The following is a 104,321-nucleotide window of genomic DNA, read 5'->3' on the forward strand; positions in this document are numbered from 1 at the left end:
ACAGAGCCGAGTGCCAGGGGAGATCAACTCTGTCTCGGTCCTGGGAAGAGAGCTGGTGGCAGGGTTAAGTGATGTGCCAGACGAGGTTTCCATTGCAGGACCACGGCTCTCATGTCTCTAGTGGCCTTTATCAGAAACAGATACTAGGTCCCATTAGATACCAGTGCCCAAGGCGCAGCCTGCACAGTCCTGAGGCACACCAATGATATATCAGTTCACCCTGCAGCCTTCTGCCAGCAACTTTTCAAGCGACACACTCATGATCCAGTTCTGACCACACACATCTACAGGTGTAGGCTGGCATCACACCTCATCCACCACAGCCCTCCATTGACTGAATCGGAGGTGGTGCAAAAGCAGAAGGCAAAGTTACCTAAGATAGAAGTTTCTGTCAAAACTGAGAACTTTTCAGACTACTAGGCTAACCTGCTAAAGGCTGTACAGTTACCACAGAGGTTCAAGGGAGGAGAAGAAAATACATGCTTAGGAGCACAGGAGGAGACCAGAAGTTTCCCATTCAGCAGCAGCCTTAAGTTATATGGAAAATCATGTTTCTGAGTTTATTTCGGGTGACCCCGTGCCTTTTTTTTTTTTTTTTTTTTCTTTAATTAAGGACGTTTTGGTTGGTTTGGGATTTTTGAGTTGGTTTTGTTGTTTGGAGTTTGGTTTTTGGGTTTGGTTTGGTTGGAGGTTTTTTTGAGAGGGTTAATCCCCTAAATACAAAAAGGCTGTTACAAATGTGCTTTTACTTATTTAAAACTCATCTTCAGAACTTTAAAACAAAACCAGAAGCGAATGGTTTAGGAGAGCCATGTTCACACTTGCTTTTCTTTAGGGCACATACAAAGCTGAGAGTGAGTTCATTTACTGACTCCAGAGGGCTGACTAGGGCATCATCTGAGCTGCTAATTTTCTTCCTTTTTTTTTTTTTTCTTTCTCTTGGCTAGAGTCTGAAATAAAGCTGGGCAATGGCAATTGATGACTAAGCAAAGCAAACTTTTACAGCATGTTAGAGGATGTAAATTACACTCAAGGGAAATGCAGTGACACGGCCCCGCGCAGTGCTCCGCTTTCAGCACGAAACACCCCTCTGAAAAAGGCGGACGGGAGACTCCCGAAGTTGGTCAGCATCTTGGAGAGCATTCCCCCCGCTCGACACTCAGCAAAGCTCAGCAGTGTCCTAACTTTTGCAGTAACGACCCTCCCAACCTTCCTTCCACAGAGCTGTAAAACCAGCCTGGCGCAGCCCCCCGGGGCCGCCCGCTCGGCAAACACAGCTGCCGGCAGCGCCTCCCGCCAGCCCCCGCTCGGGGCAGGGGCCACGGGCAGCCGCGGCAGCTACCTGCCGGCCGAGGAGGTGCAAAGCCGGCAGACCTCTCCCCCAGCCCGAGGACGAGAGCATCCCAGCGCCCGCAGGTGCGGAGAGCGCCGCCGTGCCCCGCGGAGCTCCCGCCGCCCCAAACCCGTTTCCCCGACCCCGAAGCAGCGGAGCCCCAGCCCGGCGCTGCCCCCCGGGTAAGCGGGCGAGCCCCCGGACCCGCTTACCTGCGCAGCGGCGAGGAGCCCCAGGGCGAGGGCGAGCAGGGAGGCGGCAGTGCCCCGGCGCTGCCCCGCCGCCGCGGCCATCCTGCTCCCGCGGCGCTCCGGCGTGCAGCACCGGGGGCCGCCGCTCCGCGCCTGCCTCACAGTCGCCCCTGCGCGCCTCTGCGAGCAGCGGGGGATGCGCGGCGCCTCCGGGCCCCGCAGGGCAGGGAGGTGCGCGGGGGCGCGGCCCCCGGCTGCCGGGCGGCGGGGAGGGAGGCGGGGAGCCGCCGCTGCCGGTCCGCCCTGCCTGCCGCCCAGAGGCTCCCCCGGGGCTTGGACGGAGCGGGCACAGTGGGGCGTGCGCGGCGCGCAGGCAGGCGTGGGTCGTGCACAGACGGGCGCACGGCGGGGACCGGGCGCGCAAGCAAGGACCGAGCGCACGTGCAGGGATGGAGCGCGCAGGCAGCGACGGGGCGCACAGGCAGAGGCAGCGTACAGGCAAAGATGCGGTGTTCGAAGAGGAACTGGCGTGCAGGCAGGGATGGGGCACACAAGCACGCGCAGGGCATGCAGGTAGGGATGGGCCTTCCGGGGTGCGGCAGGCAGGGATGGGGCACGAAGGCAGGGATGTTCAAAGCAGGAACGGGGCCGATTGGCAAGGCACAGACGCAGTGGCATGCACAAGGCAGGCAGGCATAGCCAGTCACGCAGGCACTGGGTGTGCAGGTACAAGGACGGGCCCCCTCTCGCCGTGGTGCACTGGTCTGCTTCCTTTCATGTCTTTGCCTGCTAAGCGTACGAGCATTTCTAAGACACATAAGCTGAAATGCTGGTGTGCTTCTACACTGGCTGCTCACATCTGCCTGAAGATAAGGGTGCAAGTCTAGGGAGCAAACCCGCTTCATACAGCATTCTCAGCTGCCTTCAAGTCTTCACTTGAAGGTGCTGGCCCATACCTGCCACACCAGTATCTGCTAATAGAACAGTCAAAACGCAAGTTGTGTCAATCAAATGAGGACATCAACTTAGCCAAATTTGTGTTGGCCATTTGTGAAAGGCTCATGGCAGCTCCTGTAAGTCTCTTGCAATACCACAAGAAATTGTACTGTTATGACATATGTTCCTAAACGTCCCACCACGAGCCTATCCAAATGCTCCCATAATGTCTGGGCGCATGTATTTACATACTTGGATTATCCATGGAAAGTGCATACCTCACTGAAGAGCCAGATAAATCACAGGGGAATCCTAAATAAAACTATATGTTGATGAACCAGCACGTACATAGATTAAAGACTGCCACATTTCTCTCCATCCGTTATGTGTTTTATCAGCCATTGTGGAGAAAGCTTTTGCTGTGTGCCATGAAGGCATGCTGTGTTTAAAGCTCAGATCTACAAGTGAAATTGTAACAAGTCTTTTACATTGAGATTTATAACCTACTTAATCTGATAACTCTCTACACCCTGTTATTTGTACAACAAACACAAGTGCTATGGTGAACATTTTAGAAATGCTCTTTCAAGTACAGCTACATAAAGCACAGTAGCTTAAATTGAAAAGAGCTTGCTTATGCAAGTACACCCAGGAATAATCTCTGAATATGCATGACAGATGAACTTCTGGAATTTTGGTTTTCTTTCTAAGGATATATGGTTGGGCTAAGATGTAAACATTGTGCAGTTCTTGTTTTTATTAGCATGTAATTATAGAGGTTAAAGCTCCTGTATGCATGAAATAGTGTGGTCTGTAAAATGCCATAAATGCTTCATGATCCAAGAAACACAATTTGGCTGAACAAAACACGACATTCAATTTGTCAGGAATGAGCTGTTTACAAGTTTCATGTTGAAAACTACCCTTATCTTTTACGGAATTAGGAGGACATTTAATGACATCGAATCATAGTTCCAATCCCCCTGCCATGGGCTCACTAAACCTTGCACTAAACCATGTCACCCAAGGCTCTGTCCAACCTGGCCTTGAACACTGCCAGGGATGGAGCATTCACAACAACTTCCCTGGGCAACCCATTCCAGTACCTCACCACCCTAACAGGAAAGAACCTCCTCCTTATATCCAATCTAAACTTCCCCTGTTTAAGTTTTAACCCGTTAGCCCTTGTCCTATCACTACAGTCCCTCCAGCCAGTTCTTTATCTACCGAGTGGTACACCAACATTTACAATTGTCTGAAGGGCCCAAGGGTTCAAGGTAAAACCAAGCTATATGTTAATTGTCAGGAAGTGTTTTACTGACAATCATTACTATTTGAGTTATGGAATCTTTAAGCAGTTGATGTCATCTACCTGGACTTGTGCAAAGCGTTTGACACTGTCCCACACCACATCCTTCTCTCTAAATTGGAGAGATATCAATTTGATGGATGGACCACTCAGTGGATAAAGAACTGGCTGGACGGCAGCACACAAAGAGTTGTGGTCAATGGCTCGATGTCCGGCTGGAGACCGGTAACGAGTGGTGTCCCTCAGGGATCAGTGTTGGGACCGGACTTGTTTAACATCTTCATCGCTGACATGGACAGTGGGATTGAGTGCGTCCTCAGCAAGTTTGCCCATGACACCAAGCTGTGTGGTCTGGTTGATATGCTGGAGGGAAGGGATGCCATCCAGAGGGGTGGGCTGATGCCAACCTTATGAAGTTCAACCACGACAAGTGCAAGGTCCTACACCTGGTTTGGAGCAATCCCAGGCACAGCTACAGACTGGGCAAAGAAGAGATTCAGAGCGGCCCTGCAGAGAAGGACTCGGGGGTGTTGGTCGATGAGAAAATGAACATGAGCCGGCAGTGTGCGCTCGCAGCCCAGAAAGCCAACCGTATCCTGGGCTGCATCAAAAGGAGCGTGACCAGCAGGTCAAAGGAGGTGATCCTGCCCCTCTACTCTGCTCTTGTGAGACCTCACCTGGAGTATTGTGTGCAGTTCTGGTGTCCTCAACATAGGAAGGACATGGAACTGCTGGAACAAGTCCAGAGGAGGGCCACGAGGATGATCAAGAGCACCTCCCGTATGAAGACAGGCTGAGGAAGTTGGGGCTGTTCAGCCTGGAGAAGAGAAGGCTGCGTGGGGACCTAATAGCAGCCTTCCAGTACCTGAAGGGGGCCTATAGGGATGCTGTGGAGGGACTCTTTGTCAGGGACTGTAGTGACAGGACAAGGGGTAACAGGTTAAAACTTACACAGGGGAAGTTTAGATTGGATATAAGGAGGAAATTCTTTCCTGTTAGGGTGGTGAGACACTGGAATCGGTTGCCCAGGGAGGTTGTGAGTGCTCCATCCCTGGCGGTGTTCAAGGCCAGGTTGAATGAAGCCTTGTGTGGGATGGTTTAGTGTGAGGTGTCCCTGTCCATGGCAGGGGGGTTGGAACTAGATGATCTTGAGGTCCTTTCCAAACCTAACTATTCTATGATTCTATGATTCTATCTGTGTTATTAGCATGTAAAATGTAAGATTTCTGTATTCTCACGATGACTTTATAGATACAGGTGATTTTGTATGACTTTGATATTGAAAACTTTAACTTTCAATATCAAGTTGTGCAACACAACATTGTTCTTCAACAGTGTAGCAACAAAGAATCTGTTTTTCTTACAGTTGTGTCTAGAAGAACAGTAGAGTTACGCATTAATGACTGAGGGGAAAAAAAGAGCTTTCTGATAGTGTCTTCCCAATTAAATGGGTATGAAGACATCTGGCAATACTATTTTTAACCAGAGAAGAACTAACAGAGGGTAAAGAGGTATGCTGCTTATTCTTTTGTGAGACTCACAACAATATTGCAGGCACAAGATGTCAAATCTACACTGCCATCAGCCCAGAGATCTGAGAAGCCTCAGGAAAATCTGAGATCTTTTAAGATCTAAGAAAAGACCAAGGCTTCATTTGTAGGGAGGAAATGACTATCCTTGTTCAGAAAAAGAGATGATTTAACAACTTTGAAGTCATTTTTAGCGTTAGCCAAAAAAAGGCAAATGATAGGATATGCTTTTCTCCACATTTAGAATGCAGGCAGGGTACACTCTTAGAAAATACAACTTTTTTTTTCTCCCAGCAACATTGCCATGGTATTTATTACAAGGTCAGACTGTTCTACGCCTCTTTCTCTTTCCTGTATAACTTCATTATTTCCTGCAGAAATGTTGGTGCACTTTTACAGGCTTGCAGATCTAAACTCAGGTAGACCCTCCAAGCAGACATAGTAATACATGGTAGGTTGATGTAAAATTAAACATTTGAGGCTTTAGGCATTCTACGTCATTCTCAGAATTGTTTGGCCAGAATGCTTCTCTGCACTACAATAGTGATGTCCCACCACTCTCAGTACTTCTGCAGGATTAATTTCCAGGTTTTCCAGCAGCTCAGAAGCTGTGAATGGGGCTGCATTCCCATAGAGAGATTCACAGTTTCCACCAAGGTGCTTGCATAAATAGAACTTGCATCAGTGAGCAGCAGCTTGTGTTGCAGGTACATAATCCTTTCCTAAGGGTAGAAAGCTTTTGTGGTCATTTTGTCTTGCTTAGATGTTGGGGTTCTGAACATGGGAGTCCTCAGATGTCTCACAGGATAGGTAGGCCCTTCATTCCTGTATGTCACCTACTGCTCAATGTAGGCAATGAAGAGCCCCAGTACTTTTAAAAGAATATAGAAACTGTGTGTATAAGATTTCCCTTCTTTTCTTCCACTGCTTGCCACTGATACAATGATTCTCAGCTTGTTTGACAGTTCCCATTCTATAGATAGAGTTAGATCAGGTACAGGGTGGATGAAGGACATTATGTGAGTAACTATCTTCAGGTTTTCCTTCTGCATTTTTAACTACAGATTATTCAAAATCAGTAATAACTAGCAAACATGATTTTTCTTCATAGTTAATATCTGGCATGACCTCGACTTTGACTTGACTCTGACAAGACCTCTAAAAATGAACCTTACTACTAACAATAAGTACAGCGAAGCAGATTATCTACAGCTCACAATTCACAACTCTTTTCTCTCCTCTCCTCCCTTCTTTCTTCTCCTTTCCTCTGCTCTCTATTTTTCTTTTGCCATTTCCTATTTCCTAAAACAAACAAAGCTAGCATTTGGTTGGCTCTGTGCTTGCATCAGTCAGATTTCACCTGTTGGCATCTGAGCAGCATTTTTAACTCTAGCTGTTCTCCTTCTCATTCTGATCTGTCTTTGGAGAAACTAGACCAGCAAACACAGGATTATTCCAGAGGTGGTCTTTCAGAGTCCTCAGAATCAGGGCCCTTCAGAATCTGTTTCAGCGTAACAAAATACAGAGAATTAGTAAAAATAGTCACAAAAATTCAGCAATCAGCAGAGAAAAAGAACAAAGAATTCATATGTAAATTCAAATGTTAAAACTACTTTGCATGAAAAGCACAGTACAGTAGTAGAAACTTATCAGTGGGTTTATCTTTCTATATTCAAAATTTATTGGAAGAAGTTCAGAGGCAGAGAAGCCAGACTGAACTAATTGGATGAAATGTTTAAGTGTGTGGAACACTTATCTTTTGATTTTGGCTTGTTCAAAACTCAGAATGTGACAGCATTTGTTTTTCTTAACTTATAAAAAATTGCTTCACAAACTGTTAAGAAGTTAAACAATGCAGCACAACTTCAGGACTTCTTTTAGGGGGAGGTGAGTATTTTGAATACTTGCTTGTGTCATGGAAGAAAACCTGTTCTTTATATAAGACCTCCTAGCAGAGACTGCATCTAAAACTCTTAACATTCCAAAGTATAATAACACATAAAACTCTGTTGGGTGAGGCTTTCTGGGCGAGGCTTAACTAGCTATACAAGATCTAGGATTAATAACAATAAAAAGTTGTTGAAATTGTCATAGAGTGTTTAGAGACTTTCTCAAATCACTTACCATCTGCTGTTCCCCATGGATATGCAGGAGATACTTAAAATACTAAGATATGTAACATTTGTGGAAGAGGCAGACTGACGCAGAAATTATTTCTGATTCCCTTAGCACCTCATCTGTAGTTTAGAACTCTCTATACTTGCGATGATATCAGGCAACTGTCACATATAATGTACTGAATTTAGTCTCAGACTACATTTAGTAGGACTATGATTTTTCAAGGCTCAATCCTTTTTTTCAAAGATGTTTCCTTTTCCAAATAAGGAAGTCCCAAAAATGGAAGTCAACCATGCTGCCAAAAGATGTGGTCATGTCTACAATGAGAAGTGCATCAATTCAGGGCAGTTCCAGGACTGCCTCCTCTAGCAGTTCTCCATCATCATACAGGGAAAAGGGATGACAATGGCGGGGGGGGGGGGCGGGTAACATAACTGCTACTCCCTTGGCTTGTGAATGTAGTCTGTGATGTCAGACAGCATATATACCAAACTAGTGGACAGAATCCAGCAGGCGTCAAAGTTCTTTGCTGGTATCCTTTTATATAGAGCAAGGTAGACCCATCCCAGGAAACTGCTACATTTCAGGGAAGGAAGCCTCTCCCAGATCTATTTAAAATTTGTTATCTGTTACGATGAATCCCATTCTTCACCGTGCACCTGCAGTCCTTGATTTCCTCACAAGTGCTGGAGCAAAACTGTCACCTCCTTCCTCAACTCTTCTCAAGTGATTTGATCACTCAGAAAAGGGGTTAGGAGCAGAATACAGTCATCAGCCTTTGAATATGCCATATAAGGAGCTGTGGAAAAAGAGATGAATCTTCTTGACCTGTAAACGACCATTAGTGATGTGGACTTCAGTATTTTAGCACAGTACATTTACCCCTTACTGGAAGACGCATTGTCACAGGAAACATCAGTTGATACAGGAGCTGTCAGGCAGTTACACACTCCAGTCCCAGAAACCATTTTCTGCTGCAGTGGAATGGCACTCTCTGGCATGGCTGAAGTATTTGTTTGTATATTTTGTTGCCTTTTTTCCTTCATTAAAACATCATGCTAGCATAGAAACAGGACAATTTGTGTTACTTTTGTGTACTTCTAGCATACCCAGAAAATTCTTTCCTGAGTTTTGGTATATATTCCAAAACAAATAATGGCAATTCTTACATTCTGTCATAATATTCTAGCAATAAAACTTTTGGAGTTTATTAAGTATTTCTTATTAGTCTTATCTGATAATAAAAATAAGCAGTCTTTATTTGCCTCCTAAGGAACTTTCCAGTGTTCTGACCTTTGCTCATGATGCTCTCACCCTTAGTGAGTTTAATAAAAAAAAATAAAAAGAGGCTTTCTTCCTCTAAACTAGATTGTAATCGACAGACCTCTTCTGCAGTACCAAACATGCCAATGACTCCTATTAACCTGCTTCTTTGTGTCTATTTAAGAGCAAAACCCAGCCTTTCGTGACATACAATCTGATGGATTTAAAACAGCAGGCGATGAAAATGCAAGAAATAAACACCTAAGCCCTTTGAATTCGCAAGGCCTGATTAAAAAAAAAAAAAGGCCTTAAGCAATTTCATACAATTTTTTCATTTGCACTGTTCAGATGCTGCTAAATTGCCATCTGATTATCTGTCCAAAGCACTATGTTACTAAGTTTTAGTACAGCATCTATTGTTTTATTTGTATCCAAATCTGACCCTAGTTCCCGCATCACTTCAAACATTTACTTCTCCAGGCCAAGAACATGTCTGCACTATTATCATTCAGTGTTTGGTACCGGGCACCAAATATGTTGTAGTCAGCAGGCTGAATGGACAACACTGTCACTGCAATTCTCGGCATGAAACACTAGCTATTTCACATGAGATGATAAACTGCAGGTTGGAGCCACATGCCACTTCTACTGAGTCAACCTGAAAGCTATCAACCTGAAGCAATTCTGTGTATAAAGATCTGCTCAAAGACTTTATTTTCACAGATTTAAAGGCAAAAGACACCTGTGCTGACTTAATAAAATAGGCCATAGGACTCCTGAACTGATGTGAGCAACGGCCTTATCAATTTTCTCCTCTGACAGACTTAAGTACATTTGATGCCCCAGGTCTTTTGTTAATCATTCATTTGGCTTTTCTAAGAGCCTTCTCTAGTTTAGTATCCTGCATGAGTTATAGATGTAAGAAAATGATCAGCAATACTTGCATCTGTGATAGACACTGGCAATACCAGCTATTTACCACTAGTTAGTCTTCGTGTTTTACACATCCACTGGTTGCATCATACCAGTGTATTATATATCACTGGCTTATACCATCAGCTATAACTTACAAATCTTTTCCAGAGTGCCTTTTTCCTACATAGTTTTCTATGCAATAATATGAGTTGTGTTTCTTTGGAGTTACAGGTAGGAACACATTTGATTTAACAAAATATACATAGTCCATTCCTACCTACCCTGCATAGGAAAAAGTCAAAGTAATTCTCTGTTCCTCAGAATTATCACTCTATTCTTGTATAAATCAAATCAGTATAATCCCTAGCATTTTGGGGTTATCTGCATGCTTTTATTGAATTACCAAGTTCCTTCCCTACATGTTGACTTTGGTACACAGAGCAGCAGATGTTTTGTAAGGGTTGTTCCTCTTTTCATCCTTCCTTCTCTGCAGAAGATGGATAAATCTTCCACAAAAAGCAGAACGATTTATCTTATTCCTTGTCAGCTCTTTATAGCTGTAATCTGGTTTCATCAGATTACAGCACAGAAAGATTTGTTTTCAACAAGTTAACTTAAATATTTTTCCTTTTGCATCCTCCAAAAGTCCCAGAAGTTATTTGTAAGCTGTAAGGTATTCTGTGCACCATTGTCTTTTGACAGAGTTACTGAAAACCAAAATGCGTTAGTGATATAAACCATCAAGTTTCAGCATTGATTATTTTTCATTTTATTCCAACTTGCTCCCTCCCAATACCGAACTCACTTCTATACATCAGTTTGACGTATTAGGGAGCAGACCACCCATAATTCTTCAAGTTAAAAGGCCACATAAACAGTCCATGGACTTGAAAGTTGGTCTGGTAAGAACCTGAATATTCCTTCCTGCCAGAACAATTTGACCAGTTACATTTCATCTGATCAGCAGTTGAGTGAAAGCAGAATCAGGCCCAAAATCTTTGATGAGCCTAGACTGTCTGTGTGGAAGGAAGGGAACTGCTGTATGGAAAAAATGCCAGCATAGACTATCTTCTTTTAACCTAACATATACAGTGTATGCATAGTAAAAACATTTACATTTACCAGTGGCATGCACAGATAACCAAAGTACTTTTCTCCTTCCTAGTAGTGATGAGAGAATAACCCATGTGCTCATAAAGAACCAGCAACCTGAAAAGTTTATGCAGCCTTAACTCTGTTCTCCTTTGGCACCAAGAAACACGTCACATCTCAGCATTAAAGTGCAATGGTAAAATAGAAATCCTGCTATCACTTCATGTTCTGTACAAAATGGAAGCATTAGCCAAAAATGATGCACATTACATCTTGACAGTTTGAAGTATAACATTATGAAATTCGGCAGGTGTATATGGGACTTGTTGGAACAATGCGTGGAAACAATTGTTCTCTCCTCTTCAGAGTAACAGCAATAACTCTGCACCAGTGATCTGGAGATGATTCACTGAAGAACAAGCTCTGAACCAAGCATTTGGCCAGCACCTTAGCCATAAAGGAAATGTACTTGTTTTTCTACTGAATGATACTCTTTTATCTGGTATTTTGTTTCATGAAAGTGTAATTCAAGTATGAAGTATTTTAAAACATCACAATTTAACAGCTCACCTTTCTTTGCTTTTAGGACAGCTGTTTCTTTTGGATTGCAAAAGCAAGGATCCTCCCATCTAGGAAGAGTCAGCAAATACCAGTCAGATGGCATTTGAACAGACTATCACTGCAGTTATATCAGGTTTTGCAGAGCATTGACATAAATGGGGACAGGAATCCAGCAATTGGTAGAACTGAACACAAATGTGTGTCAGACGGAAAACAAATCAGCAATAAGACAAATGTTAAGAGATTAAGCCCTTGGCCCTAGGAGCCTATTGATAAGCTGTGGATCTAATGTATTCTGAAATAACATTTCAGAAGTCAGAGAAGTTCAGTCCTACTGGTGGGGAAGTAATCAGAGCCTTCCAAGAAAGCTAGCAATACCTCTTTATCTGAGATGTAAAAAGTCTTGTCTAATTGCAGTGAGTCTTAGGGAGTGTTCGGGGGGGGGTTTGTGTATATCCCTGTAAATCTCTTACCATGCTTCATTCCATTTTACCACAGGCTAAAACTCATTACAAAACCCCAGACAACATTTTTATTTAAAGACTTTCATTCATCTTATGATACTCTGGGAGCATGTCTACAGGACCGTATCAACAATAATCTTCCTCTTCATGCTCCCTTACAAAGTTTTCAAAGTAGAACTCTTACGAGATGAAAAAAATATAAGTTCTGAAAATAGAAAGATGAACATGTTACAGCCACAAGATGTCACTGAGGCTAAAAAATCACTGGGACGCAAAGTGGGCTAGAAAGAGTGCAAGGAAAAAAGCTGTAGTTCTGAAACATAGTGTACAACTACGTGGTAAGGACTAGGCAGAAACGTGCACTGTCTTGGCACACAGTTGACTAAATTCTAGCATGCCTGGCTGCAGTCTAACACTGACAGATGGAGCCTTAACCAAACAGGCTACTGGTTTCGCCTAGAGTGGCAGCTCCTACACAAATCGTTAAAAACAAGGAGCAGGAAAGATGATCTCAGCTATAGCTTTTCCTAGGTCTCTGCAGATTTGTATTCCAGAAACTCTGGAGACTAACTCCTGCCCTGGAGGAAGCATACGTTTACCAGGCTTGTCCCTTTTCTGCTCCTGGAGTCCTGTCAGTTAGGATGAGATCTCACAGTATGAAGGAAGGCGAGAACTTACCTTCCAGTCCTACTTACGCCTTTTGTGAAATAGCATTGAAAATACCCATGCACAGCATCTGAACAGTCTTCATTGATTTCAGTACTCTGCAGTCTACTCAGTAACACACCACGGACTCCGCAGGCGATCAACAGCTCCTCTCTAGATTGCAGAGCCTGCTGCTGCCATGAGCACTACAGAACTAGACTCCTAGCTGCGTGTATAAAAGCTTTACAAACTCTTTCCTTTCTTGACCAGGAAAAAAAAAAAAAAAAAAAAAAAAGATGTTTCTAGAGTACAAAGTGAAGGGGAGAACATGAGAAATACACAACCCAATAAAGCTTTTGGCTACTACATGCTATCAAACTAGATTTTTTAGTAAAGATAAAAAGCTACTAGTAGTCAAATCTGATTAGTGACTTAGCATCTTGTATTAATGTTTAACTAAATCTTATGTCTTTAAATAAACCCATCAAGCTCTGGGAAAACCAATGCATTATGAGAAATAAAACATTCGTATTTAAAAAACAAACAAACAAACAAAAAAAAACCAAAACCAAACCTCCCGTATTTCTGGTAAATACGTTCTTACCTTGGCACAAATCACAGCTGACTAGAGACTAAAATCATACTTCCAAAAACTGCAAGATCTTAGTGATCTGCATTCAGTTTTAGTGGATCTGAACATAGGTGCTAGTGTTTGTTATATTCTCTATCAAAATAGAAACCCAAATCACCCAGCTTAGGGAGGGTATGGGTTTAGAGCTGCATTTTTCAGCTTCTGTCCTTTTTTTCCAGCTTTCAGTGAAAAAAAATGAGACAAAGAATAACTAACTATAAGAAATCTTCACACATCACTAATAAAATAAAACTGCTGCCAGTTTTCAGAGCTCTGTTTTAATCCAAAGCATTCACATTACAAAAGCTCTCTCTGCCACTCTTTAACTGTCTCAACAAAAATGCCAAGGAACCAGTACACTAAACAGCAGTAGTGTATTCCTCTTTCATTCCCTTTCAGGCCAAAGTGAAAATAGGTTGTAGGGCACCATGGCACCACCTATTCTCAATCTGCAGATTGTGACGTATCATATTCCACTAACAGAGACATCTGAACACCCTTTAAAACAGCTGTGCATAACAGCATAGGTATGATCTATGCCAACTCGTTTGCTTACTGAAAATTAAAAGTCTGAAGAACACCACTGTCAAGAGCACTCAAATGAAGGAACATTCCTGCTTTCATTGAAGTAAATACTCAATGATCTAATCCTGCAGAAAATCATATTGCAAAATGGAAATCCCTTATTTTGTTACCTAAAATATTTACTTAATGATCTGTATGTATGTTTTGAATACTGCTCCACAGAAGAATTAAAAACTGCCTTAGAACCTGTTCAAAATTTGAGATAAATATAAATTGATTTGATAGACTTTAAAGAAATCCAATAATTACAACTTATCTCCTTCCTCTGAGGCAATATCTACACAGATATCTACTCCTTTATAATGCCTATCTGGAGAACAGAAGCGCAGATAGATTTAGGCTGCACCATAGATTCATTGACAGTTCCTTAAAGGAGATTTTTAAGCACTTCTTCACTAGAAGTTACAGAAGCATCATCATGATACATTATACATGCCATTCATTCTTTTAAGTAATAACAGAACATGTTATCAAATACTAAAAAGCTGTTACATACTATAATGCTGAGGTGTTTTGTTGGTTTCGGTTTGATTTGTTTATATAGCAGTAAATGGCTTTCTAATTTGGCTTGTAAAGCATGGATACTGCTAGTATTCAGTTTTGCATAAGAAATACCTTCTGCTGGAGAAAGTAGCCTTATGCCTCTTGATTAAGATCATTTGTTCATAGTGCTAGTCTCTTTAATGTAGACATTTAGAACAAGTGTTGCACCAGCAATCCCTATCCTAAGAGCATTAAGGTTAACATGAACATTTGAAGCTTAACCACAATTATACATTAACTCTTTTGCCTTTAGAAATATGTGGATTTCCAGAATACACATGCTGAACTTCTTTTGGTAGGCAAGAATGAACATGGACTTTACACAGGGAAAATAGGAACTCTGCCTTTATTATGCAGAAAGAAAAAATCACACATATTCAATAACCACATTACACCACTCCCAATTCAAACTCTTGGATGACAGGTAGAGATGTTATATACTAAATTTAGGGCACTTTCAGACAGTGAACCAATAAGATAATGAATGATTTGGTCTTTTTTACTTTCCTCTGCTCTTAGGATATAATTTCCAACCTACAATGCTGCCATCTAACTGCTGCTATCTAACAAGAATTGCAGGAGAGTATCAATGACAGTTGCATTTGGAAAGCAAGTGTTTTCGAGAGCTGGAATTGACCAATGCTTTGTATCTTCCTAGTCACAAATATGCCATATAGAAATCTGCAACTTCGTGTGCAAAATACATATAAAAGCCATGGACAATATATTGACATGTGCAATGGCTCTGCAAAAGTTATGCTGTAAAATTGTGCATCAGCACGATATAAATCTTTGTATGTGAATACATTGGCAGGTAATTAAACTGGATACTGAAGTATATTTGCAAAATTCTGTTAGCCTTGCAAATTAAAATTGTTTCATAGAAAATTTACCCCAGAGAATTTACATTTAATCACAAAAGCTAACATTCACTTAAAATGACTGCTTCACAATTCACTACAATGCAACAATCATCCAACTTCAGTGAATTCCATATTTTATTGGTGGGGAAATGAGAGCAGAGTTTGCTTGGAGGGTTAATAGATAAGGAGTCTTTGTGGTTCTACTTGTCTGTGCAGCATTCTATGCTTTCCTAAGAACAGCTACAAATATTGCAAAAGGTACATAACTTCCATTCAGGATCTTTTCAAGGCTAAATCAAAATAAGCATTCAGACTGAATGAATCAAGAAAGACATATTTTCTTTTATTGCCAAGCAATATTAGCTTCAAAATATATTAACAGCCTACAGCCCATCAGTCTAAATGAGAACAATTTGAAAGCATCAGTTGTCTTTTCCTCTTTGGGCTTTATGAGTGACGGCTAACTTACTTGCCAGAAACTGTATTTTTTACAGGTAAGAGAACAAAGAGAGTCTTACATGTTTGGGCTGTATTAGGTGTCACATATTCACCAATATTCATTTGATATGCCCAGGAATTCCAATTCTTACAGGAGAAAAAAAAAAAAAAAAAAAGAAAAAAAATCCAATAGTATAAAAAGGGAAAAAATGGGATAAAAGCAGTCAACTCTGTTTCTTCCTGAAGAGTTTTCCAGATATAACTCAAATGCAGATCACAGGATTTCAAACTATCACTGCAGTAGTCAGTTTTAGTTAATTTTAATTCAAAGCTAGGCTTGTGGGGGGAGAAAAAATACTATAGATATAATAGTTAAATCTAGTAGTTTTTGTCACTTACTATTCAACAGTTTCACTCCAGAAAAGTATAAAATATTTCACCACTGATACAATATCAGGAAGCTAAACTATTCTAATAAACTACTCTGACTTTAGACTCTTCTCCTGAAGCTTCAGAAGACCATGTTTGAATATGTCCAGCATGGAATACATTAGCAATTCACAGCTGCACGGTGGGTAATTTTTAAAACCATTTGGGACAGCTTTAAGAGAATAGTGTCTACTGTTACAAAAAAGTTTAATATGAACCATCTCTCTTTCATAATCTTAGAAGAGACTAAGTAGGAACAGAGGCCAAGATGTGCTGTTTTGAAGACGCTGGTGCATGTATTATCAGGCTTGGTTTAAGAATTATATTGTTGCATGCAGTGTTTCTACCCTTTCTTCTGTGGATGTGATACCTTCCAGTGTTGTTGAAGTGGAATCTACCATGAACAGTATTCAGTATTCTTGATTTAAGTCTGGCTGTTCATATTACAATGAGGAAAATCACTTGCCCCAATAAGTTAATAACCTTTCTTCAAAATAAGCAGAAAAAGAGCAGGTAATAAGACAAGCAGTGATTTGGCAATAATCAGATACTGTAAAAATAACATTTGAAAAGTGCATTTATATGCACCAAAACCAAAATGTTGTTGTAGACACTGTTCTACCATTAGTAATTTTCAACATGCTTTGCAAACCAAAGTATCCAAAGATCCCTGTTTCACAGATTGGGAAAGACAAGCACACAGAGATACGATAATTTGCCTGTGAGTTAGAAACTTTCACAAACAGCAAGGTTAGGGGATATAAACACCAGCAGTGTAAAATGAAGCACTGCTACCTATAAGACCAGATCCTGTCTGTTGCAAAGCTTTCATTCCAGTAACACTACAGTTGTTTTACCCTGGATTCTATTTTTAAAAATTTGGAACAGTGGTTCCAGAATATAATAAACTGGTCAATTTTTTCTGGTAAAAAAAGAAAAATAGAATCACTTTTAAGCCACATTATGTCTCAGCTGCGCTATGCATTCTTAGAACGTACAAGCACATTTTCTCAGATAAATAATTCTTTGATAATGGATAGTCAAATGGGACTGGAACTACCTTCATCTAAGGCACACCTAAGATTTCATTACATACTTGCTACACAGGAAGTCAGAACCTAGTCAAAATGAAGACCTGTGATACATAATGATACATAATGATCATTCAAATATGAATCTCCCCCTTACAGTCCCACTGTAGTAAGTAATTCATAGAGGTCAGAATGAAGAACTGACTTCATTGCTGTCCTGGGTTCAGCAGTAGCAGCCATTTTTCTCCTTCTTAGTAGCTGGTGCAGTGCTGTGGTTTTGACTTTCAGCCTGAGAGCAGCACTGATAACACCGATGGTTTTAGTTGCTGCTCAGTAATGTTTACTCTGACCAAGGACTTTGTGAGTCTCATGCTCTGCCAGGGAGGAGGGGAAGCCGGGAGGAAGCAGAGACAGGACACCTGACCCAAACTGACCAAAGAGGTATTCCATACCACAGCACGTCATGCCCAGTATACAAATTGGGCACAGGTAGCCAGAAGGGCTGGATCACTTCTTGGGTCAGGCTGGGTACCGGTTGGTGGGTGGTGAGTGGTTGTATTCTCTTCCCTTGTTATTTCCCTTATTATTATTGGTGGTAGCAGTAGTGGTTTGTGTTACACCTTAGTTACTGGACTGTTCTTATCTCAGCCTGTGGGAGTTACATTCTCTCAGTTCTCCTCCCCATCCCTCCAGGAGCTGGGGGGGAGGAAGGGGAGTGAGTGAGAGAGCGACTGCATAGCTGGACTTTAACCACGACTATTGACTAAAGAGGTGATTGCTGCACTTCTACTAAAGCCTACTGTGTATTATGCACAGGTTTACAGCCATTTTAGGAGCTCTGTGACAAGACAGATGCTCTTGTGTAAGAGGCTCTGTAGGGGATTTTCTATAATATATATGGCATTTACCCTACCTTAGATGGGATTCTAAATTCACATATATTAAACTACTTGAACGGAAAAAAACAGGTTTTGTTGTTTGTTTTCTCTAGTAAAGAGTGAACATTTTCATGTCTAGCTTTTCGGCCCAAGAATGTATGTTTTGCGGGCAGTAAGTAGCGTTTCCTTGTCTTGAAAAAGACTCATGCTGATTTAAAGATATATGTAATTTTACAGTTTCCTATGAGAATTTTTTTATAACTACCTAATTTTCTGGATTTTAGAGTCTCAAAGTAGTACCCTTTCCCCACAATTTATCTTATGAGCAAGTGTTGTATAACAGATAAAAATTCAAGGCAGAATGGAGTAGCAGCAAGACTGATTCTGCTGAAAACATTTTTACCAATTCCAATAATTTGTTCCAAGCTAAACTACACCTGTCCTTAGAGACAGCAAAACTAGAACAAACCGCTTAGTTAATTTATAGTAGTTAGAGCAGAAGGGACACAGAAGACAACACATGCAGGGCTCAGATACACATGTGGTGAACCTTGCAGTACTGCTTTTTGTATTGTACCTGCTGTAGAATTATGCAAGGTCTGAAGTCCCTCAGGTTTAAGGAACAAACATAGAATAGACTACCTCATTATCTTGCTCACATAATACTGTATTTTGATCTCCCAGCCACAACAATCATATTTATTGGAAGCAATGAGTGGCTTGCTTGCAAATTAAATTTAGGAAGGGACAAGAAAGATCATAAACTAGAGACAGCAGAGACCATTACAGTTATTCATAAAAGAAGTTTTATGTCATTCAGCCTAAGAACTCTTCATCTGTACCCAACACCAGCTTTAATCTTAAATTGCTTACTGCACAAGATATCTTAAACTAATACTTCATCAAATATGTTCCCAGTATTTACATTTTTATATGTAGTTGCCTTAATGCCCATTATGCATAATTCTGTTAGTTCAGATGTAGTTTGGGGTTCTGGCTAGTGACTGAAGAGCACTCAATAAATGTATCTAAACTAAGGAATAATGTTCCTAGGTCCATGCACATACTGTGGCCACTTCCCAGCTGTTGCTAGAACCAGCATGTGTATCATCATCCAGCTCATTTTCCCCAAAAAGCAGGCTGCAGGGGCAGGCAGAGATGGGGTTCCAGAGACTCAGGGCAGCAGAACACCGGAATATACCACCCTTGCAGAAATAGGAATAGGAATAGGAATAGAAATAGAAATAGGAGTAGGAATAGGATAGGAATAGGAACAGGTATAGGAATAGACAGAAACAAAGAAGGGGTGGCGGGGGAAAGGAGCTGGAGAGGGAGGAGGAAGGGAGGGAAGGGAAGGGAAGGGGAGGGGAGGGCAAGGGAGGGGAGAGGGCGGGAGGAGAACGGGAAGGTGAATGTGAAAGGAAGGGAAAGGGAAGGGGAAGGGAAGGAGAGAGGAGGGAAGGGAAGGGGAAGGAAGGGGAGGGGGAGGGGAAGGAAGGGGAGGGGGAGGGGAAAGGGAGGGGGATGGGAAGAGAAGGGAAGGAGAGGGGAGGGGAGGGGAAGGGGAGGTGAGAGAGAGGAGAGGGGAAGAGAAAGCAAGGAGAAGGGAAAGGGAAATGGAAAGGGAGGGGAAAGGCAAGGGAAAAGGGAAAGAAAAAGGGAAGGGAAAGGCAAGGGAAAAAGGAAAGGGAAGGGGAAAGGAAGGGAAGGGAAGGGAAAAGGGAGAGGGAAAGGGAAACAGAAGGGAAAGGGAAGTGGAAAGGAAAGGGTAAAGGAAATGGGAAAGGGAAGGGGAAAGGAAATGGGAAAGGGAAGGGGAAAGGGAAGGGAAAAAGGAAGGGAAAAAGGAAGGGAAGGGAAGGAAAAGGGAAAGGGAAGGTGAAGGTGAAGGCAAGGGGAAGGGGAAGGCAAGGGGAATGGAAATGGAAATGGAAGGGAAGGGAAGGGAAGGAAAAGGAAAAGGAAAAGGAAAAGGAAAAGGAAAAGGAAAAGGAAAAGGAAAAGGAAAAGGAAAAGGAAAAGGAAAAGGAAAAGGAAAAGGAAAAGGAAGGAGCTAATGGAGGAACAAGTTGTTTGGAAATCAGTTTTACAATAGCAGAAAAAGGAGACAGATGTGCCCTCCAAGATTTTCATGGCTGGCATTGCAGGCTGTTTTAAAAGCATGTGCTGTACAGCAAAGTGTATTGAAACCCCACTGGTGAAAAGAAAAAGCCACCATATTTACACATTTGAAGTGCACGTAAGAGTATTCAGGAGCCTCACAGAAGAGATGAGGAATAACAAAGCAAAACTTTTAAATTGAAAGGAACTTGGTTTAAGAGCATACCCTGAGCACTAGCTACAGAACATGCCCACATACCTTTTTTGTGTGTGCAATTTCAGAGAAATGTTGACAGCGAAAAGCAACCATCTGCCAGAAAAAATGACTGTGAAGTGGTTGACAACCTCAGCTGTAGCCATCTCCCATTTACTTAGCATTATAAACATATCAAAAGATTTCAACTATTTCCTGTGCTTCATGGTATGGTCTCCCACACCCGAACTACTTTACATCATCCTGCTAGAATGTCCTATGGGGAATATTCACTATTCAACAAGGAACAGTTTTATTTAAGCACAACTGCATGGGGCTTTTTTAGGTAGTGTCTCCCTGCATTCATTTCGCGTTCATGTGTTCCTTAAAGCTCCAGTGCTTCATTTCTTCTCCATTTATAGTCTGATTTTCAAATGTGCAGAACACCTGCTTCTCATGTTGTAAGTAGGTTGGCCAGCCTAATATCTCTGACAATCTCCTAATTAATTCACCTCTGTTTCACTGCTGTAATGTTCTTAATCTCTCCCATTCTGGAACATAGAGCACAATATTGACTGCCTGGATAACAGTTTACTACAGGGCTATCTTTGTGCTAGTACAAGCTAAGATGGGGGTTTGAAGGCAGGCCAGGCTGGGGTTTGAATGTGCCAGGTCCAATAGCACTTTAGGTCTGTTTGGAGACTGATTTTAGAATAGCAGATGGCATAGTGTAGGACTTGCCGCAATATTTATGTTACCCCTCACAGGTAGTCTGTGGTTCATCTGCAATTCATAGACAGTTGCAGTCCTCATTATCCAGCATTTTAGGGAAGTCAAGAAACCAGTCAGTCATGTTAAATGGTTGCAATATTGAGTAAAATAGATTCTCCATATGTTAAAAGTAGTTTAATGCCTTAATGTTCCAGCATCAGAAAATATGGGGAACATGGTGACTTTAAAGCAAATACTGCTGCTAACATGAATGCAGGAAGTAAATTCATCACACTTAAATAGCTGTTACAGTTAACAATGAGGTTAACAAAAGCAGCTATAAGAAATCTAGTGGGGAATATAAAAATTTAATAAATGAGAAAAATCAAAACCAAAATGAAATATCTGTAAGTCCAAATTTCATCCATGCACATGTGGGTAGTGAAACAATACAGTCAAAAAATCTGAGAGCAAATTCGCAAATTCCAGATGGGGCTATCAGGTTTTTACTGTTTAACTGTCATATAAGATACAGGGTTTGTTAGCTTTTATTAACTCACAGACTAATTCAGAACGAGTGACTAAATATGTATCATTGCTCTATCAATCTGTATTCCTGATAGGATAGCAAACGAAAAAAAAATGAAAAAACAAAAACCAACACCCCCCCCAAAAACAAAACAAAAAACCAAAAAACAAAAAACAAAAAACAAACCACCAAAACCCCAAAATCACCAAAACACAAAAAACCCCACAAAACTCTGGATTTGCAGTATTTGGGAATATTTTTTAATATTAATTTGGATGCGATTGTTTTGGGATATGAATGTACCAATTTCCCTATTCCTTCTACAATAGCTATGGAGCATATATTTCAGGAAAAAATTCTTCTTTCAAATGGCAACAGTAATGATAGCTTTCGTTTACCTGGAATTTCAGAAAGCCCTTGTGTATCCCTGAGCTGCTCATATAGTGAAAATTACAGAAACTACTTAAAAAACAACCCAAAAGGTGGACAAAAGGTGGCTCGACTGCACACAACCATTCACAACATGAGTATTTCTAAACCCCCCTCCTGTACCTGTTGGATCCTGGGGTGTAGGGAAAAGAAAGCTTTTCTCTTCCCCTCTGAAGGTTTGACCCACAGTGTTGGGCAGTGAGGGCAGAGCCTTATGCCCCATCACTCCCACAAAGGGCAGAACCTCATGCCTCCTCACTCCTGGGGACGGAGCAGCAGTTTCTCCCCTCTCTGGCAGTGGGTGCGGTGCGCAGCAGGCGGGGGCCCACGATATTTCCTCCACCCTGTCAGAGATTTCAGCTGTTTGTACTGGTGCGTTGCTAATCCTCAGGGTCTGAGGTTATTGCTGATCTTCAGCGTGTGAGCACAGGGGCAGTATCCTTGTACATCTCCTCTCTGGCACAATTGCGTGGGTTGCAACCCAGCCCAAAGTGATTTTACTTCTTTCCATTTTCCCATTCTTAACAGAACCATGCTACAAGAATTATTTTTCTTTTTTGTTAGACAAGAATCCACTCCACCACTACCTTGGCCACAGTAACTTCATTTGTTGTTAGGAGGATGAGAGGGGGGAGGAAAGGGAGAGAGAGAGGAGACCTGCGTACTTGACGTTGAAGAAAAGCCTGTTTGTGCTCAATACATTGGAGAAATTGTTCAAGAACAGTTCATCCATGTGAAAAACATAACCCTACATGGCTGCCAAATTCAGTTAAGGCATGATCAGTTATGTAAGTGCCAATCCTAAAACTTGAAGCTGCCTGGAGGCAGTTTCAACCTCTACACCCCATTTTTTCTAAGGCTGTAGAACATTTAGAGAGATGTTACTTGTGTGTTTGCGTCTTTTTTCCTGCTTGTTCCACAAAAAAAAAAAGAAAAAAAGGAAAAAAAAAAAAAAAAGAAGGTGGGGATATCTGAAGAAGGTGAGGACATCTGTGTGTCTCGTAAGTTCCACAAAATCAACACCTTATTCAGGGAGCTGGGATATGGACACCATATAAAGGGTGTAAAGGGACCCAACAGTACTGGAACAGTTACAGGAAAATCAGCTGTTTTCATACATTTTATAGCACCTTTAATTAAACATAGTAACTCATATGTTTTCATACTGTACTAGCATTGGCTGAAAGCCACTTCGTGATACGACTGTACCCACATGTTGTCAAGCAGGAATATGATTCACTGCGTCCTTTGTGCCAGGAAGACCACACATATAAAAATATGTACATTTATACCTAATATATACATATATAGAAATATAAAGGTATAGAGTAGAAACATACATACACATATTTATATAGACACACATTAATACATATATAATTAAATAAAATGCATTTATAAAAATACAGAAATTAAATATATAATTTATGAAAGGTATAGAAAGAATAAAGCATTACTTAATAAGAGCTAATCAGATAACTAAAGTTCAAATGTGAACAGAAAGCAAACAAACAGGCTGCAGAACAAGCCCCACACACTGAGGGAGGATCACTTCAAGACAGCTGAGGAGTACCAAAAAGGCAGGGGAACATGCCCAAGGGCTATGGACCCTTCATAGGAAGTATAGCAGGGGTCCATGGTACAGATGCTCTCATGTGAAAAGAGACTGGTCCCATGAGCTGGACCAAGAGGCTCAGTCCAGCAGGATGGCCATACAGGGCAACTGGGGCAGGCTGAAGGCTTTGCTCAGTGCTGCAAGACACAGGCAACACTGTCTGCAAAAGTGAAAAAACAGAGCAAAATGCCAATTTCACAAGAACATGCAGGTGGGGGGCAATAAGGAAAAGACTCAAAGGGGACAGTGGTAAACAACCAGGTGAATCAGAAGAACCAGTCAATGGGCCCATGAACCTCAAACTAGATTTCAAGGTCAATGTCATACAAAGAGAATGAGTACTGCTGGGACACTTCCTTTCCCTGATGTTGTAGGGGATCTTACAGCCACCTGTAATGCCATTATGGGATGCAGGTTGTTGATGTATGTGTCTCTGTATCCTTATATTGATACTACAAATAAGAGGTGGAGGACTGAGCATGCCATCAAGATTAGCCTGTTAGAACATCCTGATTACCGCAAAGACAGCTAGACCCAGTCTTCGGGACACAGACTGCAGCCCCGTGCTCTCAGAGAACATCAGCAGGATGCCAGTGACAGAAGGGCAGGCTGTGGTGCTAGGACAGAGGCTAAGGAAGTCAGGAGGATGATCATACTAGTGCCCACTGTGCTGATAAGGCTTTGGCTGTTGTTCACAGGACATCAAAGCAAAACACAGTGTTACAAACAAGGACATTAATTAGTACTGCTAAGCCAGTTTTTTGGGGGTGCAACAATAAACAGTAAGGTAGGTTTTAGCCCTCACAAATCATGATTATGTATTTTCAAGCACAAAGTAGCAAGCAGTTTAGTGGTGATAACAGCTTTTCTGAACACGTGGGCCAGCGAACAAGTCTCCAGCTAGAGTAGAAGGTGAGTCCCTGGAAGATACTTCCCAGTTATTGCAGCAGAGGAGGCAGCAGTCTGCCCCATGGATGCCATGGAGCATAGGTAGAACTGGCCAGCACAAAGGTTCAGAGCTGGGCAGTATGTGAAAAAATACAGATTTGTTACATAAGGTTCAGTATCCCTACTTGAAGCTTACGAAACATTTGTTGAGGGTGTGGAGCAAATTTCTGATCCTTTATGCCAGCTGTTTGCACCTGGTGATTATGCTCAGCTCCACCTTGAAGCTGACAGCATGCATGACTCTTTATATTGTCCCACTATTCATTTAAACAATGTGAATGCAACTGAATTTTTAGATTGGGTCAGTACTCTCCTGTGAAGTAAGAGAGAGCTGTGTTTTCATCAGTTTCATTCAGGCTGTAACTATTACAAGAGCCTTCAGGGGCAGGGTTTGCAGAACCTTGCAGCCTATCCCCTAATACAAAATTACAGACAAGCAGAACCGTTTAATTGCTCTACGTAACAGCGGCAATAATCTCTGTTTTGCCGAGAGTCTCGCAGCTCTCACAGCCAAGAGGGACCTGACAGGTCCATAATTGTTAAGCAGAGCAAAAGAGCAAAAGCACAAACTGTGGTGGCCTGTGCACAGAAAAGTCATGCCGAGCAACATACCTTTGCATAAATATTTGGCACATGCTAATCATGTAAGTCGTCCTTCTATCTGAGGGGTTAAAAGATTGGAGGATTTTTAAGTCAAACAAGAGTCTTAAATGCTCCTAAGACCTGTTTCCTTCTTTTGCATGATAAATACTATTATGGTGTTAAGGCAATCTGGAAGATACCTGGGGTGAAAACTTCTGTGAGCTTTATCATGTATTGTATAACCATGGCCATAGCTATTATTATTATTGCTGCCTCTGCTTGTCTCATAACCATGCACTGTTTTGGGGAAACATGAGGTGCCCCAGCTGCAGCCTGTTGTGCAGTTCTGGGGGATGCTTACAGGGGGACACAAAGCTCCGGCTAATCAGAATAGTTGATTGTTTGGCTGTGATTTTTTTGTGGAAAGTGTAATGTCTATGTCGAAAACCACCATGAATGTAAAAGCTGGCAGTACTGCATGTGCTACTCAGAGGCCTGTAAAATAAACCAGCACCAATGTTTCATGTACATGATCAAAAATCCATAAGGTCAAGGCCTTATTACCTATGACATGGAATGCATGGAGGATACTGCAACACATATACCAAACTACATTTTTACCATGGAGTTATCATTGGATGTCCCATGGGATGAAGAAGAAAAGGAGAAAGGAAAACTGAAAGACAATGGGAATTTAAAAGGGACATATCTCAGGGACTTTACTCAATTGTTAACGGGCACAAAGTTTTGGGGCTACACTTTCCCAGCACAAAATGCCAAAGGCTATGATGCTACTTCATTCTTAATCAACTTGTAAATGAAACAATGCATGTCAATTAATCACCCAAGGTGGTAAACTCATATGCATATACATATCCAGCCTGAGTATGAATCTCATACACTCACATTGTTTATCCATGAAACTAAGCAGCCTTCCTTGAGTTTTGAAGAAAAGTTATTTCCACCATTTTTCCCAGCACTGCTGAAAGTCAAAGTTACGTGGGCTCTCTTCCACCACTGGAATATTGTGGGGTGGACAGCATAATGCTTAAAAGAAAAATAAATCAGTTCTTGGCATGGCACAAAACTAATGAAGAGATTCTTGACTTGCAAAATGAACACAGTTACTATTGCCAACAAGATGTAAAACTGTTGGGGGAGGCCTGCAGATCATACAAGAATGAGATTATAGAGATGACCCATAATATGTTCTGAGAAAAAGGACAGTAAAAAGGTGAAGTTTTAGTGCTGCAGCACTATGCTGGCCTCTCCTTGCATGTCCGTGTACCAGTTTATTATATTCCTTAAACCTAGCTCGCTTACACTTCTCCATCCAGACAGCTATTATCGGATAAGAAACAATGGCGCATGTATGTGGCCAAAAGTAGTCAAATCTGTCATGTATTACAAGATGGTGAATATCAAGTAGGATCCTACTGTTAGATGGTTTTGCAGTTATTGATGCCAACAGCTTTTGAATTTAATACGTGCTTTTTCCATGGCTGTATTAAATGCTGCCATGACAACGACTGGAACCCTCTGGCAGGGTGCAGCTTTGAATATGCATACTACACAACACAACACAAGATGGACCACCTGAAGAAAGTGGGTTTTAACATCTAATGGAAACAGGCACATATGTGGGTCACTCTGTCAATAGCAGAAATGGAGCCTGCAGACAAACTGCTCATGCTGCTGACCACCAGTGATGTGCTTTCTGGTGGCAGAACAAATGCCATTTGGATTATGAATGAGCTACTGACAGAAAAATACATTAATGTGATTTTGCTAGCCTTTATCCCTTCATCAATAAAATAAAATGTTACCCTTCTGGATACCCTGGAGTTATTTTTGACACCCTGATAGCCTATATTTGATTGTTCAAAGTAAAGGTCTACCCATCTCATGGGCTCTTTCTGCCTTTGCTTCCCATAAAAGGTAAATGTCAAGCTACTATCTTCCCTTGTACCATGCTTGTGTAGAAAGCTGCTGGGCCCTCTGCATCCACAGCAAGGAAGACAGAACCTTTGAGGGTTCCTGGTATTTCTTGGAACTGAATAAGCTTCTGGAGAAGGGCTACAGGGTCTGTGAAATTTATGAGGTGTGACATTTTGAACAGAAGGTAGGAATCTTTCCCCAGATTATATAAAACTTTACCTCCAGCAGAAATAAGAAGCTTCAAGCTACTCAGACTGGCACACAGATGATGACAAAAAAGCTAATATGTTCAAGATTACAGGCAGAAAAGAGATGTCATTTTGTGGCCTGAATATATGAAGAAAAACACTGCAAAATGCCGAACTGTAAAATCATTTTAAAATTCCCCACTGGGAAAACTAAGACAAAGAATGAACTGTAGGGTTACATCTCCTGGAGCTGTTGACTGGTCCCCTCCGTGGCAGAGGAAAGCAGGGAAGATTGTATTCTTCGTTGGCATAAAAGGGCAGGTCTCCTTTGACTTCAGCAGAGTTTGGCTTATTTATGCTAGCAGAGAATTTGGCCCTGAAATTACAAATTGCATTATAAGTACCTTCCTCTGCCAGAGCAGGATTATTCCCTCATTCAATGCATTTTGCAGTCTAGTGTTAAACACAAAATGCTAAGCATTCCATATGACAGGGTTTTCCCTATGCCTCTTGGGATGCTAACTCATTAGGAACTTTTTTCTGATTGTTCAGCCTATGCTTTCTCTTTATTACCATCTGACTCCAGTACTCCCAGCTCTACTCTGTGGTACCACCCAAAGCAGTTCTCCATCCTTTCTTTGTGTGTAACTATCACCAGGAATGATTGTTTCAGCAAAAGGTAGAACCCTCTTTTCATATCACTAATTTATGCACATCTGATTGTCCTACAAAATGTTCAATACTTATTATTACAAAAGAGTTAGGAGCTAATTTAAGAAACAAGCAAAATGTCACTTCTGATCTTGCTTATGTGCTTTGTGTACAAAATTCTTACTAAGCAAGTCACCAGGAAAAAGTACATGAAGAAGTACAAAATGCTTTTGCCCCTACATGTAGGTAAATGGAAACTGCTAGATACACTAGAGGTACTCTTTAAAGGGGAACCATAAAGAAAGCGAATGAGAAGCCTCCTATTTTGCCTCTGGTGCTGGAAGTACACTCTGTACACTCCCTGACACTGTTGTTAAATGCCAGAGACAGGCCTGCTTGTTCAGATGGATTAAATGAGCAGAGCTCTAAAAAAGGCCAGCAATTCCTTGGCCCTCTCTAAAGACACTTGCTTTGAATACCCCTAGATTGTAAAGGTAGCTCTGTTTCATGGTCTAATTTTGCTTTTGTAATAGGTTTTATACACAGTAATTTACTACCCAAGTATTTCCTCAGAGCTCAGTAAGACTACTTATGAATCAAAATAGTATTCCATTGCCAGTAAAGATGGCACACGAAATAGCCAAATCCCTCCTTTTAAAATTGTTACTAGCCAGTTTGATAGGTGTTTAGCCAGTATACATACATACTTTCAGACTACCTTGAGCTGCAGAAGCTGGAAGTCCTGCTCAGCTCCTGAGAGTTATTTTGTCATTCCTTTTCAAACATAAATGTACATCTCATATTGTCTTTGTAAGTATTTACACTTTTGCAGGGTGCTGTAAGTAGCTCCTCCTAATACACCATGAAATAGATTAAACTGAGCAGAGACTGATGCCTGTACAAAACTAACTGCATTAAGTGAGAAGTCAGAGCTTTGTGATTTTGGCTGCAGAGCTTCACCGGACTTGAGCCGCTAAACTGCTGGAGCCCAAGTGTAATTCTGATGCCAAACATTTGTCTGCACACTGTTCCTGTGCAGCTCAGGCTCAGCTTTGTCAACATCCCTGTGACTTAGAAGGCACTGCTCCTCCTTGCCTCACATGTGGAAACCGTCCCCTGTTAATGAAGTCATACTCACTGAACATAGCATGCTCCAAGTGAACACTGATCGTAGGGCACGGGAGACACACAAAGAATGGCCCTGCCCTCCCCACCCCAACACACACCATTTTACAGCCCATGGCTTTTTAGCAGGGAGAGAATGCAGAAGTGTTACATCTTCCAGCTCTCTGCTGAAAGGCGCTCCCAGCTTTTCCTCCGGATGGTCACCACCTGCAGTACACTTCTGCAGAATGTAAGTATGTTTATGAGGCAGGGAATTAATTTCCTATTTTTGTCTAGATGCCATGGAACAAATTATTTTCAAATACAGCCCCTCCCAGATGAGGGTTTCGTTTGCATGCTGCACAGCCCACGATACAGAGTCAGTAGAATATTCACTGTTTTTAGTGAAAGGTACTTAACACTGACAGTGTACTTGCCTGTCAATTGCTGGACCTTGACGTCCATCCCTGGTTCTGGCCTCTGGGCTTAATTTCATCAGAAAGCAAAGCAAATTTTCTTGAACTGTAGTCTGCTACAAGGTACTTACTTAAGTGGTACCATTAGCTTAAAGAATTACCCTTCCAGGTTCATTTCCATGAGCAGTTAGGAGAAGGTACTCAAGCACAATGGCACTTTTCAACTCACTGGAATGACTATTGTGTAAAGGAAGCAACAAATCAGTAACAAATGGGGAGCGGAGCTAACATGCTGGAGTTAAGCAATTCCAAGAGGAGGTACAAAAACTGCTTACCAGTGAATGAAATTGCTAGATCTGCCAGTGTATTAAAAACTATGTGGTCTTCATTATCTACACAGCTCTGGTTTTGAAAACAACTTATCTTGGGTTTTATAACCCAAATGACGCCTTTATAACTGAGTATGAACATGACACAAAAGTGTTAGTGAGATAAGCCTTTTAATTGGAAACTCTCACTTGAAAAATATTTTTGCTCATTTTTTTAAAAAATTTGCTGTGGTTAGCTTAACTGGTCTCACAAGGCAGTAGCAATGTCCTGAAGATTTCCAGCCACTGAAGTGACACACTGGATCACTCCAAAACTGGATTCAAGATAGTGTCCAGTAGTAGAATCCCACAGTGAATTAACGCAGAATAGTCTCTCTACAGTATCATGCTTATCCCGTTTCTATTAAAAAAAAAAAAAAGAGCAGGATTAAAGGAATTTCAGTATTTCAGTCAGCATAAAGCTTCCTGACTCAAAAGATATGTCAGATAGAAGATGAAAATAAAAATATAGGAATATTAAAAAAAATAAAAATAGACAAAACCTAAACAGATAAAATGGCCCAAGCAACACACAAACATCTGGACACTGCAAACACTGAGGAAGTTTCTGCATCAGAATCCAGATTTTGCAGCTGTCCTGTAATAAGCTCTAACCAAAACCTTGGATCTCATCACATCTGAGTTTTAAAGATATTTAGATTTGGACCTTAGTTTGTAGCTCTGACCCAGTTACAGTACATGCATTTATATGTTTCTGAGCCACTAAAATGATTGAGCTTTGTGAAAAAAAAAAAAAAAACCACAACAAAAAAAAACCACAAACAAGCAAACAAAAAAAAAAAAAACCAAAACCAAAAAAAACCCCAAGTAATTTTGAAATATCTGTTAAGAAATGCTTTAACAGATTAACAAACTGGCCTAATTGATTTTAGATTTTCTTATTTAGAACCTATTCATATATTCTTGTAAGTATAATTTTAATTGTACACACTCTGTGAGTCCCATATATGCATCATGTGTCCCTAAGTTCCACCTTTTACATTGAACTACTGGACATTTAAGAGGTAACTTCATGCTTTTTATTGGTTTTGTTTGCATACAGTATTACTTTGCTTGATAAGAACAAAGCACCATCTATTGAACTTCTCTCTTCTTTACAGCATGGTTTCTCACATATCAGTCAGAATTCTTAACATTTTCCATAGATCATTTAGAAATCTTGAAGATCTTTGGTATTCACCAGAATATTTTCTCTTGCAAGATGTTATTGGTTTTTTGGTTTGCTTTTTAATAGAAATATAAATAAATAACACTTCCTTATTTCCTTGTTTGTCATCACATGGATTAATTCATTTTGTACAACACAGATATGAATTATCTTCTTCAAATGCTATCGCCTTCCAAGATATTTTAATTATTTAATGTATTCATGTGACATAGATCTACCTCGACAAAAAGCACCCGACACCAGTTTTTCAGGGAATTACTATTGCGAGCCAAAGATATAAAAAGTCAGAGCCCCACTATGATAAATGTTGTACCTGTAGATGCACACAGTTAAAGAGAGTTGACCTAAATACCTGCCAGAAAATGATTGTTTGGCAAGGTTAATTTTTTGCCACAAAACTTTTGCTCAGCATCTGCTGATACTAGTACTTGCTATTTCTCTCCCTCTTTTCTTTACCCCTGTCCCCCAAGAAATTTGCCTGACTTTACTGCTTCAATCTCTGAAGAAAACTAAGCTGTCAAACTCAAAGATCTACCAAGTACTTCTGGTATCTGAGACATGCATGGTGCTCCCTGGGGCTTACAGGGCCCCGTCCTCTTTCCTTAGGTATCACTCACATTGTACAAACTCTTCACCTCAGCCAGAATGTGGGTTTCAGAAGCAGTACGCCTGAAAGCCTAGCAAAAATAAAGTGAAACTGCACCTTCATCACTGCTCTGCAGGGGACTGAATTACACCCTCAGGAGGAGACCAATTGCAAAGACTAGTCAGCTGCAGTTAAATGCCTGGAGTGCCTGTGTTTATAGAGTTCTTCACGCAAAAGGCTAAACCAGAAGCAGGATAATAAAAGCACCTTTGAAAAACAAATTTTTTTTCTCTCAGCGGAGAATTTGGAGAAGTAGAATTTTCTTTTCTTGCAGAACATATTTTTGTCTTTCATGACTTTTGAGAGACGTATCAAATTGCACTTCTAACACCATAAAGATTACAGTCACAACTGCTATTCAAAAATAGAAGGTTCTTAAAAATCATTAGATTCAAGTTGTTGTAAATGCCCTTTTTATCTGTCGTCCCCCCCCCCCTTTTAAAATTAATTAATTAATTAATTAATTAATTAATTTTTTAGGTGCTGGAAAGCATTCGGAAATCTTACCAGTATTTTTAACTCAGTGAGAGCAAGAAATATTCTTAAAAGTCTTCTCATGTAACCAGTCATGACTGCATGTTACAGTTTTTTAAATAAAACTGGAGATATTGCAAGAAATATCTATAGTAAATTTTGCTTTTTGCCTCCACTGGTCAAGAAAGCTGAAACAATGCCATATAATGAGCCATGAATATAACAGAATTCTTGTTTTCACCCCTCTGTGTCTACTGTCAAGAGTAATTACACAGAGATTTTTTTGAATTATTTTTAAAAGTAATAACAGCACTATTATATTTATATAATATAAAATTAACTATATTAAATAAAAAAATAAACCCACGCTAAGGATTTGTGTATGAACATAGAATTCTTCTTATATGTACTGAAGTTTTGGTGTGAGCCAAGGTGAGTAAATGAAATCACAGTCCTGGGACTTAAGAAAGAGCACCGAAACAGCTATTTAGCTTCCACAAATTTTTAGTCATTGAGCTCAAAGAGGCTGGACAATATCCACATAGAAATGAAAACGGAACATCACTTAAACTTATTGCTCAGAAGGTTTAGTTAGTTAACTGAAATACAGATCATCAGTAAACATGATTAAAGTAAGAGGATAGCAGGCATCTATGCTGGCAGAGATCACCTCTCATGTGCCCCCTGAAACAGGAGATAAAAAAGGTAGTTACCGTACTATAACTAGTTGTTAAATTGCACTACAGTTCTACCTAGCTTTGCTTCACAGGAGGCACATGAAGGAATGACAGTTTCTCATTTCTGCAGCCATTTAATTTACAAGAGAATAAATGCTATTAAAATGATTCACAGGTAACCTGTAAGAAACCAGCACGAATAAATTGTTCATGTCAGGTGAAAGACTCAAATCTCACAGGCCTGGTAATAAAATACAGTGCTTTCTACAGCTAAACAAAACCGCTGTTCTGAAGCTATCATAACAACCAAATTAATAAACACTGTGACTAGAAATTCAAGATAAGTAAATGAGGATTTAATGATAATCTTAGGCGTAACACTAGAGCCAGTGGTTGCACCAAGTCAGTGAGGCAGTAATAAGTCAGTTTTAAAAGAGTAAGATTGGAGAACATCACAGACATAGCCAAGTTCAGTCTCTGCAGTGAAAAAAAACTCTGTAAAGAAGGCTGAGCCTAGATGACTGTCTATAGGATTTCTATTCCATGTGCCATTGTAGAACCCACAGCACTTCTCAATAGCCCAGAGAAAAGTTATAGCCAAATGAAAAAAATCCCCTATAAAGAAACACAGGCAGTGAGAAAAAAGGACAGGTCTCAAAAATATCAGTTTCCTGATCTAGAAGGGACTCGTTTTGATTACCTCTTTAACCCAAACCTGGTAGGTAGTTAAATCCTGAGCATAATCATTGGTCACATCAGACAGACACCAGATAAAAATTACTATCGATAATCACACCTTATCTATATTTACATTATTTTCAGTCTAGTGCTTCACAGAATCACAGAATGGTTTTGCGTTGGAAGGGACATTCAAAAGCCATCTAGTCCCAACCTCCCTTTAATGAGCAGAGATATCTCTGACGGGATCAGGTTGCTCAGAACCACATCCAGCTTTCATTGCTCTTGTCCTCTGCTTTCAGCCTGATTCTTCCCCGGGATACTGCTGGCTTTTCCAAGGGTCTCAGAGTGAGGTGCTAATCCGGTTGCCTGCAAAATACGACCAATGGCCATAGCCATACAGCACGACTTAAAGACACACTCTCCGCTGAGGACTACCAGCAGTGCCCCGCGAGATTTCACCGTCTCTGTGAGTGCTGAGCGCTGGCGGCTGGGACCCAGCTGTGTGGGAGAGCTGCAACAGGGACTTGCTGGTCTCTGCGCATCTGCCGAGGCTCTTGTGCTCCCAAGCACTGCCATTCTCTGAGGGGACATTTCAAGGGACATGTGGAATGCCGTCACCCCAAGACTTGCTCACTGCATTTTGGCCCAGCACCTCTACGCTCTTGAGTAACACGCAACGGGGAGACTCAGTCCCACTGCATCCTGCACCAGACTGTGCTGGAGCTGCAGGAGCTGGAGGGAAACCACATTCCCAGATCTGGCACGAGCATTCCCTTGTGGCTATGTTGAGCCTGAACTGCTCCCCTGTGCTTTATCTCCAAGGGACTGGATGAAGAAGGCAAAGATGAAACTCTGCTTGGGACATTCACCTACGCTGCACAGGAAGAGCTTATCCAGACCTTCACTTTGCAGGTACAGTGCAGCAGGATTTTCCCCAGGACCCACTTTCTGGGGCCAGCAAGCTCAGGTTTCCAGAGCTGCCTGTCTTGCTCTGAGGCCAGGCTTTTGCTCTGCATGGGCACAGGGGTCCTTTGCTGCGAGGGTGGGAGAAGGGAAGAAGGGAGAAGCTGCCACCTCAGCCAGTGCTGCCGGAGCTGGTCCCGGAGCCAGACCCGGCTGGCAGAGGAAGATGTGCGGAGCCTGCTGTCGCTCCCTACAGCCCAGGAGTGACCCTGGCTTCTTTGCAGGAGAAGAACAGAGACTTCCGTTTTTTGAAGCTTGTGGTACAGAGCAACTGGGGAAAACCAGGGTACACCTGTATCTATCGAGTGCAGGTGCACGGGAAGGTGGATGGAACCAGTGCAATCAATAAATGAAATAACAAAAGATATCCACCCAGTAGTAGCAAATCCTTATACACTGTTAACATCTGTGAAGGAAAAATATAAATGGTTTACAGGGATTGATTTAAAAGGAAGGAATTCTTGAACATAACTGTATAGAGGTCATCGAGCATACATACGCAACCAGAACGGACTTAAAAGATGTACCTCTTGAGCAGCCGGACTGGGAGCTTTTGAGGCAGCTTTGTGGAGAACAGGACACAGTATGCAGGATATGCTGTGACAATGCAACAAAAGGTAATTGAAGCAAAAGCATTGCCTCTTGGGACGTCAGCTCAACGGGCAGAGCTGATAGCTCTTACAACAGTGTTGGAACTGAGTGACGATAAACAGGTAAATGTATGGACTGATTCAAAGTATGCATTTGGTGTAGCACACATACATGGAGCATTACGGAAGGAACGAGGACTGTTGTCTTCACAAGGGACTAATATAAAATATCTGGAAGAAATTTTGAAACTGGTAATTGCTGTACAAAAACCCAGACAGGTAGCCATTATGCATTGTAAAGCACACCAAGGAGGAACTTTGAAGATATCCGAAGGAAATACACTGGCAGATGGGACAGCTCGACAAGTTGCCTGGAAGGTATGGAATATGATGGCCCTGATACCTCTCAAGGTAAGCCCACTCCGTACCTATCTTCCACAAGACCCAAAATATTCAAAAGAAGATGAAAAGCTGGCAGGACTCAAAAGAATTCTGAAGGGTGGTATACAACAACAGCTGGACAGGTAATAGTACCACCAGCAATAGTGCGAAAAATCCAAATACAAAAATACAAACTGAACATCAGAAATGTCATTGGGGTGCAGAGGCATTGGTAACTTATTTAAAAGGAGGAATAATTTCCACGCAGATGCTAACTATGGCAAAAGCAGTGGGGTCAAAATGTGAAATTTGTTTGAAAAACAATCCAGTAGTAAAAAGACAAGTTGAGATGGGAAGAATTAGGATAGGCGTGGAACCAGGAGATTATTGGCAGGTTGATTTTGCGGAACTACCAAAAGCACAAGGGTACAAATATCTGCTAGTAGGGGTTGACACTTTTTCTGGATGGCCGGAGGCCCTTCCCTGTCGCACCAATCAGGCAAAGGAAACGGTGAAATGGTTGCTTAGAGAAATCATTCCACGATTTGGAGTCCCTTTAGGGATATCGTCAGATAGGGATCCACACTTTGTTGCAACCATAGTACAAGAAGTTAGTAAACTATTAAGGAGATCACGGAGCTTACATACCCCCTGGAGGCCCCAGTCTAGTGGACAGGTAGAAAAGATGAATCAAACAATAAAGAGACAAATCAGTAAAATATGTCAAGAGGCCAGAATAAAATGGCCACAAGCATTACCTATAGCTCTGTTACAAATCACAGTAAAACTCAGAAGTGGAATATCAGTAAGCCCCTATGAGATCCTCTATGGAAAGCCATACTTGGCAGGAACCCTCCACAGGAGCTGAAGCAGGATGGGCTATGGAATCCTTATGTGCTCAAGTTGCAGCATATCGGAATAGAGAAATGATTTATGATCTGATTGGTCAGACAGAAAGATTAGCCAGAGCAACGAGGAAGGGGTTCAGAGGCATGAATTTGCAGTTGCAAGCAACGACTAAAATGACCTTGCAGAACAGAATGGCATTGGACACGTTACTGATTAAAGAACATGGTGTTTGTGAATATTTGAAAGACAGAATAGACCATTGTTGTATTCATATTCCTAATGTAACTGCGGACATAGAATACAAGATTTCTCAGTTGACCAAAGTCGAACAAGAAGTGGAAAAAGAGTATATTGAACTAAATCGGGTCGGAGCACTCTTTGAAAGTTTGGGCCTTCACCTCACGGGATGGGTCCGTTCCCTCGTGCAAACTGTAATCGTGATACTGATTATATTCTTAATGATATATCTAATGTATCTTTGCATCCGAAAGGAAATAGCCCGAAGCAGTGCACGGACCCACCGAATTACAGGAGCAGTAACTAGGGAACATCCAAAGTACCCCACACCTCCACCTACTTACCAGGAGACAGCTACCTAAGAGAATGAAAATACTTACTTAAGTTGAGTGAAATATTTTCAGAGGGGGCAAATGTTAGAAAAGGGCGAAATTTTTACAATAATTATATAAAATAGTAGAAATTATTATATTTGAGAAATTTATAAATCAATAGTGCGGTTTTGGAAATGTTGGAACTCTGCAGTTTTGTTTGAAGTTTCGTACCATGGTTACTTAATAACCAGTGTTACAATGGTAGGCTTGGTAGCAAGAGCTAACATAACCATATATGGTGAAAGGTATATGCGTGGATTTAAGAAAGTATTGTGAAAGTCTATTGAAGCAGAAATTTTGGACACACCAAGGGTAGTCAAGTGAGGATAAGAGAATGCTGGCGTCCACATAATGGTTGGGATATGTCCAAAGAACGGAAAGGCGAAAAGGACAGAGCGAGGAAGACTTCTTACTTCATCCGAGGAAGACTCCTTACTTCATCAGCACGACTACCAGAGGGGGCTGCGCAAGCGCAGAAGAGGCTGATGTCGTAATAGACTGATGTGGTAATCCTTGACGCATATGTATTAGTTAATGTTGTAATCCGTGTTGCATATGTATTAGTTACAAGATTTTTCGTGTATAAATTGCAAACGCGATGTGACGAGGTCGAAGCCAGATTTGGGCGCGTGCCCCTGGTTTCCCAGCGCTGCAATAAAGCACCTCGTATAACCATTCCGGTGGTTATGTGTTTGTTCCTACGCTAACAACAGTACACTGGCCTTTCAAAAGCAAGTTCCTATCATCAGAATAGTTTGGTCACTTTCAACTCCAGTTGCCCACTTTCACACTTACATCACAACCTTATTTCTAGCATCTGGTTCTGCGGTTATCCGTTTGCACTAGTAAATGTTATTCTATGCATTCTCATCACTGTCAACCGATGCAATTAACATCTTCTAGTCCATGCTGGGGGAAAAGTATCACAAGCAGTCCCTTGATTGCTTGGTATTTGCCCAAGCAGACGTAAAAGAATGATAAAAAGTAATTAAAATGCAATTCCTGGCAGAAAACCAGGGCCAGCTCTCATTCAGGTATTTCAGTCAGCTTAATGATAAAGGTCAGCTGAGTAGGGCTTGGATATTAGGCACAGGTCTCTGCAGTTCCGTTTCAAGGACAGCTTCAGCAATTGGCTGTACTCAAGAGTGTAACAACCTATGCCACATGCCCATGCTAGCTGCTGTGAAAAAGGCTGTCAGAGATAGAGGGAGCCCTGCGTAAGTTAGTAAATCTGTTACTGACCTAGGAAGAACACGAGGGTGAAATTCATGGTAGAGAAATTCCCATGTATACCAACTGAAATCTCTTCTGGACCACATCAGCTCAGCAGAGTGGAAACCTGGGTGACCTAAAGATGGGGTACAAACTGAGCATTTTAAAATAGTGACCTTAGTTCATACTTTGCAAGTTGAAAACTAAGGAAAGTGTTAAAATTGGTCAATCGCTGAGGTGAGTAGCTCGAGAGAGGACGCCTTCAGCACCGGAGCAGGGGAGAGATCAGCGTCCAGGAGCCTCAACTCAGAGCGGCCAGAGCAACCGAGGGAGCTTCTTGTTAGAAACTTCCTTCTCTGGATGCGTGATCTAGTTCGTTTCTGCGGGAAAAGATGTTCTCGAGGACTCTTTCCGGCAGTACTTGTCTGATGGGTGACTCTGCTTCCAAGATGTTTTGGAGTCCTCTCCTTCCTCGGGCTGTGTGGAAGCTTGTGTGTGTCTGCGCCGCTTTTTGCTGCTTGCGCAGCTCTTTGCTCTGGAGCGAGGCGCGCAAAACGTGTGCGGTGCTGCTGCCAGCAGCAGCCTTCCCCCCAGCATTGCCACGCCTAAGGGAGCGAGTAGAACCAGTCCTGCTCTTGCCACCGAGCGCTGCCCCCCGCGGCAGGACAGCTCGCCTTGCCGGGGCGCTCCGGTGCCCTGGGCAGGGGCTGGCGGAAGCGGGGTCGGCCCCGGGACCCTCACCCGTGCGCTCGAGCTGCGGACGGGAGAGGGCCGCGGGGCGTCGCCTGGCAACGGGTGTGTTCGTCAGCGCCGCCTGGCAACGGGTGTGTTCGTCAGCGCCGGCCTCTGTGCGGTCGAGAACGGGCTCGGCCAATGCGCGTCGAGGAGCGGGCGGCGGCGGTCGGTAACGAGGCGCGGCAGGGCGGGGGGCAGCGTCAGTTGCTGCAGGTACGGGGCCGGGGGCGCGGGGGTCAGGGGGGCCGGCGGTGGGGCTGGAGGGGGCAGAGGCGGCGGGGAAGGGGCCGCCACATCCCTGAGGGAGCAGGAGCAGGAGGCAGGCTGCCGGCTGCCCGCTGCCCGCTGTCTCTCCTACCGCCAGCAGGTCAGACCCGTGTTGTCGGCCGTAGCGGCAGCGATGGCTCTGCTCAGCTTGACCCAGCTGCTGGACGCCGCCATCGGGACCAATGTCGAGAGCGTGAACTTCCGAGCGCTGCGCGACCTGCTGCAGGCCGTGCTGGGGCACCTGGGCCTGCAGGAGGGCTCCACCCGGGCCTTGGAGCAGCCTGCGGAGCGGGACAGGGCAAGGACCCCGGCCGCGGGGCAGCAGCCGCAGCAGGCGGATGAGCAGCTGCCTGCGAAGGACCCGCTGCGGGACGCCACCAGCCGCTCCGAAGCTGATGTGGCTGCCGACGTGGGGCAGCTGGTGGAGAGGGTGGAAGGGGACGAGAGCAGCAGCTCTGAGGTAGGGGCTCTCCCCAGTCCCCCGGGTGCTCCCCCGCTGAGGCGCCTCCTCCTCCTCCAGGGGTGGCTCTTTGCCCTCGGCGTCAGCTTCAGCGCTCCTGCACAGAGCTCAGCGCGGGCAGGCAGCCCTGCTGACATGGGCTTGTGTGGTGGCTTCCCTTGGGGCAGGGTGGGGACCAAGTTCCTGGTCTGCAGGGACCCTCCCGCGGGGCTCATGCCTGCCACCCTCCTCTCCTAGGACACGGCTGTCTACCAGGCTGTCCTGGAGGAGATTAGCCAGATGAAGGAGGCGCAGTCCCGCATGCAAGGAGAAATCCGCATGATCCAGGAGGCGCTTGGCTTGGTGAGCTGCTGCTGCTGTCCCCAGGAGGGAGCTGGCCTCTTGCTCCCCTCCCTGCATCACCCCGCTTCTCCCTGTGGACCGTGTCCTCTGGCCTCGGATGTCACCCAGTGTGAAGGGCCCTGGGAGGGAAGAGTGGGAAGGGTGCCCCAAGAGGGAAGCATGGGAGCTCAGCCCACCCTACCTGGAGCCCCGGGGAGGGCAGAAATGGGCAGCACTGCCTGCAGCTCAGGCTGCTGGCAGAGGTAACTGTGTGTGTCCGCCCAAGTGGCACTGAGGCGCTCCTTAGCTAAACACCCACGAAAGTACCGTGGGTGCTGGGAAGGAGAGTCAAGATCTACTGGTGCAATACAGCAGCAGCCCCTCGGCACAAGCCTGCCCAGCGTCCATCTGTCTAGTGCCCAAGTTAATTTGCAGATGCTTGTGTTCAGTCCTGCTTCTGTGTCCTGACTGCTGTCCCTCTCCTCACCCCCCTTTAGGGGAACCACCAGGATGCTGCTAGCCAGACGCCAGGCCTCTGCAACCTAAGGACTCTGGCCAGTGATGTGGTACGGTTACGAGCATGCCGGATCCTGCTACAGGACAGGAGATGGCTGCATCCCTGGGGGACCAGTGCAGGCGGTCTCTCTGCACTAGGGCATGGTCCCCAGCAGTGCTGGGTGGGAGGGGGAGTGCTCCTGTGGGCCCCACCATGCCCCTGGCTACATGGCTGATCCCTTCCTTCCCCAGCAAATGCTGAAGGAAAGGCTGGGCCTGTACCCGGACCCGGAGGAGGTCAACAACATGGTGCACTGGGACGTGCTGGAGGATTGCCTGGTGGGCAGCAAAGCAGAACGATGCAGAGATGGAGGAAGACCCAGAGGAGAACAAGAAGGAGAGCCGTCTCCCACCACCAAGCCTCCCACCACCAAGCCTCCCACCACCAAGCCTCCCCCCACCAAGTCTCCCCCCACCAAGTCTCCCCCCACCAAGTCTCCCCCCACCAAGTCTCCCCCCACCAAGCCTCCCACCACCAAGTCTCCCCCCACCAAGTCTCCCCCCACCAAGTCTCCCCCCACCAAGCCTCCCACCACCAAGCCTCCCACCACCAAGTCTCCCACCACCAAGTCTCCCACTTCAGATGTGGACACCCCACATGGGGCAAGCTCTGTGCTGGGATCTAGAGAGAGCTCAGTGGGGCTGAAGGATCCTGGGACAGCTCTAACGGCCCCTAAGCAGCAGGCAGGCATTCCCTCAGATCAGAGGAGGGATGCTAGCACCACAGCGGTGATGCAGACAGTGTCTCAGGACGTGCAGACCACCAGCCTGGGGACACAGCCAGCACAGCCAGAGCCCACGCGCACCCAGACCACCACCCTGGGGACACAGCCGGAGTCCACCGTCACTCAGACCACCATCTCAGGGGAGCAGCTCAGCACACAGCTTGACGGGGCTGGCCCCCTGGCAGCAGGGACTCTCTTGCCCACAGCCCAGGGATTCGAGATCCCACTCAACGCTGATCCCAGGTCCACGTCCCACGTGCAAGAGCCAGCCTTGCCCTCGGCCTCCAGCAGTGCCTACCAAAATGCCTACAAGTGCTACGTGGAGACGGTGGAGGCTCTCAAGCAGATTGGGCAGCTCAGACACCTCTATGCTGCCCTGAAGGAGCAGGTGGCCCAGCTAGAAGCCACCGGGTTGGAGCGGACTGAACTGGAGAAGCTGCGCCTGCTCCTCCAGGAGAGAGGTGGGAGCTCTGGGAGGCTTGTGAGGGGTGTTTGAAATGCTGGGTGTGGAGCTGGTTGTGCTCGGAGCCTGGGCCGTAGGGTGAGACCCCTTCACTGACAGTGTGTCCGCTTGTACCATGTTCTTCTAGGCCAGGAGAGTGTTGCCAACACGCTGGGTGACCTGCAGGCCCAGGTGTCATCCCTGCAGGGCCTGGCCAGTGACCTGCAGGGCTTGTCCAGGGAGCTGCAGGGCGTGGCCAGGGACCTGCAGGGAGAGAAGGGGAAGGTAAGGAGTCCCTGAGGGAGATGCAGGGATGCTGCGGGAGTTGGGCACGGAGGAGGCAGCTGAAGAGCCCCTGTGCTGGGATGACACAGGGGCCATGCCCTGACTCTGCCGCCACTGCCGTTCCCAGATCAGGAAGCTGGAGAGCGCCCTTGCCAAACTGGAGGCGGCCAGAGCCAGCTGGCAAATGGATCCCAGCGACCAACTCAGCTTGCCGTTGGGGTAAAAGGATGGGAGAGGGTTTTGTTCCCTGTGGGGCTGCAGGGGAGCCCAGGAGGGCTGGGAGCATCCCTTGCTGGGGGGTGAGGGATGCCCCCTGAGCAAGTAGGCTTGTGAAGACTAAGCCTGCCTGTGTCCCTGTCTCGCTGCCCAGGTCCACACCACAGGAGGTAAAGCGGGACATGAAGGATCTGGCCCAGCAGCGGCAAACAAGCAAGGCTGCACTGGATCAGTTGGTGACCCAGACAGCCAAGGAGGAGCAGGAGCGGGAGCAGGTGAGGTGTGGCGGGAGCTCCCACCACCCGCTGGCTCGTTGAGGTGGTCCTGGTGGGATTCCCAGCCACATCCCATGGCTGCCTGGGGCCACGGAGCCTCCACTGCACCTGGGATTGTTGGCTGCATCTGTCCCGCCTCAGAGGTGATTCCTCTTCCCCTTCTGCAGCTAGAAGAGGCCAGAGTGACGGAGAGCACGGGGCAGGAGGAGGCAGTATGCCCCATGTGCAGCAGCGACACCAGCACGCGCTTGGAGCAGCTGCTGCGACGCTATGAGAAGCTGCAGGGGCTGGTGGACTCCCTCATGTCGAGGAAGAAGATGGGCAAGGCGCTGAGGCAGCTGCCAGGGAAGAGCCAGGTAGGGAGATGGCAGCATGGGGGACTTGGGAGGGGGCTGCCAGAACCGTGCCCGGCTCTTTGTGCTTCGGTGTTACATGGGGGAGTTCCGTTCCCCCCCCCCGCCCCATACTGTCTTGTAAAGTCCGCAGCATAGACGGAGATTCAAGCCGTGCTGCAAATGTCCTGCTGGCACTGAGAGCCTACGGCCACTGGCCCAGTAAGCCAGGTCTGTCCCCGTGGGGCAGCCTCCCCACCTTGCGTGGCACTACCTCGTTATTTTCCTCCCTGGAGCAGGACCAGGAGGTGCTGAAGCGCATCCAGGCTGCCATCCTGCAGATGCAAGGGGAGTATGAGAAGCTCAACTCTGTCATGGGGAGCCTCCTGGATGACAGTCGCCAGCAGCAGGAAGATATCGAGGTAGATGGCTGAAACCCCCGTGGGCTTAGAGCATCCTCCAGGCAGAGCCCAGGCTGGGGACCACAGGCGATTTGCCCTGTGGAGATTAAAAGTACCTTTCCCAGAGGATTCTGTGTGTGGGGAGAAGCAGGGGTGCTCCTGCCGCAAGGTCATAGGATGCTTTCTGTGTTGGAAGGGTCTGTTGCAGTCCGTGGAGAGGCTGGAGAAGGAGAAGGCAGACAAGGAGGACCTGAAGCTGGGGATGGATGAGGTACAACCTCAAGGGGCCTAAGCACCAGCCAAGGGGGTCCTGGGCAGGGTGACAAATGCCCCTTGTCCCCTGGGAGCTTGGTGGCAGAGCTGGCCTTGGCGGGGGAGGATTTCTAGCCCAGCTGCAGGTCCCTCTGTCTCCCCCCATGTCCCTTGGGCTGCTGGGACCGACCCCATGGGGGTTGTGGTGCGAGTGGGACCACACAGCCGTGGGAGGAGCACAGTGGTCCTGCAGGAGTGCGTTTGCCTCTGCCCCTGCAATGGGCTGACCCTGGCTGTTGCACCTGCATCCTTTCCCCACCGTCTTCCTGCCTTTCCCTGTTGCTAGAAAGCAGACAAAGGCGCCTTGGAAAGCAAAGTCAGCCGCGCCCACTTTGAGGCGAGCCTGGAGCTGCTGAAGGAGCAAAACCAGGAGGTGCTGAGCCGGCTGACAGGCCAGGAGCAGGGGCTGCACGAGGTCCAGCAGCAGCTGCGGGAGGAGATGGCCTCCAAGGTGAGGGGCGGCTCATCACCGCTGCGCAGAAGTGGCACCTTCGGGGCTCGGCGGCCCAAGGCAGCATCCTCCTGAGGATTCCTGCTCCTGGCCTTTCCCTGGGGACGCAGTGTCCCATCGCGGAGCCGCTGGCTGAGGGAGTGTGTCTGTCTGCAGCTGGATCGCCTGGAGCTGGAGCCATTCCAGCAAGAGCTGGACGACCGCTGGAAGAGCAGCCTTGAGCAGCTCAAGAAAATGGCACCACCAATGGAAGCTGACAGTGCAGCTGGGTTTAGGAAGTGAGTGCAAGAGGGACAGCACTCGCCTTGTTCCCTCTTTGTCCTTGCCTGCATCCCCTGTTCCCACGGTGCCTGTGGCAGTGGCTCCCATGGCACTGGAGGTTTTTGGGCGCTCCCCTCTGTGAATTCTCCTGTGCCTAAGACGAAGTGGAGCTTTTCCCCAGGAGGGAGCCCACAACCAACCACTCTCCCTCATCCTATCCCCTTTCTTCTGTAACCAGCCAGCAGCTTGGGACCTTGTTGGTGTTGGGGGGCATAAACCAGGTTCAAAACCAGGTTTCGCCACTCACCCAGCCCTTTCTCCCCTCCCCAGGCAGCTGCTGGTGGATTTCCAGTGCCTGTCTTGTGACAGGCAACTCAGCATGCGGGTGCCTGGCTCGTGAGTACCGCCCAGCACAGGCGCATCAGGAGTCTGCATGGGTGGGATGGGGGAGATGGGTGCTGGTGGTGCTCCAGACCAGGCATGGGGTTCGGGGTGTCTGCCTGCGAGGGTCTGATCGTGCCCAGCCCCCTCCACAGGCCTGCCCGTCAGCGGGAGGATTAGGGCCCCTCCCGGAGGTCAGCGGGCAGGGGATGCCGTGAGGTGCAAGCCTGTGGGGTTTGGGGTGCTGCCACGAGCCAGGGTGGGCCATTTGTCCCCTGTTACCCACTGATGGCTCTTGCCCTCCCCAGGCCGATCCCACCCATCCCGCGCTTACCACCACTGGTCCCTCGCGTCACTGGAAAATCCCAGCCTGTTCCAAAGACGGAGCAAACCCGCAGGTAGGGGACATGGGACACATCCCCATCCCTGGGGTGCATGATGGCCCTGCCCCAGCAAGGTCGAGTCCTCCCCTGTGTTGGGGCAGACGACACTGCTCCCTGGACAGGGCAGGGCAGGGGAGCAGAGATGTGCCACAGAGGCTCAGCTGTGCTTGCCCCAGGCCTGGGGCTTTTACAGCCTCGCCACTGTGCTGCCCCGTCTCTCTCTCAGTGGCGCTGAAGCCACATGTGCTGAGTTGTGTGCCGGGTGCTGAGTGTTCCCATACCCTATCCTGCAGGGAGCCGATGGCTGCATGCACGTACCCCACCGTGCCACGGCAGTGTGGGGGCCAGTGTACTGTCACACGCCCGCTGCAGCGCAGCCTGCGCCTCCCGCTTGACCAGCCTAGGACCCCACAGGCAGTCCAGCCATCCACCCTGCTCCCCAGCAAGGTAGGGATGAAGAAAGAAGGGATCTGGTGGGGGTGACTGAGGCTGGGAGGGTGATGCTGAGCATCTGGGGGGGGGATCCATGCCTCAGTTTCCCCAGGAGAGATGGGTACGGAGGGTTGCTGGGGGCTGCTGAATTCAGCCCCATGCCTTAGCCAACCCATTCTCTCCTCCCCAGCAGGACAAGATAAAGCCGTTGTGGCAGGACAGCCGCAGGGCTGGCCCCTGCCCCTCAGCCCCAGGCACCACTGGCCCACTGAAACAAAGGTCAGGCTCATCCCACAGCCACCTTCTCCAGGTACACTGGCCGCACCCACCCCTCCAGCCCCGCAGGATGGATGCGGCAAGCCGGCAGCAGGGCAGGACTGGGGCTCAGCGGCTGAATCCCATTGCCCCGGCACCCCAGCAAGCACGGAAGTAGCTCCCATCAGCAGCAATAAAGAGTGATGCTCAGCAAAGTGCCTGTGTGGCCTGAGTGGGGGCACCCTGACTTGGCATCTGCCCTTGGCCTGTGGCCACTTGTCACCGAAGGTGCTGGAAACAGCCCCTGGCCATCCCCCTGCTCCTCATCCCCGGGGTCTGAGCAACCTCAGCTGCTGCGCTCCCCCTGGCACCTCCATGAGCCCTGTGTGGCCCTGACGGCCCCTGCTAGGGGAGCCTGTGGCCCCAGAGTGGGGCTGGGGGAGCTGGGCAGTGCAGCAGGAGCAGGAGCATGCTCGGTTGCTGCTGAAGGTGACAGCAACTTGGCCCCTGGGTGGGAAGGGTGGTGGCAGCAGCACGCGGTGAGGGACAGCTCTCAACTCCCTGCTAAAAGCAGGGAACTTGCCCGTATTGGTGCCCTTGTTCTCTGACTGTGAGTATTGCAGTGGTATTGGTAGAGAGCACAGCGCAGGAAGGGGCTTCAGGGCTTCATGCTAGAGTTGGCTTCCTTGGTGTTTGTGTCAAGGAAGGCAACATGTGCCTGAACTGCTTCTGGCATCCACCTGAGATCATACCTAGCCCTTAATTCATCAATAAGCCACGACATCAGCTAGCTGGGGCTAGCCAAGACTCTGGAGATTCGGTGCCTCAAATTGCGTAGGAGAGAAAACTCCCACCAGAAATAGGGGGTGTGTGGACTTCTGAGGCTAGGGTTCAACTCCCCTAGCTTCAGTAGGCTACAGAATAAAAGCTTAACACTGTGTGCCATTGAAGCCAAAGGACTGTAGACTGTGGGGACAAAGGCATCTGGGGAGCATCACCGTACCCCCGCTGTGCTGTGTTCCTGGGGGTGCCCTGTGGAAATCCTGCTCTCCTGGGGGTCTTCTCCCCAGATGGGGCAAGGGGGACCCCTCAAACCTGCCCCTCTGCCCACCTGCGGACCCTGCCCACCTCGCTGCACTCCCCAGACACCTTAGTCCCCACGGAGCCATCCCCCGTGGATGTTTTACCCAGGGGGAGTTGTTCAGGGGAAAATGGGAGCTAACAGCCTGTCTTGGGCTCCCAGGTGGCTCCAGCAGGATCTGGGATTCCCCCCAGTGCCACCTGCAGTGGAATAACTGGGAGCCAGCAAAGGACCCTCGAGCACCCACGGGTGGGCTCAGGCGTCGAGGGGCTTAACTCCATCCCCGGCACTAACTGCATTCGCAGGACGGGGCCCAGTCGGGTCTGAGCTCGGAGGGGACTAACGCCAAAGAGCTCAGGCCCTGTCGCTCTCTTCCTGTGAACATGCTGCCCCTAGAAGCACGAGCCCTCGCCTCACCTCGCCCTTGGCAGCTGTCTGGGGGGTGCTCCTTGTCTGAGGAGCCCCAGCGGGCAGATTTTCCTCTCTTTGCGCTTTTTCTCCTTGATGTTGCTCTGTGCCAGGTCTCTCCTACCATGGGGCTCTCCCGGTGCCCTGGGGGATGCTTTGCTGCTGCACCCTGAGCCCCCCCCGGCCCTTGCTGACATCTCTGGAGCTGTTGTGTTCCCATCTGAGAGGGTTTTGACCCCAGTGGCTTGTGTCGTGAGCAGCCTGGGGGCTGTGTTTCTGTTCCACGTTAACGGAGTTGGGCTACTGAAGCGCTAAACCAGGGGCTGGCGCGTTGTTTGAGAAGGGAATCGAGAACGCTCCTTGCCGTCCCGCGGGTGGGCAGCAAGAGGAGAGAAACTTCGTGTTTCCCTTTCTGACTGACTTGCCTGAGAGCACGGAAGGGAGCGCTTCCTTCAGGTGCTGCACGGCACCTGAGAAAGCCGCACGAGGGGCTTGTGAAAGGCTGTCTCCGGGATGCTCAAAGGAGAAATGGCCCGCCTATGATCTCTCCCTTGATGAGGCAGACAAGCACACTCCAGTAAACATGTACCACGTTCCAGCCTGCTGAGGGGGGGGACAAAGCCTGCTGGGGGTGGGGGGCAAAGCTCTTGCTTCCAAAGAGTGACAGGCTGCCCGTAGCAGGCCCTTTTGCTTCTCCCCACACTCTTCTTGATTTGGAGAAAACTCCAGGAACAAACTTGCCAACAAAGTTTTCAAGCTGACAAGCAGGTATTCTTTATTGCGGCCCCGGGAGACACGGGGGATAGCTCCTCCTAACGTGTGTCCCCGTATTGCTACACGAGCCGTCCTTATACAGTCCCTGGGCATACGTACATATTCATGAGCTTACATATGGATTGCATCATTTTCCAGAAAGCTCCCCGCATGCGTACAGAATTGTGGTGGTGGTCTCTGAGGGTCGTTTACTTCTTCCCACAATCTTCATCGCTTCTGGCAGCCTTTGAAGCACGCCCAGCAGATGCTTATACCAGCTTAATTGGTTCGTTAGCACCACAGACATTATAATCCTCCTGTCCTCCTACTTATCAGCTGGTTTAACTGTGGCCCATCCCGGGCACCTGCCATTCCCCAATACTCGTTTTCCCTGTGTCCTGTTCTTCTGGACTGTTAAAACTATGTCAACTGTAACGATTTATCTTGCACAAGAATTCTCAGTATGTTCTCCAGCTGTACTCTACTGGTTTTTCTGTGTACCATGCACCTCAGTAATTTTCCATTGCTCCTGTTACAAAGCCATCAAACTTAACCTCACTTAAAACTGATTCTAAAGGTTTATATATTCCATTTTGTAACGTTGTGCCCCCGCCTTGTCTCAACATCTTGCCCCAGGAAGGTGCAGGATGTGCAAAACACACCACCAAGTGAGCTGCGGAGTCTCTCCCCACACCCCCCAGACCCCGCACCCACCCTACCGCTTCATCTACAGTCACACTATGATGTCACACCATGACGTCACACCACGCAGGGGGAGAGTCGATGAGGTTGGGGGCTGTGGGCGTGGATGGAACTCACAGGGTTCTGCGGGCTGAGTGCCACTGGCAAGCATTCTCCTGGCTGTCTTCAGGAGCTCATCTGCGCACACAGCAAACTCTTGCAGCTTGCAGAAGGTGTCATTCCTTACCAGGATGGTACAGAGGAAGGCTCGTCCACAGGCTCGAGTGGCTGACCGGCAAGGGAGAACAGCTAGCTGCAGCAGGCGAAGCTGTTCGAAGGCTCGGGGCACCCAAGGGCAAAGGTCTGCCCACCGCACTGCTGCAGAAAACAAGGGTGAGTTCAGCACTGCCTTCCACCCCGTGCTTGCACCGAGCCTGCCCGACTTGGCCAGGCCCAACAGCGCTGCAGAACCGGCACCATCCTGCTGCCTGGGCCCACTGTGGCTATGTGATGACGAAGGAGCTGGGATCCTGTAGTTCCTAGGGGCACCCCAGCACTCGGGCCACCCGCCTTCCCCGGGCACGGCAAATGTGCCCTGCCTGCAAGGGGATCCTTCCACTCCACACTCTCAGCTTCCCCGCTACAGGCCATAGCCACAGCCCTTGCCCCACCCCCAGAGAGGGCCTGCGTGGGACCAGCACACACCTGCCTGCAGCTGTCTGGCGTGTACTCAAGGAGGATCCTGAGGCTTTCCTCTCATTGCTTTGCCCAGGGTTGCTCTGCAGTGTGGTCACGGCCATGGCCTTCCTGCGGAGGTGCCTTTGCTCAGGAATCTCCACCATGTGAGTACAGCACGTGCTCAGTAACAAGGCAGGGACAAGGAGCGCGCAGGGCTCAGGGCGAGCATGGGGAAGCTGGTGGAGGGGGCTGGGGCTGGTCGTGCTCCCCACCAGGAGCTTTCTGGCTACTTCTAGATTACTGCTCCTAAGCTTGTAAGAGAAAATCGCCCCTGTGCAGGGCTCTGCCCTGAATCACTGCTGCCAGCCGAACTCCCTCTTTTCCAGGAAAGAGTTCATCACCTTTGAAAAGAACAGGCTCTTCACAGTCCTCTTCTTGATGATCCTAGGGGCTTTCGGTGAGTATTTGCCTGTTGCCAGTGGAGGCATGGAGGCAGAGAATGCGAGCTCCAGAGTGAGAGAGAGGTGCTGGTGGGGCCCTTCCAACCCCTCCACGTGTGAAGCACAGGGAGCTTCTGAGATGCCCATGATACAACCAGCAACAGAGCCAACAGCTGAAACGGGTGCACAGCCTATGATGCTCACTGCAGACGGGTGGGGAAATGGTGTGTAGCTCTGCGGCTCCAAGCACACCTGGAAACCAGGAGTGTGCAGAGCCCTCCGGCATGGGGAGAGGGTCCCCACTTGGAGTGCCAACCCTTCTCTGCATCCCCATGTCCTCAGCCAGCCTCTTGCCACCCTGCTGTGGGAGGAGACCATGTCAATACAGGGATCATTAGAAACCCCGATAAAATAATCTCTTTTGGTGATGCGAATTACAGCTGGTGCCTGCTGTGGGACCTCCACGGTGATGTGGATTCTGCGGACAGCGGGTGTGCCACAGGTCAGTGACTGCAGCTGTGGGACAGGAAAGTCCCACAGAGGAGCACTGCTGGAGTGGGTGCATGGGTAAATAGCCCAGTCCCTCCAGTTCTAGGCAGTGCCCTAGAGAATCAGCCGCGGCTTCTGCCGTGACTCTGGAAAGCCCTGGCAGTTCTGGGACTCAGGAGAGCCTTTTCCTTTCAGGTGCTGCTGGGGGAGCCTGCAACTGACCTGGCGTCCCTGCAGTAAGAGTCCTCTCCTCTCTCCTGACCTGCGTGCAACACGTTTCATGGGGTAGCGGCAGATGAGCTCATGCTATCTGCATTCATTTTCACGGTGCCCAGAGCTTGTATCTTGTGCTCCTGCCTGGGCCTTTTGCTAAAACAGGAGGGGAAGGAAGCATTCACAAGCCAGGCAAAGAGAAAAAGAGGCTGGAGCTTTGCTGCCTCTCTTCCTCCCAAGCTTGGAGGCTTTGGGAGGGGCTGGGCAACTCTCTGACAAGATCCGCTTTCATGCTGACTGCAGAAATACGATTGCTCTGTCGTGGAAAAAACAGGACATGCAACATCTGAGAGATGAACTGGCAAGACTGGCTGCAGAGATCAACAGTGTGAAGAAGGTGATCCTGCACTGTGGGAAAGAGGGCCGGGGCCTGCCTGGGCAGCTGGTGGGCTTTTCTGGCTCAGCCCACGCACCCCATCCGTTGCCAGGGGCTGCTGGTTGAGCTGCTTCACTGTAAAGCCCCTTCTGGCCAGCTTGTGACGTGGTTGTTCGTGTTTTCCCCAGGAAGCTCAGCAAATGAGAGAAGCAATGTCTGCAATCACACAGATGTCTGGCTGGGCTCTGAAAACCACAGGTACGGAAGAACACAGGAAGCCAGGGCTGTCATCGCACTCAGCTCCTGCTTAGCGCTCCCAAAAGGAGGCTGTGTGGCAGCCTCAGTTCTGTGAGGCGCAGGGACATGGAACAAAACCACGGGATGCAAGAGCATGACTGTGACTGAGCAGGTCTCGTGGGGTTTGCTGTCTCCCAGCACTCACAGACCTCCTGTTGTGTGTCTGAGAGAGAACTGCTGTCATCGGGCATGGGGATCACCTTCTTTTCCTGGGGCACCCACAAAGGTGTGGTGCTGCATATGGAGGCTGGCAGGCATCCTTAGAAATAGCCTGCAGCCACTAGGTCCTCAGAGCATGGAGCCTCTTGGACTCTCCTTTCTTCTCCCTCCAGGGACTGCCATCAGCCTGCAGAGATCACCCAGCAGCTCTGCAGGGCTCTGCAGGGTGTTCTGGTTCCTGTTTACTCCACCCATTCTGGATACCTTTGTGCAGGTAGAGTAGCAGAAACTGTCAGTGCTGCTTCTCTTGCCTCTTACAAAGTTGGTGGCAAGCCCTGTGCCGTCTCCCCTCAGGCCAGTGGTATTGCTCAAGGCCGTGGCATGGGTCCAGTGCCTGACACCTGAGGTCTCACAGAGGGCTTGGCCCCCTCCAAAACAGCAGCTGGCCACAGAAGTGGTTGTGCTGAGCCGAGCTTCCTGCTCCCCGTCCCAGATCACGTCTGCGTAAAGAGACTTCTCCTCTGCAACCCTATTTCCCTGCCACAGCTTGACTCTCCCTCTCCTGATGGGGCAGTGAAGGGTGGGGAGAGGCTTCGGAGCTGCTGTGCAAAAAGACAGGTTTCATTAAAGGCCTGACTCGGGTGCAGCTACCAGATGCTTCCGCTGACAGGCTATTTTCCTTTTTCCCAGGCTAGGAAGATGAGTGGGCACTTCCATTCACTTCCCATTTATGGAGAAGTGGACAAATGCCATTTGTTTTGAGTTTTTCCCACAAGTGCAGTGCCGCCTATGGTTCTGGCTGCACAGGAGAGCAGCGGGCCACATCACACCCTCACTTTCATTGCTCTTGTCCTCTGCTTTCAGCCTGATTCTTCCCCGGGATACTGCTGGCCTTTCCAAGGGTCTCAGAGTGAGGTGCTAATCCGGCTGCCTGCAAAAATACGACCAATGGCCATCGCCGTACAGCACGCCTTAAGGACACACTCTCCGCTGAGGACTACCAGCAGTGCCCCGCGAGATTTCACCGTCTCTGTGAGTGCTGAGCCCTGGGGGCTGGGACCCGGCTGTGTGGGAGAGCTGCAACAGGGACTTGCTGGTCTCTGCGCATCTGCCGAGGCTCTTGTGCACATTCTTGGGACATTTCAAGGGACATGTGGAATGCCGTCACCCCAAGACTTGCTCACTGCATTTTGGCCCAGCACCTCTACGCTCCTGAGTAACACGCAACGGGGAGACTCAGTCCCACTGCATCCTGCACCAGACTGTGCTGGAGCTGCAGGAGCTGGAGGGAAACCACATTCCCAGATCTGGCACGAGCATTCCCTTGTGGCTATGTTGAGCCTGAACTGCTCCCGTGTGCTTTATCTCCAAGGGACTGGATGAAGAAGGCAAAGATGAAACTCTGCTTGGGACATTCACCTACGCTGCACAGGAAGAGCTTATCCAGACCTTCACTTTGCAGGTACAGTGCAGCAGGATTTTCCCCAGGACCCACTTTCTGGGGCCAGCAAGCTCAGGTTTCCAGAGCTGCCTGTCTTGCTCTGAGGCCAGGCTTTTGCTCTGCATGGGCACAGGGGTCCTTTGCTGCGAGGGTGGGAGAAGGGAAGAAGGGAGAAGCTGCCACCTCAGCCAGTGCTGCCGGAGCTGGTCCTGGAACCAGACCCAGCTGGCAGAGGAAGATGTGCGGAGCCTGCTGTCGCTCCCTACAGCCCAGGAGTGACCCTGGCTTCTTTGCAGGAGAAGAACAGAGACTTCCGTTTTTTGAAGCTTGTGGTACAGAGCAACTGGGGAAAACCAGGGTACACCTGTATTTATCGAGTGCAGGTGCACGGGAAGGTGGATGGAACCAGTGCCATCAGCCAGGTTTCAGATGTGACGAACTCGCTTCAGTAAGAATTAAAGAGGAAAATGGAGAAACAAGGAGAGTGGCTGGCTGTTAGTCTGGGGCGCAGCAGTGTCATTTCAGTGGCCTTCTCACAGCTGCCAACTACTGCCTTTCGCGGGCCAAGGCCTTCCTCAAGCTTTTCACTTTCTCTCCACCCCAGGAATGTTTCCTAAGTAACCAAAAGGAGACAACATTCCCATCGCCTTTTCTTGCCTACTTCCTTGTCAAAATCCTTTGTGGGTCATGATATTGGTGCCTGGGGCTTTTCCTGGACACTCTTCCCACTTTGCGAGGAGTGAATCCCATCCGACACCAGTAAACCTGGTGCCATGTAAGCCATCCTGTTATCAAGACAGCCCACACTGTGGAGGTGACACCAGCCATGGAGCCATGTACCAAAGGACTTAGTCCACCTCGTCCATCTAATGTCACTGCCCCCAGCTGGAAGAAGAGATAACCTCAACCCCAGATCCCCCTTACCAACTGTCCCAAGGCCCTTTTGATCACACTTGGACTGTGGGTTGCAGCGTAACCACCACTCCCCTAGAAGACCGCTAATGGGCGGCAGTCTGAGGGCCACACCAGGCTGGAAGTTTCCTAACAATGTCCTTAAGCTGGGCCCCAGGGAGTCAGCAGACTTCCGCATGAGGGGGGTCTGCCTGGCATACTGGCTGCTCTGTTCCCCTCAGAAGGGAATAACCTACAACTACAACCCACCTTTTCTGCCTCACAGAGGTGACTGTAATACGGGGGTTACGCTTTTCTGACCCTGCCACCACTTCTGCAGCAGATGGGCCTCTGACCATCCACTGACTGGCTTTTCACTTCCAGAGCTTCACATCACTGAGGTTGTACAGACGCACCCGGGAAGGTGAGGTGGGCACGGGTGGCTTTCGCCTGCTGCCCAAGTGTGGACTTGCATCCATTCACTCCTTTCCCTTGAGCTGCTGCCTTTGGTCTGGGAGGGGGAGGATTCAGGACTTCTGGATCCTGTTTTTTTTTCTGACAGTGAGGCCGGAGCCTGGTTCCACCAGCCTACATCCTTCTCGCACTCCCTGCTGCTTCTTAACCTTCCTACTACTTCTTCTAGGTCTGACCCCGGGCTGAGCAGATCGTCCACATGGTCACACGTGACACAGCTGCTGTCGCTGCTGCCATCCACTACCAGAGAAAGGCTCTGTCACTCCCTGCAGCACGAGCCCTGGCTGGCTGCACGTTTTCCTGTCAGCCCCGCACAGGTTCCTCCATCCCTCCCGAGGAGCGCAGATCAAGTCACTCTGCACCGCCGGGTGCCACGCACAGGCTCCTCGCTGAGGGTGAAGGCCTCAGAGCCACCCACGGAGCTGGGCAGCGGCCAGCGGCCACTCTACACACCCGCGCCCCCCAGCCTGCTTTGTGAACGGGCCGGACCGCCGCAGCTCGGGCAACGCCCAGATCTCGCCAGCGACTCCCGCGAGAGCTGCCGGCCCTGGCGGGGAATTCTGCACCGCCCCGTGCGGTAGCCCCGGGCGCGGCAGGGGCCGCAGCTGCGCTGCAGAGAAGGCGGGCTCCCGGGGAGCAGCCGTGCCCCGGGAGCGACCTTTTGAAGTGGTCACTGGGGGGCGCGGGGCAGGGACGAGGAGGGGAGGGAGGAGGAAAGCGTCTGCTTCCCCTGGCACGGAAAGAGAAGGCAGCGGGAAATGCGGAGCGCGCGTTAATACAGCAAAGCCGGGCTGCCAAAGAACAGTAATGCAGGCTCTGCCAAAGCACCCTCTGGAACACGGTGTGCTCACACATCTAAAACCGCAGCTCGGCTAGGCTGTCCTGGTTCAAAAAATGCTGCGGGACTTCTCAGAGGGTGGGAAATGAAACTGCAGGAGTAGCTGATCTGGTACTTTGGGGTTATGATTAATTTCCCAGTAACTACTGGATAACCATTCGATATGCATACTTGTTGTTATTCAAGAAAAAAGGAAATGATACGCGGATTGACTCCACAACTCGTTAAAGTTGTCAAGTAGGTGTGCTTTATTCAGCGCTGAGGTGCACGAGGATAGCTCCTCCAAAGTATGCACACCCAGGATCGTTTTTCCTTTACCTTCAAACCTAGAACAGCAAACCAAGTTAGCTCAGATGTTAAGCATGTTAGCAAAGTGTATGAATTTGCTATTACAGGGTATGGATCCTCAGTTATCTTGTTAACAGCCCGTAAGCCCTGTACCACCCGGTATTACCCATCAGGTTTACAAACAGGTAAACTAGGGGTGTTAAAATCAGATTGGCACTCTTTTAGCAGTCCGAGCTGTAGGAAATTTCCAGTCATTTGGAAAAATTCCTTCCCTATCTTCCCTTTTCAGGGGGTATTGTTTAATCCTGACTGGCTGTTTTCTGTCCTTGAGCTTATCTGCACCGGGAGTGCATTTTTGGCCCTTCCAGGTATGTTTGTAGCCCATACCCCTGGGAATACCTGATCCAGTATATCTTCAATCTGACTTCTCCCTCGACATGATTAGTGATCAAAACTAAGCTTTAACATCTCTATATACTTATAACTTTATAACTTTATATAGCTTATATATAACTCTATATACTTTAACTTGGTTAAAGAAGGAGCTGCTGGGCAAACTCAAGTGGAAAAGGAGAATCTATGGATTATGTAAGGAGGGGCTGGCCGCTTGGGAGGAATATAGGACAGTTGCTAGAGGATGTAGGGAGGCAATTAGGACAGCTAAGGCCTCCTTGGAACTCAATCTTGCTAGTCGGGTTAAAGACAATAGAAAGGGCTTCTTCAAATACATAGCAAATAAAACTAACACAAGAGGCAATATAGGCCCACTGCTGAACGAAGTGGGTGCCCTGGAGACAGAGGATATAAGGAAGGCAGAGGTGCTGAATGCCTTCTTTGCCTCTGTCTTTACTCCTGCAGACTCTCCCCGAGGGCCCCGGATTTCTATAGCCCCAGAAGGAGTCAGGACAAAGGAGTTTGCTTTGGTAGATGAGGATTGGGTTAGGGATCAGCTATGCAATCTGGACATCTGTAAATCGATGGGTCCGGATGGAATGCACCCACGGGTGCAGAGGGAGCTGGCGGAGGTCATTGCTAGGCCACTTTCCATCATCTTTGGTAAGTCGTGGGAAACGGGCGAGGTGCCTGAGGATTGGCGGATGGCAAAGGTCACACCAGTCTATAAGAAGGGCAAGAAGGAGGACCCGGGTAATTACAGACCGGTCAGCCTTACCTCCATCCCTGGAAAGGTGATGGAACAACTTATTCTTGACTCCATCACTAGGCATATCAAGGATGAGGGGGTCATTAAGAACAGCCAACATGGTTTTATGAGGGGGAAGTCATGTATGACCAACCTTATGGCCTTCTATGAGGAAGTGACTAGGTGGAGGGATGATGGTAGTGCGGTAGATGTGGTTTTTCTTGATTTCAGTAAGGCATTTGATACTGTCTCCTACAGCATCCTCATAGATAAGCTAAGGAAGTGTGGGCTTGACGATCAAGTAGTGAGGTGGATCGAGAACTGGTTGAAAGGAAGAAGGCAGAGAGTTGTGGTCAATGGCGCAGAATCTAGCTGGAGGTCTGTGACTAGTGGAGTTCCTCAGGGGTCGGTGCTGGGACCGGTGCTGTTTAATATTTTCATCAATGACCTGGATGAGGGAACTGAGTGCACCCTCAGCAAGTTTGCTGATGACACAAAACTGGGAGGAGTGGCTGACACACCAGAAGGCTGTGCTGCCATTCAGCGAGACCTGGACAGGCTGGAGAGTTGGGCGGGGAGAAACTTGATGAAATTCAACAAGGGCAAGTGTAGAGTCTTGCATCTGGGGAAGAACAACCCCATGTACCAGTACAGGTTGGGGGGTGACCTGCTGGAAAGTAGCGAAGGGGAAAGGGACCTGGGGGTCCTGGTGGATAGGAGGATGACCATGAGCCAGCAATGTGCTCTTGTGGCCAAGAAGGCAAATGGCATCTTAGGGTGCATTAGAAAGGGAGTGGTTAGTAGGTCAAGAGAGGTTCTCCTCCCCCTCTACTCAGCCTTGGTGAGGCCGCATCTGGAATATTGCATCCAGTTCTGGGCCCCTCTGTTCAAGAAGGACAGGGAATTGCTTGAAGGAGTCCAGCGCAGAGCCACAAAGATGATTAAGGGAGTGGAACATCTCCCTTATGAGGAGAGGCTGAGGGAGCTGGGTCTCTTTTGCTTGGAGAAGAGGAGACTGAGGGGTGACCTCATCAATGTTTACAAATATGTAAAGGGTAGGTGTCAGGATGATGGAGCTAGGCTTTTTTCAGTGATATCCAGTGATAGGACAAGGGGCAATGGGTGTAAACTGGAGCATAGGAAGTTCCACGTTAACATCAGGAAGAACTTCTTTACTGTAAGAGTGACAGAGCACTGGAACAGGTTGCCCAGGGAGGTGTGGAGTCTCCTACACTGGAGATATTCAAGGCTCGCCTGGACAAGTTCCTGTGTGATGTACTGTAGGTTACCCTGCTCTTGCAGGGGGGTTGGACTAGATGATCTTTTGAGGTCCCTTCCAACCCTTGGGATTCTGTGATTCTGTGATTCTGTGATATACTGTTGGTCATTTACTTTTAAAGTGATCTCGCCTCCTTTGAAAGAAATGGTCGCTCCCAAGTGTTCTAACAAATCTCTCCCCAAAAGAGCTTTTGGGGAGTTAGGCATATACAAAAACTTATGGATGCCCCATGGTTTTCCTAATTGATATTTTAATAGTTTACAAAAATAAGCCTTTTCACCTTGGCCAGTCGCCCCTTTTATCATAATATAATCGTGCCCAAAGGCATTAAAGCTTTGTTTAAAACTGAATACGTTGCACCCGTATTAACCAAAAATTCCACTTCCTTTCTTTTCTTTTGTCCCCTAGCTCCATTATAACCAGTGGATCTGCAAGGGAAGATTCCCCTGGTCCCCGTCAGTCTAGTTCCCGTTCAGTCACCAGAGCCACCCCATGGCACTCTCCCCACCAGGGCAGTCTCACTCCCAGCGTCCAAACTCCTCATAGCACTCACACCAATCCGGTTCCACAGAAGAGGAGGCCACTCTCCCACCTCTGCCCGACGTTCCTCCTCCACCAGTTTCAAAGCAACCACTGCAGCCGTGGCTATAGCACGACCCAGCTTTTTCTTTTCTACCTGTTTCCGATTCCTATACACTCTCCGTGCTTCCTCCTTCACTCCCACCCACATTTATTCATCAACCCTTCAGTCCTATCTGTTAACGTCTGTTTGCCTGCCCCGGCACCCATCCCATGCTCAAACACAGGAACTGCGGGAGCTCCCCTCCTTTCCCCCTTGGTTTTTTTTCCTTTTTTATTTTTTTTTTTTTCCCCACAGCTGCTCACCCTGCTCTGCAGGGGTTACAGATGCCTGCCTCTGCAACAGCACTTCTGGTTTAACCCCTTCTTAACTCTGAATGTGAATGTGCTGCTTGTTGCCAGCAACAGCAATTTCCTCCTCCTTATCAATACCTGATAGGACAGAGGCAGAGGGTGCTCCTCTCGGAGGTACCTGTGACACATAATTTTCTTGATGACTGTCCCAATATCACAGGCTGAACAACATCTCTCCAGCTTAGCTTTCTGTTTTTCCCTGGCCTTTTCCAAAACCAAAATTAGGGATCTGGCAGAGCTATATTAATTTCACATTCTGTCTGCCACTCCGGGTGGTTTCTTAAAGTGAAACATATCTGCATACGTTACTTCATCGCATTTTCCTGGCCACCTCAAAAACAACGTAAATTGAAAAAAAATGTATGATAATTCAGAGTTCCATTTTTAGGCCATTTTTCCTGATTTTCCAAAGTATATAAAGGCCACCATCGGTTACAATATTTTACCAACGTTTTCTTGTTTACCGAGCCCCCAGAAGAACCTCCCAGTTCTTTCCAATGTGCCAAAATGTAACCCAATGGGCTTTTCTTCAGAATTCCCTTGTTTTGACCGGCTCCCATTTCAAACAATCTCTTACAAATCTCTATAGCTTCTCTTTCCCAGTGCTGTGCAAATGCACTTAAAAAATATGAGAGCACCTACACACAAGTTTTATGATATTCTCAGGGGATTCAGTAAGATAGTATCTCTGGGTTCTGCAGATCCACTCCCCTGTCGTTAGAACATAGTTTCGGTTCCAGCAAAATTTACACTGCCCTAGTATCCACGGCAGGCTCCACTGTTCAAAAGTTATTATGCACTCATATGTCAGGTTGTGAAGTTTTTCCTAATATCCCCCGTGGATTGTCCCAAAAAGAGAGACATTAATTGTTGTATTCCCATTTTATTTTCTCCCTTGTAACCACGTCTCCTCAAAATATTTTTTTTTTCTGGTAACTTTTACAAACCCTTTCTCAGTTTTCCTTTCTAAGTTACCGGAAGTCCCCCGGGATTTTGTGTCTTTTCTCCACAAACCCGCCAGTGTTTCGTAAGACACCCCGAGCAGTATCTGCCCCACTACCCTGCGTGGCTATAAAAGTGGAATAGACACTAAAAGCACTGCCACAATATCCACGTGGAATGCCACCTGTCACATACAGTTATACTCCCACAAGGCACACAGCCACAATATCCACGTGAAATGCAATATCCACGTGAAATGCCACTCGTCACATACAGTTACACTCCCACAAGGCACATAGGGAATTCCCTTGCCCTTGTATTTCATAAAGCTATCCACTGCGGGAGGGGTAGCCGGACCTTCCCCCACTTTCTGAGCTGCTTAATGATTACACACAGACAAGACACAGGACAGAAAAACATGAACGCTTCGTCCGTCTCCGGCCGCTCCCCTCGCGGAGATACAGAACCGCGGATTAGGACTCCGCACTCGTTTCGTAGCTACGCTACGTCTCAGTCACAAACACAAACCCTTACACATGGGATCCCACACACTCACACTACGGTTCCGCTTACCCTTCTCCTGCTTCTTATGGTAGCAGGTCCGTCCTGGTTCTCAGAATCTGAGATGCAGTGGAGACCTGGTGGGTTCGCCTACCCTTCACCTGCTTCCCTTAGCAGGTCCGTCCTGGCTCCCAAAACTTGGGATGCAGCGAAAACCCGGGCTCGCCCGATCCGCCTTCAGGATCGATCGCGGCCGCCCTGTTGGTCGACAAGCCCCCTGCTTGCAAGCCCTACCTGCCAAGGGGAACTTCGCTGTGCGCCAGACGTCTCTGTGCACCTTACCAGCAGCCCCGGGCCACGCGTACGCCTTACAGGCCCCCTAAAGTACCTCAGTTCCAAGCATACCGTTTCTCCGCAGCCGGCACAGGTTGTTGTCTGTCCCTGCAGTGAGCAGAAAAGAAGCGGAGCTCCTCCAGGCAAGAGGCCTGGGGCGCCTAGGATGTCCGCCCCTCAGCCCATCCTGCAGCCGAAGAGAGGCCTCCTGCCTGGCTCGCCAAATTGACACTGGGATTGACTCCACAACTCGTTAAAGTTGTAAAGTAGGTATGCTTTATTCAGCGCTGAGGTGCACGGGGATAGCTCCTCCAAAGTATGCACACCCAGGGTCGTTTTTCCTTTACATTTATTCTCTTAAGGTATACATATGCATTAGATTACTGATACGCCTATACATATTTAGTATCTATCCCCGCTTCGTATTATAATGAACTAGAAGGTCCTTTGCTCCTGCGCAGTGCCCCCTTCTGGTCATGGGCAGGGGTCTCAAGAGGAAGTAAATGAGTCTTCCTCTTCTTAAACTTTTCACCTTTTAATCTTCACGCATGGCCTTAGGGCTTGGTCGGTATCCCAGCCATAAACCGTCTGCTTCTCCCCCTTATCAATAGACTCAGACATCCGCTTTTCCTTGTCAATAGTTGCTTATCAGTAGAACCAGATCTCGGCTTCATTCCCCTTCTCAGTAGTTTGTGCCTTTGTTCTGCTTAGTAAGCATGATAGGTGTTTACAACAGACAATACTTTTGTTTAAGCAAGCAAATTCCCCTAACCCCCTTGTATATTGGTTAACCCTCTGCATCAGAAACACGGACATTTAATCTTTTGCGGATACCCTGTTTTTCAATTCTTTGTGTTAGCCCTTCTATGCACCTGTTTCCATTTCAGTTTTTTGTAACATACATGATGACGACTGTATGATATAAAACATTGATGGTGCTTTCCTGACTTCATAAAAATGTCTGTTGATATAATCGTGAGGGGTTTTTTTGCAGCTACAGTACACTGGCCTTTCAAAAGCAAGTTCCTATCACCAGAATGTAGTTTGGTCACTTTCAACTCCAGCTGCCCACTGGCACACTTACATCACAACCTTATTTCTAGCATCTGGTTCTGCGCTTACACGTTTGCACTAATGTTATTCTATGCATCCTCATCACTGTCAACCGACACAATTAACATCTTCTAGTCCATGCTGGGGGAAAAATACCACAAGCAGTCCCTTGGTTGTTAGATATTTGCCAATCAAAGCTGACTAGGCAGGGCGAAAGATAAAGAACCCCTCGTGAAAATCCAGTTGGGAGAGAAAGAAGTGAAATTTTTAATAGACACGGGGGCTACCTATTCAGTGTTAAATGATTTACACGGGGGATTAGGGGAAAGAACTACGACAATTGTGGGAGCCACAGGGAAGGAGGAAATAAAGCCATTCTTGCAGCCCCTGGATCTGCGATTTAGAGGGAAGGAATTAACACACGAATTTCTATATGTACCTGAATGTCCCATTCCCCTTTTAGGACGGGACTTATTGGCCAAATTAGATGCAATGATCATTTTGGAAAATGGTGAATTAATAATGCAAATCCCCGAATCAAAAGCAGGACAGATCTTGGTTCTTAAAGAAAAACCCATTGCTCAAATTCCAAAAGAGGTAGAAGCGGCTGTGATACCGGTAGTTTGGGAAACAGAAATCCCGGGGAAATCAAAAGCAGCTCAACCAGTAACAGTGGAACTAAAAGATGGGGTTAGACCAGTAAGAGTTAAACAATATCCACTGAAGCTAGAGGCAAGATTTGGGATTATAAAAATAATTGAGAAACTTTTAAAAATATCGAATTTTGGAAGAATGTGAATCAGAATATAACACACTAATTTTTCCAGTAAGAAAACCAAACGGTGAATATAGATTAGTACAGGATCTGCGGGCAATAAATGAAATAACAAAAGATATCCACCCAGTAGTAGCAAATCCTTATACACTGTTAACATCTGTGAAGGAAAAATATAAATGGTTTACAGGGATTGATTTAAAAGATGCCTTCCTCTGCATTCCTCTTCATAAAAATAGCAGGAAATTGTTTGCATTCGAATGGGAAGAATCCACAGAGCGGACGAAAACCACAACTAACGTGGACCAGACTACCACAAGGATTCAAAAACAGTCCAACCCTTTTTGGGAATCAATTGGCTAAGGAACTGGAGGCATGGATTACTCAAGGAAAGGTACAGGTACCGAGATCACAATATCTCTTATTGCAATAAATAGATGACATCTTTATTGCAACAGAACAAAAATCCTTATGCATAAAAGTGACTATTGAAATCCTGAACCAGCTAGGCCTGAATGGTTATAAAGTCTCGAAAGAAAAGGCACAAATTGCATGTACAACTGTGTTGTCTCTAGGATGTGAAATTTCACAAGGACAGCGAAAGCTAGGAATAAAAACTGCATAGAGGCAATTTGTGCCATTCCAGAACCATGGAATTTACGTGAGCTAAGGACATTTTGGGGCATGGCAGGATGATGCAGGCTGTGGATAATGAATTACGGACTCATTGCTAACCCCTGTATGAAGCCCAAAAATCACATGCTTTTATTTGGCACAAACCACAGAAAGAGGCCTTTAAAAGACTGAAGGAGGCGTTAACGAAATCACCAGCATTGGGACTCCCAGATTTGACTTCAGCTATTTGTCCATGAGAGACAGAGATTGGCGTTGGGAGTATTAACCCAGAAAATTGGAAGCTGGAAAAGACCAGTAGGATATTTTTCAAAACAACTGGATCCGCAGCTTTTCTAGGAACTGACCTAGAGGAAGGAATTCTTGAACATAACTGTATAGAGGTCATTGAGCATACATACGCAACCAGAACGGACTTAAAAGATGTACCTCTTGAGCAGCCGGACTGGGAGCTTTTCACAGATGGAGGCAGCTTTGTGGAGAACGGGACACGGTATGCAGGATATGCTGTGACAATGCAACAAAAGGTAATTGAAGCAAAAGCATTGCCTCTTGGGACGTCAGCTCAACGGGCAGAGCTGATAGCTCTTACAACAGCGTTGGAACTGAGTGACGATAAACAGGTAAATGTATGGACTGATTCAAAGTATGCATTTGGTGTAGCACACATACATGGAGCATTACGGAAGGAACGAGGACTGTTGTCTTCACAAGGGACTAATATAAAATATCTGGAAGAAATTTTGAAACTGGTAATTGCTGTACAAAAACCCAGACAGGTAGCCATTATGCATTGTAAAGCACACCAAGGAGGAACTTCGAAGATATCCGAAGGAAATACACTGGCAGATGGGACAGCTCGACAAGTTGCCCGGAAGGTATGGAATATGATGGCCCTGATACCTCTCAAGGTAAGCCCACTCCATACCTATCTTCCACAAGACCCAAAATATTCAAAAGAAGATGAAAAGCTGGCAGGACTTTTAAAGGCTCAAAAGAAGTCTGAAGGGTGGTATACAACAACAGCTGGACAGGTAATAGTACCACCAGCAATAATGCAAAAAATCCTACAAACTGAACATCAGAAATGTCATTGGGGTGCAGAGGCATTGGTAACTTATTTAAAAGGAGGAATAATTTCCACGCAGATGCTAACTATGGCAAAAGCAGTGGGGTCAAAATGTGAAATTTGTTTGAAAAATAATCCAGTAGTAAAAAGACAAGTTGAGATGGGAAGAATTAGGATAGGCGTGGAACCAGGAGATTATTGGCAGGTTGATTTTGCAGAACTACCAAAAGCACAAGGGTACAAATATCTGCTAGTAGGGGTTGACACTTTTTCTGGATGGCCGGAGGCCCTTCCCTGTCGCACCAGTCAGGCAAAGGAAACGGTGAAATGGTTGCTTAGAGAAATCATTCCACGATTTGGAGTCCCTTTAGGGATATCGTCAGATAGGGGTCCACACTTTGTTGCAACCATAGTACAAGAAGTTAGTAAACTATTAAGGAGATCACGGAGCTTACATACCCCCTGGAGGCCCCAATCTAGTGGACAGGTAGAAAAGATGAATCAAACAATAAAGAGACAAATCAGTAAAATATGTCAAGAGGCCAGAATAAAATGGCCACAAGCATTACCTATAGCTCTGTTACAAATCAGAGTAAAACCCAGAAGTGGAATATCAGTAAGCCCCTATGAGATCCTCTATGGAAAGCCATACTTGGCAGGAACCCTCCACAGGAACTGAAGCAGGATGGGCTATGGAATCCTTATGTGCTCAAGTTGCAGCATATCGGAATAGAGAAATGATTTATGATCTGATTGGTCAGACAGAAAGATTAGCCAGAGCAACGAGGAAGGGGTTCAGAGGCATGAATTTGCAGTTGCAAGCAACGACTAAAATGACCTTGCAGAACAGAATGGCATTGGACACGTTACTGATTAAAGAACATGGTGTTTGTGAATATTTGAAAGACAGAATAGACCATTGTTGTATTCATATTCCTAATGTAACTGCGGACATAGAATACGAGATTTCTCAGTTGACCAAAGTCGAACAAGAAGCGGAAAAAGATTATATTGAACTAAATTGGGTCGGAGCACTCTTTGAAAGTTTGGGCCTTCACCTCACGGGATGGGTCCGTTCCCTCGTGCAAACTGTAATCGTGATACTGATTATATTCTTAATGATATATCTAATGTATCTTTGCATCCGAAAGGAAATAGCCTGAAGCAGTGCACGGACCCACCGAATTACAGGAGCAGTAACTAGGGAAAATCCAAAGTACCCCACACCTCCACCTACTTACCAGGAGACAGCTACCTAAGAGAATGAAAATACTTACTTAAGTTGAGTGAAATATTTTCAGAGGGGGGAAATGTTAGAAGAGGGCGAAATTTTTACAATAATTATATAAAATAGTAGAAATTATTATATTTGAGAAATTTATAAATCAATAGTGCGGTTTTGGAAATGTTGGAACTCTGCAGTTTTGTTTGAAGTTTCGTACCATGGTTACTTAATAACCAGTGTTACAATGGTAGGCTTGGTAGCAAGAGCTAACATAACCATATATGGTGAAAGGTATATGCGTGGATTTAAGAAAGTATTGTGAAAGTCTATCGAAGCAGAAATTCTGGACACACCAAGGGTAGTCAAGTGAGGATAAGAGAATGCTGGCGTCCACATAATGGTTGGGATATGTCCAAAGAACGGAAAGGCGAAAAGGACAGAGCGAGGAAGACTTCTTACTTCATCCGAGGAAGACTCCTTACTTCATCAGCACGACCACCAGAGGGGGCTGCGCAAGTGCAGAAGAGGCTGATGTCGTAATAGACTGATGTGGTAATCCTTGACGCATATGTATTAGTTAATGTTGTAATCCGTGTTGCATATGTATTAGTTACGAGATTTTTCGTGTATAAATTGCAAACGCGATGTGACGAGGTCCAAGCCAGATTTGGGCGCGTGCCGCTGGTTTCCCAGCGCTGCAATAAAGCACCTCGTATAACCATTCCGGTGGTTATGTGTTTGTTCCTACGCTAACAACAGTACACTGGCCTTTCAAAAGCAAGTTCCTATCATCAGAATAGTTTGGTCACTTTCAACTCCAGTTGCCCACTTTCACACTTACATCACAACCTTATTTCTAGCATCTGGTTCTGCGGTTATCCGTTTGCACTAGTAAATGTTATTCTATGCATTCTCATCACTGTCAACCGATGCAATTAACATCTTCTAGTCCATGCTGGGGGAAAAGTATCACAAGCAGTCCCTTGATTGCTTGGTATTTGCCCAAGCAGACGTAAAAGCATGATAAAAAGTAATTAAAATGCAATTCCTGGCAGAAAACCAGGGCCAGCTCTCATTCAGGTATTTCAGTCAGCTTAATGATAAAGGTCAGCTGAGTAGGGCTTGGATATTAGGCACAGGTCTCTGCAGTTCCGTTTCAAGGGACAGCTTCAGCAATTGTCTGTACTCAAGAGTGTAACAACCTATGCCACATGCCCATGCTAGCTGCTGTGAAAAAGGCTGTCAGAGATAGAGGGAGCCCTGCGTAAGTTAGTAAATCTGTTACTGACCTAGGAAGAACACGAGGGTGAAATTCATGGTAGAGAAATTCCCATGTATACCAACTGAAATCTCTTCTGGACCACATCAGCTCAGCAGAGTGGAAACCTGGGTGACCTAAAGATGGGATACAAACTGAGCATTTTAAAATAGTGACCTTAGTCATACTTTGCAAGTTGAAAACTAAGAAAAGTGTTAAAATTGGTCAATCGCTGAGGTGAGTAGCTCGAGAGAGGACGCCTTCAGCACCGGAGCAGGGGAGAGATCAGCGTCCAGGAGCCTCAACTCAGAGCGGCCAGAGCAACCGAGGGAGCTTCTTGTTAGAAACTTCCTTCTCTGGATGCGTGATCTAGTTCGTTTCTGCGGGAAAAGATGTTCTCGAGGACTCTTTCCGGCAGTACTTGTCTGATGGGTGACTCTGCTTCCAAGATGTTTTGGAGTCCTCTCCTTCCTCGGGCTGTGTGGAAGCTTGTGTGTGTCTGCGCCGTTTTTTGCTGCTTGCGCAGCTCTTTGCTCTGGAGCGAGGCGCGCAAAACGTGTGCGGTGCTGCTGCCAGCAGCAGCCTTCCCCCCAGCATTGCCACGCCTAAGGGAGCCAGTAGAACCAGTCCTGCTCTTGCCACCGAGCGCTGCCCCCCGCGGCAGGACAGCTCGCCTTGCCGGGGCGCTCCGGTGCCCTGGGCAGGGGCTGGCGGAAGCGGGGTCGGCCCCGGGACCCTCACCCGTGCGCTCGAGCTGCGGACGGGAGAGGGCCGCGGGGCGTCGCCTGGCAACGGGTGTGTTCGTCAGCGCCGGCCTCTGTGCGGTCGAGAACGGGCTCGGCCAATGCGCGTCGAGGAGCGGGCGGCGGCGGTCGGTAACGAGGCGCGGCAGGGCGGGGGGCAGCGTCAGTTGCTGCAGGTACGGGGCCGGGGGCGCGGGGGTCAGGGGGGCCGGCGGTGGGGCTGGAGGGGGCAGAGGCGGCGGGGAAGGGGCCGCCACATCCCTGAGGGAGCAGGAGCAGGAGGCAGGCTGCCGGCTGCCCGCTGCCCGCTGTCTCTCCTACCGCCAGCAGGTCAGACCCGTGTTGTCGGCCGTAGCGGCAGCGATGGCTCTGCTCAGCTTGACCCAGCTGCTGGACGCCGCCATCGGGACCAATGTCGAGAGCGTGAACTTCCGAGCGCTGCGCGACCTGCTGCAGGCCGTGCTGGGGCACCTGGGCCTGCAGGAGGGCTCCACCCGGGCCTTGGAGCAGCCTGCGGAGCGGGACAGGGCAAGGACCCCGGCCGCGGGGCAGCAGCCGCAGCAGGCGGATGAGCAGCTGCCTGCGAAGGACGCGCTGCGGGACGCCACCAGCCGCTCCGAAGCTGATGTGGCTGCCGACGTGGGGCAGCTGGTGGAGAGGGTGGAAGGGGACGAGAGCAGCAGCTCTGAGGTAGGGGCTCTCCCCAGTCCCCCGGGTGCTCCCCCGCTGAGGCGCCTCCTCCTCCTCCAGGGGTGGCTCTTTGCCCTCGGCGTCAGCTTCAGCGCTCCTGCACAGAGCTCAGCGCGGGCAGGCAGCCCTGCTGACATGGGCTTGTGTGGTGGCTTCCCTTGGGGCAGGGTGGGGACCAAGTTCCTGGTCTGCAGGGACCCTCCCGCGGGGCTCATGCCTGCCACCCTCCTCTCCTAGGACACGGCTGTCTACCAGGCTGTCCTGGAGGAGATTAGCCAGATGAAGGAGGCGCAGTCCCGCATGCAAGGAGAAATCCGCATGATCCAGGAGGCGCTTGGCTTGGTGAGCTGCTGCTGCTGTCCCCAGGAGGGAGCTGGCCTCTTGCTCCCCTCCCTGCATCACCCCGCTTCTCCCTGTGGACCGTGTCCTCTGGCCTCGGATGTCACCCAGTGTGAAGGGCCCTGGGAGGGAAGAGTGGGAAGGGTGCCCCAAGAGGGAAGCATGGGAGCTCAGCCCACCCTACCTGGAGCCCCGGGGAGGGCAGAAATGGGCAGCACTGCCTGCAGCTCAGGCTGCTGGCAGAGGTAACTGTGTGTGTCCGCCCAAGTGGCACTGAGGCGCTCCTCAGCTAAACACCCACGAAAGTACCGTGGGTGCTGGGAAGGAGAGTCAAGATCTACTGGTGCAATACAGCAGCAGCCCCTCGGCACAAGCCTGCCCAGCGTCCATCTGTCTAGTGCCCAAGTTAATTTGCAGATGCTTGTGTTCAGTCCTGCTTCTGTGTCCTGACTGCTGTCCCTCTCCTCACCCCCCTTTAGGGGAACCACCAGGATGCTGCTAGCCAGACGCCAGGCCTCTGCAACCTAAGGACTCTGGCCAGTGATGTGGTACGGTTACGAGCATGCCGGATCCTGCTACAGGACAGGAGACGGCTGCATCCCTGGGGGACCAGTGCAGGCGGTCTCTCTGCACTAGGGCATGGTCCCCAGCAGTGCTGGGTGGGAGGGGGAGTGCTCCTGTGGGCCCCACCATGCCCCTGGCTACATGGCTGATCCCTTCCTTCCCCAGCAAATGCTGAAGGAAAGGCTGGGCCTGTACCCGGACCCGGAGGAGGTCAACAACATGGTGCACTGGGACGTGCTGGAGGATTGCCTGGTGGGCAGCAAAGCAGAACGATGCAGAGATGGAGGAAGACCCAGAGGAGAACAAGAAGGAGAGCCGTCTCCCACCACCAAGCCTCCCACCACCAAGCCTCCCACCACCAAGCCTCCCACCACCAAGTCTCCCCCCACCAAGTCTCCCCCCACCAAGTCTCCCCCCACCAAGTCTCCCCCCACCAAGCCTCCCACCACCAAGTCTCCCCCCACCAAGTCTCCCCCCACCAAGTCTCCCCCCACCAAGCCTCCCACCACCAAGCCTCCCACCACCAAGTCTCCCACCACCAAGTCTCCCACTTCAGATGTGGACACCCCACATGGGGCAAGCTCTGTGCTGGGATCTAGAGAGAGCTCAGTGGGGCTGAAGGATCCTGGGACAGCTCTAACGGCCCCTAAGCAGCAGGCAGGCATTCCCTCAGATCAGAGGAGGGATGCTAGCACCACAGCGGTGATGCAGACAGTGTCTCAGGACGTGCAGACCACCAGCCTGGGGACACAGCCAGCACAGCCAGAGCCCACGCGCACCCAGACCACCACCCTGGGGACACAGCCGGAGTCCACCGTCACTCAGACCACCATCTCAGGGGAGCAGCTCAGCACACAGCTTGACGGGGCTGGCCCCCTGGCAGCAGGGACTCTCTTGCCCACAGCCCAGGGATTCGAGATCCCACTCAACGCTGATCCCAGGTCCACGTCCCACGTGCAAGAGCCAGCCTTGCCCTCGGCCTCCAGCAGTGCCTACCAAAATGCCTACAAGTGCTACGTGGAGACGGTGGAGGCTCTCAAGCAGATTGGGCAGCTCAGACACCTCTATGCTGCCCTGAAGGAGCAGGTGGCCCAGCTAGAAGCCACCGGGTTGGAGCGGACTGAACTGGAGAAGCTGCGCCTGCTCCTCCAGGAGAGAGGTGGGAGCTCTGGGAGGCTTGTGAGGGGTGTTTGAAATGCTGGGTGTGGAGCTGGTTGTGCTCGGAGCCTGGGCCGTAGGGTGAGACCCCTTCACTGACAGTGTGTCCGCTTGTACCATGTTCTTCTAGGCCAGGAGAGCGTTGCCAACACGCTGGGTGACCTGCAGGCCCAGGTGTCATCCCTGCAGGGCCTGGCCAGTGACCTGCAGGGCTTGTCCAGGGAGCTGCAGGGCGTGGCCAGGGACCTGCAGGGAGAGAAGGGGAAGGTAAGGAGTCCCTGAGGGAGATGCAGGGATGCTGCGGGAGTTGGGCACGGAGGAGGCAGCTGAAGAGCCCCTGTGCTGGGATGACACAGGGGCCATGCCCTGACTCTGCCGCCACTGCCGTTCCCAGATCAGGAAGCTGGAGAGCACCCTTGCCAAACTGGAGGCGGCCAGAGCCAGCTGGCAAATGGATCCCAGCGACCAACTCAGCTTGCCGTTGGGGTAAAAGGATGGGAGAGGGTTTTGTTCCCTGTGGGGCTGCAGGGGAGCCCAGGAGGGCTGGGAGCATCCCTTGCTGGGGGGTGAGGGATGCCCCCTGAGCAAGTAGGCTTGTGAAGACTAAGCCTGCCTGTGTCCCTGTCTCGCTGCCCAGGTCCACACCACAGGAGGTAAAGCGGGACATGAAGGATCTGGCCCAGCAGCGGCAAACAAGCAAGGCTGCACTGGATCAGTTGGTGACCCAGACGGCCAAGGAGGAGCAGGAGCGGGAGCAGGTGAGGTGTGGCGGGAGCTCCCACCACCCGCTGGCTCGTTGAGGTGGTCCTGGTGGGATTCCCAGCCACATCCCATGGCTGCCTGGGGCCACGGAGCCTCCACTGCACCTGGGATTGTTGGCTGCATCTGTCCCGCCTCAGAGGTGATTCCTCTTCCCCTTCTGCAGCTAGAAGAGGCCAGAGTGACGGAGAGCACGGGGCAGGAGGAGGCAGTATGCCCCATGTGCAGCAGCGACACCAGCACGCGCTTGGAGCAGCTGCTGCGACGCTATGAGAAGCTGCAGGGGCTGGTGGACTCCCTCATGTCGAGGAAGAAGATGGGCAAGGCGCTGAGGCAGCTGCCAGGGAAGAGCCAGGTAGGGAGATGGCAGCATGGGGGACTTGGGAGGGGGCTGCCAGAACCGTGCCCGGCTCTTTGTGCTTCGGTGTTACATGGGGGAGTTCCGTTCCCCCCCCCCCGCCCCATACTGTCTTGTAAAGTCCGCAGCATAGACGGAGATTCAAGCCGTGCTGCAAATGTCCTGCTGGCACTGAGAGCCTACAGCCACTGGCCCAGTAAGCCAGGTCTGTCCCCGTGGGGCAGCCTCCCCACCTTGCGTGGCACTACCTCGTTATTTTCCTCCCTGGAGCAGGACCAGGAGGTGCTGAAGCGCATCCAGGCTGCCATCCTGCAGATGCAAGGGGAGTATGAGAAGCTCAACTCTGTCATGGGGAGCCTCCTGGATGACAGTCGCCAGCAGCAGGAAGATATCGAGGTAGATGGCTGAAACCCCCGTGGGCTTAGAGCATCCTCCAGGCAGAGCCCAGGCTGGGGACCACAGGCGATTTGCCCTGTGGAGATTAAAAGTACCTTTCCCAGAGGATTCTGTGTGTGGGGAGAAGCAGGGGTGCTCCTGCCGCAAGGTCATAGGATGCTTTCTGTGTTGGAAGGGTCTGTTGCAGTCCGTGGAGAGGCTGGAGAAGGAGAAGGCAGACAAGGAGGACCTGAAGCTGGGGATGGATGAGGTACAACCTCAAGGGGCCTAAGCACCAGCCAAGGGGGTCCTGGGCAGGGTGACAAATGCCCCTTGTCCCTTGGGAGCTTGGTGGCAGAGCTGGCCTTAGCGGGGGAGGATTTCTAGCCCAGCTGCAGGTCCCTCTGTCTCCCCCCATGTCCCTTGGGCTGCTGGGACCGACCCCATGGGGGTTGTGGTGCGAGTGGGACCACACAGCCGTGGGAGGAGCACAGTGGTCCTGCAGGAGTGCGTTTGCCTCTGCCCCTGCAATGGGCTGACCCTGGCTGTTGCACCTGCATCCTTTCCCCACCGTCTTCCTGCCTTTCCCTGTTGCTAGAAAGCAGACAAAGGCGCCTTGGAAAGCAAAGTCAGCCGCGCCCAATTTGAGGCGAGCCTGGAGCTGCTGAAGGAGCAAAACCAGGAGGTGCTGAGCCGGCTGACAGGCCAGGAGCAGGGGCTGCACGAGGTCCAGCAGCAGCTGCGGGAGGAGATGGCCTCCAAGGTGAGGGGCGGCTCATCACCGCTGCGCAGAAGTGGCACCTTCGGGGCTCGGCGGCCCAAGGCAGCATCCTCCTGAGGATTCCTGCTCCTGGCCTTTCCCTGGGGACGCAGTGTCCCATCGCGGAGCCGCTGGCTGAGGGAGTGTGTCTGTCTGCAGCTGGATCGCCTGGAGCTGGAGCCATTCCAGCAAGAGCTGGACGACCGCTGGAAGAGCAGCCTTGAGCAGCTCAAGAAAATGGCACCACCAATGGAAGCTGACAGTGCAGCTGGGTTTAGGAAGTGAGTGCAAGAGGGACAGCACTCGCCTTGTTCCCTCTTTGTCCTTGCCTGCATCCCCTGTTCCCACGGTGCCTGTGGCAGTGGCTCCCATGGCACTGGAGGTTTTTGGGCGCTCCCCTCTGTGAATTCTCCTGTGCCTAAGACGAAGTGGAGCTTTTCCCCAGGAGGGAGCCCACAACCAACCACTCTCCCTCATCCTATCCCCTTTCTTCTGTAACCAGCCAGCAGCTTGGGACCTTGTTGGTGTTGGGGGGCATAAACCAGGTTCAAAACCAGGTTTCGCCACTCACCCAGCTCTTTCTCCCCTCCCCAGGCAGCTGCTGGTGGATTTCCAGTGCCTGTCTTGTGATAGGCAACTCAGCATGCGGGTGCCTGGCTCGTGAGTACCGCCCAGCACAGGCGCATCAGGAGTCTGCATGGGTGGGATGGGGGAGATGGGTGCTGGTGGTGCTCCAGACCAGGCATGGGGTTCGGGGTGTCTGCCTGCGAGGGTCTGATCGTGCCCAGCACCCTCCACAGGCCTGCCCGTCAGCGGGAGGATTAGGACCCCTCCCGGAGGTCAGCGGGCAGGGGATGCCGTGAGGTGCAAGCCTGTGGGGTTTGGGGTGCTGCCACGAGCCAGGGTGGGCCATTTGTCCCCTGTCACCCACTGATGGCTCTTGCCCTCCCCAGGCCGATCCCACCCATCCCGCGCTTACCACCACTGGTCCCTCGCGTCACTGGAAAATCCCAGCCTGTTCCAAAGACGGAGCAAACCCGCAGGTAGGGGACATGGGACCCATCCCCATCCCTGGGGTGCACGATGGCCCTGCCCCAGCAAGGGCGAGTCCTCCCCTGTGTTGGGGCAGACGACACTGCTCCCTGGACAGGGCAGGGCAGGGGAGCAGGGATGTGCCACAGAGGCTCAGCTGTGCTTGCCCCAGGCCTGGGGCTTTTACAGCCTCGCCACTGTGCTGCCCCGTCTCTCTCTCAGTGGCGCTGAAGCCACATGTGCTGAGTTGTGTGCCGGGTGCTGAGTGTTCCCATACCCTATCCTGCAGGGAGCCGATGGCTGCATGCACGTACCCCACCGTGCCACGGCAGTGTGGGGGCCAGTGTACTGTCACACGCCCGCTGCAGCGCAGCCTGCGCCTCCCGCTTGACCAGCCTAGGACCCCACAGGCAGTCCAGCCATCCACCCTGCTCCCCAGCAAGGTAGGGATGAAGAAAGAAGGGATCTGGTGGGGGTGACTGAGGCTGGGAGGGTGATGCTGAGCATCTTGGGGGGGGATCCATGCCTCAGTTTCCCCAGGAGAGATGGGTACGGAGGGTTGCTGGGGGCTGCTGAATTCAGCCCCATGCCTTAGCCAACCCATTCTCTCCTCCCCAGCAGGACAAGATAAAGCCGTTGTGGCAGGACAGCCGCAGGGCTGGCCCCTGCCCCTCAGCCCCAGGCACCACTGGCCCACTGAAACAAAGGTCAGGCTCATCCCACAGCCATCTTCTCCAGGTACACTGGCCACACCCACCCCTCCAGCCCCGCAGGATGGATGCGGCAAGCCGGCAGCAGGGCAGGACTGGGGCTCAGCGGCTGAATCCCATTGCCCCGGCACCCCAGCAAGCACAGAAGTAGCTCCCAACATGAGCAATAAAGAGTGATGCTCAGCAAAGTGCCTGTGTGGCCTGAGTGGGGGCACCCTGACTTGGCATCTGCCCTTGGCCTGTGGCCACTTGTCACCGAAGGTGCTGGAAACAGCCCCTGGCCATCCCCCTGCTCCTCATCCCCGGGGTCTGAGCAACCTCAGCTGCTGCGCTCCCCCTGGCACCTCCATGAGCCCTGTGTGGCCCTGACGGCCCCTGCTAGGGGAGCCTGTGGCCCCAGAGTGGGGCTGGGGGAGCTGGGCAGTGCAGCAGGAGCAGGAGCATGCTCGGTTGCTGCTGAAGGTGACAGCAACTTGGCCCCTGGGTGGGAAGGGTGGTGGCAGCAGCACGCGGTGAGGGACAGCTCTCAACTCCCTGCTAAAAGCAGGGAACTTGCCCGTATTGGTGCCCTTGTTCTCTGACTGTGAGTATTGCAGTGGTATTGGTAGAGAGCACAGCGCAGGAAGGGGCTTCAGGGCTTCATGCTAGAGTTGCCTTCCTTGGTGTTTGTGTCAAGGAAGGCAACATGTGCCTGAACTGCTTCTGGCATCCACCTGAGATCATACCTAGCCCTTAATTCATCAATAAGCCACGACATCAGCTAGCTGGGGCTAGCCAAGACTCTGGAGATTCGGTGCCTCAAATTGCGTAGGAGAGAAAACTCCCATCAGAAATAGGGGGTGTGTGGACTTCTGAGGCTAGGGTTCAACTCCCCTAGCTTCAGAAGGCTACAGAATAAAAGCTTAACACTGTGTGCCATTGAAGCCAAAGGACTGTAGACCTCCGACTATATGTGGCTGTTAAGAGACTTTGCTCTTGACTTCACTGTCCGTGTGGACCGTGCAACCAGCAGTCTTCAGTCCATGACTGTAGACCTTTGAACTGTCCTGGAAACCCTGGGATCAAGCTTAGGTGTAGAAACATACACAGCAGTTACCTATAGTTAGGTGAGAGGAATTCCAATACAGGTGTCTATGGAACTGTAAGGTGCCTGTGATGAAGTGAGCTACTGCAGAGGATCAAGCGATGAGACAGAGGTTTGTGCTCAATGCACCAGGCTGTGTTAACCAAATGCCACAGTGCTGGGCCCGTGCCTGTGGCAGGCACAGCCTTCACGATAACATGGAAGTGGCAGTGTAAGGTCACAGCTGCTGGTTTGTGTAAGTCCCTCATACCCACCTGGACCTCAACAGGGCTTGAAAAGAGGATGTGCACCCTCTCGGCATGCTCTGTTGAGGCACCACTTGGGTAGGAGCAGCAGTGGCACTTGATAAACATTTTGTTAGATCGTTATATTCCTAAGCTTTATTTCCTGCTACTTATGCCTGACGGCATAAATTCTTGAGCAGCAAAGCCCATCCAAGGCCCCCACAGCTTCTGGCTGCTCGAATATGGAGAAGATCAATTGGAATATAGAGAGGTGACTCGGGGATTTTCTGTGTGCACGCGATGCGTTTTTTCTCTAGTTCCAGAACCGGCCGATCAGGAGAGCAGTGTGACTTCTGGCAAGGGAATTATTCTTAGTGCAGCAGAGGAATAAAAACCCATGGGTTGTTTCTTACTGTTGAGAGCCCTTGAAAAAGTATGCTTTTGAACATAGTGAAATATTTAGAGGAGATGACAAGAGTCCAAGCAGAGGCAAGCACCTGCGCAGGAGAAGAGCACAGCCAGAAGACTCCCCGTATTTATGCATTTCTGCCACGTGTTTGCACCTACACAGCTAAAATACTTCTTGTAGCAGGTCTTTTTTTGGTTATCTTTATTTTTGCTTCTGATACCAGTATAAGAAGGGGGGCACTTGGGGCCACAGCTGGGCACTGGGGGCAATGCAATGGAACGGAGTGGGGGGGACAGACGTGAAGGCGGTGGCACCTCCCATGTGAGAAACCCCGAGGGGAACCACAGAGGCAGACTGTGGGGACAAAGGCATCTGGGGAGCATCACCGTACCCCCGCTGTGCTGTGTTCCTGGGGGTGCCCTGTGGAAATCCTGCTCTCCTGGGGGTCTTCTCCCCAGATGGGGCAAGGGGGACCCCCCAAACCTGCCCCTCTGCCCACCTGCGGACCCTGCCCACCTCGCTGCACTCCCCAGACACCTTAGTCCCCACGGAGCCATCCCCCGTGGATGTTTTACCCAGGGGGAGTTGTTCAGGGGAAAATGGGAGCTAACAGCCTGTCTTGGGCTCCCAGGTGGCTCCAGCAGGATCTGGGATTCCCCCCAGTGCCACCTGCAGTGGAATAACTGGGAGCCAGCAAAGGACCCTCGAGCACCCACGGGTGGGCTCAGGCGTCGAGGGGCTTAACTCCATCCCCGGCACTAACTGCATTCGCAGGACGGGGCCCAGTCGGGTCTGAGCTCGGAGGGGACTAACGCCAAAGAGCTCAGGCCCTGTCGCTCTCTTCCTGTGAACACGCTGCCCCTAGAAGCACGAGCCCTCGCTTCACCTCGCCCTTGGCAGCTGTCTGGGGGGTGCTCCTTGTCTGAGGAGCCCCAGCGGGCAGATTTTCCTCTCCTTGCGCTTTTTCTCCTTGATGTTGCTCTGTGCCAGGTCTCTCCTACCATGGGGCTCTCCCGGTGCCCTGGGGGATGCTTTGCTGCTGCACCCTGAGCCCCCCCCGGCCCTTGCTGACATCTCTGGAGCTGTTGTGTTCCCATCTGAGAGGGTTTTGACCCCAGTGGCTTGTGTTGTGAGCAGCCTGGGGGCTGTGTTTCTTTTCCACGTTAACGGAGTTGGGCTACTGAAGCGCTAAACCAGGGGCTGGCGCGTTGTTTGAGAAGGGAATCGAGAACGCTCCTTGCCGTCCCGCGGGTGGGCAGCAAGAGGAGAGAAACTTCGTGTTTCCCTTTCTGACTGACTTGCCTGAGAGCACGGAAGGGAGCGCTTCCTTCAGGTGCTGCACGGCCGGCCAGATGGTTTGCTGCAGGCAGAGCGAGGCAGCCCCTTGCTGGCTGAGTGCCCTCTCCTCTCTTGCACAGCAGAGCAATGGCTTTCATCCAACCTCAGTTGGTGGAACGTCCAGAAAGGGCAGCTTAGGGCAACCTGTTCGGAGGGATACTCAGTCTCTCGTGTCAGGGCACTGGAAACAAGCTCACATGTGTCTCCCAGCCAGGCCAGGGATGCTAGTTTATGTGCTGGCCTTTTTGTTTTGTGAGCTTTGCATCATTCTTGTTCTGCAGGGGCAAGGCCCGTGAGGGGCTCGGTCCTCACTTGAACACTCTGTCTGTGCTGCAAAGCCAGGCACTTTTCGTGGAGCTGCCTGGGGCTGCTGAGTTGTGGCAGAGTCTTTGTGGGGAAGGGGAGTTGGAAGAACATCTGCAGGTGTGCTCTCCAAAACACTGACACTGACCCTGCCACCAAAGCATAGGATGCTCAGGTTTGGTGCTTCCTGTGAAGTTTGTCCCCTCCGAACAGCCGCTGTGTCTGTCATGTGGGGCTGTTTGCGTAAGCAGGCTCACTTGGCAACTTGCAGCCTTCTGCGGGGAAGCGGGGCTCACGGCATGCTCCCTTCCTGTGTGACACTAAGCCTTGGCTGGAGGGGCACCTGAGAAAGCCGCACGAGGGGCTTGTGAAAGGCTGTCTCCGGGATGCTCAAAGGAGAAATGGCCCGCCTATGATCTCTCCCTTGATGAGGCAGACAAGCACACTCCAGTAAACATGTACCACGTTCCAGCCTGCTGAGGGGGGGGACAAAGCCTGCTGGGGGTGGGGGGCAAAGCTCTTGCTTCCAAAGAGTGACAGGCTGCCCGTAGCAGGCCCTTTTGCTTCTCCCCACACTCTTCTTGATTTGGAGAAAACTCCAGGAACAAACTTGCCAACAAAGTTTTCAAGCTGACAAGCAGGTATTCTTTATTGCGGCCCCGGGAGACACGGGGGATAGCTCCTCCTAACGTGTGTCCCCATATTGCTACACGAGCCGTCCTTATACAGTCCCTGGGCATACGTACATATTCATGAGCTTACATATGGATTGCATCATTTTCCAGAAAGCTCCCCGCATGCGTACAGAATTGTGGTGGTGGTCTCTGAGGGTCGTTTACTTCTTCCCACAATCTTCATCACTTCTGGCAGCCTTTGAAGCACGCCCAGCAGATGCTTATACCAGCTTAATTGGTTCGTTAGCACCACAGACATTATAATCCTCCTGTCCTCCTACTTATCAGCTGGTTTAACTGTGGCCCATCCCGGGCACCTGCCATTCCCCAATACTCGTTTTCCCTGTGTCCTGTTCTTCTAGACTGTTAAAACTATGTCAACTGTAACGATTTATCTTGCACAAGAATTCTCAGTATGTTCTCCAGCTGTACTCTACTGTTTTTTCTGTGTACCATGCACCTCAGTAATTTTCCATTGCTCCTGTTACAAAGCCATCAAACTTAACCTCACTTAAAACTGATTCTAAAGGTTTATATATTCCATTTTGTAACGTTGTGCCCCCGCCTTGTCTCAACATCTTGCCCCAGGAAGGTGCAGGATGTGCAAAACACACCACCAAGTGAGCTGCGGAGTCTCTCCCCACACCCCCCAGACCCCGCACCCACCCTACCGCTTCATCTACAGTCACACTATGATGTCACACCATGACGTCACACCACGCAGGGGGAGAGTCGATGAGATTGGGCGCTGTGGGCGTGGATGGAACTCACAGGGTTCTGTGGGCTGAGTGCCACTGGCAAGCATTCTCCTGGCTGTCTTCAGGAGCTCATCTGCGCACACAGCAAACTCTTGCAGCTTGCAGAAGGTGTCATTCCTTACCAGGATGGTACAGAGGAAGGCTCGTCCACAGGCTCGAGTGGCTGACCGGCAAGGGAGAACAGCTAGCTGCAGCAGGCGAAGCTGTTCGAAGGCTCGGGGCACCCAAGGGCAAAGGTCTGCCCACCGCACTGCTGCAGAAAACAAGGGTGAGTTCAGCACTGCCTTCCACCCCGTGCTTGCACAGAGCCTGCCCGACTTGGCCAGGCCCAACAGCACTGCAGAACCGGCACCATCCTGCTGCCTGGGCCCACTGTGGCTATGTGACGATGAAGGAGCTGGGATCCTGTAGTTCCTAGGGGCACCCCAGCACTCGGGCCACCCGCCTTCCCCGGGCACGGCAAATGTGCCCTGCCTGCAAGGGGATCCTTCCACTCCACACTCCCAGCTTCCCCGCTACAGGCCATAGCCACAGCCCTTGCCCCACCCCCAGAGAGGGCCTGCGTGGGACCAGCACACACCTGCCTGCAGCTATCTGGCGTGTACTCAAGGAGGATCCTGAGGCTTTCCTCTCATTGCTTTGCCCAGGGTTGCTCTGCAGTGTGGTCACGGCCATGGCCTTCCTGCGGAGGTGCCTTTGCTCAGGAATCTCCACCATGTGAGTACAGCACGTGCTCAGTAACAAGGCAGGGACAAGGAGCGCGCAGGGCTCAGGGCGAGCATGGGGAAGCTGGTGGAGGGGGCTGGGGCTGGTCGTGCTCCCCACCAGGAGCTTTCTGGCTACTTCTAGATTACTGCTCCTAAGCTTGTAAGAGAAAATCGCCCCTGTGCAGGGCTCTGCCCTGAATCACTGCTGCCAGCCGAACTCCCTCTTTTCCAGGAAAGAGTTCATCACCTTTGAAAAGAACAGGCTCTTCACAGTCCTCTTCTTGATGATCCTAGGGGCTTTCGGTGAGTATTTGCCTGTTGCCAGTGGAGGCATGGAGGCAGAGAATGCGAGCTCCAGAGTGAGAGAGAGGTGCTGGTGGGGCCCTTCCAACCCCTCCACGTGTGAAGCACAGGGAGCTTCTGAGATGCCCATGATACAACCAGCAACAGAGCCAACAGCTGAAACGGGTGCACAGCCTATGATGCTCACTGCAGACGGGTGGGGAAATGGTGTGTAGCTCTGCGGCTCCAAGCACACCTGGAAACCAGGAGTGTGCAGAGCCCTCCGGCATGGGGAGAGGGTCCCCACTTGGAGTGCCAACCCTTCTCTGCATCCCCATGTCCTCAGCCAGCCTCTTGCCACCCTGCTGTGGGAGGAGACCATGTCAATACAGGGATCATTAGAAACCCCGATAAAATAATCTCTTTTGGTGATGCGAATTACAGCTGGTGCCTGCTGTGGGACCTCCACGGTGATGTGGATTCTGCGGACAGCGGGTGTGCCACAGGTCAGTGACTGCAGCTGTGGGACAGGAAAGTCCCACAGAGGAGCACTGCTGGAGTGGGTGCATGGGTAAATAGCCCAGTCCCTCCAGTTCTAGGCAGTGCCCTAGAGAATCAGCCGCGGCTTCTGCCGTGACTCTGGAAAGCCCTGGCAGTTCTGGGACTCAGGAGAGCCTTTTCCTTTCAGGTGCTGCTGGGGGAGCCTGCAACTGACCTGGCGTCCCTGCAGTAAGAGTCCTCTCCTCTCTCCTGACCTGCGTGCAACACGTTTCATGGGGTAGCGGCAGATGAGCTCATGCTATCTGCATTCATTTTCACGGTGCCCAGAGCTTGTATCTTGTGCTCCTGCCTGGGCCTTTTGCTAAAACAGGAGGGGAAGGAAGCATTCACAAGCCAGGCAAAGAGAAAAAGAGGCTGGAGCTTTGCTGCCTCTCTTCCTCCCAAGCTTGGAGGCTTTGGGAGGGGCTGGGCAACTCTCTGACAAGATCCGCTTTCATGCTGACTGCAGAAATACGATTGCTCTGTCGTGGAAAAAACAGGACATGCAACATCTGAGAGATGAACTGGCAAGACTGGCTGCAGAGATCAACAGTGTGAAGAAGGTGATCCTGCACTGTGGGAAAGAGGGCCGGGGCCTGCCTGGGCAGCTGGTGGGCTTTTCTGGCTCAGCCCACGCACCCCATCCGTTGCCAGGGGCTGCTGGTTGAGCTGCTTCACTGTAAAGCCCCTTCTGGCCAGCTTGTGACGTGGTTGTTCGTGTTTTCCCCAGGAAGCTCAGCAAATGAGAGAAGCAATGTCTGCAATCACACAGATGTCTGGCTGGGCTCTGAAAACCACAGGTACGGAAGAACACAGGAAGCCAGGGCTGTCATCGCACTCAGCTCCTGCTTAGCGCTCCCAAAAGGAGGCTGTGTGGCAGCCTCAGTTCTGTGAGGCGCAGGGACATGGAACAAAACCACGGGATGCAAGAGCATGACTGTGACTGAGCAGGTCTCGTGGGGTTTGCTGTCTCCCAGCACTCACAGACCTCCTGTTGTGTGTCTGAGAGAGAACTGCTGTCATCGGGCATGGGGATCACCTTCTTTTCCTGGGGCACCCACAAAGGTGTGGTGCTGCATATGGAGGCTGGCAGGCATCCTTAGAAATAGCCTGCAGCCACTAGGTCCTCAGAGCATGGAGCCTCTTGGACTCTCCTTTCTTCTCCCTCCAGGGACTGCCATCAGCCTGCAGAGATCACCCAGCAGCTCTGCAGGGCTCTGCAGGGTGTTCTGGTTCCTGTTTACTCCACCCATTCTGGATACCTTTGTGCAGGTAGAGTAGCAGAAACTGTCAGTGCTGCTTCTCTTGCCTCTTACAAAGTTGGTGGCAAGCCCTGTGCCGTCTCCCCTCAGGCCAGTGGTATTGCTCAAGGCCGTGGCATGGGTCCAGTGCCTGACACCTGAGGTCTCACAGAGGGCTTGGCCCCCTCCAAAACAGCAGCTGGCCACAGAAGTGGTTGTGCTGAGCCGAGCTTCCTGCTCCCCGTCCCAGATCACGTCTGCGTAAAGAGACTTCTCCTCTGCAACCCTATTTCCCTGCCACAGCTTGACTCTCCCTCTCCTGATGGGGCAGTGAAGGGTGGGGAGAGGCTTCGGAGCTGCTGTGCAAAAAGACAGGTTTCATTAAAGGCCTGACTCGGGTGCAGCTACCAGATGCTTCCGCTGACAGGCTATTTTCCTTTTTCCCAGGCTAGGAAGATGAGTGGGCACTTCCATTCACTTCCCATTTATGGAGAAGTGGACAAATGCCATTTGTTTTGAGTTTTTCCCACAAGTGCAGTGCCGCCTATGGTTCTGGCTGCACAGGAGAGCAGCGGGCCACATCACACCCTCACTTTCATTGCTCTTGTCCTCTGCTTTCAGCCTGATTCTTCCCCGGGATACTGCTGGCCTTTCCAAGGGTCTCAGAGTGAGGTGCTAATCCGGCTGCCTGCAAAAATACGACCAATGGCCATCGCCGTACAGCACGCCTTAAGGACACACTCTCCGCTGAGGACTACCAGCAGTGCCCCGCGAGATTTCACCGTCTCTGTGAGTGCTGAGCCCTGGGGGCTGGGACCCGGCTGTGTGGGAGAGCTGCAACAGGGACTTGCTGGTCTCTGCGCATCTGCCGAGGCTCTTGTGCACATTCTTGGGACATTTCAAGGGACATGTGGAATGCCGTCACCCCAAGACTTGCTCACTGCATTTTGGCCCAGCACCTCTACGCTCCTGAGTAACACGCAACGGGGAGACTCAGTCCCACTGCATCCTGCACCAGACTGTGCTGGAGCTGCAGGAGCTGGAGGGAAACCACATTCCCAGATCTGGCACGAGCATTCCCTTGTGGCTATGTTGAGCCTGAACTGCTCCCGTGTGCTTTATCTCCAAGGGACTGGATGAAGAAGGCAAAGATGAAACTCTGCTTGGGACATTCACCTACGCTGCACAGGAAGAGCTTATCCAGACCTTCACTTTGCAGGTACAGTGCAGCAGGATTTTCCCCAGGACCCACTTTCTGGGGCCAGCAAGCTCAGGTTTCCAGAGCTGCCTGTCTTGCTCTGAGGCCAGGCTTTTGCTCTGCATGGGCACAGGGGTCCTTTGCTGCGAGGGTGGGAGAAGGGAAGAAGGGAGAAGCTGCCACCTCAGCCAGTGCTGCCGGAGCTGGTCCTGGAACCAGACCCAGCTGGCAGAGGAAGATGTGCGGAGCCTGCTGTCGCTCCCTACAGCCCAGGAGTGACCCTGGCTTCTTTGCAGGAGAAGAACAGAGACTTCCGTTTTTTGAAGCTTGTGGTACAGAGCAACTGGGGAAAACCAGGGTACACCTGTATTTATCGAGTGCAGGTGCACGGGAAGGTGGATGGAACCAGTGCCATCAGCCAGGTTTCAGATGTGACGAACTCGCTTCAGTAAGAATTAAAGAGGAAAATGGAGAAACAAGGAGAGTGGCTGGCTGTTAGTCTGGGGCGCAGCAGTGTCATTTCAGTGGCCTTCTCACAGCTGCCAACTACTGCCTTTCGCGGGCCAAGGCCTTCCTCAAGCTTTTCACTTTCTCTCCACCCCAGGAATGTTTCCTAAGTAACCAAAAGGAGACAACATTCCCATCGCCTTTTCTTGCCTACTTCCTTGTCAAAATCCTTTGTGGGTCATGATATTGGTGCCTGGGGCTTTTCCTGGACACTCTTCCCACTTTGCGAGGAGTGAATCCCATCCGACACCAGTAAACCTGGTGCCATGTAAGCCATCCTGTTATCAAGACAGCCCACACTGTGGAGGTGACACCAGCCATGGAGCCATGTACCAAAGGACTTAGTCCACCTCGTCCATCTAATGTCACTGCCCCCAGCTGGAAGAAGAGATAACCTCAACCCCAGATCCCCCTTACCAACTGTCCCAAGGCCCTTTTGATCACACTTGGACTGTGGGTTGCAGCGTAACCACCACTCCCCTAGAAGACCGCTAATGGGCGGCAGTCTGAGGGCCACACCAGGCTGGAAGTTTCCTAACAATGTCCTTAAGCTGGGCCCCAGGGAGTCAGCAGACTTCCGCATGAGGGGGGTCTGCCTGGCATACTGGCTGCTCTGTTCCCCTCAGAAGGGAATAACCTACAACTACAACCCACCTTTTCTGCCTCACAGAGGTGACTGTAATACGGGGGTTACGCTTTTCTGACCCTGCCACCACTTCTGCAGCAGATGGGCCTCTGACCATCCACTGACTGGCTTTTCACTTCCAGAGCTTCACATCACTGAGGTTGTACAGACGCACCCGGGAAGGTGAGGTGGGCACGGGTGGCTTTCGCCTGCTGCCCAAGTGTGGACTTGCATCCATTCACTCCTTTCCCTTGAGCTGCTGCCTTTGGTCTGGGAGGGGGAGGATTCAGGACTTCTGGATCCTGTTTTTTTTTCTGACAGTGAGGCCGGAGCCTGGTTCCACCAGCCTACATCCTTCTCGCACTCCCTGCTGCTTCTTAACCTTCCTACTACTTCTTCTAGGTCTGACCCCGGGCTGAGCAGATCGTCCACATGGTCACACGTGACACAGCTGCTGTCGCTGCTGCCATCCACTACCAGAGAAAGGCTCTGTCACTCCCTGCAGCACGAGCCCTGGCTGGCTGCACGTTTTCCTGTCAGCCCCGCACAGGTTCCTCCATCCCTCCCGAGGAGCGCAGATCAAGTCACTCTGCACCGCCGGGTGCCACGCACAGGCTCCTCGCTGAGGGTGAAGGCCTCAGAGCCACCCACGGAGCTGGGCAGCGGCCAGCGGCCACTCTACACACCCGCGCCCCCCAGCCTGCTTTGTGAACGGGCCGGACCGCCGCAGCTCGGGCAACGCCCAGATCTCGCCAGCGACTCCCGCGAGAGCTGCCGGCCCTGGCGGGGAATTCTGCACCGCCCCGTGCGGTAGCCCCGGGCGCGGCAGGGGCCGCAGCTGCGCTGCAGAGAAGGCGGGCTCCCGGGGAGCAGCCGTGCCCCGGGAGCGACCTTTTGAAGTGGTCACTGGGGGGCGCGGGGCAGGGACGAGGAGGGGAGGGAGGAGGAAAGCGTCTGCTTCCCCTGGCACGGAAAGAGAAGGCAGCGGGAAATGCGGAGCGCGCGTTAATACAGCAAAGCCGGGCTGCCAAAGAACAGTAATGCAGGCTCTGCCAAAGCACCCTCTGGAACACGGTGTGCTCACACATCTAAAACCGCAGCTCGGCTAGGCTGTCCTGGTTCAAAAAATGCTGCGGGACTTCTCAGAGGGTGGGAAATGAAACTGCAGGAGTAGCTGATCTGGTACTTTGGGGTTATGATTAATTTCCCAGTAACTACTGGATAACCATTCGATATGCATACTTGTTGTTATTCAAGAAAAAAGGAAATGATACGCGGATTGACTCCACAACTCGTTAAAGTTGTCAAGTAGGTGTGCTTTATTCAGCGCTGAGGTGCACGAGGATAGCTCCTCCAAAGTATGCACACCCAGGATCGTTTTTCCTTTACCTTCAAACCTAGAACAGCAAACCAAGTTAGCTCAGATGTTAAGCATGTTAGCAAAGTGTATGAATTTGCTATTACAGGGTATGGATCCTCAGTTATCTTGTTAACAGCCCGTAAGCCCTGTACCACCCGGTATTACCCATCAGGTTTACAAACAGGTAAACTAGGGGTGTTAAAATCAGATTGGCACTCTTTTAGCAGTCCGAGCTGTAGGAAATTTCCAGTCATTTGGAAAAATTCCTTCCCTATCTTCCCTTTTCAGGGGGTATTGTTTAATCCTGACTGGCTGTTTTCTGTCCTTGAGCTTATCTGCACCGGGAGTGCATTTTTGGCCCTTCCAGGTATGTTTGTAGCCCATACCCCTGGGAATACCTGATCCAGTATATCTTCAATCTGACTTCTCCCTCGACATGATTAGTGATCAAAACTAAGCTTTAACATCTCTATATACTTATAACTTTATAACTTTATATAGCTTATATATAACTCTATATACTTTAACTTGGTTAAAGAAGGAGCTGCTGGGCAAACTCAAGTGGAAAAGGAGAATCTATGGATTATGTAAGGAGGGGCTGGCCGCTTGGGAGGAATATAGGACAGTTGCTAGAGGATGTAGGGAGGCAATTAGGACAGCTAAGGCCTCCTTGGAACTCAATCTTGCTAGTCGGGTTAAAGACAATAGAAAGGGCTTCTTCAAATACATAGCAAATAAAACTAACACAAGAGGCAATATAGGCCCACTGCTGAACGAAGTGGGTGCCCTGGAGACAGAGGATATAAGGAAGGCAGAGGTGCTGAATGCCTTCTTTGCCTCTGTCTTTACTCCTGCAGACTCTCCCCGAGGGCCCCGGATTTCTATAGCCCCAGAAGGAGTCAGGACAAAGGAGTTTGCTTTGGTAGATGAGGATTGGGTTAGGGATCAGCTATGCAATCTGGACATCTGTAAATCGATGGGTCCGGATGGAATGCACCCACGGGTGCAGAGGGAGCTGGCGGAGGTCATTGCTAGGCCACTTTCCATCATCTTTGGTAAGTCGTGGGAAACGGGCGAGGTGCCTGAGGATTGGCGGATGGCAAAGGTCACACCAGTCTATAAGAAGGGCAAGAAGGAGGACCCGGGTAATTACAGACCGGTCAGCCTTACCTCCATCCCTGGAAAGGTGATGGAACAACTTATTCTTGACTCCATCACTAGGCATATCAAGGATGAGGGGGTCATTAAGAACAGCCAACATGGTTTTATGAGGGGGAAGTCATGTATGACCAACCTTATGGCCTTCTATGAGGAAGTGACTAGGTGGAGGGATGATGGTAGTGCGGTAGATGTGGTTTTTCTTGATTTCAGTAAGGCATTTGATACTGTCTCCTACAGCATCCTCATAGATAAGCTAAGGAAGTGTGGGCTTGACGATCAAGTAGTGAGGTGGATCGAGAACTGGTTGAAAGGAAGAAGGCAGAGAGTTGTGGTCAATGGCGCAGAATCTAGCTGGAGGTCTGTGACTAGTGGAGTTCCTCAGGGGTCGGTGCTGGGACCGGTGCTGTTTAATATTTTCATCAATGACCTGGATGAGGGAACTGAGTGCACCCTCAGCAAGTTTGCTGATGACACAAAACTGGGAGGAGTGGCTGACACACCAGAAGGCTGTGCTGCCATTCAGCGAGACCTGGACAGGCTGGAGAGTTGGGCGGGGAGAAACTTGATGAAATTCAACAAGGGCAAGTGTAGAGTCTTGCATCTGGGGAAGAACAACCCCATGTACCAGTACAGGTTGGGGGGTGACCTGCTGGAAAGTAGCGAAGGGGAAAGGGACCTGGGGGTCCTGGTGGATAGGAGGATGACCATGAGCCAGCAATGTGCTCTTGTGGCCAAGAAGGCAAATGGCATCTTAGGGTGCATTAGAAAGGGAGTGGTTAGTAGGTCAAGAGAGGTTCTCCTCCCCCTCTACTCAGCCTTGGTGAGGCCGCATCTGGAATATTGCATCCAGTTCTGGGCCCCTCTGTTCAAGAAGGACAGGGAATTGCTTGAAGGAGTCCAGCGCAGAGCCACAAAGATGATTAAGGGAGTGGAACATCTCCCTTATGAGGAGAGGCTGAGGGAGCTGGGTCTCTTTTGCTTGGAGAAGAGGAGACTGAGGGGTGACCTCATCAATGTTTACAAATATGTAAAGGGTAGGTGTCAGGATGATGGAGCTAGGCTTTTTTCAGTGATATCCAGTGATAGGACAAGGGGCAATGGGTGTAAACTGGAGCATAGGAAGTTCCACGTTAACATCAGGAAGAACTTCTTTACTGTAAGAGTGACAGAGCACTGGAACAGGTTGCCCAGGGAGGTGTGGAGTCTCCTACACTGGAGATATTCAAGGCTCGCCTGGACAAGTTCCTGTGTGATGTACTGTAGGTTACCCTGCTCTTGCAGGGGGGTTGGACTAGATGATCTTTTGAGGTCCCTTCCAACCCTTGGGATTCTGTGATTCTGTGATTCTGTGATATACTGTTGGTCATTTACTTTTAAAGTGATCTCGCCTCCTTTGAAAGAAATGGTCGCTCCCAAGTGTTCTAACAAATCTCTCCCCAAAAGAGCTTTTGGGGAGTTAGGCATATACAAAAACTTATGGATGCCCCATGGTTTTCCTAATTGATATTTTAATAGTTTACAAAAATAAGCCTTTTCACCTTGGCCAGTCGCCCCTTTTATCATAATATAATCGTGCCCAAAGGCATTAAAGCTTTGTTTAAAACTGAATACGTTGCACCCGTATTAACCAAAAATTCCACTTCCTTTCTTTTCTTTTGTCCCCTAGCTCCATTATAACCAGTGGATCTGCAAGGGAAGATTCCCCTGGTCCCCGTCAGTCTAGTTCCCGTTCAGTCACCAGAGCCACCCCATGGCACTCTCCCCACCAGGGCAGTCTCACTCCCAGCGTCCAAACTCCTCATAGCACTCACACCAATCCGGTTCCACAGAAGAGGAGGCCACTCTCCCACCTCTGCCCGACGTTCCTCCTCCACCAGTTTCAAAGCAACCACTGCAGCCGTGGCTATAGCACGACCCAGCTTTTTCTTTTCTACCTGTTTCCGATTCCTATACACTCTCCGTGCTTCCTCCTTCACTCCCACCCACATTTATTCATCAACCCTTCAGTCCTATCTGTTAACGTCTGTTTGCCTGCCCCGGCACCCATCCCATGCTCAAACACAGGAACTGCGGGAGCTCCCCTCCTTTCCCCCTTGGTTTTTTTTCCTTTTTTATTTTTTTTTTTTTCCCCACAGCTGCTCACCCTGCTCTGCAGGGGTTACAGATGCCTGCCTCTGCAACAGCACTTCTGGTTTAACCCCTTCTTAACTCTGAATGTGAATGTGCTGCTTGTTGCCAGCAACAGCAATTTCCTCCTCCTTATCAATACCTGATAGGACAGAGGCAGAGGGTGCTCCTCTCGGAGGTACCTGTGACACATAATTTTCTTGATGACTGTCCCAATATCACAGGCTGAACAACATCTCTCCAGCTTAGCTTTCTGTTTTTCCCTGGCCTTTTCCAAAACCAAAATTAGGGATCTGGCAGAGCTATATTAATTTCACATTCTGTCTGCCACTCCGGGTGGTTTCTTAAAGTGAAACATATCTGCATACGTTACTTCATCGCATTTTCCTGGCCACCTCAAAAACAACGTAAATTGAAAAAAAATGTATGATAATTCAGAGTTCCATTTTTAGGCCATTTTTCCTGATTTTCCAAAGTATATAAAGGCCACCATCGGTTACAATATTTTACCAACGTTTTCTTGTTTACCGAGCCCCCAGAAGAACCTCCCAGTTCTTTCCAATGTGCCAAAATGTAACCCAATGGGCTTTTCTTCAGAATTCCCTTGTTTTGACCGGCTCCCATTTCAAACAATCTCTTACAAATCTCTATAGCTTCTCTTTCCCAGTGCTGTGCAAATGCACTTAAAAAATATGAGAGCACCTACACACAAGTTTTATGATATTCTCAGGGGATTCAGTAAGATAGTATCTCTGGGTTCTGCAGATCCACTCCCCTGTCGTTAGAACATAGTTTCGGTTCCAGCAAAATTTACACTGCCCTAGTATCCACGGCAGGCTCCACTGTTCAAAAGTTATTATGCACTCATATGTCAGGTTGTGAAGTTTTTCCTAATATCCCCCGTGGATTGTCCCAAAAAGAGAGACATTAATTGTTGTATTCCCATTTTATTTTCTCCCTTGTAACCACGTCTCCTCAAAATATTTTTTTTTTCTGGTAACTTTTACAAACCCTTTCTCAGTTTTCCTTTCTAAGTTACCGGAAGTCCCCCGGGATTTTGTGTCTTTTCTCCACAAACCCGCCAGTGTTTCGTAAGACACCCCGAGCAGTATCTGCCCCACTACCCTGCGTGGCTATAAAAGTGGAATAGACACTAAAAGCACTGCCACAATATCCACGTGGAATGCCACCTGTCACATACAGTTATACTCCCACAAGGCACACAGCCACAATATCCACGTGAAATGCAATATCCACGTGAAATGCCACTCGTCACATACAGTTACACTCCCACAAGGCACATAGGGAATTCCCTTGCCCTTGTATTTCATAAAGCTATCCACTGCGGGAGGGGTAGCCGGACCTTCCCCCACTTTCTGAGCTGCTTAATGATTACACACAGACAAGACACAGGACAGAAAAACATGAACGCTTCGTCCGTCTCCGGCCGCTCCCCTCGCGGAGATACAGAACCGCGGATTAGGACTCCGCACTCGTTTCGTAGCTACGCTACGTCTCAGTCACAAACACAAACCCTTACACATGGGATCCCACACACTCACACTACGGTTCCGCTTACCCTTCTCCTGCTTCTTATGGTAGCAGGTCCGTCCTGGTTCTCAGAATCTGAGATGCAGTGGAGACCTGGTGGGTTCGCCTACCCTTCACCTGCTTCCCTTAGCAGGTCCGTCCTGGCTCCCAAAACTTGGGATGCAGCGAAAACCCGGGCTCGCCCGATCCGCCTTCAGGATCGATCGCGGCCGCCCTGTTGGTCGACAAGCCCCCTGCTTGCAAGCCCTACCTGCCAAGGGGAACTTCGCTGTGCGCCAGACGTCTCTGTGCACCTTACCAGCAGCCCCGGGCCACGCGTACGCCTTACAGGCCCCCTAAAGTACCTCAGTTCCAAGCATACCGTTTCTCCGCAGCCGGCACAGGTTGTTGTCTGTCCCTGCAGTGAGCAGAAAAGAAGCGGAGCTCCTCCAGGCAAGAGGCCTGGGGCGCCTAGGATGTCCGCCCCTCAGCCCATCCTGCAGCCGAAGAGAGGCCTCCTGCCTGGCTCGCCAAATTGACACTGGGATTGACTCCACAACTCGTTAAAGTTGTAAAGTAGGTATGCTTTATTCAGCGCTGAGGTGCACGGGGATAGCTCCTCCAAAGTATGCACACCCAGGGTCGTTTTTCCTTTACATTTATTCTCTTAAGGTATACATATGCATTAGATTACTGATACGCCTATACATATTTAGTATCTATCCCCGCTTCGTATTATAATGAACTAGAAGGTCCTTTGCTCCTGCGCAGTGCCCCCTTCTGGTCATGGGCAGGGGTCTCAAGAGGAAGTAAATGAGTCTTCCTCTTCTTAAACTTTTCACCTTTTAATCTTCACGCATGGCCTTAGGGCTTGGTCGGTATCCCAGCCATAAACCGTCTGCTTCTCCCCCTTATCAATAGACTCAGACATCCGCTTTTCCTTGTCAATAGTTGCTTATCAGTAGAACCAGATCTCGGCTTCATTCCCCTTCTCAGTAGTTTGTGCCTTTGTTCTGCTTAGTAAGCATGATAGGTGTTTACAACAGACAATACTTTTGTTTAAGCAAGCAAATTCCCCTAACCCCCTTGTATATTGGTTAACCCTCTGCATCAGAAACACGGACATTTAATCTTTTGCGGATACCCTGTTTTTCAATTCTTTGTGTTAGCCCTTCTATGCACCTGTTTCCATTTCAGTTTTTTGTAACATACATGATGACGACTGTATGATATAAAACATTGATGGTGCTTTCCTGACTTCATAAAAATGTCTGTTGATATAATCGTGAGGGGTTTTTTTGCAGCTACAGTACACTGGCCTTTCAAAAGCAAGTTCCTATCACCAGAATGTAGTTTGGTCACTTTCAACTCCAGCTGCCCACTGGCACACTTACATCACAACCTTATTTCTAGCATCTGGTTCTGCGCTTACACGTTTGCACTAATGTTATTCTATGCATCCTCATCACTGTCAACCGACACAATTAACATCTTCTAGTCCATGCTGGGGGAAAAATACCACAAGCAGTCCCTTGGTTGTTAGATATTTGCCAATCAAAGCTGACTAGGCAGGGCGAAAGATAAAGAACCCCTCGTGAAAATCCAGTTGGGAGAGAAAGAAGTGAAATTTTTAATAGACACGGGGGCTACCTATTCAGTGTTAAATGATTTACACGGGGGATTAGGGGAAAGAACTACGACAATTGTGGGAGCCACAGGGAAGGAGGAAATAAAGCCATTCTTGCAGCCCCTGGATCTGCGATTTAGAGGGAAGGAATTAACACACGAATTTCTATATGTACCTGAATGTCCCATTCCCCTTTTAGGACGGGACTTATTGGCCAAATTAGATGCAATGATCATTTTGGAAAATGGTGAATTAATAATGCAAATCCCCGAATCAAAAGCAGGACAGATCTTGGTTCTTAAAGAAAAACCCATTGCTCAAATTCCAAAAGAGGTAGAAGCGGCTGTGATACCGGTAGTTTGGGAAACAGAAATCCCGGGGAAATCAAAAGCAGCTCAACCAGTAACAGTGGAACTAAAAGATGGGGTTAGACCAGTAAGAGTTAAACAATATCCACTGAAGCTAGAGGCAAGATTTGGGATTATAAAAATAATTGAGAAACTTTTAAAAATATCGAATTTTGGAAGAATGTGAATCAGAATATAACACACTAATTTTTCCAGTAAGAAAACCAAACGGTGAATATAGATTAGTACAGGATCTGCGGGCAATAAATGAAATAACAAAAGATATCCACCCAGTAGTAGCAAATCCTTATACACTGTTAACATCTGTGAAGGAAAAATATAAATGGTTTACAGGGATTGATTTAAAAGATGCCTTCCTCTGCATTCCTCTTCATAAAAATAGCAGGAAATTGTTTGCATTCGAATGGGAAGAATCCACAGAGCGGACGAAAACCACAACTAACGTGGACCAGACTACCACAAGGATTCAAAAACAGTCCAACCCTTTTTGGGAATCAATTGGCTAAGGAACTGGAGGCATGGATTACTCAAGGAAAGGTACAGGTACCGAGATCACAATATCTCTTATTGCAATAAATAGATGACATCTTTATTGCAACAGAACAAAAATCCTTATGCATAAAAGTGACTATTGAAATCCTGAACCAGCTAGGCCTGAATGGTTATAAAGTCTCGAAAGAAAAGGCACAAATTGCATGTACAACTGTGTTGTCTCTAGGATGTGAAATTTCACAAGGACAGCGAAAGCTAGGAATAAAAACTGCATAGAGGCAATTTGTGCCATTCCAGAACCATGGAATTTACGTGAGCTAAGGACATTTTGGGGCATGGCAGGATGATGCAGGCTGTGGATAATGAATTACGGACTCATTGCTAACCCCTGTATGAAGCCCAAAAATCACATGCTTTTATTTGGCACAAACCACAGAAAGAGGCCTTTAAAAGACTGAAGGAGGCGTTAACGAAATCACCAGCATTGGGACTCCCAGATTTGACTTCAGCTATTTGTCCATGAGAGACAGAGATTGGCGTTGGGAGTATTAACCCAGAAAATTGGAAGCTGGAAAAGACCAGTAGGATATTTTTCAAAACAACTGGATCCGCAGCTTTTCTAGGAACTGACCTAGAGGAAGGAATTCTTGAACATAACTGTATAGAGGTCATTGAGCATACATACGCAACCAGAACGGACTTAAAAGATGTACCTCTTGAGCAGCCGGACTGGGAGCTTTTCACAGATGGAGGCAGCTTTGTGGAGAACGGGACACGGTATGCAGGATATGCTGTGACAATGCAACAAAAGGTAATTGAAGCAAAAGCATTGCCTCTTGGGACGTCAGCTCAACGGGCAGAGCTGATAGCTCTTACAACAGCGTTGGAACTGAGTGACGATAAACAGGTAAATGTATGGACTGATTCAAAGTATGCATTTGGTGTAGCACACATACATGGAGCATTACGGAAGGAACGAGGACTGTTGTCTTCACAAGGGACTAATATAAAATATCTGGAAGAAATTTTGAAACTGGTAATTGCTGTACAAAAACCCAGACAGGTAGCCATTATGCATTGTAAAGCACACCAAGGAGGAACTTCGAAGATATCCGAAGGAAATACACTGGCAGATGGGACAGCTCGACAAGTTGCCCGGAAGGTATGGAATATGATGGCCCTGATACCTCTCAAGGTAAGCCCACTCCATACCTATCTTCCACAAGACCCAAAATATTCAAAAGAAGATGAAAAGCTGGCAGGACTTTTAAAGGCTCAAAAGAAGTCTGAAGGGTGGTATACAACAACAGCTGGACAGGTAATAGTACCACCAGCAATAATGCAAAAAATCCTACAAACTGAACATCAGAAATGTCATTGGGGTGCAGAGGCATTGGTAACTTATTTAAAAGGAGGAATAATTTCCACGCAGATGCTAACTATGGCAAAAGCAGTGGGGTCAAAATGTGAAATTTGTTTGAAAAATAATCCAGTAGTAAAAAGACAAGTTGAGATGGGAAGAATTAGGATAGGCGTGGAACCAGGAGATTATTGGCAGGTTGATTTTGCAGAACTACCAAAAGCACAAGGGTACAAATATCTGCTAGTAGGGGTTGACACTTTTTCTGGATGGCCGGAGGCCCTTCCCTGTCGCACCAGTCAGGCAAAGGAAACGGTGAAATGGTTGCTTAGAGAAATCATTCCACGATTTGGAGTCCCTTTAGGGATATCGTCAGATAGGGGTCCACACTTTGTTGCAACCATAGTACAAGAAGTTAGTAAACTATTAAGGAGATCACGGAGCTTACATACCCCCTGGAGGCCCCAATCTAGTGGACAGGTAGAAAAGATGAATCAAACAATAAAGAGACAAATCAGTAAAATATGTCAAGAGGCCAGAATAAAATGGCCACAAGCATTACCTATAGCTCTGTTACAAATCAGAGTAAAACCCAGAAGTGGAATATCAGTAAGCCCCTATGAGATCCTCTATGGAAAGCCATACTTGGCAGGAACCCTCCACAGGAACTGAAGCAGGATGGGCTATGGAATCCTTATGTGCTCAAGTTGCAGCATATCGGAATAGAGAAATGATTTATGATCTGATTGGTCAGACAGAAAGATTAGCCAGAGCAACGAGGAAGGGGTTCAGAGGCATGAATTTGCAGTTGCAAGCAACGACTAAAATGACCTTGCAGAACAGAATGGCATTGGACACGTTACTGATTAAAGAACATGGTGTTTGTGAATATTTGAAAGACAGAATAGACCATTGTTGTATTCATATTCCTAATGTAACTGCGGACATAGAATACGAGATTTCTCAGTTGACCAAAGTCGAACAAGAAGCGGAAAAAGATTATATTGAACTAAATTGGGTCGGAGCACTCTTTGAAAGTTTGGGCCTTCACCTCACGGGATGGGTCCGTTCCCTCGTGCAAACTGTAATCGTGATACTGATTATATTCTTAATGATATATCTAATGTATCTTTGCATCCGAAAGGAAATAGCCTGAAGCAGTGCACGGACCCACCGAATTACAGGAGCAGTAACTAGGGAAAATCCAAAGTACCCCACACCTCCACCTACTTACCAGGAGACAGCTACCTAAGAGAATGAAAATACTTACTTAAGTTGAGTGAAATATTTTCAGAGGGGGGAAATGTTAGAAGAGGGCGAAATTTTTACAATAATTATATAAAATAGTAGAAATTATTATATTTGAGAAATTTATAAATCAATAGTGCGGTTTTGGAAATGTTGGAACTCTGCAGTTTTGTTTGAAGTTTCGTACCATGGTTACTTAATAACCAGTGTTACAATGGTAGGCTTGGTAGCAAGAGCTAACATAACCATATATGGTGAAAGGTATATGCGTGGATTTAAGAAAGTATTGTGAAAGTCTATCGAAGCAGAAATTCTGGACACACCAAGGGTAGTCAAGTGAGGATAAGAGAATGCTGGCGTCCACATAATGGTTGGGATATGTCCAAAGAACGGAAAGGCGAAAAGGACAGAGCGAGGAAGACTTCTTACTTCATCCGAGGAAGACTCCTTACTTCATCAGCACGACCACCAGAGGGGGCTGCGCAAGTGCAGAAGAGGCTGATGTCGTAATAGACTGATGTGGTAATCCTTGACGCATATGTATTAGTTAATGTTGTAATCCGTGTTGCATATGTATTAGTTACGAGATTTTTCGTGTATAAATTGCAAACGCGATGTGACGAGGTCCAAGCCAGATTTGGGCGCGTGCCGCTGGTTTCCCAGCGCTGCAATAAAGCACCTCGTATAACCATTCCGGTGGTTATGTGTTTGTTCCTACGCTAACAACAGTACACTGGCCTTTCAAAAGCAAGTTCCTATCATCAGAATAGTTTGGTCACTTTCAACTCCAGTTGCCCACTTTCACACTTACATCACAACCTTATTTCTAGCATCTGGTTCTGCGGTTATCCGTTTGCACTAGTAAATGTTATTCTATGCATTCTCATCACTGTCAACCGATGCAATTAACATCTTCTAGTCCATGCTGGGGGAAAAGTATCACAAGCAGTCCCTTGATTGCTTGGTATTTGCCCAAGCAGACGTAAAAGCATGATAAAAAGTAATTAAAATGCAATTCCTGGCAGAAAACCAGGGCCAGCTCTCATTCAGGTATTTCAGTCAGCTTAATGATAAAGGTCAGCTGAGTAGGGCTTGGATATTAGGCACAGGTCTCTGCAGTTCCGTTTCAAGGGACAGCTTCAGCAATTGGCTGTACTCAAGAGTGTAACAACCTATGCCACATGCCCATGCTAGCTGCTGTGAAAAAGGCTGTCAGAGATAGAGGGAGCCCTGCGTAAGTTAGTAAATCTGTTACTGACCTAGGAAGAACACGAGGGTGAAATTCATGGTAGAGAAATTCCCATGTATACCAACTGAAATCTCTTCTGGACCACATCAGCTCAGCAGAGTGGAAACCTGGGTGACCTAAAGATGGGATACAAACTGAGCATTTTAAAATAGTGACCTTAGTCATACTTTGCAAGTTGAAAACTAAGAAAAGTGTTAAAATTGGTCAATCGCTGAGGTGAGTAGCTCGAGAGAGGACGCCTTCAGCACCGGAGCAGGGGAGAGATCAGCGTCCAGGAGCCTCAACTCAGAGCGGCCAGAGCAACCGAGGGAGCTTCTTGTTAGAAACTTCCTTCTCTGGATGCGTGATCTAGTTCGTTTCTGCGGGAAAAGATGTTCTCGAGGACTCTTTCCGGCAGTACTTGTCTGATGGGTGACTCTGCTTCCAAGATGTTTTGGAGTCCTCTCCTTCCTCGGGCTGTGTGGAAGCTTGTGTGTGTCTGCGCCGTTTTTTGCTGCTTGCGCAGCTCTTTGCTCTGGAGCGAGGCGCGCAAAACGTGTGCGGTGCTGCTGCCAGCAGCAGCCTTCCCCCCAGCATTGCCACGCCTAAGGGAGCCAGTAGAACCAGTCCTGCTCTTGCCACCGAGCGCTGCCCCCCGCGGCAGGACAGCTCGCCTTGCCGGGGCGCTCCGGTGCCCTGGGCAGGGGCTGGCGGAAGCGGGGTCGGCCCCGGGACCCTCACCCGTGCGCTCGAGCTGCGGACGGGAGAGGGCCGCGGGGCGTCGCCTGGCAACGGGTGTGTTCGTCAGCGCCGGCCTCTGTGCGGTCGAGAACGGGCTCGGCCAATGCGCGTCGAGGAGCGGGCGGCGGCGGTCGGTAACGAGGCGCGGCAGGGCGGGGGGCAGCGTCAGTTGCTGCAGGTACGGGGCCGGGGGCGCGGGGGTCAGGGGGGCCGGCGGTGGGGCTGGAGGGGGCAGAGGCGGCGGGGAAGGGGCCGCCACATCCCTGAGGGAGCAGGAGCAGGAGGCAGGCTGCCGGCTGCCCGCTGCCCGCTGTCTCTCCTACCGCCAGCAGGTCAGACCCGTGTTGTCGGCCGTAGCGGCAGCGATGGCTCTGCTCAGCTTGACCCAGCTGCTGGACGCCGCCATCGGGACCAATGTCGAGAGCGTGAACTTCCGAGCGCTGCGCGACCTGCTGCAGGCCGTGCTGGGGCACCTGGGCCTGCAGGAGGGCTCCACCCGGGCCTTGGAGCAGCCTGCGGAGCGGGACAGGGCAAGGACCCCGGCCGCGGGGCAGCAGCCGCAGCAGGCGGATGAGCAGCTGCCTGCGAAGGACGCGCTGCGGGACGCCACCAGCCGCTCCGAAGCTGATGTGGCTGCCGACGTGGGGCAGCTGGTGGAGAGGGTGGAAGGGGACGAGAGCAGCAGCTCTGAGGTAGGGGCTCTCCCCAGTCCCCCGGGTGCTCCCCCGCTGAGGCGCCTCCTCCTCCTCCAGGGGTGGCTCTTTGCCCTCGGCGTCAGCTTCAGCGCTCCTGCACAGAGCTCAGCGCGGGCAGGCAGCCCTGCTGACATGGGCTTGTGTGGTGGCTTCCCTTGGGGCAGGGTGGGGACCAAGTTCCTGGTCTGCAGGGACCCTCCCGCGGGGCTCATGCCTGCCACCCTCCTCTCCTAGGACACGGCTGTCTACCAGGCTGTCCTGGAGGAGATTAGCCAGATGAAGGAGGCGCAGTCCCGCATGCAAGGAGAAATCCGCATGATCCAGGAGGCGCTTGGCTTGGTGAGCTGCTGCTGCTGTCCCCAGGAGGGAGCTGGCCTCTTGCTCCCCTCCCTGCATCACCCCGCTTCTCCCTGTGGACCGTGTCCTCTGGCCTCGGATGTCACCCAGTGTGAAGGGCCCTGGGAGGGAAGAGTGGGAAGGGTGCCCCAAGAGGGAAGCATGGGAGCTCAGCCCACCCTACCTGGAGCCCCGGGGAGGGCAGAAATGGGCAGCACTGCCTGCAGCTCAGGCTGCTGGCAGAGGTAACTGTGTGTGTCCGCCCAAGTGGCACTGAGGCGCTCCTCAGCTAAACACCCACGAAAGTACCGTGGGTGCTGGGAAGGAGAGTCAAGATCTACTGGTGCAATACAGCAGCAGCCCCTCGGCACAAGCCTGCCCAGCGTCCATCTGTCTAGTGCCCAAGTTAATTTGCAGATGCTTGTGTTCAGTCCTGCTTCTGTGTCCTGACTGCTGTCCCTCTCCTCACCCCCCTTTAGGGGAACCACCAGGATGCTGCTAGCCAGACGCCAGGCCTCTGCAACCTAAGGACTCTGGCCAGTGATGTGGTACGGTTACGAGCATGCCGGATCCTGCTACAGGACAGGAGACGGCTGCATCCCTGGGGGACCAGTGCAGGCGGTCTCTCTGCACTAGGGCATGGTCCCCAGCAGTGCTGGGTGGGAGGGGGAGTGCTCCTGTGGGCCCCACCATGCCCCTGGCTACATGGCTGATCCCTTCCTTCCCCAGCAAATGCTGAAGGAAAGGCTGGGCCTGTACCCGGACCCGGAGGAGGTCAACAACATGGTGCACTGGGACGTGCTGGAGGATTGCCTGGTGGGCAGCAAAGCAGAACGATGCAGAGATGGAGGAAGACCCAGAGGAGAACAAGAAGGAGAGCCGTCTCCCACCACCAAGCCTCCCACCACCAAGCCTCCCACCACCAAGCCTCCCACCACCAAGTCTCCCCCCACCAAGTCTCCCCCCACCAAGTCTCCCCCCACCAAGTCTCCCCCCACCAAGCCTCCCACCACCAAGTCTCCCCCCACCAAGTCTCCCCCCACCAAGTCTCCCCCCACCAAGCCTCCCACCACCAAGCCTCCCACCACCAAGTCTCCCACCACCAAGTCTCCCACTTCAGATGTGGACACCCCACATGGGGCAAGCTCTGTGCTGGGATCTAGAGAGAGCTCAGTGGGGCTGAAGGATCCTGGGACAGCTCTAACGGCCCCTAAGCAGCAGGCAGGCATTCCCTCAGATCAGAGGAGGGATGCTAGCACCACAGCGGTGATGCAGACAGTGTCTCAGGACGTGCAGACCACCAGCCTGGGGACACAGCCAGCACAGCCAGAGCCCACGCGCACCCAGACCACCACCCTGGGGACACAGCCGGAGTCCACCGTCACTCAGACCACCATCTCAGGGGAGCAGCTCAGCACACAGCTTGACGGGGCTGGCCCCCTGGCAGCAGGGACTCTCTTGCCCACAGCCCAGGGATTCGAGATCCCACTCAACGCTGATCCCAGGTCCACGTCCCACGTGCAAGAGCCAGCCTTGCCCTCGGCCTCCAGCAGTGCCTACCAAAATGCCTACAAGTGCTACGTGGAGACGGTGGAGGCTCTCAAGCAGATTGGGCAGCTCAGACACCTCTATGCTGCCCTGAAGGAGCAGGTGGCCCAGCTAGAAGCCACCGGGTTGGAGCGGACTGAACTGGAGAAGCTGCGCCTGCTCCTCCAGGAGAGAGGTGGGAGCTCTGGGAGGCTTGTGAGGGGTGTTTGAAATGCTGGGTGTGGAGCTGGTTGTGCTCGGAGCCTGGGCCGTAGGGTGAGACCCCTTCACTGACAGTGTGTCCGCTTGTACCATGTTCTTCTAGGCCAGGAGAGCGTTGCCAACACGCTGGGTGACCTGCAGGCCCAGGTGTCATCCCTGCAGGGCCTGGCCAGTGACCTGCAGGGCTTGTCCAGGGAGCTGCAGGGCGTGGCCAGGGACCTGCAGGGAGAGAAGGGGAAGGTAAGGAGTCCCTGAGGGAGATGCAGGGATGCTGCGGGAGTTGGGCACGGAGGAGGCAGCTGAAGAGCCCCTGTGCTGGGATGACACAGGGGCCATGCCCTGACTCTGCCGCCACTGCCGTTCCCAGATCAGGAAGCTGGAGAGCACCCTTGCCAAACTGGAGGCGGCCAGAGCCAGCTGGCAAATGGATCCCAGCGACCAACTCAGCTTGCCGTTGGGGTAAAAGGATGGGAGAGGGTTTTGTTCCCTGTGGGGCTGCAGGGGAGCCCAGGAGGGCTGGGAGCATCCCTTGCTGGGGGGTGAGGGATGCCCCCTGAGCAAGTAGGCTTGTGAAGACTAAGCCTGCCTGTGTCCCTGTCTCGCTGCCCAGGTCCACACCACAGGAGGTAAAGCGGGACATGAAGGATCTGGCCCAGCAGCGGCAAACAAGCAAGGCTGCACTGGATCAGTTGGTGACCCAGACGGCCAAGGAGGAGCAGGAGCGGGAGCAGGTGAGGTGTGGCGGGAGCTCCCACCACCCGCTGGCTCGTTGAGGTGGTCCTGGTGGGATTCCCAGCCACATCCCATGGCTGCCTGGGGCCACGGAGCCTCCACTGCACCTGGGATTGTTGGCTGCATCTGTCCCGCCTCAGAGGTGATTCCTCTTCCCCTTCTGCAGCTAGAAGAGGCCAGAGTGACGGAGAGCACGGGGCAGGAGGAGGCAGTATGCCCCATGTGCAGCAGCGACACCAGCACGCGCTTGGAGCAGCTGCTGCGACGCTATGAGAAGCTGCAGGGGCTGGTGGACTCCCTCATGTCGAGGAAGAAGATGGGCAAGGCGCTGAGGCAGCTGCCAGGGAAGAGCCAGGTAGGGAGATGGCAGCATGGGGGACTTGGGAGGGGGCTGCCAGAACCGTGCCCGGCTCTTTGTGCTTCGGTGTTACATGGGGGAGTTCCGTTCCCCCCCCCCCGCCCCATACTGTCTTGTAAAGTCCGCAGCATAGACGGAGATTCAAGCCGTGCTGCAAATGTCCTGCTGGCACTGAGAGCCTACAGCCACTGGCCCAGTAAGCCAGGTCTGTCCCCGTGGGGCAGCCTCCCCACCTTGCGTGGCACTACCTCGTTATTTTCCTCCCTGGAGCAGGACCAGGAGGTGCTGAAGCGCATCCAGGCTGCCATCCTGCAGATGCAAGGGGAGTATGAGAAGCTCAACTCTGTCATGGGGAGCCTCCTGGATGACAGTCGCCAGCAGCAGGAAGATATCGAGGTAGATGGCTGAAACCCCCGTGGGCTTAGAGCATCCTCCAGGCAGAGCCCAGGCTGGGGACCACAGGCGATTTGCCCTGTGGAGATTAAAAGTACCTTTCCCAGAGGATTCTGTGTGTGGGGAGAAGCAGGGGTGCTCCTGCCGCAAGGTCATAGGATGCTTTCTGTGTTGGAAGGGTCTGTTGCAGTCCGTGGAGAGGCTGGAGAAGGAGAAGGCAGACAAGGAGGACCTGAAGCTGGGGATGGATGAGGTACAACCTCAAGGGGCCTAAGCACCAGCCAAGGGGGTCCTGGGCAGGGTGACAAATGCCCCTTGTCCCTTGGGAGCTTGGTGGCAGAGCTGGCCTTAGCGGGGGAGGATTTCTAGCCCAGCTGCAGGTCCCTCTGTCTCCCCCCATGTCCCTTGGGCTGCTGGGACCGACCCCATGGGGGTTGTGGTGCGAGTGGGACCACACAGCCGTGGGAGGAGCACAGTGGTCCTGCAGGAGTGCGTTTGCCTCTGCCCCTGCAATGGGCTGACCCTGGCTGTTGCACCTGCATCCTTTCCCCACCGTCTTCCTGCCTTTCCCTGTTGCTAGAAAGCAGACAAAGGCGCCTTGGAAAGCAAAGTCAGCCGCGCCCAATTTGAGGCGAGCCTGGAGCTGCTGAAGGAGCAAAACCAGGAGGTGCTGAGCCGGCTGACAGGCCAGGAGCAGGGGCTGCACGAGGTCCAGCAGCAGCTGCGGGAGGAGATGGCCTCCAAGGTGAGGGGCGGCTCATCACCGCTGCGCAGAAGTGGCACCTTCGGGGCTCGGCGGCCCAAGGCAGCATCCTCCTGAGGATTCCTGCTCCTGGCCTTTCCCTGGGGACGCAGTGTCCCATCGCGGAGCCGCTGGCTGAGGGAGTGTGTCTGTCTGCAGCTGGATCGCCTGGAGCTGGAGCCATTCCAGCAAGAGCTGGACGACCGCTGGAAGAGCAGCCTTGAGCAGCTCAAGAAAATGGCACCACCAATGGAAGCTGACAGTGCAGCTGGGTTTAGGAAGTGAGTGCAAGAGGGACAGCACTCGCCTTGTTCCCTCTTTGTCCTTGCCTGCATCCCCTGTTCCCACGGTGCCTGTGGCAGTGGCTCCCATGGCACTGGAGGTTTTTGGGCGCTCCCCTCTGTGAATTCTCCTGTGCCTAAGACGAAGTGGAGCTTTTCCCCAGGAGGGAGCCCACAACCAACCACTCTCCCTCATCCTATCCCCTTTCTTCTGTAACCAGCCAGCAGCTTGGGACCTTGTTGGTGTTGGGGGGCATAAACCAGGTTCAAAACCAGGTTTCGCCACTCACCCAGCTCTTTCTCCCCTCCCCAGGCAGCTGCTGGTGGATTTCCAGTGCCTGTCTTGTGATAGGCAACTCAGCATGCGGGTGCCTGGCTCGTGAGTACCGCCCAGCACAGGCGCATCAGGAGTCTGCATGGGTGGGATGGGGGAGATGGGTGCTGGTGGTGCTCCAGACCAGGCATGGGGTTCGGGGTGTCTGCCTGCGAGGGTCTGATCGTGCCCAGCACCCTCCACAGGCCTGCCCGTCAGCGGGAGGATTAGGACCCCTCCCGGAGGTCAGCGGGCAGGGGATGCCGTGAGGTGCAAGCCTGTGGGGTTTGGGGTGCTGCCACGAGCCAGGGTGGGCCATTTGTCCCCTGTCACCCACTGATGGCTCTTGCCCTCCCCAGGCCGATCCCACCCATCCCGCGCTTACCACCACTGGTCCCTCGCGTCACTGGAAAATCCCAGCCTGTTCCAAAGACGGAGCAAACCCGCAGGTAGGGGACATGGGACCCATCCCCATCCCTGGGGTGCACGATGGCCCTGCCCCAGCAAGGGCGAGTCCTCCCCTGTGTTGGGGCAGACGACACTGCTCCCTGGACAGGGCAGGGCAGGGGAGCAGGGATGTGCCACAGAGGCTCAGCTGTGCTTGCCCCAGGCCTGGGGCTTTTACAGCCTCGCCACTGTGCTGCCCCGTCTCTCTCTCAGTGGCGCTGAAGCCACATGTGCTGAGTTGTGTGCCGGGTGCTGAGTGTTCCCATACCCTATCCTGCAGGGAGCCGATGGCTGCATGCACGTACCCCACCGTGCCACGGCAGTGTGGGGGCCAGTGTACTGTCACACGCCCGCTGCAGCGCAGCCTGCGCCTCCCGCTTGACCAGCCTAGGACCCCACAGGCAGTCCAGCCATCCACCCTGCTCCCCAGCAAGGTAGGGATGAAGAAAGAAGGGATCTGGTGGGGGTGACTGAGGCTGGGAGGGTGATGCTGAGCATCTTGGGGGGGGATCCATGCCTCAGTTTCCCCAGGAGAGATGGGTACGGAGGGTTGCTGGGGGCTGCTGAATTCAGCCCCATGCCTTAGCCAACCCATTCTCTCCTCCCCAGCAGGACAAGATAAAGCCGTTGTGGCAGGACAGCCGCAGGGCTGGCCCCTGCCCCTCAGCCCCAGGCACCACTGGCCCACTGAAACAAAGGTCAGGCTCATCCCACAGCCATCTTCTCCAGGTACACTGGCCACACCCACCCCTCCAGCCCCGCAGGATGGATGCGGCAAGCCGGCAGCAGGGCAGGACTGGGGCTCAGCGGCTGAATCCCATTGCCCCGGCACCCCAGCAAGCACAGAAGTAGCTCCCAACATGAGCAATAAAGAGTGATGCTCAGCAAAGTGCCTGTGTGGCCTGAGTGGGGGCACCCTGACTTGGCATCTGCCCTTGGCCTGTGGCCACTTGTCACCGAAGGTGCTGGAAACAGCCCCTGGCCATCCCCCTGCTCCTCATCCCCGGGGTCTGAGCAACCTCAGCTGCTGCGCTCCCCCTGGCACCTCCATGAGCCCTGTGTGGCCCTGACGGCCCCTGCTAGGGGAGCCTGTGGCCCCAGAGTGGGGCTGGGGGAGCTGGGCAGTGCAGCAGGAGCAGGAGCATGCTCGGTTGCTGCTGAAGGTGACAGCAACTTGGCCCCTGGGTGGGAAGGGTGGTGGCAGCAGCACGCGGTGAGGGACAGCTCTCAACTCCCTGCTAAAAGCAGGGAACTTGCCCGTATTGGTGCCCTTGTTCTCTGACTGTGAGTATTGCAGTGGTATTGGTAGAGAGCACAGCGCAGGAAGGGGCTTCAGGGCTTCATGCTAGAGTTGCCTTCCTTGGTGTTTGTGTCAAGGAAGGCAACATGTGCCTGAACTGCTTCTGGCATCCACCTGAGATCATACCTAGCCCTTAATTCATCAATAAGCCACGACATCAGCTAGCTGGGGCTAGCCAAGACTCTGGAGATTCGGTGCCTCAAATTGCGTAGGAGAGAAAACTCCCATCAGAAATAGGGGGTGTGTGGACTTCTGAGGCTAGGGTTCAACTCCCCTAGCTTCAGAAGGCTACAGAATAAAAGCTTAACACTGTGTGCCATTGAAGCCAAAGGACTGTAGACCTCCGACTATATGTGGCTGTTAAGAGACTTTGCTCTTGACTTCACTGTCCGTGTGGACCGTGCAACCAGCAGTCTTC

The 104,321-nt window shown here is 49.8% G+C and overlaps 4 protein-coding genes and 2 long non-coding RNA genes across 10 annotated transcripts; all 6 read left to right on the forward strand.

Annotated features, from left to right (window-relative positions):
* Positions 1-33,575: 33,575 nt before the first annotated feature.
* On the forward strand, positions 33,576-45,469 carry LOC136005968 (uncharacterized). The gene is made up of 18 exons (XM_065663863.1): positions 33,576-33,659; positions 34,016-34,105; positions 38,326-39,261; positions 39,499-39,603; positions 40,080-40,148; positions 40,330-41,323; positions 41,453-41,589; positions 41,717-41,808; positions 41,960-42,080; positions 42,248-42,436; positions 42,712-42,834; positions 43,010-43,084; positions 43,412-43,576; positions 43,733-43,854; positions 44,168-44,233; positions 44,527-44,616; positions 44,895-45,048; positions 45,224-45,469. Exons 1-18 carry the CDS (start codon positions 33,576-33,578, stop codon positions 45,464-45,466), a joined length of 3,855 nt encoding a protein of 1,284 aa, XP_065519935.1. The 3' UTR covers positions 45,467-45,469.
* Positions 45,470-49,774: 4,305 nt separating this feature from the next.
* LOC136005314 (sperm-associated antigen 4 protein-like) lies at positions 49,775-53,004 on the forward strand. Of its 3 annotated transcripts, XR_010608752.1 has the most exons (7): positions 49,775-49,831; positions 50,014-50,054; positions 50,335-50,428; positions 50,596-50,665; positions 51,037-51,137; positions 51,728-52,325; positions 52,601-53,004. XR_010608752.1 is itself a non-coding variant. In XM_065662687.1 (6 exons), the coding sequence occupies exons 1-6, from the start codon at positions 49,799-49,801 to the stop codon at positions 52,244-52,246; spliced, it is 858 nt and encodes a 285-aa protein (XP_065518759.1). In that variant the 5' UTR covers positions 49,775-49,798; the 3' UTR covers positions 52,247-53,004. The 3 variants fall into 3 exon arrangements, 2 of the variants coding, with proteins under 2 accessions (XP_065518759.1, XP_065518760.1); XM_065662687.1 differs by having other exon boundaries at positions 51,728-53,004; XM_065662688.1 differs by lacking the exon at positions 51,037-51,137 and having other exon boundaries at positions 51,728-53,004.
* A 19,638-nt stretch (positions 53,005-72,642) lies between these two features.
* Positions 72,643-73,409, forward strand: LOC136004661 (uncharacterized). The gene is made up of 3 exons (XR_010608565.1): positions 72,643-72,726; positions 73,005-73,158; positions 73,334-73,409. It is a non-coding gene; the product is annotated as an uncharacterized LOC136004661 (long non-coding RNA).
* Positions 73,410-79,653: 6,244 nt separating this feature from the next.
* Positions 79,654-82,883, forward strand: LOC136005313 (sperm-associated antigen 4 protein-like). 3 transcript variants are annotated; one of them, XR_010608751.1, is made up of 7 exons: positions 79,654-79,710; positions 79,893-79,933; positions 80,214-80,307; positions 80,475-80,544; positions 80,916-81,016; positions 81,607-82,204; positions 82,480-82,883. XR_010608751.1 is itself a non-coding variant. In XM_065662685.1 (6 exons), the coding sequence occupies exons 1-6, from the start codon at positions 79,678-79,680 to the stop codon at positions 82,123-82,125; spliced, it is 858 nt and encodes a 285-aa protein (XP_065518757.1). In that variant the 5' UTR covers positions 79,654-79,677; the 3' UTR covers positions 82,126-82,883. The 3 variants fall into 3 exon arrangements, 2 of the variants coding, with proteins under 2 accessions (XP_065518757.1, XP_065518758.1); XM_065662685.1 differs by having other exon boundaries at positions 81,607-82,883; XM_065662686.1 differs by lacking the exon at positions 80,916-81,016 and having other exon boundaries at positions 81,607-82,883.
* A 10,261-nt stretch (positions 82,884-93,144) lies between these two features.
* Positions 93,145-102,226, forward strand: LOC136005969 (uncharacterized). Its single transcript, XM_065663864.1, has 15 exons — positions 93,145-93,175; positions 94,977-95,094; positions 96,343-97,249; positions 97,487-97,591; positions 98,068-98,136; positions 98,318-99,311; positions 99,441-99,577; positions 99,705-99,796; positions 99,948-100,068; positions 100,236-100,424; positions 100,701-100,823; positions 100,999-101,073; positions 101,401-101,565; positions 101,722-101,843; positions 102,157-102,226. The coding sequence occupies exons 1-15, from the start codon at positions 93,145-93,147 to the stop codon at positions 102,224-102,226; spliced, it is 3,318 nt and encodes a 1,105-aa protein (XP_065519936.1).
* A 295-nt stretch (positions 102,227-102,521) lies between these two features.
* LOC136004660 (uncharacterized) lies at positions 102,522-103,288 on the forward strand. The gene is made up of 3 exons (XR_010608564.1): positions 102,522-102,605; positions 102,884-103,037; positions 103,213-103,288. It is a non-coding gene; the product is annotated as an uncharacterized LOC136004660 (long non-coding RNA).
* The last annotated feature ends 1,033 nt before the right edge of the window (positions 103,289-104,321 follow it).

This window comes from Lathamus discolor, chromosome Z, assembly GCF_037157495.1.
Source record: "Lathamus discolor isolate bLatDis1 chromosome Z, bLatDis1.hap1, whole genome shotgun sequence".
Classification (NCBI taxonomy): Eukaryota; Metazoa; Chordata; class Aves; order Psittaciformes; family Psittacidae; genus Lathamus; species Lathamus discolor.

Bases quoted from the DNA above. Each gene is read 5' to 3' on its own strand.
- LOC136005314 (XM_065662687.1), top strand. From the start codon at position 49,799: ATGTGGATTCTGCGGACAGCGGGTGTGCCACAG. The intron at 50,666-51,036 runs GTACGGAAGAAC...TTCTCCCTCCAG, and splicing joins CTGGGCTCTGAAAACCACAG to GGACTGCCATCAGCCTGCAG. The intron at 51,138-51,727 runs GTAGAGTAGCAG...CTCTGCTTTCAG, and splicing joins TTCTGGATACCTTTGTGCAG to CCTGATTCTTCCCCGGGATA.
- LOC136005969 (XM_065663864.1), top strand. From the start codon at position 93,145: ATGGAATATGATGGCCCTGATACCTCTCAAG. The intron at 99,578-99,704 runs GTAAGGAGTCCC...TGCCGTTCCCAG, and splicing joins TGCAGGGAGAGAAGGGGAAG to ATCAGGAAGCTGGAGAGCAC. The intron at 100,425-100,700 runs GTAGGGAGATGG...TCCCTGGAGCAG, and splicing joins AGCTGCCAGGGAAGAGCCAG to GACCAGGAGGTGCTGAAGCG.
- LOC136005968 (XM_065663863.1), top strand. From the start codon at position 33,576: ATGGCCATAGCCATACAGCACGACTTAAAGACACACTCTCCGCTGAGG. The intron at 40,149-40,329 runs GTACGGTTACGA...TTCCTTCCCCAG, and splicing joins GGACTCTGGCCAGTGATGTG to CAAATGCTGAAGGAAAGGCT. The intron at 43,577-43,732 runs GTGAGGGGCGGC...GTCTGTCTGCAG, and splicing joins GGGAGGAGATGGCCTCCAAG to CTGGATCGCCTGGAGCTGGA.
- LOC136005313 (XM_065662685.1), top strand. From the start codon at position 79,678: ATGTGGATTCTGCGGACAGCGGGTGTGCCACAG. The intron at 79,934-80,213 runs GTAAGAGTCCTC...TGCTGACTGCAG, and splicing joins ACTGACCTGGCGTCCCTGCA to AAATACGATTGCTCTGTCGT. The intron at 80,308-80,474 runs GTGATCCTGCAC...TGTTTTCCCCAG, and splicing joins AGATCAACAGTGTGAAGAAG to GAAGCTCAGCAAATGAGAGA.